The following is a 144179-nucleotide window of genomic DNA, read 5'->3' as shown; positions in this document are numbered from 1 at the left end:
TGCATATATCTTGCTTTACCGTAGGCTTACATCATGTTGTGTCTTCTCTCCTGGAGCACCAGCCCTGCTGAATTACTGCTATAGAGTGACAGGTTTCAGAGTGATAGCCATGTTATTCTGTATCAGCAAAAACAACGAGGAGTCCTTGTGGCACTTTAGAGACTAACAAATTTATTTGGGCATAAGCTTTCATTGGCTAGAACCCACTTCATCAGATGCATGGAGTGGAAAATACAGTAGGTAGGTATAAATACACAGCACATGAAAAGAGGGGAGTTGCCTTACCAAGTGGGGAGTCAGTGCTAACAAGCCAATTCAATTAAGGTGGAAGTGGCCTAGTCTCAACAGTGGACAAGAAGGGGTGACTACCAAGGGAGGGAAAATCACTTTTGTAGTGCTAATGAGGCCAATGCAATCAAGGTGGCCCATTTCAAACAGTTGACAAGAAATTGTGAGTATCAGCAGAGAGAAATTAATTTTGTAGTGACCTATCCACTCCCAGTCTTTATTCAGGCCTAATTTGATGGTGTCCAGTTTGCAAATTAATTCCAGTTCTGCAGTTTCTCATTGGAGTCTGTTTTTGAAGATTTTTGTTGAAGATTTGCCACTTTTAAGTCTGTTATTGAGTGTCCAGGGAGACTGAAGTGTTCTCCTACTGGTTTTTGAATTTTATAATTCTTGACATCTGATTTGTGTCCATTTATTCGTTTACATAGAGACTGCCCAGTTTGACCAATGTACATGGCAGAGGGGCATTGCTGGCACATGATGACATATATCATATATCACATTGGTAGATGTGCAGGTGAACGAGCCTCTGACGGTGTGGCTGATGTGGTTAGGTCCTTTGATGGTGCCCCTTGAATAGATATGGGGACAGAGTTAGCAATGGGGTTTGTTGCAGGAATTGGTTCCTGGGTTAGTGTTTTTGTTGTGTGGTGTGTAGTTGCTGGTGAGTATTTGCTTCAGGTTGGGCAGCTATAGAATTTAGCAGTTAAGTTTCTATTGAACTCAATGGATATTTGTCAGAACCTGTGTTGCAAAAATTCCCATAATAAATACAAGTTCACAACCCTTTTCAGCTGACAGCATTTTGTGTGTCTTTAACATCCTTTACTTCTCCTTGATCAGTCTCTGTCTAGCTCTGGTCAGCCACATTTGCCATTTTCCACTGTATCTACCTGTTCTAAAAGATAGAGATACCCACTGAACTATGTTCTCTCTTTCCCTAGGCCTCTCTCACCCTTTTCAGTTTCCAGTGCAATTTGCTTATCAGTACAAGCACATTCTTAAGAAATTATCAGCAAAAAGGCTCAACAGAACATTGAATTCTCTCAGCTATTTTATCTTAACAATTCAATTAAACACTGAGGGCCCAATGTACTACTAACATAGTAAAACTCAAGACTTCAGTGGAGCAGAAGTGAGCTTGTAAATAGCATATTTGAATGTACTGTCCACTTCCTGCTCAACTTTCATGGGTTCTTCCTTGTGAATAAGGGCAACATCCTCCTCTCAAAGCTCCTCTCTGATAGAAATCAGAGACTGAAGTGCAGATCCGAGAGGAGAGTTTTGCTCTTTATAATCTCTAAACATTTAAACATGGGGGCCACATGTTGTCACTCCACCAAATCTGTTAGATCAAATTGCCCCCATATAGGGATACTGCAAAACTAGTTTAAATCTGTTCCGAAAAGCCACAAACCCACATACAGATCCTGTATGCAGGCTACTTCTGCCAAGAGCATTGGCATTACGGATCCATGGCACCTCACTGGGTAAGAGGGTGCATGCACCAAAAGTTACAGACTATACCTCCAGACCCAAAATTCACCCCACCCCAGAGTGCCCCTCATTGTAGAGGACCTGCATAATAGTTTTTCTAAGTCGCAACTGGGACCGAATGAAAAATTGCAGCATGGCAGTCCCCGTGGCCTACAGCTCTTATGGAATGCACATGGAAGCAACAGCCAGCCAGAATTTGGCTCACTGTACTTTAATAAGAAAATGATTTCTCTGGACCTATAACTCCTGTTTCATCCATTGAAAACTGAAAGATTGCAAATGCAAGATGGAGGATCCTTTATCTTTTATAACTGAATCCCAAGCACCAAGATTCATAGTTTGTTTTCTTTTAGTTAAACTGTTTTCAGGACTAAACTTCACACCGGAGTGAGATCACTATGCAAATTGATTGTGCATATCATTTTTACTGAACTGAATACTTACAAAGACTTGAAAGCTGGAATAAGGTCCTGTCCCTTGATATTAGCAATTTGAAGGGATCTGTACATTTCCAGTCAGTATTATCTGACTCGGTGCTCTGTTAGTCAGAACTGTAGCTCTTTAAGGATGTGACCTTGTGATTGGGAGACCATACACATCTGAAATAATATATCTTGGAGTCAGCATTAATACTGCAGTGACACATTTAAACTTAACTCGTTCATTCTCAAATACATACAAGACCCTGAAAATTCTCTCTTTATATGACAGCATGTTTTTAAACCAAGAAAAATTAAACATGTACAGAAAAATGTGCATATTAATATGCAGTCAGTATTTGAATGAATATGTACTGGTTATAATATGTGGGCTGTATGATCGAAGATGATATACCTACCGCAAGCAAGCAGGCAGCCAAGGGAGACAAGGCAAGCAGGAAGGAAGACAAAGCAGGCAGGCAGAAATTTAAATTGGAAGGATTATTTATTGTTATTGTTTATCTGGATAGCACCAACAGCATGCTAAATACTCTACAGACACTTAATACAAGTTTCCTGACCCTAGGCGTTTATGATCTAAGACCCTGATGCTGTGACAAGATCTGTGCACGCAAGCACTCCCCTACTCCTGTGTAGACACTGTGAGGGAATAAGGGTTCAGTTGTGACATCCTTTTGTAGAATCAGGGCCTTCACAGACAACATGCAAATGCAGGAAGGGGGAAAGGGATGCAAGGAAGAGCAGTGTGAATGAACAGTGCATATTAGCCCAGTGGCTGGGAGAGAGGCTGTGGAGGGACAGAAATGCTGCTCTCCTGGACGGTTGATTCTGCCCCGTGTAACTCTCTCAGGTGCTGTGCATGATTTTTGTGGAGGGGTGAAGCGAAGCTCCTCCTTAGAGAAAAATGTCTGATATTTATAGTCAGCAGCCCTCCATTGCCTGTGAGAGACAGTCCTGTATGGTGATGGATTTAATCTTTTCTGATGAAAGCTTGGAAAGCTGGGTTGGATAAATCCCAGCATACAAGGAAACACTTTCTCTTAAATTATAATTTTTGTCTGAAAACTACTGTGATATATATTAGTAAAGTGTAGAATAGAGTCTTGTTTTCAACATTTTTCTCCCAAGGGATCAACATGAAGGACTTGTCTCTCAATCAGAACTGCTAAGCTAAAAGAATGAGAGAGTTGCCATAGCAATCTTCTGTTTTGATGGGATTTCCTTCTGTTCACAGTGCCACTTGCCTTCCCTTTTTACAGCTGGAAGTACAGTTCCTAATCTTTGAAATTCCCCCCACGACCCAAATGTCAAGTGAACTTTATGGATTTTACTGAGCTTCTCGGCCTTTCTGAAAGTCTGAATCAGGGAAGTTCTACAGGGATAGATGATAATTTCAGCCTCTCACCAAGCTGCCACTTTCCCTCTCATTTTCAAAGCAATCCAAAAGGCTTTCGTTGTGCAACTCCTGCTGATGTTAAATGGAGTTTGTGCAACTTCATCTCTGCATGGGGCTTTGAAAAATGGAGGAATTATTGTTTTCCGTTGATACCACTCATCTTTAAAACTGCCCCTTGGTTTTTAACGTATTCTTTGCAGGGAATGCAGCTGTGACTAACCTTTGCTATGCATTTGAATCTGAGATGAATTGGCTTTGCCTGCCAAAGGGAAGGAGTAACAAATAGAGGGGACCTTGAAAAATGAGAGAGAAGCTGAGTCTTTAACTGAAAGTTCCTTTCGCTAACTGCTAGGTAACACACTGTATTAGCAGCAGTGGGAGCATTTTCCACATTATCTGCATATATGTCAAGGGGTGGGAAATGAGGAAGGAATTACAGTAGGTCCTGAAGTCAGAGGCAAAGAATATGGGAATGCACAGACGCATTAGTATCTTAAATTTAATCAGAGTTGTTTTTTTAATCAGAATATTGTTTTTATTCTGAGAAATTTTGATTTTTCATCAAAAAATGAAAATAAAAAGATTTCTGCTGAAAACTGGCAGATTTTCCAGAAAACTTCTATAAAAGGCACTGGAAACATCTCCATTTTACCCATTTTCTGCTCAAGCCTCTGGACTATGAACTTGTACTGATGGGAGCATTCTAACCAAGGGACTGAGGACCTTCCAATGATTTGGAAGCAACCAGAGACTTAACAAGCCAGCAGTTTATTCCATCACTGCTACAAACCTGATCCAAGAACTTTGCATTTATTGTATGTATTTGATTCCTTTAGCCAATTTTAACTCTCACCTTTTTCTTTCTTCCTTCCCTCCTTTTTAGAAATAAACCTTTAGATTTTAGATACTAAAGAATTGGCAACAATTTTTATTGAGTAAGATCTGAGTTATATATTGATCTGGGTATGTGACTAGTCCTTTGGGATCAGAAGAACCCTTTTGTTTGATGAAACTGGTTTTAAAGAACCACTCCTCTCTAAGTCTAGTGCCTTTGGTGGTGATGCAAGGACTGGAATGCCTAAGGAGACTGCTTTTCTGACTTCTTGTTAGCCAGTGTGGCGAAACAGACGTTTAATTTTGTTGTTGGTTGGGTACATCTGACGGAAGAATAACCACCAGTTTTGGAGTGTCTCTGCCCTATTTTGCAGTAGTTTGTCCTGAATTTGGTATTCTCAGTTGTGACCCATGGAGACATCGTGACAGAAAGTCAGGGAGTTTAAATGTAAAAAGTGTGTGTTGATGTATGTTGCTTTGACAAATTGTGAGCACTTAAGAGTCAGTTACAGTTCTAACTTGCTTACATTGTAAACGGGAAATATTTTGCATTTCCACATATAGTGTTAAATTTATCCCATAATATGCATTTTCATCATCATCATCAACATCACTATTATTAATAATTTGCAATCATATAGCTGCTTCTATCCAAAGATCTCAAATCAGCTCACAAATGTTAGTACCTGTGAGGTAGGGACGTACCATTATTTCCATTTTACAGTGAGGAAACTTAGCCATAGAGGACCCACCTCTGAGCAACTGCTCAGTGCCCCCTGTGATATGTTCAGCTCCCTCAACTCCCACTGAGGCTAAATAACTTGCCTGGGGTCACACAGAAAGTTAGTAGAATTGCTGTGGATAGAACCTAGATCTTTTGATTCCCAATCCTGTGCCTTAACGTTCATCCATTGCCGAGAATAAAGCTATATTAACTGTGTCATGGAGGAAGTTTGTCCCCCAAATGCATTCAGAAACCAAGAACAATTCTTTAATGTTTTAGATTAAAAAAAAACTTTATTTAATTATCAAATTGAAAGAACTATCAGGATTCAGTGTGAGCCTATGCAATTGTCACACATCACTAGAGTATCTTCTGCCTTAGGGTGATTGTATGCAGCAACCACTGTCACTGCAATTAGCATATGCAATGTCATAAAACACCATAGTTGGATGGCCACTAGTTCATGAGTTATTACAACATATAGGATCATGGGATACAACAGATAACAGTTTTCAAGTACATGAAAGGTTGTTACAAGGAGGAGGGAGAAAATTGTTCTTCTTAACCTCTGAGGATAGGACAAGAAGCAATGGGCTTAAATTGCAGCAAGGGAGGTTTAAGTTGGACATTAGGAAAAACTTCTTAACTGTCAGGGTGATTAAGCACTGGAATAAATTGCCTAGGGAGATTGTGGAATCTCCATCATTGGAGATTTTTAAGAGCAGGTTAGACAAAGAATGGTTTAGATAATACTTAGTCCTGCCATGAGTGCAGGGGACTGGACTATATGATCTCTTGAGGTCCCTTCCAGTCCTCTGATTCTATGATCATAAATGCATTCTAAATTAGCATATGCAAATTATATTTAGATAAAAAAAACCCAGCTTGCTTAGTGAGTGAGACACAGTAAGCACAATGCAAAATACTCTCACTAGAGGCAAATGTACAGCAGGATAACAGTACAACACATTTGGGGTACATTTGTATCCCACAAACTTTTGATACAGAAAAATGTTTCATGCTAAATCCATTTTTTCCCCTCTAAACTGAGTACATGTGCCTATGTGACGATGTTCTAAAACAACATAGTTGGAAGACCACTAGTTCATGGAAACCTATACGCTCACGTGGTACATTACATCATGAATGTGGATGAAGGTTAATCACAAATCATGAAAGAGGTGAACACTGTTGTTTCTCATTTTGGGCCAGTTCCTGGTCTTATTGGAGTCTATAGCAATTCTAACCATTGAGAGTAGGATACCAGCAGCATCTACTACAACAACTAGTATGTCACAAGTTATTTTGCTCCTCTTGTCATAGGAAACATTTTAAAAAATGTGTGCAATAAATGCAACCTCATAAACACCCATCCCTAAACAGTATTATGAAGCTTAATTCATTCACTAATTTGAGAACCTGGGATGATAGGATCTATATATGTGCAAAGTACAATGCAATATCAAATATTTATACAACTCCTTTGAGAATTAGGAGCACTGGACATCTTAGCAGGCTCAGGACCCCAAAGTACTTTGGTGATTTGCTAAGAAACCTACAGCTTCATCTCAACTTATGCTATGTTTCTTCTGCATGTCTTTGAAATTGATGTGGCTTGGGCTAAAGATGCTCTTCAAAGAGAAACCATTGCTTTAAGTTGGTTTTTTCTCTTTCAACTTAAAGCTAAGTTTTGAACTGAACTCATCTTTGAGTAGATAAAAAGAGTAGCCTGGGTTTATAAATGGTAATATAAATACTGCATCGTGTCTATGTAAGACAGGTACTCATTACACAAATAATGTGTTTATATTCATGCTTGATCTCTCAAACAACAAAAGGTTCAGACTCTGTTGTAAAATGGGCTTTACAAAATGGAGTCTTATAATTCACTTGAAATTACCAAGCATGATGTCACTAAATAGTACCTTATGGGAGTGCGAGAACCAAAATTACATTCAATTTTTCTTTCTGAAAATATATATATGGTCAAGACTTTCCCAAAAGATGGCTGATTTTCAATGCCTCAAATTTTTGGTTGAGATACATTAAAGGACTCTGATTTTCAAGGGGCGGGGGCAGAAGAGGGAGGAATTCAGAACTATCTGAAAATGAGACCCTTTAAAGGATGCCTCACATTGGGCACCCAAAAATAGAGGCACTCAAAATCACTAGTAACTTTTTAAAAGCTTGGCCCTATATATTTAGTGATAAGAACAAGATTTAACATCTAATAATAACAATAAGACAAAGTATAGTAAGAATGTATAATGCCTCTACTTAAACAGTGGTAATGAGAGGTAACTGAATTAAAATGTATAGGGTTTTTTTGGTTGTTTTGTTTTTTTTTGGTTTTTAAAGAGATGGTTGTCATATCCTGAACTAAATAAACCCAGGCATGAAAGGCGAGGGAGACTATTAGGCCAGTTTCTAGTTATTTCTGAGTTAGCAAAAAGGAGCTTCAAGTTATTTTCATCATCATCATAATGAAAGGTGCTCTCACGTCTCAACCCTGATTAGTTACCATAAATCCATTAACTCTCATTGGCTACTGCCTTAAGTATTCCCCATTCATGGACCTGATATAATATCCATCAAAGTCAATAGGAGCCTCTCCATTGACTTCGGTGGGCTTTGGATCAGGCCCCAAGCGCTCAACCATCCCCAAAGATAAGAGGAGCTATTTTCATCATTAGTGTACAGTTAATTTCCCTGTGCCATACTTGTTTTATCATTATTTTTAGTGCAGTAGAACTCAAAATGACCTTTGAAATACACAGTCCCTGTCCTGCAGAAAGCACAATCAGAAGACATTTAGCCTTTGTCTTGACATCTCACATTGCACTCTGTGTTTTGTGGGTTTAGGTATTATTATCATTAACGCCATGCTGTGTTGGCTTTTACTGCTTATTGCAGTGGTTCTCAGTTATTTTAAATTGCGGGTCACTTCTTGAAACAGAGATCCTTGTCTGGGCCCCCTTCCTTGCCAAACTCCCAATCTTAACTCCACACCTTGCCAAGGGCAATTATAACACTTGGTTCAATGCAAAGTTAGTATTAAGGCCCGGGGAGGGAGGAGAGGTGAAAATAATCTCACTTTAATGCAGTTGGTGCAGTGTTTGGTTACAACCCCTCATATATGGGCTGTTTATTTACTGCTTTCTCAGCACAGAATTTGACCTGAATTAATATTGAACCTTCCCATTGCTCTAATCTCTCCAGGTTATGATGCAATTGGGTTCCGTCCTCCTTTGTGTTTACTAATAGAGCTGAGCAGAGAACTGTCATTCTATTTCATGGAAAATTTTGATATTTTGAAATGTGGTTTTGTTTCAATGTGGAGCAAAATCCCAAAATGAAAATTTTCTCCTCAGTTAAGAATGGAGCACTTGCTTGGAGGCAGTCCATATGATGCGCTATCCCAGAGCTGGGGGCCCCGGAAGCCCTGGGGCCCCCAACTCCAAGACAGTCCATACTTTTTTCTGACCAGCTCTATTTACTACCTCTTCCAGTTTGTCTCATCTTCAGATTTGTTTGCAAAGAAATTTCAGAAAATGACACAAATGAAGCAGCCACAAGATGCTAAAAGGTGCTGGCTTTGTTTGAGTAGGTCAAATAAACCTCTGGAAAGCATTAGAGTCCTGGATTAGACTCCAGCTTCACTACTTGAAGGCTGAAAAATGCTTTGCCATTGAGAAAAAGGCAGTTTGATGGATCACCTGAAAGCGTTCTAGGGAGTGGACAAGCAAACAATCATAGATTTAGCACTGCTGATGTATATACATCTTCATGCAAGTAAGGATCATAAAGTTATAAATTAGGGGTCTGGTCCTTAAGTAGCTGAAGATCTGGTCTGATATTTTTTACATATGAACTGCCACACTTTTCTAAACTGGATTTATTTCTGGGGTCCCTCTTTCTCCTGGCTTTCTTGGCAGAGTTACCTGGAAAGCATCACAGTTACTTTGATTATCTTGCTTGTGTGATCCTGCGATTGCTCTACAGGAAGGGCTACAATGATTCCTCCCGCTTTGGTGGAAGCACCTGTCTAAAGTGACATTGACGAGAGAGAGCTGTGTCCAAAACGAATGCAAGAAATAGAGATCAAATTTGCATAAATGTCATAGCTGCTGCCAATAAATGGAATGCCCCAAATCCCTGCAGACCCTGTATTCTTGTACTGTGCAGATCATACTTGATACAACTAGCAGAGAAATAGTCTCATCCCAAGCAGTCACCCAAGATATTTAAATTTCACATACGAGGAAAAAGCAAGCTCAGTAAATAATGTGGAGTGAATTTAATGCTTCACCACAAACCTGAAATGAACAGCCCATTTCAGCCTCAGGCTCTATTCTAAGATAAAACTGTTGGAAGTCTATTATCACATTTCTAATCAAATAATTAATTTCTCTCCCTTTTCTCCCCTTTCAGTCAAAAGAGATATAATGAAGAATCTATTACAACCCTCCACCCCACAAAAAACTAACACCAGAATATTAAGCAAACATAGAAAGGCATAATATTTCTAAATAACCATCCTTTGTAGTTTTAAGCACAAAAGAATACAGAGAGCCAGATCCTCAGCTGACATAAGGATAGCTTCACTGAAGTCAATACAGCTACATCAGTTTACATTAGCTGAGGATCTGGCCCACTAAGTCTAGAATACAGCAAAATAAAAAGCATTAGACAGAATTCTAGCCTTGAATAGTATGTATTGTGTAATCATCTCTCAGAACATACAGATATGACAATCAATACAGTTCACATATTGCAAAACAAATCTTGCTGTGAAAGGAGAAATTGTTATATGCCTGAGCTCATAAGCCTACCAGTCAAAAGAATAACTTGTCAGACACTTATTGTTAACATAAGTAAAGGGAAAGATTTCCTTGGAAACTCAGGGAACATATATGCCTATTGAATGCTAAAGTATAGCTAGTGGCTCCGAAAGCTTTTAGCGCATTTCTTACTGTCAGTGGCTTAAAGAGCGGTGGTATGCTCTCCATTTTATATTGCTGAGTGGAAAATAGGATCTATATGGTACTAAAGAGAAAGGAGAAATAATGAGACATTCTACCTGCAAAATATCTGTTACTCATATAGCTGTCAATCGTGTATATCCAAACCTAATGCTGTGTAACATTTACCCATTCAGTCACACTACAGATATCTATAATTCTCATATCCATTCTGTTATACCAGGACACTGGCTATAAATCTAACTCAGGTTTTTCTCAGCCATTTGTTTGGTGTGCAAACCAGCTAGTGTGTTTAGGAGAAAAATGCACACCTCCCAATTTGGTATGTTTACATTGCAATTAGGAGGGTTGATTGCAGCAGCATATGTGGACATACCCAAGCTAGCTCTGATCGTGCTAAATCAAAGTTTGATCTAGCTCGATCAAAGCTATCTCGGGTATGTCTACACAGGCTGAAATCACATCTCCAGATTGCAGTGTAGAAACCCCCATTGATGGATCCTGGCTCATAACCAGGCTGGGAGTTAAGAACACTAAAGAGAGGGAGGAGTTAAGTTGAGTTGGTCAGAAATTTGCCAGTGGAACTTTTTTTCTGCTGGAAAATGATAATTTGTCAAAAATGAAATCTTTCATGTAAATGTGTCGATTTCGATAAACGTTCATTTTGGAAGAAAAACTGGGAAAAAAGCATTTCAGTCTTTTTCTTGGGGAAATTTAGTCTTATGAGAAGTTTCAGAGTTTAATACTGAAATGGAACAAAAGGAAAATAAAACTTTTTTTTTCAATTTGCAGCATTCCCCACAAACAAAAGATCCAATTACTTCTCTGCTGTCGAGCTGAGACTTTACAAAGGGATGGGTAGAAAGAATGCTCAAAAGCAGTGATCACTGCAAACATGAAAGGATGTTTGCTCCACGGAGAGAAGGCAAAGGCATAGGGATGATATTATTGCTTTTTGTTTTTTTAAAGTGAGTGTATGATCAGAAAAGTAACTGTAAAATTAGCACCTTCGTATTAACCAGATCTGTTCATCACGTATATTCTGAGTCAGCTCTCCTGATCTCAGTGTCAAAGACAAATTCCTACAACTTGCTATTTCTGTTAGCCTTACAGAGCCAACACAGCTATTGGAAAGTGAGTTGGGTTCTATTCTGGCTTGTGGATTGTCAACAAAATTGTTAACTAAGTTCCAGCTGCAGAATCTTTGTCACTACTGATGATATATAAACTGGAATAACAGTTTGATTTTCAAAATCCAGTGTGAGTGGTCAGTGCTAGCAAATAGAAAGGACATGCTTTATACTTGTAAAATGACCATTTGCTCTGAAGTCATTAGGGGCAAGGTCCTTAGCTAGTATACATGAGCACAGTTCTGTGATTGCTGAGTGGAGATTCAGCTATTTACACCAATTGAGGATCTGGTGCAATAAATATGGAATTTTTATTGTCACTCTTCAGACTATAACTTTGCTTTCAAGAGCATAGCTCAGTAGAAATGGGACCCTTATTTAAAAACAGGAAAATAAACAAGCTGGAACATTCCCAATATTTCAGAGAGACTAAAATGGCACCCCAAACCACAGCTCATGGCCTCTTATTTTAAAAAAATTCCACATCGCTAAGTAACAACTATTTTAAAGTAGATGCTGAAATGTTTTCATTACAATGGGGCTATATGTTTTTCATTTCATTTTTCAATGAGAAAATAATGAAATAAAATATTGTTATTCAATCTAGGAACCCAGAGTTGGTCCTCAGAGGGGAGATGTGGGTTTGCAGACAAATTCTCTTGATTAAAACAAAAAATCACCTTGTATCATCATTCTTGTGGTTGGAAGGTGACCCTTTTCATGGCATTGATGCACCCCTAATCTGGCTGTAGGAAGTCTTCCGATCTCAGTCTTGCTGCCTCCTCTTTTACTAGTAGGAATAAGAGTTATTTCCCTTTAACTTCTGCTTATTGCTGCAATGATTTATGCTCCAACGGGCACAGGACAAATCACAGTCACAGATCAATATTCCATCAATAAAAAACCATAGAAAGAATGTGAAATCAAGGTTATCTCTGTGTTGTGATGGCATTAAAAACCTTCTGATACTTTTGCTCCATAGTATATCTAAGTTGTCCTCATTTCAGACTGCAGAGTGTGGAAATGAATTAATCTTATGCAGCAAAAGGAGACTGCAGTCTCTGGATGGTGGGAGCAGGCCACTGCAGCTTTTGCCACTGGTGCACAAAGATCTCCACTGAGGTCTGGTCATATGTGTCTTGAGCCACTGGGGCCAAAGAATGGGGCTAGGGAGAGAAACATGTCCCTGAACATGGAAATGGGGCCTGGGAAATTCAAGAGGGGAGGAGAGCCTGAGCAGAACCAGAGAGTTGGAAAAGGGGGAGAAAAGCAGAATTGGGAATAACAGGGGAAGAGGAACTAGGGGCAAAATCCTGGTCTTACTGAAATCAATGGAGTTTTGCCATTGACTTCAATCCAGCCAAGATTTTACTTCAGATGGGTAAATCTTGGAACTTGGATGAAACCTTGGTGTCCAAACAACTTATCCAAGATTTCAAGACTTTTGGGGGGGTAAAACTAGGATATCTGATCATGCAGCCACCTATAAATTTTAACTTGTTTCAGTTAACTAGTCTTTTATTTTGTACATATAAATAATGAATATTTTGTGTGCATTTATGTGGAATCCCCAGGTAAATAATAAATATTTGATATGAGCAAAAATATCCTGATGGTTAACATAGGCAAAAGATTGTGAGACTGGATCAGAAAGAGAGAAAAGGTTGAGAACCCCTGAAAAAAAAGAACAAAACACGTTAGCAAAACTCTATCAAGACATTTTGATCATTACAATGCGGTTTGGTGTTTTACATTTTTCCTGCACCAAACACATGTTGGAATAATCAGTTGCCCCTCACATTTATATCATCACTACCAATACTGAGGGAAGAGAGGGATAGATTATTGTAGGGCTGACTGTATCCCTCATAATTTGAGGGCATAGTTGTTTTCATGTCTCTACAGTCTTTTTTGGAATAGCAGTTTTCTTCTCTTTTCTCTCTCTATTTTTTCACAATAATATTTTAAAGAAAAACCCAGGTATAGGGGGAAAGAAAGTTTTCCATCTCTGAATTAATGGCAAAGGCAGCCTGATGGAAGAATAATAAAGCTGTATTGCTTACACAGGAATTCTATAGTGGGCCTAATCAAATGCATTTCAAAGAATACTTTTACAAGCATTTTACAGATACTGTAAATCTATGATACTGTTATACTGCAACCTCAGTGCAGGAACCTCTAGGATCAAGTTACCTCTACCTCCACGACTAATTGAAGTTCAATTAAATGCTCCCTTGAGAATAAATTAGAGCATGAAACATTTCTGCAACTATAACAGAAATCATGTTATAGTTATGGGCTGCATCATTACCAGAAATGTTCTTTTGTACACAGAGACTGAAAACTCAGAGTAATGTTAGGTTCTTCAGTAATACTCAACAATAAGTAGGTAATCATCATAATTCCTTTGGTATTCATTGGAACAACAACAACATTAATTATGATTAACACACTTAGAATTAATTTGAATGTAGTACAGTTATGTAGGAATGCCCCCTTGTGTAGTTTTAATTGATATCCTCTTCAAAACTGCTATCCTCTGTGATACTGTGGGTATCCACAGTAGTACCCTTTATACACACTTATAGAAGAGAAAGGGGGATCTTTTGCCAACTTCACTGTGGTATTTGCCTACAGCGATATTGGTTTCTCATAACACAATGTTATTTGGCTTTCTCTACAGGGTCGCAATTGTGGTTAACAGAATAGAATTGAAGTAGGATCTGAGTATATAAATCACAGGGTGAGATTCTGCTCTTAGTTACACCAGAGTAACCTTCATCAATTCCCATGAAGTTACTTTGTATTTCCACTGGTGCAACTGAGAGCCAATGCTTCTGATCAAACACAGAGTCAAATTCTGCCTTTAAGTTACAACCATATAACTTCTTGTAAGCAAGACACGAGAAGTAATTATTCCACTCTACTCAGAACTGATAAGACATCAACTGGAGTACTGTGTCCAGCTCTGGGTACCACACTCTGGGAAAGGCATGGAAAAACTGGAGAAAGTTCAGGGGAGAACAAAAGAAAGGATTAAAGATCTAGAAAACATGACCTATGACAGTGGTGTGCAGCCCATCTGGGTAATCCACTGGCTGGCCGTGAGACAGTTTGTTTACACTGACCGTCTGCAGGCACGACCACCCACACTCCCCAGTGGCGAACCACAGCCTACGGACAGTTAATGTAAACAAACTGTCTCGCGGCCCGCCAGTGGATTTCCCTGACTGTTTGCGTGTGGCCTGTGGGCCGCAGGTTGCCTACCACTGACCTAGGAGGAGAGATTGAAAAAATTGAGATTGTTTAGTCGGGAGAAGAGAAGACTGAAGAGGGACATGATAACAGTCTTCAAATAAGTAAAAGTTTGTTAGAAAGAGAAGGGTGATAAATTGCTCTCCTTAACTGCTGCGGCCATGACAAGAAGTAATGGGATTAAATTGCATCAAGGGAGATTTAGGTTAGATATTAGGAAAATCTTCCCAACTGTCAGGGTAGTTAAGCACTGGAACAAATTGCCTACGGAGGTTGTGGAATCTCTGTCACTGGAGGTTTTTAAGAGCAGGTTAGACAAACACCTGTCAGGGATAGTCTAGATAATACTTTGTTTTGACACAGCACAGGGGACTGGACTAGATGACCTATCGAGGTCCTTTCCAGCTTTACAGTTCTATGTTTCTATAATTCATTGTAATTGTACAGCTGGAACAGAAGCCAGAATTGGACACTAGTGTGTCAGTCTAGCTGTCAGTTAGACCTGATCCAAAATCAACTAAAGCCAATGGGAGTCTTTCCAATGATTACAATGGACTTCTAATAATTGTCTGATACATTAGTACAAATCTAAAGTGACTGTTGTGAAATTACATCAGATTGACACCAGTGTAACTGAGTGCAGAATTTGGCCCAGTGGGCTCCATTGCGCAGTTACTCTGGATTTACACCATGCCCATGTAGTGTGGGAGTCCCTGAGAGTATGTGTTGCAGAACGAGCCCAGCCCACACTCACCCCGCAATGGCGCCTCCTGCCGCTCCTGTCCCCTGGGGCTGGGCCCAGTTCCCCACTCCTTACACTGTGACCTGGCACACAGGGTCACAGCGCCAGCCAGGTTTGGCAGAGGGGTGGCTGGGCCAAACCTGAGGTGTGCCACGACTCTGTGTACCAAGTCACAACACCTGAAGTGGGGAGTCGACTACCAGCCCGTGGGACAGTAGCTGTAGGAGCTGCCACTGCTCGGTGAATTTTTCTTTGTATTTTTTTTTTTAAGTACTTCGTCATGAAGTACTCTATTAACACCCCAAAACAGGTTTTTCTAGCCTGGTAGTTTGCAAGATGTCAAACCTAAAATAGTTGTATGCAGGGTTGTTGTACCTATGTTAGTTCCAGGATAGTAAAGAGACAAGATGGGTCAAATAATATCTTTTATTTGACCAGCTTCTGCTGGTGAAAGAGACATGCTTTCAAGCTACACAGAACTCTTCCTCAAGTCTGGGAAAGGTACTCCCAGTGTCACAGCTAAATACAAGGTCAAACAGATAGTTTACCATAAGTAGTTAGCACATATTCTAAGGGATGGCCTGTTAACACCCCAGTAGTCATAGGACAAAAAGAGGGGGGTTAGTACGTTACAGATTGTTGTAATAAGCCATAAATCCAGTGTCTTTATTAAGACCATGATTTTCAGTGCCTTCAAACAACCCGCCTACCCCTCCAAGCTCATCATCAGAAGCAAACTTCCCACAGATCAGGGCATTCTAATTCAAAGAGGCACCAGACCCTGCCAGAACAAACAAATGTAAAATCTACAGCCATATTTCCACTGCTACAATAATCAATACCCCCCACCACACTACATCTTTCAAGATCCATAGGTCCTACACATGCCTATCACAACATGTGGTGTACCTCATCCCATGCACTAAATGCCCCAACAATAACAACTATGTGGGTGAATTGACATGGGAAAATGATAAAAGACAAAACCACCATATCACCTGTGGGTGAACACTTTTCTCAATATGATCATTCTATATCTCACCTGTCAGTCCTCATCCTCAGAGGAAACCTGCACAACACTTTCAAAAGATGAGTCTGGGAGCTTAAATTCACAACTTTGCTAGACACTAAAAATCATGTGACATTCCAAGACCTGAAGAAGAAGTCTGTGTAGCTCAAAAGCTTGTCTCTCTCATCAACTGAAGTTGGTCCAGTAAAAGATTACCTGACTCACCTTGTCTTCCTGAATTTAAAATATTATTATTACACTCTTTGCCTTTATTCCCTTCAGTTCAATTCTAAAGTGGCCACGGTCTCCCTTTCTGTAGATCAAGAGCCAATCATGTATGTCATCTGAGAACTAGTAATCACAGTTTTCAAACATTATAATACATTAATCTCTAAGAACGTTAGCTGCTAAAAATCTTTCTGGCATTGTAGATGGGAAAGCAATCACAATGACTTGACTTTAAAAAGAGTGGATGTCATCTAATTTACTCCATTATGTTGTTTCTGAATTTTAATTACATAAAACTTCACAGTACTTTAAAAATATATAGAGAAATTATTAATAGTTGCACTTGAGCCTACAGTCTCTCTTTCAGCAAAGTCTGCTTCTGTTCCATCAGAAGAATTTCCTATCTTTTTTATCTGATAAGCGCTACAACTGCCCAGTGAAATAAAAATCTAAATCTGGATCATACCCAAACAGTGGGCTAGATCCTCAGCTGGTATAAGCTGGCGTAGCTCCATTGAAATCAATGCCAATTTAAGCCAGTTGAAGATCTGGCATAGTTTTCTTATCCATCTTTACCAGTAGCTGTTACTACTTTCAGTATATTTGGGCAAGACAAGCAAACTCCTGCTTAAATTCTGAAATATATTTGTTTGCCAAATTATTTACTTGCTGATGCAAAAACTGTGGGAATATCAGACAATGGTGTAAATTTGTAGTTCTGCACATTGTAAACAACTGTGGATCAAATTGACTAATGAATTTAACTGATGTGGAATAAGAAGCTGCTTTGCATTGTGAGCTAGAACTATACCAGATCATTTACTGAAAAAGCAGCCTTCACTTTGACGAAATGCCATAGGTCGTATGAAATTACCAGTAACACTCACATGAAATCGGTTGTGTAGTCTGTTCCTTCGTCTGCTGTCTTGTTGCATCCTTTAATGCAGGCAAGACAAAGACAAAGCAAAAGAAAGAAAACGCTGAAGATGGCACACTAATGCTAAAGCAAAAATAAGCACCATAGTCTCACAAGCATTTCTAGGCTACATTACAGGGAATAACTAAATTATTAATACATTTTCTGGGCATCTAATCAGTAATATCAAATATATGTCTGAATACCATCTTTATGTACTATGTAGTCTGTGTCTGTTCAGAGAAGGCAAAGCTTATGGGTAAAACAAAACAGTAAATATTGGAAATCCTTGTTATTAATTCAGTCCTAATCCTCAGCAGTTTTGTGCTCTGCCTGATCCTGGCCAGCTGTGTGCCAGTCATGTCCTGTAAGTCAAGTCAGAACAGCCTAAGGGTTGCAGCATCAGGGTTACACTGGTTGCTAATGGCCCCAAAGATTCATAGAGCAGCTGGAGATTGCCAGGGTTTAAAGAGCATCTGGTCACACCCCCTTTTCCCAAATCACACCCCATATGCCATTTGCAAGGAAGGGTTGGTATAGAAACCATAATGCTGGCCTTCTACCATCGGGAATCACACTAAACTAGGGTGGGTTTTCCATTGCTGACTATGCCAGCTCTAGGAGCAATTTGTTTCAGCAGAACTGGACAGGGGGGAATCTGGGCCTTAGTTCAGAGGAATGCTTGTTTCTATAACTTATTTTATTTCTACAGTGTCCCCTTCCCGCCACCACCTGACAAAGACTGGGAGTGCCAAACAACATCACAAAGGCAAATTAAAATACAGGAAAATACCCTGTATGAGTCAAAAAGTTACAACCAAATAGGAAGGACCAATATGGAAAGCTGCTGCAAAACGTTAGCCACAATAAAAAACATTTTGAGTTTTAAAGAGATGGACAGAGATGGAGTTTTGGGGGCTGAAGGGGAAAGAATTCCTATCACCACAAAGGGAAAAATCACCTGCCAATGTTTTGAATATTCAAGTTGCATGAACACTTGGAAACAGCATAACAAGTGTGAAAACTGGCCTTCACCACAGTGACTTTTTAAAAGAGCTTTCATGGGGTTCTTTACTATGCATAACATGTTATCATGTACCCTTAATTAATTTCATGAGAAGCCAGCTGGCTCTGTCCATCTTAAGACCCACTCTGACTTCTGCATAAATATTGGGAATTCTAGTGCTTATTTAACCAGAAGGCTCTGAACAAGACGAGACATCCAGGGAAACCATAGTATAAAATACTGTATTTTTACTATTTTAAAAAACTTGATTAAGTCCTAACTAAATAACACCAGAACACCACCACTTGAAAAAAATAACCCACTTGCTCTATTATACTGGCTACATAATATCGTTTTAAAATATTGCATTATTATTATGATTATATAAATTGAGTTAGAATCTAGGAGCCTTAGTCATGGACCAGGACCACATTGTGCTAGGCGCTGTACAAATACCAAAGAAAAAGGCAGACACTGCCCCAGAGAGCTTACAATCTAGTATATATATTCAACCAAAGAATCTATTTCATTAGCTGAGATGGCTGAATGTTTACAAAGAACCATCTTGGATGTTTGGCAAATAGTAAACATTCTGTCATCTTGAACACATGTTCTTTAATTCACTGCAAATACATTAAACACCTAAAACCCAGGAAATTCAAAAATTTCAAAGTAGGTTTTAACAACTTGCTTCCAATTTTGCAGGCACAAATTTTGCACTCATAATTTGTTTTGCGTGAAATATTACTAGTGAGATGCCTGCCTATTCATAGCTAGCTTGAAGCACTAGCTGAAAGGTATCACACAAAAGCATCATAGAATAAGACTGAGAAAGGTTGTGATGCCAAGATGGTCCTTTGGAAAGAAAACCCTGCAACTGGAGACTGCTCCTAGCTCTACTAAAATCAAAAGGAAGCTCTGGTGTGGCAAATCCTGTGCTCCTATATTGTGTGATCTTGGGCAAGCCACTTCACTAGAGATGGGCCTGAATTGAAACATAGATCTATATGAAAGTGGGTAATGGGTTAATTTTTAGGACATCACAGCGAAGGCAAGCCACTTAAGTCCTGCATAAAAACACAATAGCCAGTCTCACAAATGTTTCATTATTGCAATGGCCAGACCTATGGCTTGCCATTACTTACTGTGCTTTTTGGTTACAAGAAGGAGTTTCAAACAACTCAGGTCTTCCTTGACATCATCACTGAGTTATCTTGTAACCGGCACAATGCTACATCTGGCCCTGTTGTAATACTACAAAACAATCATGAAGATTTAAAAAGTTGAATTTCCCAAAGCATGGGGTGTGACGACCCCATAGGTGATGTGAAGGAGTAACAGTGGGAGCATAGACAGACCTCTCAATTGTTTTCCAATCTCAGCTTTCATTTTAAAAAGTCAGTATCTTGCTGTTCTGATTGCAAAGAAAACCTTAGAAATGTGACCCAAGTGGCCCAAGATGCAGCAATGTCTGCACAGAGCCTGGAACAATACCTCTGATAGGTGCACTCACGGTCCCATTTGTGTTGCTCATCAAAACGGTTTAGAAAGGAGAGGATGTACCATGTTATGAAGATGTTCACCAGCATCTGCATTTCCCCAAGTATTGGGGGTGTGAAGGTCTAGTCAGGGGAAGGAGGGAGTTGTATAAATTAAGATGTGCAGGTCTTTAACCACCCTGGGCAAGGTTGCAGGGCAGGGATGGTTTTTTAAAAGGACCTTCCAGTTCAACAAGCAGAAGGCTCTACTCACAATACTGTAAGCTGGGAACTTGTGGCTTTATTCAACTGCATCACAGAACAGGGTGGAGCAGGAAAAATTCCCATTAACCAAAGAGTTAACCTCATTAAGACCACTTTACTATAGGTGTGAGTTATTTCCTGATGGGGACTCAGCTTTTAAAGGGTTGGGAGCATTGTAGAAAGTGATCTACAGATGCTCACATGGTAACTGCACCCTACATAGACAAGTAAACAAATGCTTGACAGCTTGCATGCTTCAGCTTATCGGTTCCCATTCCATAAGCTACCAAGGCCTTTAAATAAACAAAACCTGCATTTGCATATTGGTCTTAATAAAGATCACATTAATTTATGCTTAATCTCCCAGGGCATTTGTGATGGTTTTACCATCTCAGATTGTAGAGCTAACTGATGTTGCAAGATGGCAAATTCACACTGGTGTCTTATTTTTCTGGTGCAAGGTTTCCTTATGAGGGATGACAATATTAAATATCAACTAATAGAAATCTGCAAAATCTGTCCCACACTAGTCACTTGGTAAAATTACATGAGAGTTATGGGAGAAAACAATATACTTACAGATTAAATAGGATATTTTCATTTGTTGAACTCTACATTTTATATGATGGGTCAAACAGCAATGACCTGTACATTTGTATACAAACCCATGTATTGTGTTCTTAATGAAGCAGCAGTTCTATCTTCTGAGATGGAGGACACCTTTGGCACAAGCTGTGTGTGACATCAGTTAACAAGACTGGGTTTCCAGCCTAATAAGATCCCCTTCACCAGTGGTCTGAGAAGAAAACTGATAAAAAAATCAGAACACCTTCTGTGCTCCGTCGACTTACCCCAGTGGTTCTCAAACTTCATTGCACCGTGACCTCCTTCTGACAACAAAAATTACTACATGACCCAGGAGAGGGGGACCAAAGACTGAGCCCATCTGAGCCCAGCTGCCCTGGGCAGGGGGCGGAGGCGGAGGGACAAAGCCAAAACCCACGGGATTCAGCCCTGGGCGGGGGAGGGGAGGGAGCTGTAATCTGAGCTCTGCCACTCAGGGCTGAAGCAGAAGCCTGAGCCCTGCCACCCAAGGTGGTGGGGCTTAGGCTTCGGTCTTGGACCTGGGCAATGGGGCTCAGGCTTTGGCCCCGGGCCCCAGCAAGTTTAACGCCAGCCCTGGCAACCCCATTAAAATGGGATCACAGCCCACTTTTGGGTCCTGACCCACATTTTGAGGACCACTGACCTACCCAATATGTCTAACAAAACATCATCTGCATGTCCCTGTGGTCGATACAAAATAAGTGCACCCTCTAACAGCCGTAGCTTGTGAGAAACGATTCGCTCTGCTTGTTCTGGACACAGATAGATGCACTGAATCTGACAATGACCTAGGAATTTCAATTAGGAAAGAACTTTCCTGTTAGCATTGCCTGGTCCCTGCTTTTGGAATAGAATTCACATCTTATTCACAGATGCTCAAACCTTAGCAACTCCAGTTGTCACAATTACCCAGCATAGAAGCCTCTCCCTCTGTCCCCCCACATTATCACTGACACATTCTTGGGTGGTGGAAGCCTGTGGAATGAGAATGTAACATGATTCACAGTGGGAAATCCCCTCCGCACAGTCCTTCTGCAGCTTGAAGGTATGGTTGCATTGAATACAGCCATAGCTGCATATTTTAATTTCTTTCAGCATTGTGAAGGAGTTTTACTGTGCATTTAGAAGTGCTATTGCTAACCAGTCAGCCTACTCGGAGTGTGCAACTAAGGACTTTCTGAAAAGTAAGTACAGTGTACTGGACCAGGTTCGCTCCGGTATAACTCAACTGAAGTTACACCAGAGATGAATTTGCCCAGAGACTTTTCATTGAGAAAATATTACTGCTTCCCTTACTGTTATTGTTACAGAGGCTCCTGGCATGGGTAGAGGAATATTATGAAATGTCAAATCAAGATCAGAGCCACTGCATTATCAGAAAAGAGGAATCCTCAGGGTATGATTTCCCCTGGCATCATAACAACACTCATAATCCTGGCTTTCCTGAATGGAAGATGATAAAAGGCCAAGTGTGGCATCCATTAAGTTATCAGAACTCATCCCTTCTCATGTCTTCTGGGACTAGTTCCAAGTAGAGATGGGACAGAACCAAGGCTCCAGATCTGAACAACCAAAGTTCTGGGCTACTCAGAATCCAAGACTCAGATAACTTTTATGAATGGCCCCTTGCTTTTACAATATGCCAAAAACACCCCAGATCCAAACTCTCAGGGGTTCAAATTTTGCAACTTGTTGTATTTCAAGAGGTAGCCATTCCATTGTATTGTTATCTCATGGTATTAGCATTATTCATTCTTCCTCCTTTAATTCCACCCGAGTTTTACATTTCCTATTTAATGTAACTTTGTTCCCTAGAGGCCAACTGTCATTTTTCACCAAATGACCTGAAGAAGAGCTCTGTGAGCCTGAAAGCTTGCCTCTTTCACCAACAGAAGTTGGTCCAATAAAAGATATTACCTCACCCGCCTTGTCTCTCTCATTTTCAACAAAGTGAGTTTGCTAATCGAGGGTCAGATTCTGATACCGTCACACACTTAACAGCATCTCAATGCACAAATAGCTCCACTGAGGTTATGCTGTAAGGTTCGACTAAGAGTAAGGATATCAGAATTTGGCCTCAAGTGAGATTTCCCTTTACTACCTTGGAAAATTGATATAGTTTAACTTGGAATTACAATAACTGCCAAGGACAGGTTTCAGAGTAGCAGCCGTGTTAGTCTGTATTCACAAAAAGAAAAGGAGGACTTGTGGCACCTTAGAGACGAACCAATTTATTTGAGCATAAGCTTTCGTGAGCTCCAGCTCACTTCATCAGATGCATTCCAATGAAGTGAGCTGGAGCTCACGAAAGCTTATGCTCAGATAAATTGGTTAGTCTCTAAGGTGCCACAAGTCCTCCTTTTCTTTTTGCGAATAAGTGCCAAGAAGACAAAATGGTTGCATCTTGGGGGACAATAGATAAAGTACAGAAATGCAGCAACAGTGAAGTCGTAGAACAAGTAAAATCTCATTTGTACCTAGGAAGCTTGATCACTGCCGATGGCTCCATCAAGGATGAGGTATAGAAATGATGTGTGTTAGCTACAAAGGCTGCAGAGAAGTTGATGAAATTATGGATTGACAGAAACATTACATTTGGCACCAAAGTGAAAATTTATGAAACCCCCTACTAACAGTATTACTCTATAGTCTGGAAACAGCTGCATTAAACAAAACAGACATCAGAAAGCTGCAGGCAGTAGAGATGAGAGTTCTTTGGAAGATGGCAAGTGTAAAGTGGAATAATATTAAGGCAAATGAAAAAACTAGAAGGTGAGTAGGATTAGGTACAGGATTGGCTTCAACCGAAAAGATTGTGGCAGTGTGGACACAATAGAAGACAGATGATAGTATGGCCAAGAAAATAATGTGAACACAACCAAGGTCAGTCAGAGGCTGGCCACTGATTAAATGTCAGGATGTTGTATGCAGGGACATGACCAGGCTGGAGGTAATGGAAGAACAAGCCACTTACATAAATGAATGGTGACCTCCATCTGTAAGGATGCTTTGTGATGAGAAGTGATTCTCCTATTACACACAACCCTATGAATACTTTAATATAGTTCACTGTATATTATTGTTACAAAAGTAGATTTAACACAGGTATTTGGGATCATTAATTGGTTTTATGAGCTGTAAGATCACAACAAAGTATGCAGTACATACTGTACTGGAAAACCTGCTGACTGAGGTGCCACAAATAGCCAAATGGCTCTTAACAGGATATATGCATTGCACTATTTAGCTCTAGCTGTTTTGACTGGCATGTAACTTAAATGCAACTGTTGTAGCCTGAAAATATATCCATGTCCATCAGGGCAAATGTGGAAATACTGTTGACCTATTTCAAAGCTTTTATTCCAAAGACAGGTGAGAAATGACAAAGTCCACTGAAAATAATGTTACACTCTGCCGGGCTTTGTAATTACGGGAATGTATAGAGCTTACTTTGTTGATATAGTGGAATGTAGCACTGTTGTATGTGTTAGTAAATTTTCTCTGTGTAGGTAGATGCAGTGAGTAACTATACTTACTGCGGTGTAGTTCTAGGCCACAAGATGGCTCCAAGCGCATGCATTCAGGGCCTAATAAATTTTCAGCATGTGCACTTGACATGATTTCATTAAATGAGGAGTAGTGAAATACTTTAATGTTCAGAATAACTGTCTAATTAGACATAATCATAAGACAACTAGAGACATTTATACAGTAACTAAAGAGAAATGTTAACAATTTATCTTCATACAAGATAATTACATCTAAAGACTGTTTGTAATTCTGTTGAGCTGCATTCTTTGAAGTTTCTTTTGCCCATTAGAGCCCTCTTTAGGGTAAGAAACCATCACCAATGGACAGAATAGTAGTTATTTAGGCACCAAACCCTCAATAGTTGCACTCTGCATATCCAGACCAAAAGCCAAATTCCATCTGCCATGTGCATCAAAACATTTTCTGCCTTGATTCTGGTTCCCTGTACAAAAGTCCTTCATGACCAGGGTAATAGAGGAGAAGTTCTAAGGTAACATCTAGGGTTAAGGGTTATATAGTATGCCTGTGCAATGCAACGTATACACTCTATGATCTGGCAGTGGCAATTAAGTGTCTCTACCTTCACAGGCTATTCTTATTCCTAGCAGGAAAAAACTTTGTGTGTGGTAGTGGTAGAATTACAGCCAGAATAGATGTGTTTTTTTCAGTGATGTGCACATTTCAAAGCCATTTCCATAAGGAGACAGCTATCCTGAACCATGCAAAAATGTATATACTGCAAGAACATGCAGCCCAAGAAACAGGTCTTGTTGGCAAAATGTGCTTATTTTATGGAAAATTAATTTGCTAGATACATACAGCAGACAAATCACCTAATGTCTTAAAAAAATCTGTCCCTGTGGAAATTCTGTAACTACATAGAAGTCTTTAGCTAATTCAGTAGGCTAAATCCCTCAGTAACATAAACTGTGGAAGTCTGAGGTACAACTTGTTTGCTGCCACTTCTCCTAGAACAGATCCCTAGAGATCCTTCAGTCCTGATTGCCACATATGTCAATCAGCACTGGAGGGTGTGATGTCAGGATGACTTCTTGAGTATGTACAGGGAATCCTAAATATGAGGGGTGTGTGGGGGGGGGGGGGGGAGGGAGGGAGAGAGAGAGGTTTCCCTCAGTGGTTGCTCAGGGTATGTCTTCACTACCCGCTGGATCGGCAGGCAGTGATCGATCCAGTGGGGATCTATTTATCGCGTCTAGTCTAAACGCGATAAATCGATCCCCGAGCATTCTTCCGTCGACTCCTGTACTCCAGCGCTGTGAGGGGCGAAGGCAGAGTCAACGGGGGAGCGGCAGCAGTTGACTCTCTGTGGTGAAGACGCCACAGTAAGTCGATCTAAGTACGTCGACTTCACCTACGTTATTCACGTAGCTGAAATTGCTTAACTTAGATCAATCTCCTGCCCCCAGTGTAGACCAAGGCTCAGAGTCGGTTGGTCAGGCAGCCATCCAGAAAAGAGAGTGAGGGATAGTAGTCCCAAAATTAAAGAATGAATAGCTCCAGTATCATTGAAGGCAAGAAGCCCAGGGAGAGAAGGGCTACAAAATAATGCAGTTGAAAGATGTGAGTTCGGTTCATTCAGACATTTTCTTTGTTTCTAATCTGTCTGGGCTCACCCCAGCAATTTTTTGCTTTGAGTGTCAGATTCAAATGGACCTAATGCTCAAAGAAAAACTCACTTTGCATCAAAACTGTTAAGATTTGTTTGATTAAAATGAAAAGCTTGGCTCAACTTCACTGAAAATATTCTCAAATCTTAGCAAATTATTTGACAAACTTGGGCTGAATGAAAAATCAAACTAGGTGAGACTTTGGTTTCAGACTTCATTCCAAACATCTTGCATGATTTTGATGGAGAATTGATATTCTTGTCTTTTGAGATTTTTTTGCTCTGAGGTATAGAGGTCACTTATAGGTAGCAGCAAATAGGGCTGTATGGCAGGCTCTATCAACAATGGGCCCAATTTTCCCTTTGTGAAAGTACAGTTTTCATTGCCTTTAACAGTTGCACCTGTGTAAACACATGTAGAATAAATTCAGCTCTGTTACACCAATAACAGTGACTTTCATTTGGTGGCTTCAGTTGAGTGAAGTAATTCAATAGAAAGGCTTAGTGAAAATATGCCACATTTACATAAGTGCAAGATACAGCAGAGCATGTCCCACAGGAAGCAAGATTGTCTCAAAAAGAAAAGGAGTAGTTGTGGCACCTTAGAGACTAACCAATTTATTTGAGCATGAGCTTTCGTGAGCTACAGCTCACTTCATCGGATGCACCGATGAAGTGAGCTGTAGCTCACGAAAGCTCATGCTCAAATAAATTGGTTAGTCTCTAAGGTGCCACAAGTACTCCCTTTCTTTTTGCGAATACAGACTAACACGGCTGTTACTCTGAAGATTGTCTCAGATATTCTAGTTGTATTTGCCAAGTGTCTCAATAACTAGGCTTGGCTTTCCACTCTGGAGGACATCTTTGATACCCCATATGCTCACAACTAAATTATACTTGCAAATATTGTATTGGTCATTTTTTTTCTGTTAATTAACAGGTGGTGCTGGCTCTGGCCCACTTCCTATGACACAAATGTGTAACCATATACTTTTTCTCTTCACAACCATCTGAAACCATACCTCAGTAAGTATGCTTTCCCTCTATGACCTTATATAAGCAAAAATACAGGTTAGTTCATTCTGGAGTGAATTTTAGTAACTAAGGAATGACTTATATAGGTCTGAAAGTTCTCCCATGAGATAATTGCCCATAAACATAAGGATTTAGCCAGAAATAAATGTCATGAAGAAACGTATTCCACCTTTTCCATAATTTTCATTGCTTATAGTTCTGGTTTTGATAAATAACCTGAAATAACAGATGGTACATTGTGTTAGGCTGTGGGACTTTTCATCTACAAGGCTATGCACAAAGTTCAGTCCCAGGCTATGGTGACAAAATTGTTCTAGGATGCATGTGAAATGAGTTGGTGGCAGCATTCCAGTTCCTAATGCCTGGGTATTCACATCACCATCTCAGATCCTGATCTTTCACTGTGAAGGTGTGGGTGGATTCCTGTGGCTATACCTTGACTTCAAGGCTCTGGGTGGACACGGGGGTCTGCCTGCACGGTTCTCAATGCAGGGTCAAGGTCTCAATTTGCACTTTTTGTTAACCTTGTTGGCAAGCTCACATTGGAGGCCTAGGGCAGGGTTATTAAATCCCTCTTACACTTCAAGATGGTCCCTTAACTTAAGGTTCAATCACATTAGCAGGGCAGTTTAAGGAAATTTACACTGCTACTGGCCAAGCGGTACCTGTTCCATGTATAAACTGGCCTTGAATTTCTAGTGCTATCAATCCTTTTCACCATCATTAAAATCACTAACTGTATAATGGGAGAGGAAAAGACAGAAAGTAGACTGGAAAAATGCTCAATCTTCAGACTACAGAATTTTTAAACAAAAAGTTTTTATTAAAAATGCTGGCTCAACGAAACCAAAACTTGGCATGGTAAAAGGACAGCTTTTGATTAATTTTTTTTCTAAAAATTTTCACAGAAAAGTTTTGAAGTTGTTAAAATGTAACATTTTAATGTTTGCAAAGTGAAAAGTCCAGTTTTCTTGGTTCAAAATGACTTTTTGTTTTAAAAACCAAAGTTAATTTACAGTTTAAAAAAGTGTTTCAAAATAAAAATGAAATACTTCTATTGACCCAAACCTATTTGTGTTTTTTGTAGGATTTTAGTTTGTGAACATTTTTGAGGTTTTATAGTTTTGTTTCAGTTTGGGATGGGATGGGATTCCCCCCCACCACCAAATCTTGAACATTTTCCCAGAACAGGAAAATAGTTTCCCATCCAGCTCTACTTAGGACATTGTTCCACAGATGAAAAAGCTTTCAGTTATAACCTTCCATGTTTATAGCCCCACAGTGTGGCCAAGGGAGGTAGTAATTTCTATTTAGAGGTGGGATATTAGCAGAAACCATGGGGTCAAATACAACTGAAATCAATGAAATCTGCTTACAGCAGGGCTGAATTTGGCATATGAACTTTAATGACACCCTTGTGTTGTTATCCCAAAATCAATGCTAGTGGAATCTGACAACCAAACTTTTGGCATTATAACGAATGATATCAGAGTGTGTTTAAATCCTCATCACATATAACCGCGATACTGTTAAAGAACTTTTGTGCATGATACCTCCAATTTAGAAGATGTGAATTTACTGAGAAACACCTTGTCAGCTGCAGAGATGTGAAGAGAGAGAGAGAAAATGGAAATCAGAGTATTTGCATAGCCCTCAATTGTAAACAAGAGTATCCTTTTCATTTTATTTATGTGTTTATTGTTATTGTGATTGATTTGACTGTTTTTGATTCTGCTCTCAGATTTGGGAAGATAAGGCAAATCCTCCCCTGACTGAGCCCAAATATTGATACCTCAAATCTCCCTCTCCTGAAGATAGATTTGGTGAAACCACAAGGAACTGCTGGGAGCACAGCACTTCAGCAACAATGTTAAAGCAAAGACTGAAAGAGCTGTTTGATTTTGACTCCCTACGTCAGTTACAGCAGTTCCTGTTCCATTGAGGGATGAATTACCTTATTCTTGCTTTCTGCTCAAAGGTGATTTTTTTTTAAAAAAAAGTCATTATTATTTACTATTTACATTGCAGCAGCACCTAGGAATCCCAGTCATGGACCAAGACTCCACTATGCTAGGTGCACACCGAATAAAAATATGGTTCCTGCCCCAAAGAGCTTCGAATCTAAATATAATCAAAATTATTCAAGCATGAAGAAACAAATCACATTTCACAGCATAAAATATTTTTACTTAGTTACCACCCCTTCCTTTTCCAACCCATTTTGAAACTACAAAATGTGTAATCCCCATTCATTTGATTAGCCATCCTTTGTTTTCAGTACAATAATCATAATAATGAGTCACATTATGGCATAAGTTTTAAAGCAGAAACCTTTGGTCAGGCACGATGACAAGGAAAATACATTACTCAAGAAACCACTGATAACTTGAATGCCTGTTCATTCTAAAGCAATGCGTAAGGTCCTGATCCAAAGCCCATTCCAGTCAGTGGAAAGACTCCCATTGACTTCTATAGGCTTTAATTCAGGCTCTCAGGCTTTTACTTTTTTGAAAATGATGTGGAGATAGGAGTAGCTTTGAAATAACAAACTTCATTCAGAATCCAGGGTGCTCTGATCTATGATTCACCTTGTTACTCTCCTTGCCTCTGGAGACAGAAAGATTTGTTTGTGCTTGACTGGATGTCAGCTCCCAGATATCACCAGTCTGTTAGCCACCCAACCTCCTCCTCAGGGCTCTGCCACCTTTTACTACTGTTAGTCTGCAAGGCAAAGATGAACTTTAGCCCCCCGAGTCCTTCTGAAAGCAGCCCCTTGTAGTATCTAGCCCCGTGAATGGACATTCACAGAAATTACCATGTTTGCTGTCTCCAAGAGACCAGTATATACCCAACTTAGGTGGTACAACTCAGGATCAGGTCCTTTAAAACATCATAGCACTGAGATACTAGTTATAATGAAAACAATCATAAGTTTATTATCAAAGGCTAAGATTTAAGAGATAGTAAATAAGAAAAATAGAAGCAGAAATTGTTACATATAAAACAAAAACATCAAACGCAAACTTGAGTCTACACTTATTAGTTATCTTTCCTATATTATAAAGCAGATTTTCCCCCAAGGATTCAGTCTTTCATGGAGCTAGCTGGTTTTCAGTTAGCCAGGATTCATGGATATCAGTGAATGGATAACAAAATGTTTTTTTGCTTCTCCTTTTTGTCCACAGCCAGCATGACCCTCCTTCTCTCCCCACTCCATGGTTCTATTTCCGGTGGGCTGGCTCCAAGTTGCCGTTCACATTTTCATGTTGATCTCTTATGCAAAAACAGGGCTTTGATTGTGTTGGTGTGCTATGAACCAGGGCAGACAGGCGATTCTACATTCCTTTGTCAGGCAAAACCTGCTTGTCTGCCCTGCCTAGGACATAGATCTTTAAAATCTTTTCAGTACATATACACAACTCCTTAAATATCATCTGTACATACATCTCACAGCAATTATGAGAATTGGTACCTCACAGGATATTCTTTATAGATAAATACTAGGAAACTGGTGTGCTTGGTATGGTGAGTTTGTCAGACCTGTTGGGAGTTGCTGACACAGAACAGTGAACCCTTTACCAGCTGGCACCAATGGGGCTCTGTCTCATAAATTCCTTTGGGAATCAGGAATTGCCCAACTGTGAAAATGTAGCTTCTAGTTCTTCATGGAAAGCAACTCTGATTTTCATCCATCAAAGATCAGGGAAAAAAATTATATCGATTATCCTGCAGACCGGATAATCTTCTTGCTTCTCGTTAGTTATTGTACATGGCAGTGGTTTAATTCTCCTCTGGCACAGAAAGTTTCAAAATATGTAGGATGGTGATGGTGTTGTCATTAAATAATCCAAGCATAGTAGATCTATGGTTTGCTTCTTGATCTACATAACTACCAATGTGTAATTATCTAACTATATAAGAGCAGAAAAGTTAGATGTTCTACCACCTTTTCAAAGGATCTTGAATTTCTCTGGGCTCCATTATAAAAGAGATAAACCTTCTAGCCATCAGTCCATGAAAGCTCTAAGGGATGCAGAACTACTGCAGGGCCTAGCAATGAGTCAGACTACATTGTATTACTGAGAGATTTACTTTTTAGAAGCCCAGGAATGTTGCACTCACTTAGGTCATGGTCAGCAAAATGACTCTGTAAAACTAGGATCTAGATGGGCCATGTTAAGGGCTGAACTGTGCTGGGCCTTGTGTAGGTGCACAGTTGCAAGAAAGGCACCAAGATCCTCCATCTTTGTGCCCCCAAGGAGGAGCCACGTACAGTTAGAGACTGCGGCCATTCCTGAGCAAAGGGACCGAGTATGGTGAGTCCTGTTAAGAGCACCAGTAGCCTGATAGCCACTCTAAAAGAAGAAGAGAGAAGTTGGGATCTTGACCTCATCTCTACACCATACTAGCTCGCTGAACAGGGCAGCCATTGAGAAAAGCACATGCTGCACTCCTTTTTAGGGGTTGGGCAATGGCCAAGCTCCCACAGCAAGTTGAGGAGCTCCAAGAGGCATGGTGCCTTTCAGAGGCACAATGCCTGTAGGAAAATTCTGCTGGTGCAGGGGGACTTTGCACCGCTCCTAATTCAAGGCTGTGGCTTAATGACTCAATGTCAACTTTATTATATTCCCCACCAATTGTCCCTATACCTAGTTTGCGTGATTGAAAAGTTGAAAAGTCAGAACAAGTTAAATCCAGATTCTAGCACTGTAAGTTCAACTTGGTATCAGAAAACCAATCTGAGATATTTAGCTGTAAGGATTTTGAAATCAGACCTTAACAAAAAGATAATTGCCATAGGACAGCTTTTATTTCATTTTAAAATTATTATTTTATGTTCAAGTAAAGGTTGACTAACCCCAAATGAAGACATATAGTTAATACGCTGGTGAGAACCCCTGTGCTGTACACAGAACTGCCCCAGGCAGTAACGAAGGTAAGGACAGGAAATAGCTGCAGGTGAATGAGATAAATATGTTCAGTTCCAAATATTACAAAAGTGGCGGGGGGGGGGGGGGGGAGAGAAGAAGAAAGGAAAGAAGAAGAGGAAAAAATAAACTTTTCTTCTGCCCCCAAATCTTATATACTTCAGGACAGATCCTCAGCTGGTGTAAATTGGTATGATGCTCCCCAGAGGTACCCAGGGTTGTGAGACACCTCACTCCCACCAGCCCTTAGGGTGAGGAAGTCATGGCTGTGCCTGCTGTGGATCAGTTTCCTGAAACCGCCAGCCTCTGGCCGCACAAGCACTGCCTTCCAGGCCTCGTTCTCTCTGTACAAGCCATGATAAGCACACATCAACCCTTGAATCCTCAGAGCTTTCCATGCAGGGTCCAGCCTCTTTTCCACTGAACATTCACAGAATTACAAGCCTGCTGTTACCAAAGGAAAAGTAGCTTGTAAGATTCAACTCAGGATCACCACTTAGCACTACAGCACTTTGACATATTTACAGTGAAAACAAGACCGAGTGTATTATCAAAAACAGAGATTCAAGTGATAGTGAATAAGAATAATGGAAACAACTGGTTACATATAAGACAATCATAACATGCTTTTTTAGATGCTAAACTAACAGGAGTTACTCTTGTATCTAAAAGCAAGCTTTTCTCACTCAAAGAAGGTTATCTCACCCAAAGCTCTCTACAGCATTTTAAACCAAGCCTGGTAGCGCGTTTTCTTCATGAAAGAGGGCACTCAATCTGTTCACTTCCTAGCAGAAGGTTGACAGGGTGTCTTCTTTGTGCCCCAGATATACTAGAGCAAATCTTTGATATGCATCTTAAGATAGCATTCTCTTACCCCCTTCCAACCCCATCTATTGTTTGCTTCTTCCTGTTACTTTTCCTCTCTTTTAAGTTTTTCCACAATCCTTCATTAGCGTTCAGTTCGGTTCATACGGGTGGGAAGAGACCCATTGTGAAATAATACAATACTTAACTGACATGTAAACAACCAGATAAACATGTCTTGTCTGACAGAAGACCTTTTCTTCACCTTTGCTGGTGACCAGTCCCTAACAAAAATAATTTTCAATGTATATACGTGACTCCTTAACCAACATACACACATGAGTTTCACAATGATATTGATGACCAGAGCAACCCCAGTTTTTCGTTGAGACCTCACATGACAATCTTTGGTGAACTAGAATGTACACGACAGACTAAGAACTTAGGCTTGAATAGAGACTGGGAGTGGTTGAGTCATTATAAAAAGTAACCTATTTCCCCTTGTTTATTCCTTCCCTCCCCACTGTTCCTCAGACGTTCTTGTTAAACCTTGGATTTGTGCTGGAAACGGCCCACCTTGATTATCATACACATTGTAAGGAGAGTGATCACTTTAGATAAGCTATTACCAGCAGGAGAGTGGGGTGGGGGGAGAGAAAACCTTTTGTAGTGATAAACACCCATTTTTTCATGGTCTGTGTGTATAAAAACATCCTCACTGTATTTTCCACTTTATGCATCCAATGAAGTGAGCTGTAGCTCATGAAAGCTTATGTTCAAATAAATTGGTTAGTCTCTAAGGTGCCACAAGTACTCCTTTTCTTTTTGCAAATACAGATTAACACGGCTGTTACTCTGAAACCAATAAGAAATCCCTGTAACTCCTCTACATCCCCTTGTCAGTTGGCATTAAGAGGTTCTTGTGTCACAATTAGCTTAGCTTTGTTGAACTCAATGGAGCTGTCCAATTCCCATCACCACAGTTTGTGTGGAATTGTAGCATAGTCAGGAAATATTACATTGCAATCCTGCAATCTCTTGCTTATCTGAGTAGTCCAATTGGAGTTGATGAAAACTATTCACATAAGTAAGGATTAGTATAGTATGGCCATCCCAACATCTTGATGGATTAAAGGAAACATGATGAAATCAGTCAGTGGTGCTTGACAGTAGTGTGGGAGAAGAGCCCAATGCCCGAGCAGCAGACCTTCCCACAGTGGCTACAGGTCCACTCACCAGATGGAGGTTGGAGCACACTCTGCTTCCTGGTTTGCCTGTGGGCCTCAGCCTGGGCTCTCTGATGGCTCTCCATGGTGACCGCGCCAATCTTAATCCAGCTTCTCTTTTTTGAGACCTTGCTTGACTTTGTTGCTGTATCACTTTGTTGCTTTGGCCTTCCTCTGTGTCGCAGGCAGTTCTTGAGTTGGCCATAGAGCACAGCCTCCAGCAGATGATCTTGAGACATATGCTCCACATGTCCCTGTCAGCGAAGGGTGTGAACATCCAGCATGGTCTGCATAGACTGTAGGCCCGTTCTCTCAAGGATCTTGTTGTTAGTGGCCCCAAGTGACTCCAAGGATTTTTCTGAGACAGTGAAGGTAGAAGCTGTTCTACCTCTGCTCTTACTTGACCCAGCTTTCACAGCAGTAAAGGAGGATACTGAGGACACAAGCCTGATAAATGGACACCTTTACATTCAGGGTTAGCAGCTTGTTGCTCCAGATACAGGAGGTAAGTTTGCTAAAGGTGACAGCTTTGCCGATTCTCATGTCAAGTTCTCTAGCAAGGCTAAGATAGCTGGTTAAAGTTGAGCCAAGATAGAGAAGTGATCCACGTTGTCTAGCGCTTCATTATTGACATAGATTTGAGGTGGGATGTTGGTGCCCTGTGACATGACTTCTGTTTTCTTGATACTGATTACCATGCCGAACTTGATACATGCATCAGAGAATTTATTCATCAGGCGAGTTAAGAGATGAATGAAGCGTCATCTGTGAAGAGCAGATCCCGAACAGTGAGTTGGGTGACATACTTTTTGCTCTGAAATTGTCTGATGTTGAACAAGCTGATGTTCGTCCTCGATTCAATTAATTCTCCAGACTGACTGTTTCCAAAAGCATACTTAAGAAGAATAGAGAAAAAGATGCCAAAGCCATTAGACATAAAGACATGGTCTTGCTTTATGCCAGTATCAATGCTCACCTCATTGCAAAGAATTCTAGCCACGGTGAAGGCCTTTTGAAGGTCGACAAATGCTATATAGAGAAGTGCCTGTGGTTCACGGCTTTTTTCTTGCAACAAGTGCATTGTGAAGGACATGTCAGTCTTGGAGTGTCCAGCTCTGAACCTGCACTGGCTCTCAGGATAAATTCTCTCATCAAGGACTTGAAGTCTTTTCAGCAGGACTCTTGCAAGCACCTTGCTGATCACGCTGAGCAAAGATATCCCTCAGTAGTTGTTTCCCCTTTATTTTTGTATAAAGTAATTGTGTTTGCATGTGGCTTTCTTCCCAGCAGGTGCAGAGAAGTGTAAGGATGTCGCTCACAAGCTTTCTCCCCCGCTGCCTTTAGGAGTTCCAGAGATATCCGACCAGATATGAGTAAGGATTAGTCACATGTTCCAGCAGTGATGCACATACAACAGGTAGGACGTTATATACACCAGTCAGCTAGGGGCGAGATTAGAAAAGGCCCAAGTGTTTGACAATGGAAGACATGTCAGTTGAGACTTTTCAATGGAGAGGGAGATGAGCTTCATTTAAAAGGACAATCGGGTAAAGAGGCCTCATTGGGGCTACTCATGTACTTATAATTAAGCACGTTTAAATATCTTGCTGAACTAGGGTCATAATTATTCAAAAAACAGGGAATGTGGAAGGCAGGCCACTAGACCCAATTTTGCACATGTGGCCATGCAGGGGACATGTTCTATCCTTAAAGTAGACCACATGCTTCTGAAATTTATTTTATGGCCCTAGCTGCAGCCTCTCTCAGATCTGCACAGCTCGCTTGGTTAGGCACAGGTGAGCATATTACTAGTTTGTGCAAGGACCAAAGATAGAAATGGGAGCATAGTGCAAGTCTAATGACGTATCTCCACCCAAAGCAACTCTGATTTTTATTGAAAATCAGTGCATGCCACAAATAGACAATAATAAAACATGAGGGGGATCTTAGCTAAATAACAGAAATGTCTTTTCAGTAGCTATGCAAAAAAGTGATTTCTCCAAATGGGTCAATGTTCCAAATCAGGACTGCCACATGCACTGTGCTTCAACCACTCTTCTTAGAAGTACAGCTGTTGTGCATTTAATCAAGTACATATCAAATTACTACTTATAATATATTGATGTGGCAATTTATGTCTCTTAGGCCTGATCCTCCACAACTATAGATCAGTGGGAGTTTGACTATATGGTAGCTCATACAGAGCCTTAAGAGGGGGACCTGATGTACAGCAGCCACCTGAAATGGGGAGGCACTATGAAGAGGGACATATGTATTATACATGGACCTGCTACGGTAAAGATCACAACGCAGATATGAATAATCCAGAGCATACAATTAGTCATTAAGTATGAATATACCGAAGTGAGTTGGTGCCCACATGTTGCAATGATGTTTGTTTTGTAACTGTGTGCAGTAATAATAACCATGTACACTTTCCAAAGAACACATTTTTCAAAGGCCATATGAGAGTAGGTTGGGAGTTTATGTAACTAAATGTGAATTACTCTTTTGCATTAACTGTGGTGATCCTGAACTTCCAGCACAATAAATATGCTAAAAATAATTCAAGTCCCAAGTGCATTCAGGAGAGGGGAATCTAAGTGAGGTTTGTGTTTGTCAGTCTGCACAGGGACTTTGAGCCAAATACGCACACATAAATCTAATCTCAGATATTAGTTGGAGACCGTCCACATGCAGAAGAAATGTAAGTCTGAGAACACCCCCCATCCCCAAAGCTACAAGAGAAGAATTCAGACAAACTCTCTGCCTTGAGTGTACATAGAGATCCATAGGCAATAGGGAAGTTTGCCTTGGATCAATTTACAAGGAGGATTTCCTCAGTGAAAAGGGGTCAAAGGAAAACTGCTGGGTCTAGATTATCACAAACTGAGATGTGGAACATGAATTTCATTGCTCAAAAAACAGAACTACTGGTTCGGAAAATGACCACACATTACCAACTGCTTTATGGAACTGAGATACACATAATACTCTATTACTATCACGGATGTTACAATGGACATAATGGAATACATAGTGGAAACAGCCTCATGTTGCATCTTTTTGTCTGTTCATTGCCTATATGGGGCCAGATTCTGCCCTGCTTGCTCTGCAAATCCACTGAAGTCAATGGGGCTACTCACTGAGCAAAGGCAGCAAAATTTAGCACTTATATTATAAATACAGGAGTTGTCTTTTTACATGTCTGTAAAGCATCTAACACACTTTCAAGTGCTATATAAATAATAATAATATACATATGATCAGAGATTAAGATGTTACTTGCACTGACAGCAATAAATGTGGTTTAGAAAAAGACATCAGTGCCTAAGCTTGGTACAAAACCTATTATATATGCCAAATACGGTGAAGAAAGTATCCAGAGACTGTTAATCCATTAGGCAAATATTATCCCATAATGCTGCCAAGCACAGTATCCACATGAGTTGTTTGGCCTATAACTGCCAGCTGCACAAGTTACAGCAATAGTAGCCTTTCCTCTCTCCCCCTGCCCCCCTTTTCTGGGAGGTGCGCCATTTCATATTGCAAACTCCTTCTTTATGAGCCAGTTGCAAGCAAAGAAATTCAACCTGCTGAATCCTGATCTTAGATGCTATTTATTGAAATTACACAGTATCAGAGGGGTAGGTCACATGAGTCAGCCTCCTGCAGCGTGTTCCATGAGTAGATTCCACCCCCCCCCCAAAATGGCAACACTCTATGATAAAGGCCAAATTGTTAATTTCTTTCTCGCTGAGAATGCAGATTTAAACTGAGAAGTATTGTACCTTCATTCACTTACTTCAGGGCAGTACAACTAAACAGGAGCATTCTTGCCAGGTGTTACCCAAATACTCAATACTACTAGGGGGCGGTTCCATGATTTTGAGCAACCTTCACTGAGCCAGTCCCACTCCTAGCAGGGGCGGGGGATTTGAACTAGCGTCCTCACCGAATATTCATTTTTATTTAGACCTAACAGCCCAGTGTGGAATCCCGTGCGAACGTGAAAGTCCCTAGGCCCTCCCTTTGCAGAGCTGTCCCTATCCACCGAAATGAGCCACTGCTCCGAGAAAAGAAAAAAAAAATCTTTCCTGACCGCAGCGGAGTGTCCTAAGCACAGCGCCTGGTGCATGACTCCAGGTGGGTCCAAACGAACGAGGCTTTGCAGGTGTCTGTTTGGGAGCTGGGATTCGCCTTTCCCCAAGAAGCGTGGGAATGCCCAGCTTCACCGAACCAGCGGGAGAGTCTGAGCGAGCGAAGATAGTCTGTCGGGCACGGTAAACCCCCCCTTGGGGGAGGAGGGCTGTCTGGATAGGCAGCGGGGCGTGGGCTGTGACATTCTTGCTCATCGGAGACCAGGGGAAACCACCGCCAAGCCTGGGAGCTGCAGGCTGAAGGGTGGGGTGAGCAAACAGTCTATAAAGCACACAGCTAGCGGGGGGGAGAAGAGTTCCCTAGGGCTGCTGGGCGGAGCCTGAACAGCCAGAGGCAAGCAACAGATAGTTCACCGAGTAGGAGGGCAGGGAAGGGGAGTGGAAGTCCCCGGGATTCTCCCCCGCCTCCGCCTGGAAGTTAGCCGCGGGAACCCTCCCCCTCTCTGCGCTTGGGCACCGGCGGATCAATAGCAGCCGCCGCCGCCGCCGCCCGGGTGGATGTGTCAGTCTGGCGGCGGGGGCTGGCAGTCAGCACCGCCCAGCGCCAGGTGCCTGCAGTCCGGCCCCATTGCTCCGCGGGAAGAAGGTTGTCCGCGTCCAGCAGCTGCAAGAGCGCCAGCCCCGCTGCTGACCCTCAGCCCGGGCGGGGAGGGAATGGACAGGGCGGGTCTGGGGCTTGCTCGGGCTGTGCGGGGCTGCAGATTTCCCCAGCACGTTCTTCCCGGCGCGGGTGGGGAAGGAGCCGGCTCCTGGCCGATCGCACGCCGCGGATTCCCCCCAGCCCGCTCCGCCTGGTTTTGCGGATGGAATTGAAGGCGGGGTGCTGAAGTTCCCGAAGCCTGCCTGGATCCTCCCCTCCGCCAAACCATGCGGGATCTAGCTATCGAGATCGGGATACGAGTTCTGCTCTTCGGTGTCTTCGTGTAAGTACCGGACCGATGGGGAGAACTAGCTCCTGACCCTCCCAGCTGATGCTTCCGGCCGCCCAAACTTTTCTCTGCCTCCCCTTGGAGTTTTCTCTGCCTCCCCTGGCTCTTGACTTTTTTTGGTCACCCCCATTACCTTGATAATTACCCCCCCACACACACACACACACAATCCCTCCTTTACACCTCTCCCCCCCATCATTTCTAGAGATGAAGCCAAATCACGCTCAGTGCCGATGGCAGGTTAATGGCTTAACGTGTATGGGTTGGCGTGTTTCCTCCTAAATTCCCTCTCTGCCCCCTCGCCCCATTTGATTTTTAAAGCACAGATTTGATCAACTGCAGCAGGTGGGATTGGGATGGCCCTAAGGAAAATAGGACTTAAGGGGCAGGGACAGCAGAAGTTGGACGGGGCTTGTACATGCATGCCAGACGCCTGGCAGTTCCCCTGCCTGTCTGTCCTTCCTCCTCCCTTCGTCCGGCTTCCTTCTTAATACGCTTCCGGCTTTAGCTGAATGTCAAAGGTGGGAGGGAGGGGGAGAAGTGTAAAGAGAAGAGTTAATCACCCCTATCAAAATCGATGCATGTTCCTAACAACGGTTTTCTCACAGCCTTACTAGCCTTTGACTGAGAGCTGCAGTGTTCTGCTTGTAAAGGGGAAGCATTCAGTCTATCTGTGCATGGTCGTTTTCAGCAATGGTTTCTGTTTCAGTGGCTCACACTGTAGCTTTAAGCAAGTGGATAACTGTTGCTATTCGCCGATCTACGAAAATAGGACCGCAGGATAGTAGGGACCGGTGGTTCCTACCCCTCTCTTGTCATAGACGTTTTTGAAGGCAAAGCTGCTGCAGTGAATTTCATTTTGTCCCGAGGATAATCTTCTATAAAGAACATGAATAAAAAGACAGGGATGCCCAATCTATGCTGGGATAACAATGATGTGTCAAGGACCTTAAGACGTTTGCTATTAAAAAAAAAATCTCAAGTTGTGTCCGAGACTGTGTGTGTGTGGAGTTCCATCAGGTATTATCTTCCTTTAGAGCAGTGTTATTTTTAATTGCATAACTAATGTGTCAGAGACTTGAAACAACTAGCTGGGTGTCAGGTTTCTTTCAGAATCTTCAGGGTGCGCTCAACATTCCAAGGGCAGGCATTCATGAGAAAAGAGCAATATAATGATGTCATGTTCCTAAGACAGACATGAATATCAAAATATTGTAGTTTACATTGTGAAGCACATATATATATGTATATTTGTGTAAAGGAAGCTAAGGAGTTGGAAAACTGACTTTTAAAGATTCTGAAAGAAGTACAAGTACTTCTATACCTACACTATTTCTTTAATTCTTATTCCTTGTCAAATAGTACTACTCTAGTAGAAAGTCATACAAGAATTCTCTGTTTAAGTTATGTATCAACTATCAACCCAATAAAATTTAATCCTCCTCCCCCCCCCCCTTATGGTAGAATCCTTCACTCTTTAGACATTTGAGCAATGAAAAACTTAAGTATTTTAAATAAGTTCATATTTCAGCTGCTAAACGTTTACAGATTTGTATTCTCAAACTTTGATCTCTCTGCTGTGCATTAGAAACTGCAGCAGTTTTTGATTGAATGAAGGTTACTGCCACCGGATGGCATTTTTAAAAGCCCTGTTTGCTTCTTACCGACTTAACTATCGCTCTAGTTTGACACAAAACAAATACAAAAATAGTACAGGGTATCCATTAAGCCATGACACTGCCTCACAGCTAGTAATATTTGAATCCTTTGATTTTATTTCTATCTGGGCCTGTCATTGCTAGTGAGTCATTTGCCTAATATACTTCTAGCTGATATTCTTCAAAGCTCTTTTTTTAAAATATTGAGGCAGATCTTTTATTAGAAATGGAGCATGTTTGATAATGTGACATCTTCATTTTGATCTAAATTCTGATACTTTTCATAGACTCATAGAAGTGTAGGGCTGGAAGACACCTTGAGAGGTCATCAAGTCCAGACCCCTGCACTGACGCAGGACCAGGTAGACCTAGAACATCCCAGGGCAAATGTTTGTCCAACCTATTACCACCAACCTCCAGTGATGGAGATTCCACAACCTCCTTTGGAATCCTATTCCAGAGCTTAAACTACCTTTATAGTTAGAAAGTTTTTCCTGCTATGTGACCTATATCTCCCTTGTTGCAGATTAAAGATCATTACGTCTTATCCTACCTTCAGCTGACATGGAGAACAATTGATCACTGTCTTCTTTATAAGAGCCCGAACATATTTGAAGACTATCAGGTCCCCCTGTGAGTCTTTTCTCAAGACTAAAAATTGCCTGTTTTTTTTTTTTAATCTTTCCTCAGGTTGTCTAAACCTTTTATCATTTTTGTTTGCTATCCTCTGGACTTTCTCTAAGTTTTTTATAAAACTTTTCTAAAGTGTGGTGCCCAGAATTGGACACAGTACCCCAGATGAGGCCTCACCAGTGCTGAGTATAGTGTGACAATTACCTCCTGTGTCTTACATATGACAGTCCTGTTAATACACCCCAGAATATTATCCTTTTTCTTAACTGCATCACATTGTTGACCCATATTTCATTTGTGATCCATTATAACCCCCGAGATCCTTTTCAGCAGTACTGTCACCTAGCCAGTTACTCCCCATCTGTAGCTGTGAATTTGATTTTACCTTCGTAAGTGAAGTATTTTTCACTCCTCTTTACTGAATTTCATCTTGACTTCAGACCAATTCTCTAATTGATCAAGGTCATTTTGAATTCTAATCTTGTCCTCTAACACACATAACACTTCAGTTTGGTATCATTTGCAAATTTTATAAATATACTTTCCACTCCATTATCCATGGCATGAATGAAAATATTGAATAGTACTGGACCCAGGTCTGACACCTGTGGACTCCTTTAGATATGTCCTCCCAGTTTAACATCTGATCATTGTACTCAGAGTAGTTATAAATCTTTCAACCAGTTGTATATCCACCTTATCGTAATTTCATCTCGACCATATTTTCCGAGTTTACTGATGAGAATATCATGTGGGACTGTGTCAAAGCCTTACTAAGATCAAGATACATCACATATACTGCTTCCCCCCCATTCACTGGGCCAGTAACCTTGTTAAAGAAAAATGATTTGTTTGACAAATTCATGCTGGCTATTCCTTAAAACCCACTATTATCCTCTAGGTGCTGACAAGTTTATTAATTTGTTTGTCTCCTTTGGGGTATTGAAGATACGTTAACTATTCTATAATTCCCTGGGTCCTCTTTGTTCCCCTTTTTAAAGATAGTCTTCGTCTACCCTTCTCCAGTCTCTGGGACCTCACCCATTCTCTGTGAGTTCTCAAAAATAATTGCTAACGGTTCTGAGACTGCATCAGCTAGTTCCTAGGATGAATTTCATCTGGCTCTGCCAACTTGAATATCTCATTTAGCAAAATATTGTTTAACCTGTACTTTCACTAGTTTGGCTTGCATGCCTTTTCTCTTGTTATTAATATTAACTGTGTTGAAAGTCTGGTCACCATTTACTTTTCTATGGAAGACTGAAGCAAAATTGGAGTTAACACCACAGCCTTCTTAATGTCATCAGTTATTGGCTCTCCTTCCTCTTTCTCTTGCTCCTAGTATATTTAAAGCCTTTTATGTTCTGTGCATTTTGTGCTTTAGCCTTTAATGTTTTGTCTTTGCATGCTTATGTTCTTCTTTTATACTCCTCCTTAGCAATTCATCCATGTTTCCACTTTAACGATTTGAAAATCAAAAAGAAATCCTCAAAGTACTCTTGATGGAGTCATGTTGGCCTCTTATTATTCTTCCTATCTTTCCATCACAACTGACTAGTTGGCAGTTGTACATTTAATACTGTCTGCTTGAAAAAACTGCCAGCTTTCCTGAACTCATTCATTCCTTACATTTTCTTCCCATGGCACCTTATCTACCTGTTCTGAGTTTGTTAAAGTCTGCTTTTTCAAAGCCCATTCTACTTATTCTGCTACTCTAATGTCTTCCTTTCCTCAGGATCATGAAATTTATCATTTCATGATCACTACCCACCAAATTGCCTTCTATCACCTTAAGATTTGCTATCCTGTTGGTCAGAATCAAGTCTAAAATGGCTGTCCCCTGGTTACTTCCTCACCTTTCTGAAATGAAAAGGTGTCCCCAATACATTCCAAGAACATGCTGGAAATTTTGTGTTTTGCTATATTACTTTTCCAGCGGATGTCTGGTTAGTTAAATTCCCCTATTGCTACCAGGTCTTGTGTTTTGGACATTTGTTATTTTGTTCTAGAAATGCCTCTTCCTGGTTTGGAGGTCTATAATAGACTCCTACCATGACATCACCCATTCCCCCCACTTTTATCTTTTACCCAGTGACTTTTGACTCATCTGCTTCTGGACCTCAGAACAAGTATATATATTCTTGATGTATAATGCAACACCTCCCCTTTTCCTTGCCTGTCCTTCCTGAATGAACTATACCCCTCTATACTGTTATTCCAGTCATGAGATTTATCCAACCAAGACTCTAATGTCAATTAAGTAACAACTTAGCTTATGTATTAATACTTCCAGTTCTTCCTGTTTATTCCCTATTGTTCTTGCATTTGTGTATAGACATCTAAGATGTTGAGCAAATTTCCCCCTGATTTCATTCTTGCAGTTCCTATGACTATTGTAATTTTCCATGTCCCTCCTTTGCCCCCCAACATCTAGCTTTCTGTCAAGGTCACCGTTCTTTAATGCTTATTAGTGGGCTTTTGTCCCTAGTTTAAAGCCCTCCTTGCTAAATTGATGAGTCAGTGCACAAAGGTGTTCTTCCCCTTCTTAGTTCGGTGGACCCCATCTTTTCCCAGCAGATCTCCTTCCCACAACAGCATCCCATAATCTGGATTCAATAACTCACAGCTTTCAATGGTGGAAAGAAATGCGTTATGTAAAGTCACCAAAACTCCAAATGCTTAACAACTTAACAAGTCTAGCACTTTCATATGGCTAGTCTTCCACTCTTGCCTTCTGGAACTTCTGGAGATATATACACATTATGACACTCTGGTAGGTAATTTTCAGCATCTATTTGGCAAAGAAGAGATCATGACTTCTAAAAGTACTGAAGATTTTATCATTTGCAATTCACATCTGGGTAAATATTGTTTTATGAAAGCTTGTACATTAGACTAATAGTTGTAAGGATACGATCCCTGGGTTGAATGATAATATACTGACTTTGTATTCTGATAATCTTAGCCTCAAACAGCTCTTTGCTGCTGCTGAAGTACAATATTTTCCAATCTCTGTTTTTCCTTTCTAAGTTTTATTTTTTGCAGTGAGAAGGGGGAATTATGCTTTTGAAACTTCCTTGGTTCATACAGCTTTATATTTGTTTTATGTTACACCTTGTTTTGTAACACAATCAATGGAGTTATTATGGGGATGGGGAGATCTTTCTGATTTTTATTAATAATTATTCTACCAGTGTTAGTGAAATCTGGCATATTGACAGTCCTCTGGAGCCTCAAGCCCTCTGTCTATCCTGTCAGCAGCAATACAAAATTATCGTATGCTATTCCACAGTCCTGGCCTGGAATAACCATCTAGGGTTGAGAATCTTTAGTATTGGGAGGGCTGTGTGGTCTCCATCCTTCATTAGGGAAAGACCCCCATGTGCATTCCATTTACAAATATGCTGTTGATTTTGTATCACTACCAATTTTCACAGAATTAGAATGTTGACTTTAGGAGAAAGGTACTAAACTATGGAACCGATCCTGAGATCTGTTTGTTCCCCCCCAGATGGCTTTTTAGCTTCAACCTTCTAACTCAAAATAATATACTGGAGCATTTTTCATTATGAGACACAAAAGAGAAAGATGCACTTTCTGTACCATAACATTGGCTGATGATGAATGGCACATTTCATAAAGTGCTGAAATATGTATAAGTGGAATATTTAATATAGTTGTTCATGTAACTTTGCTGACAGTTGTTGAAATCCACTGTATTTCCAGTTTGAAAATACACTGCGACAACTGTCTCTCCTGTACTTAAAAGACTGGAGACTTTTTCTTTTTGCGGTGATGGTAATCACCATCTTAGACTCTTCTGATGACAGCAAAAAAATTGTACTCTTGAAGGTTTTGAAAGTTTTTTGATCAAATGAATACCAGAAACCACCGTAATTTATGTACCTGTTTGACAGTTCTGTATTAGCATGGAATAGGAATAATTCTCAAGTCCAGACTAATAAAATAATGAGGTAGTCTGAGAAATCATTTAAGTTGATATCTTTATCGATGCTTGATAAATAATTAAGGAACACCTTAACTATTAAAATCAAATAAAACTCCTGTGCCTTTATAAGGACCATGTGCTGAAGGTTATTTTACTCCTCAGGGTTTATTGCTACTGAAGCAGAGAGGAGTTCAATAATAATTATTTGAAGATCTCTGCCTGCCTACAGTTCTGAGCCACAACTTACTAAATTGTTTAAAAGGAAAAAGATAGGATGATGCACACTTCCCTGGAAGCAAGGATACATTTCCTTTGAGTGCATTCAGTGAAACAGCCCTCAAGCCATAACTGCAAACAGAAGAAACTGTAGTGTTGTTTTGTTATGCCGTACAGTTTTTCCTGGTTCTCATCTGATTAAGTCTTTCCTTTTTTGAAAAATATTCAGGATCATAAAATGGGCTGTCTGAACCCATCCTTCTATGAATGGATGTGATGACTTGCAGGCAAAGAAATGTTTTTAACTCTAGGAGTTCATCAGCTTTATAAAACTTAAGTAGGCAAATTTTATATATGGTTCTACAAAATCAAATATCTTTTAAAATCAAAGTCAACCAATTTATCTTCATGATGCTTTAAGTTACTCTGTATTAAAAAGAGATACCATATTGTGTTTACTAGGAAAGATTTTTAGGGTAGTGTAGGATCATTGTTTGATATAACAATCATAGGAGTTTAATCTTATTCTTTCAAGAATAAAAAAAATAGTTTGAACAGATCCATGATCTGAACATATTTTGTGCCTCATGCATTTTGTAGTTATTCCTATGACTCAGTATTTTTGATAGTGCCTGATTGATGCTAAAGCATGTTAAATTTAACCTTTCAACCATGTGACGGGGTCAAGATTCACCACCGCTGGTGCCTCCTGCTGGTTGCTCTGGGAATTAGCTCTATACAGTCATAGAGCACCTTTTGCGTGTGGTGCCTTGCCCTTTGTCTGCTCTGCTGCTTTGGGGACCTGCATTACTCCCGGCTCTGCAGTCTCCTCTTCAGGACACTGCCCTCCAGCAGTGCCCACTGCTCCAGTCTCACCCCCTTCCAGGGGTGAGGTGTTATCAGCAGTCTTCAGTCTACACCAGCTCTAGTGGCCAAATGCAGCCTCAAAGTCTAGCTCCTTTGTTGCAGGGGCCAGCCACAGCTTGTATCAGGCCATGCTCCTCCTCAGCCAGGTGTAGTACAAAGGGGAAGGGGGGACCCTCAGCCAGGTGTAGTACAAAGGGGAAGGGGGGACCCAGGTCCACCTCCTACTCTGGGTTCAAACCCAGCGACCCTCTAGCCAGCAGCCTCTCTGCCCTCAATCAAACTATTGTCCCTGGGCCACTTCCCCTTCAGCCCTATGCACCTGCTCAGCCCTTTGTAGCAAGGCCTGCAGCCTGGGGTTTTCCTTGGCCGGAGCTCCCCAGCTCCTTCTGCCCTTCCCCAGCACTGTTCTGTCCAAGGTGCTACCTTTCCACTCAGGAGCCAGTCCTCCTCCCTTGCCAGTCAGGGAGAGACTACCATGCATTTTACTAGATAGCCTTTATATAGGGCTTACCCTGGCCCTGATTGACTCTCCCCAGGCCTTCTCTGATTGGCTGCGAGTCTGCGCAGCCTCTCTGGTCTGGATCAGCCCTTTTTCTCAGGAGGTGGGGCCCGGCCCCACCCCACCCCACCCCAAACCACTACACAGTGACTGTGACTTTTGCCAGTCATTGGAGATTTGATCAGGCAGACCTGACCGACTTGACAATTAGAGGAAACTACAAAAACATCTCAGGTCATATTTTGTCTTTCACATAAAAAAGGAAGTGGTACTGGCAATGAAATATGCATGGAGTGTGCTATTATACTTTAAGGATGATTGCAGATAGGAGTTACCTAGTAAGCTAGTTGACAAGATCAACCTTCAGTCTAAGCTATAACTTGAATGGGGGTCCTTTTAAATGTTTCTTGGACATTTTAGAACATCACAACATTGGCTTAAAGTGAGGATCTGAGTACTGGTGTCCATTGTTGAAGGTTTAGCATGGTGAGTTTTAGTATCAACAACATATCTCCAATGATTCTAGAGCTGCTTCTAACTGATTAAAAAGAAAGTCTTTCAAGACTGCTTCATCAAACCTTGAGCTCTTCAATGAATGTGATGTAATTACAATATAAATGCCACTCAAGATAATTGGATATCTTTTCGACAGCTCAATCTTGTTAATAACATCCCTTGAAGATAAATGTTTACACACAATGCTTCCCAAACTATTGATTGTGATCCACTTCTGAGTCATAAAGGATTTACAGTGGAAAGTGTCAGTGTATTCTACATTATGTTAGAGCAACTGCTTCAAAAATTATCTGAATGCCACTGTCTTCATTGGAGCAGACAAAGTGGCCAAATCTTTTGTGGCACTCGTAGTGTATTTTCAATAGGTTTTCAGGTTTCCAGGATTTTTATATTCATGTTTTGGGTTTTTTTGCACTCAGATAACATTGTTTAAATATCCTGTATCTGGATGTTAGTGTGGGAAAAAGAAATCCCAGACTTGGATGCATTTGAGAATGCTTATGGGATCCAGCTAGGTGTATTTGGGATAGCACATTTTCTCTAGAAACAATGGGCTAGATCCTCACTCAGCGTAAGCTGGCATATTCCGATTGTCTTCCAGTTTATCTGGCTTAATATCTTCATAGCCCATATTGGGAATTATTATAAATAATACATTTTATTCTTGTCGTGCCCAAAGCACTTTGTCAGGGTGGGTAAGTAATGCTAGTAGAGATTGGTGAATAGTGCAGAAACTGAATTCTGAAAGGTATAGCCATCTTGCCCATGTTCAGACTCCTTTTCATTCACTATTAACGAGTCTCTTTGTACACAACGTCTTTGTTCACACTGATGTCTGCAGAATGGCTAGTCTTGGTATACCTGGATTTGCTTGTGAACAAATCTGTTTGTTCTTTATTAGGCTACTCTTTCTATCATTATATGAGGGAGCAGAAATAATACCATGTGATTAAGGTGACTGATTACACATCATGAATAATGAAGCATGACTCCTTGAAAATTGTTGGCCAGGTCTAGGAAAGAGATGGACAGAGCTACTCTTATGTTCATTTCTCCTTAGCTGAGCTTGAAGTCCTTATGATGTGGGACTTTGAAGAAGGGCAGAAAGGGGGCAAATGGTGGAATGTCGTCTCCAGTATGTAGAAAATGTAGTCGTTAGAGCAGATGATGCCCCAGGACAAGCTGTCAGAACTACACAGCTCCTTCCAGTTTATTAGGATTGGGTGAATGGAAGCCAATTGCTTGAGTAGGCAGAGTTCTGTTAACACAGGAATGACTCTTAAGGCATTCCCTTTTTTGCTGAAAGGTTGTAATGGATTCTATCTAACCTATCTAGCCAACCATCCCCTGCAATCTGTTTACATGCATTCAGGGGATTCCCTAAACTGCATCGGTATCTTATTTGATAAAGTTCACATGATGTTTCTTACAAGGCTCATTCTGCTGGTTAACATTTACACCATCTTCTAGGGCCAAGTATGACACAATTGGTCACTGATTCTTGACATGGCATGGAGTCTACCTGCCTCTTCCTATTAAACAGAAAATCACGCTTCTGATCTGCATCTTTGTGTAGCAGAAGAGTGGAAGCTGAAGATGTAATGATATCACTAAGCCTTTTCATTCACTCACATAGTTATGGCTGCGTTCCGGTGAAAGCTACAAAAGGAAAATGTTTTGATAGCCCAAAAAAAGAAAAACATAAAATAACATATTCAAAAGGCTTAACGTGCTTCAGCAGAGCAAACTGTAGAAAGATCAGCTGTTTGCCTCCACAGGGACCTATATAAAAATGCAGATCTCTCCTTCAGTTTTGATATCTGCATGTTGACGCCACCTGAGTTTTGAAACTCACTCAAAATTTTGTCCTTTCACTTCACACCAAAACCAAAGGAAACCACAAGCCATAGACTGAAAAGCCCTAAGCCTCAACCAATGGCTCAAACGTGGCATGCAACAGAAACAGATCAGCAGTGGGACCCAACACAGTTGCTGTCACAGCATCAGTGCCCAGCTATTGGATTTTAAAGAACTGACTCAAGAAGGGGGGGCGGGGGGGGCGGTACGTATCAGCTTAAAGGTTAGCATGGAGATGACAGTGAAATACAAAGGGACCTTTAGCAGGGAGGTACTGAGAGAATGAAAGGAAGAGAGAAGGAAAAGTTATGGTCACCAGTAGAAACTAAATATCCTTGTTTATCTTCCCTATTTTTTCAGTTTCTCATTTTATAGCCAACAAGATGACAATATACAAGTAAAGTTGGAGTGTGCGCTGTTTTATCAGAATATCTGTGAACATTAAGCAAATGTTCTAGGGAATTCTGAGAGTAATTTGGTTGAAAACAAGGACTCCTTGATGTATAAGAAAAATCAAACATTAAGAAGTCTCAACAATAAAACTTTTTGGCAGCAATATATTTTGATTGATGATTAGTGTACTTGTGTGATTTAAGTCTATAATATGAATTATGTTTTTCAGTTAGTTCTGAAGAATAGAAAACTGCCTGCTTTGAATTAATCCCCTGGCAGAACAAGGTCTTATGAAATCTCCTACTGCTGTGTCAGCATTTTAACTGCTTAGGGTTGTGTTTATTCTTCACAGAGATTAAAGGGACACTGTTAAGTAGTTTAGGCCCCCAAATTAAGTTTTGTCCATAAAAAGAGTGTGTGGGCAACTGTACTTGGCATAAATTAAGAATTGATGCATAGAATGAAAAATAATTTAATAAAAATATTAGCTGGTAGGATGAGGAATAAGGTTTCACTTTCTTGGTATCTGTGCTACCACAAGCCTGCTGCTATTATTATTTCTGTTACACCAGTGCAGAAATGATACATTGGGCTAGGTGCTGTACATACACATGGTGAGAGAGAGCGTGCCTGCCTCAAAGGGCTTGCAATTAAACAAGACAAAGGGTCGGAGGAAGTATGATCCTCAGTGGCTGAACTAAAGCACAGAGAGATTAAGTTATTGCATAGAGTCAGACAGGAAGTCCATGGCACAGCTAAGAATTGAACCAATGTCTCCCTGAGTTCCACTGCCGCTCTTCCTCCCTATTAGCAGGTCAGTCATGCACAGAATCTTGTAGGAAGGAAACAGTAAACAAGACCTAAAGAAAAAAAAAAGCCTTTGAGGTTTTCTTTATACATTGTAAAAACAAGCAAACAAATAAACAAGAAGGCACAAACTCATTCTCCCTCACGCACTTTCCAGGTCATGGGCACAACTATACCTTGATAAAGGTCCAGAATTAGGGATAAGTGAGTCAGTTTGGGTAAAATAAGAAATAACCAGAACTTTTACTGTAAACTTTACCATTTGCTTGTTTTAATCTTTGCCCTCACTTCCCATTTGTTTTCATTTGCACCTCTGCTTTCCCAGGCTCTCCCCAGATCTGGAAGCAGAAATGTCAGGAGTAGTCTTAGAAGATTTCCAGCCTGATCTTGTTTACTTCAGATATGATGAGAATCAATATACAATCAATATACAGTTTAAATCTGAACTTCCGGACGCTGTCCCAAACCAAACCTCTGAACTCTTCCCCCATCAGGAGCTCACGCCCCTCTCAAGACATACATCCTGCTCACATGGGGCATGCTGCTTGTGGCTTATTGGCAATTCAGTGGGTACAGATATATATCCCTAATCAATAGTGAGTTTTAATGTTTCTGACTCAGGTACTTGAAGGATGAGGGTTATTTTTTGCTTGTCAAATGAGCACTACATGTTTGCTGGAGGAAGAGCTAAAACCCCTTTATGAGATTTCAGCCCATTGTCCTGTTCCTTCCAAGTTTTAGACTATAGCCCAAAACAGACCACCTGTTACAGAAAGGAAATGAGATAGCTGTGGGCTATTTATTGCTGTCAGTTTTCACAGTGGATCAGTCTATCCACAGACAGTCTATTGTGATTAATCTCAGATGTTTCTTGCAATTCTGACACTTCGAAAACATCAGATGTTTGACAGACTTTAGAGCTACACTGTCCCCTGTCACGTGTTTTGATGTTAGGACTCTGGCTAGATTATAAAACACAGAACAGTCGATTTCAATTTACTAAAGCATTTAACTCATATCATCCCCATAATGTCTGCTATTAAGCCCATTATTAGGCAGCCACAAGCACATGAAATTATATTATGTATCACCTGATCAAAATTAATTTTAATTATAATTATTATTGTAAAAGGGGAGCGATGACTGTTCAGAGTCCATAATATATTAACTCATCCCAAGTGCAACTCAGTTAAGAATTTTTGCAGATATTTAAGGTACTGTAGTGGCTCTCAACCTTTCCAGATTACTGTTCCCCTTTCAAGAGTCTGATTAGTCTTGTGAACCCCCAAGTTCCACCTCACTGAAAAACTACTTGCTTACAAAATCAGACATAAAACTTCAAAAGTGGCACAGCACACTATTTCTGAAAAATTGCTTGCTTTCTCATTTTTACAATATAATTATAAATCAATTGGAATATAAATATTGTACTTACATTTCAGTGTATAGTATATGGAGCAGTATAAACAAGTCATTGTCTGTATGAAATTTTAGTTTGTACTGACTTCACTAGTGCTTTTTATGTAGCCTGTTGTAAAACTAGGCAAATATCTAGATGAGTTGATGTATCCCTGGATGAGCTGAATGCCCACATGGGGATGTTTTTATTTTAAAATGATTCTTACATATTGAGTTGAACAGGAAGCAAATGATGCAAAGACAGAATTAAATAGGTTAAAAGAAATTACATTTGAATAAAAGAAGCAAAGAGAACCAAAAAATATGAGAATTGGACCAGTTCTGCAGTACTTTTTCCTATTTCATCATAATCGCCCTGTCATCTGCTACCTTGTTCAGAGCTGTGGTGTAGCATTATCCAAGTTCCCCCTTCTTCTTCCTTTTCACTCTGATCATTATCCTCTAAAAGGGTGAGACCGTTAGAAAAGGTCCAAGTAAAAGTTGTCTAACTCCCACATAAGAAATCTCTTTTGCTTTTCATTGAATAGAGGTTTTCATGTTCAAGTTGTTTCCCTTTGTACACACTGGAAATAATGATACTTAGCAAGATACAGTGCTATTCATGTTCCATATGTTTTACCAAACATTAGCTAATTAATAGGAAGAGCTTCTAGGCTTTAGGATCTCAGATTCTTTTGGCACATGTAAAAGAAATGTTAGATCCATGTCAGTGAAATTATCCTGCTGTGTTTATCAAATGTACTTGTGTGGTTCATGCATGTTCAGTTAACCATTGCCTTTTTCTAACATAAGAATATTTCCTCTTAGGCTTGATAGGACTGTATGAGTTAGTGCAATCATGTAGTCAGATTGGAATTGTATTCTAGGGCTTGAGAAAGCAGCAGATTTTTAACTTGGTGTTGAGAAACCTCACACTGAATTATTAAACTTCCGGCTGACATTCTTTCATAAAGATTTCAGACAGAAATAAAACTCAGCCATTCACCTTCAGAGCCTTATTTGAATTGAACTTTGTCAAAAAAACCCCAACAACTTAGAATGCCCTCTGAAACTTTCCAACTCCCATTCCTTCTGTGTTTGTGTAGGCGCGTGTGAATAGCAGGTCCTGAGACAAAAGATCCAATCTCCAGGCACAGATCTAAAGGCAGATACTTATTATCATGTATCTATTTATTATCTGCTTAGCACCAGGAGGCTCAAACACCATATCAGGACAGGGCCCAGTAGCTAGATACTGATGATAGATACAAGAATGGGGATCAAAAACACCACCATCATCCACAGTCTGAGAAAGAACGCCATCTAGGTTGCATTACTGGGATAGTCTTCTTGCCCACTGCTAGTACAGCTCACTCCTATTAGGCTACTCTGTGAAACAGGAGACCAGACAGTGAAAATGAGGGGGAATGGCCATTGAGATGTAAAAGGTGCCCCATTCCAAAACATACACCCGGTATGTGAGTTGAGGGACAAGGCCAATTTGGAAAACCTGCTGATAAGACTCTCTCAAAGTCCCATTGTCTTCCTGCCCTAGTCCAGTGCTTAATTTGTGCCAGGGCTTGTCAGGGCTGAGGCCTGGTACCTCTAGGCTTGGCAGTTCATAGCCCTGGCACCTCTGGGCTTGCCTGATCAGTTATGAAAATAAAAATCTTGCTTGAGCCCCAGCACCTAATTGCTTGGGCCCCGGCACCTCTTTCATTACAAATTGAGCACTGCCCTAGTCCAACAATCACCTCCTTCAGACAGTTATCGGGCATGCCTTTCTGCCCATCTGGGAGATGGGACAATTGTAATGATCCACATCTAGCAAGTCATGGGTTGAGTGAGCTTCAGAGGGCTCTGATAGCTGAGAACAGTGTCTAGCTGTAGGATCAATAGACTTGTAAGACAATACAACCAACTGCTGTCCACATCCATTGAAGCACTAGTCGCTATCAACCTCACAGATCGCCTGTGTTCACAGATAGCTCACGTCAGCTAAAGCGTAGGGGCAGGAGATTAGAATGATGTCATAAGGCCCAAACCAGATATGACTGACAGCAGCAGAAAAGTCCTGTGGTTGCAAGCGGTTCCAAGAGTCCCACCACTGACCTTGCAAACTGCCAATTAGCGGAGATGTCCTAGAATGTTGACTAATCAATCCAGCTTGCCGGCAATGATTCCCAGGCCCTAGTCATAGAAGTTGGTGGTGGACATGACACCTGCCCTGGAAACATTTGACCCAGTTAATTTTCCGTTTCCCAATTTAACGGATACTCTATAACCACGCACCAAACATTCTCCTCTCAGCCACAAAATGAAAAATGGAATAAAGTAATCTGTGTTACCAACTTTGCCCATTACTTTGTGGTATGGTCATTTATTAGGGTTACTCTTCTGGGCGGAGGGGTCTGTACTTCGATCAATGTACTAATTGTGTCCCTTGTGTTCTCATATGGAGCTCTACTTCTCCCTGCTGCAGGTTCCCTCCCAGTGGAACCATTCTGCAGGACCTACGTTTCCCAGGGCTTGGTTCTTTAGCCCCAGAATCAGACTCACACACATTAACAGAGTGCATCTGAGAGGACCGGGTTAATAAGCACTCCCAAACTGACCCCTTATATGTCCCTGGACTCAGCAGGCTGGGTCAAGCGGCACTTCCAAGCTGCCGCCCTCATATGTCCCTGGTTCAGCACGTCTCTATCCCCACTTTCACGTTATAATTGTCTGGTAGTGACCCAGTTGATGAGCAAATTCCCTAGGATTTTTGGGTGTTGCAGGGATCTTGTAGCTTAGGTATGAGGAGCATTGCTGCAGAGTGAATGAGGAAACCAAAGAACGGCCCATGAGGGGGAGAGAGAGAGGGAGAGAAGCAACCAGCTTAATCATGAAAGTTATTTATTGCCAAGTAATAGCCATAGGGGAGCCAAACAAACAAAACAGTTACAATATTAAATTTAACTTAAATTTGATTATAAAAGCCAGGTTTACCAAACTATAGCTGATCATACAAGTCAGGGTTAGAAGGCTATACCTAGAGAGAGAGAGAGAGCTGAGTTCTCACCACTCCATGAAGCTTGAATAGATTGGGGGTCCCAAGTGGTGGTGGTAGCTGAGAGTCTGGAGTGCTGGAGACAGGCAGAGCCCCCAGCATGATCAGTCAGGGGAAGATGAAGTTCCAATGGAACTGATGTAGATTTTGGATCTCGGCATGAGAGCACTTACTTGAGCATGGGTAGGTTTTTGTAGAGAAACAACAATGGTTCAAGTGAGAACACTAGATTTATTTATGTGTAAACAAGGGAGAATACCAAAGTTGTTTTGTTCAGGCTAGACCATGGGATTCCTGATCATTTCTGGCTTTGGGCGGTGTTCCTTGGAGGGAGCTTACAATGCAATTAGGGAGCTTCACTATTTTGGTTACCAATAAAGGATTTATTACTAGAATTGGGTCCGATAACTACTGAGCTGGGTGTGTGCAGGCATGGATTCATTAACATCTGGAGCAGAGATCCCCCATCATGCAGTGCTTCCCTGCTTTTCTGGTCCCAGAGTTCCGTGCAGTTCTTGCCTTGGAATCTCTGTTCTCCATTCTGTATGCTAATGGAGATGCCTCCCTGTCCCATCTTCGATGCAAATGAGGCTAGGGGTGTTTCCTTAATTCTGTCATCCTTATCCCAAGGGTTTAGGTAGGTCTCCCATTGCCTTTTCATTGCTTTTTGTAAGTCTTTCTTCTGATGCAGATTTGGTTCAAGCTGGGGGTGGGGGCAGCAGGGTCTTTCGTGAGTCAGACAGGCTGGGTACTGTGCCCTGGTTCCCCAAGAACACAGAGCTGCTAGGTAATATCTGCATTCCCTTTTTAATGTCTGTGTGGTTTAAAACTCATGTTACAACTGATTTTAAATAGGATTTTAATTAAAATGAGGTTCCATAAATGTCAAGGTCTAGTGGGGAACTGGTGTGTGCACTGATTAAATTTAGCACGACCACCTGATTTAAAGCATTGAAAAGTCTTTGGCATCAACTGCAACCTATTTATCCTAGCCAGATCCACGCCTTGAAAACCAGCATTCTGATTTTCAGTGGCATTAAATCAAAATATTCCTAGCAACTCTCTTACCTTTCCATTCTTTGATTAGCATAGGAACAAATTGCTTTTATGGCCCCTTTACCCCAGTCCCCAATTCATTTCTCTTTTGGTTCATAATTATTTGATGCTTTCTCTACTGATTTCCTTCAAACATCTCCTGGGCAAAAACATGCTGAATTTTTGATGTTTTAAATGGAGCAAACTTTCATGCCACAGAGGAAACATTGTTAATTTTGTATAAACACTAAGGTCACTGCAGCTTATTTATTCAAGATACCCCGGAGAGTGTGAGGATTGCAAATTATTGGGAGGCTGAGTAAACACAATTTCTCAGTGATAAAAGATCATCTGATCACGAGTCCAGGGCCACAGCTTAGAAAAATTTACTGGTCTTGAAAACATCTGTGCTAGTCTGTTAGCTATATTCCTGTCGCAAGGTACCAGTGAGCAGTGCTGCCTAGCCCATTGTCGTGGTGTCTCCAGTTAAGCCTACCTCCTTTTCTGTGCTGCAGCAACGTCAGTAACACAGTGCCACTGCAACTCTCTTTCCCACGCGGTTTCAGCAGCTAATTGTTATTATTTATTACAGAGCTTGTCTTATTGCCCACCATATCCTAGGTACTTTCTGAGTGCGGAAGAAGTCACTGTTCCTGCCCCAAAGAGCATATAGTCTATAAAAAGAAGGACAGTTGAGCGGGGTGTGGGGAGAAAGGGATGCGACATGCAAAGGGCTCTGGGTGATGATAGGCACACAGCTAATTATTTACAAGTTCTCCTCTCCTCATCTTCTCTCTACCACTATGCACCTTTCAGTTCAACACAAGAATCCTCAGAGGCAATTTCAGTGACCTTATGGCCCTTTCATACAACATTTGACTCCTTCCTTTCACATAAATGAACCATTCCGTGGTATGCAGTGCTGTAGCTATGGCGGTTCCAGGATATTAGACAGACAAGGTGGGTGATGTAATATCTTTTATTGGACTAACACCTGTTGGTGAGAGAGAAGCTTTTGAGCTTACACAGAACTCTTCTTCAGGTTTTAGAAACTTACTCTGACTCTCCGACCGCACAACCCTAGTTGTCACCTACCGCCCCTTACTGGAACCCATACAGGGGATCATCAAACAATTACAACCTATACTCACTGGGAACCCCATCCTGAAAGAAATTTTGCTGAACCCCCTCTTCTGGCCTTCAAACAACCTCTCCAAGCTCATCATCAGAAGCAAGCTCCCCACAGAATAGGACACACCAACTCAAAGCGGTACCAGACCCTGCCAGAACAACAGATGCAAAACCTGGAGACACAGCTCAGCTATTACAATGATCAATACTCCTCACAACATATCTTTGAAGATCCATAGGTCTTACACATGCCTATCACAACATGTAGTGTATCTCATCCAGTGCACTAAATGCCCCAATAACAAGTATGTGTGTGAAATCAGACAATCACTATGCTCTCAACTGAACTCCCAAAGGAAAATTATAAAAGACAAAAACACCCTAACACCTGTGGGTGAACGCTTTTCACAAAGTAATCACTCTATATATCTGACCTATCAGTCCTCATCCTCAAAGGAAACCTGCACAACACTTTCAGAAGATGAGCCTGGGAGCATAAATTCATAACTTTGTTTGACACTAAAATTCATTGACTGAATAGAGACACTGGACTTATGGCTTATTACAACAATCTATAACCCATTAACAATCCCTCCTAGCTTCTCCCCACCTCCACTTTCCTCCCTATATCTGGATATATCCCTATATCCAGCAGGAGAGTGGGTTTGTGTGTGTGTTGGGGGGGAGTGGGTAAGAAAACCTGGATTTGTGCTGGAAATGGCCCAACTTGATTACCATACACTTTGTAAGGAGAGTGATCACTTTAGATAAGCTATTGCCAGCAGGAGAGTGGGGTGGGGGGAGGTATTTTTTCATGCTTTGTGTGTATAAAAGATCTTCTACACTTTCCCCAGTATGCATCCGATGAAGTGAGCTGTAGCTCACGAAAGCTTATGCTCAAATAAATTGGTTAGTCTCTAAGGTGCCACAAGTACTCCTTTTCTTTTTGCAAATACAGTCTAACACGGCTGTTACTCTGAATCCTCTCAAGATCCTTGCTAAGGGATAGATATAATAATGCCCCATTTTATAGATGAGGAAACTGAGACACTGAGAAGTTAAGGCTAATGTTTTCATACTATGATACCTGTCAGTTGTGGATACTCCACATCTGTGAAAATTAGAGCACGTGTTGGGGTGCCCAAATACGGACTTGGGCGCTTAAGTTTATGCACCGAACTTTTGGCCTAAGTGACTTGAGCAAGGTCTCACTGCAAGTCAGTGGCACAAAGGGAAAGGATCCCAGATCTCCTGACTCCCAGTCCTGTGCTTTAATCACTAGGCCAAGTGCCCTTTTCGAACTAAATAAAAGTTTAATTGATTTAAGATTTAACGATGGTGTCAGGTTTCTTTTAATGAGATTACAGATCATCAGTGATAATAAGACCTTAGTCTTTTCATTGTACTTCCAACATATCGTTTTCATTTGCTTCCAACTAAGGAATTCTTAGTCTCCCAAATGACTGCATAAAAATCTAATTAGAGGCAGAGCTCCCTCCTGAGACTAACCTTTATGCTAATATAAAACCAGGTTATCTCCCCAATGGTGACAACTGTTCAGTGGCATTTTAGTAGCTTTGATAGAATTGTTCCAGCTTCCATGTGGCGAGCAGAATAGCAGTAAGAAAAGGAGTACTTGTGGCACCTTAGAGACTAACCAATTTATTTGAGCATGAGCTTTCGTGAGCTACAGCTCACTTCATCGGATGCATGCCGTGGAAACTGCAGCAGACTTTATTTATACACAGAGAATATGAAAAAATACCTCCTCCCACCCCACTGTCCTGCTGGTAATAGCAGTGATAACCCACAGTCCTCACTACTTATCTTGCCTTACCACTGCCCTGCCTATCGACTTCTGCTCTGTTAATGCCGCTTTACACCACAGCCACAGTCCATCTCCGGCATTTAATATTTGCCCTTTATTTTCAGAAGTCCACAAAGTAACCAACCCTCCTCCCAATAAATCCCCAAACGCCTGTTTCCTTGAATAATATTAAATGCATAGAAGACATGATATTTTGATACCATGAATGAAAAAATCTACAAAGTTATTCAGTAGGGAGGTGGACAAATACTGTAATATCAGTACCTTTTAAATTACTATTTTGGAGGGTGCAGGGGGCTACATGTTGCAGTTGGAGGGGGTGATTTAATCATCCAAGCCTCATATTCAAATCCTGACAACTCATTCCTTACAATGAAAAATAGAGTTCATTACAGTTTAACAACATAAGGTTCCATCTGCTATGCAGACATTAAAGATCCCAGGGCATTTTTTCTAAGATTAAACATTTGCCCAGTGGTCTTTGGCCAGCATTTTCCTCTTTCCCCACCCATTGCCCATTGTACACGTATAAAGAACATACACATATCCTGTAATCAAATCAACCCATACAAAACCTCCTGGACTCCCCCCACCTGAATCCAATTGCAGGATCAAGGTCACAGTTTGCAAAACAGTTTGAGGTTAAAGATGTGCTCTAAATGCTTTTATTATTACATTCAACTACTGAAATCCACAGTGGTTGTGAAAATATTCAGGCAGAGAGGTGTCCATATAATACCTAATTCACTGAAAAGGTAATGCGTCCAATACATTACTAGTCTTTGTCAGTGAGGTAAATATTGATAAGTTAACTCATGCTGAGAGTTCTGAAGAATATTAGGTAGCCAGCTCATTTTAAAAGAGTGAATATTTTTCTTTATTTAAACTGAAATTACTCCAATTTCCATTCTTTTACTTTAAACAGCCTTCTTATGTTTTATGTGAGAGATTCATTGACCTTTATAATTTTACTGTTACCTCTCTGGTATTTAGTAAGGCGTATAGGGAACTATATTCAAAGCAGGTTCAGGCTTAGATCCACTTGCCTATAGGTATTGCTTAGAAGAAAGGAGATCTAGTCTCTTGGTATTTGAGGATAAAAGATTCATCAGCAACAAAGACCTACCGTAACCACACCAAAAAAAAAAAGGATCCCTCCCCATTTTATTTTTACATTACTCTATTTCGAATGTTCTTTCTTTCTTTCTCACTTATATGGTATCTGGCTGGACTTCCGTTTATTTCTCAGCTATTGTAACAGGCCGGGGCTGAGGGGTAGTGGTGGTCAGGGGCGCGGGTTTGGGAACCAAATTGCATCAGGGAGGGAAAAGAGGAATCTGAACCCTCCAGTTCAGTCACAAAATAAAGGCTTCAAAGTAGAGACAAAAAGGCTTGTGCTTCTTGTGGCTCACAGTCAGTAAGGGGGAAGCTTCCCATGTCTTGAAGTACACGAGTGGCATCTATGAGTAGTAGACCCATCTGGGCTCCTCAAATTCTCAGGAGCAAGCACTTCAGTCCCCTTCCTGCTGGGTTTATATCCTCTGAGAACAGGGCTACCCACTTACAATTACCTTTATAACTCCATCCGGGGCATAGCAACCTATGGGAGGTGGAGAGGTGCCTGGGCCAGGATCTTAACCTCTAATTTGCCAGGCATCACGTTGAGCCCATCCATTCTCTGAGTTACTATTACTAGTTTTATATATACTGAAATATATGATACTACCTAGAGGGATACCATTTTGATGACACTATTTTATGATGTAGACACCTCTCTGTAATTCCTTTCAGAGACTACACTTTATTTCCTGACATCCAATCGCGGGTCAGGGTGACAAAGGTCATATGACAAAACAGTTCCTTCTGCTTTGGCTTGTTCAACTGCTAAGATTGAACTTGGGTTTGCTTCTCTTTGTGTTTTGCTTTGTTGGTTACTATGTGGGCAGGTGTTAGCTCTCTCAATGTAGGAGCACTGCCAATACCAACCTGGGAGCCAGTGTCCTCACATGACTGGGATAAGTATCCATTGCCTCAAGTGACTAACATTATGCTGTCCATTAAGAACTGGACTGAGACCAGCAGATTCATCTCACGTAATTCACCAAACAGCACACAACCACTTTCAGTCACTACCAATCTGGGCAGAAAGAGGAGCCAGCTTGGTATATCATTTCTAGTCTCTTGGACCAAACACTCCTCTTTCACCTGAGCAGTTTTTTTCTTGCCAGGTGGGTGTGAGAGACGAGCTTGGTCCAATAAAAGATTTTACCTCACCCACCTTGTCTCTCTCTCTAATATCCTGGGACTGACACGGCTACAACTACACTGCATACAACTCCATATAGGTGGAGTTTGACTTGTATATTTTGGGGAGGGGCAGCTCAAGCCAGGCCAACTGCGGGAATTCCACACCTGCCCGAAGCTTGCAGTTTGGGTGGCAACATCTCCCACGCTCCCCCAAACTACACCCACGTGCACGGCATTTTTTCTTGTGCAGTTTATTTGTTTTAAATCCCTCGGCCTTAGTCGATATCTCTTCATTATGCGCTTCAGATTCCTAAACTGTGTTTTCTGGTGGCAGTTTTTTCCTGGCTCCTTGTCTCACTATGACTGATGGCAGATGCTGTCCCACTCCTTTTTTGTTTCTTCCTCTCTTTTTGTTTCCCTCTACTTTCTCGTCCTTTTCCTTTTTCACACCCAATTCTCACTTTCCATTTTTCCCCTCCCCCAGTTTCTTTCTCTTCTTCTTGTTATCCATGTTCTCTGCAACCTCCGTTGCTAGTCGTTTCTCTTGAATTATGCCTCTGCCTCCACTCTCTCTCTCCTTTTCGTCTGCTGTCCTTCTGACTTCACATTGGAGTCACTCAGCTGGACATAGCACCATGGGCAGAAGAGTGGGAACTAATATGTCACTTCGTCTTGCTGATTGACAGTGGACAGTGTTCACCTGAAACATGTTAAGCTCAACATCATGCACGTTCTGCAGGATCCGTAAGTGGATGATAAGTCCCAGGTTTGCAATGGACGCATGATTTTAAATTGAAGTTGGAGGGGGACCTATTTCCCCACCCATTTCTCTCTTGATATGAACTTGTTTGCTGGCAAATAAAACTCATTCACCTTTGTGAACATTTAATTCTTCTGGAGTCTTAACTCATGTTAGCTTGTGCACTTATCCATTCAGAGTGGGCTCCCTTCCAGTACGCTGGAGTGGAAGCCTGGTCTTGTGGTTAAGCTACTACAGTGGGTGTCTGGGAACTAGGTTCAATTCCTGACTTTGCCACAGGCTTCCTGTGTGCTGTTGGGTGACTCAGATAGGGCTTGATTCTTCACAAAGTCAAGTGCCTCAGTTCCCATAGAAATTCAGTACTTTTTGAATTCTGGTCCGAATTCACAAACATTTAGGGGATGGAGGTTTCATTTCCAAGAATGTTTGTAGAAAAAGTTTAAACCATGCAAATGCCAGCAGGAATAAATATTTGCAAATATTCTCAGACTGGAAGAGTTCCCGCTGGCCAGTTTGCATAGTTCTTTTTATTCCCAAGAAGATTTAGACAAGTGCTTTTGATTTATTCATTTTGTGGGTCATTAGCTTTGGTTCTATGGGTGAGGAAGCACAGCTAATGTTTCTAGTATTTTTCTGGCACACAGGCATTTTAAAAATTGGATGTATGTATTGATTATAATGAATAAATACAGAAATAAATATGAATAGTCGACAAATTCCTCAAACTCTTGACCAATTTGGAGGTAATTTTCAAATGGTAACGGACTCCTCTTGTTTATAAAGCTTAGGTTGTTGAATCAAGGAACAGACAAAATAACATGGGGAAATTTTTTAAAAAGCACCTAAGTGACTTAGGAGCCTGACTTTCAATGGGGATACCATCCAGGGATACAGAATTAACCAAACTTCCTATGGGCGTCACAAAAATACCCACAAGGAATCTGGGAATTGTGCCTCCTCTGTAACAACTGCTACTGGCATTAAAAACCACAAATAAGGGCTAGGGTCGCTATTTGATGCATAACCTTTTATTGTTTCAAATTGACTGCGTAGGCTATCTGCAGTCATAGAATCATAGAACTGGAAGGGACCTCGAGAGGTCATCTAGTCCAGTCCCCTGCATTCAAGGAAGGACTAAGTATTATACGCATTGGCATTCAGCAGTGTGAAGTCATAAGGAACCAGGGACATCAGAAAGTGGCTGAGATCAGAAAGAGTGGAGATAAAAGTAGAACAGAAAGCAGAAAAACATCTCAGGAGAGTGACAGTGAGTGCAAAGGCAGAGAGAGATCAAAAAGAGTCCAAAGCCTACTAAACTTGTAATAATGTGTGGCTTCTGCTACCCAAATATTAATTGTGTCACACAGGGACAGAGACCGCATGTTTTAGTATGACATTACATTTAAGAGGGCTAAATGTAAATGTATACATCAAAGAACAAAGAATATAAGCCATATTTAGGGTCGTGGTGGATAATCAGCTGAACATAAGCTAAATGCTAAACCATTTAGAAACTTTTGAAAAATTTTACCTTGTGATTCATCATGTGGCAGGAAATGCAAATATAAAATACAGCTACCAATTTATGGATAAGCCATAGTGCGTAATTTGCCACTCCCCTTGCAATGCCTGGCATGTGAGTAGACCATGTGGTGTCCTATTGAAGTCAATGATTCCCTGCGCTACACATTTCCATCAGTTATTAGATGAGCAACTGCACATTGCAACCGGTTCTTGGGACTATTTGTGAACAGAAAAAATAAAGATGAATTATTTGCAAGAAATAATCTGATGAGCTCTAGTCATAAATTCCAAAACAAGAAGGGGCCATTGTGACCATCTAGTCTGACCTGTATAACACAGGCCATAGAACTTCCCCAAAATAATTCCTAGAGCATATCTTTTAGAAAACATCCAATCTTGATTTTAAAATTGTCAATGATGACCCATGGTAAATTGTTCCAATGATTCAAAATGTACGCCTTATTTCCAGTCTGAGTATGTGTAGCTGCAATTTCATGCACTGGGTCATGTTATATCTTTCTCTGCTAGACTGAAGAGTCCAAGTTCCACATGTAGATACTTACAGCCCAATCTAGCCACCCCTTAACTTTCCCTCTGTTAAATTAAATAGATTGAACTCCTTGAGTTTATCACTATGAGGCATGTTTTCTAATCCTCTAATCATTCTCCTGGCCCTTCTTTGAACCCCCTCCAATTTATCAACATCCTTTTTGAATTGTGGGCACCAGAACTGGGCACAGTATTCCATCAGCAGTCACACCAGTGCCAAATTCAGAAGTAAAATAACCTCTACTCCTACTTGAGATTCCCCTGTTGATGTATCCAAGGTATCACATCAACTCTTTTGACCTCCGTGTCACACTGGGAGCTTATGTTCAGCTGATTATCCACCACGACCCTCAAATCTTTTTCAGGGTCACTACTTGCCAGGATAGAGTCCCCCATACTCTAAATATGGCTTATATTCTTTGTTCTTTGATGTATACATTTACATTTAGCCCTCTTAAATGTAATGTCATACTAAAACATGCGGTCTCTGTCCCTGTGTGACACAATTAATATTTGGGTAGCAGAAGCCACACATTATTACAAGTTTAGTAGGCTTTGGGCTCTTTTTGATCTCTCTCTGCCTTTGCACTCACTGTCACTCTCCTGAGATGTTTTTCTGCTTTCTGTTCTACTTTTATCTCCACTCTTTCTGATCTCAGCCACTTTCTGATGTCCCTGGTTCCTTATGACTTCACACTGCTGAATGCCAACGCGTATAATACTTAGTCCTTCCTTGATTGAAGGGGACTGGACTAGATGACCTCTCGAGGTCTCTTCCAGCTCTATGATTCTATGACTGCAGATAGCCTACGCAGTCAATTTGAAACAATAAAAGGTTATGCATTAAATAGCGACCCTAGCCCTTATTTGTGGTTTTTAATGCCAGTAGCAGTTGTTACAGAGGAGGCACAATTCCCAGATTCCTTGTGGGTATTTTTGTGATGCCCAAAGGAAGTTTGGTTGATTCTGTATCCCTGGATGGTTTTTATTGACAACATTATTTAGGACAAGCATTTTAAACACTAATATCTAGCTTTAGGTTCTTAAATCCATAATGAGGCACCTACATACAACTCGTTTCAATTTTAGAAGTGCTGAACACCCTTAAATCAAACTGAAGTCAATAGGAACTGTTGGTGCTCAGTGCCTTGAAAATCAGACCACTTTTATTTAGGTGCTTAACTACCAGTTTAGGAGTGTATTGGTTAGACCCTAAAGCGGGGATTTGCAAAGAAGCCTAAGTGAACTTGGCACCCAATTTCAGTTGACTTTTAATGGGATTAGGGTGTCTAACTCCTTTAGGCTTCTTTAAATATCCCAAGAGCTTGATCCAAGCCAGTGGGAGTCTTTCCATTCACTTAAGGCTTTGACTCAGGCTGTTACATTTGAACATTTTGTCTGTCTTTTTGTCTGTTAGACTATTACTAACAAATGTTATACATTTTTCCAAACCTATAAAAGTATGGAAAGGGAGGGAAAGAGGAAAGCAAGTAAATCGTTCATAAGAATAAAGTGTAAACTTTCTAAGTTACAACCCAGGAAACATAAGATTTGCTTTATTTAAGGATGGATGTGCCTATGTTTTGATTTATGATACAAAATATCTAGAAACCATTTTTCTTTATGTAAGACCTGGCAAAACAGAGTATAGCTATCTATTACTAATATACATACTCATCCAAACAAACTTGTGGTATCTTATGAATAGTAATAGCCTGCACTATCAAACAGGACCAAGGAACATAAATCATTCAGTATCAGGAAACTTAGGAAACCAGTGTATCCACATGATTATTTAATAGGACATGTACATTCAAAGCTGGTGAATTCTTAGATCCTGTTGCCCACCGGTGATGTGAACTGGTATGAAAAATAATTGGTCTTTCTATACAAAAATGTGATTTTTTTTTCAGGTACAGTCTCTTTTTTTTCATTCCCTCTCATTCTATTGTTTGTTTCTTTATTGCTCACACAACAACATCCACCTCCACTTCTGCTTCATTTTGTTCAGTTATAATTTTTCTAATTGATTCTTGTTCAGTTTCAGCAAATTGCTTTCCTTTTTGTTCATTATGTTCCAATGCAGTAGCTGACCACAGTTCATAGAAACAATTAAAAGAAAGCAACATATTCATAATCGAATTTAATAAGCTATGTGGACACAGGATTGTTTTTACTAATTATATAACTATAATTGTTGGTTAAATGCTGAGACAAAATTAAATCTGTCATTAGAAGATTTCAAAGATTTTGGAAGCTTAAGAATCAGAAAATTCAGTTATGATTCTTGCTAGAACCAAAATATGCTAACATTAATTACACTTTGTTCTCCTCTGAATATGTAGTACTTCACATTACCTTTGAGGGGTTAACTTTTATGCCTTAATATGTATTTGCAGTGTGGTTGGGTGTTGATTGCTATGAGAACTATACATTTGTATTTCTTTACATTTGTTTAACTTCTCAAACAAATGTTTAATTAATACTTTTTGTTTTTAAGAGGAAAAAAGGAGACAGAAGGCAAAGCAGCAGAAAGCCCCCCAAACCTTTAATGTTACTGTCGTTTGTTCATGTACTCAAATGTGTGTTTATATAAATGTGCGGTCTAATGTGACACATTTCAAGAAGTGCAGTGATGCTCATACAACTAGATGCCAGAAGCAATGCCTTGAAGCATCAATGCACATGTATCCATTGTTCTTCATAGCTTGAGGAAATTCATCAAGGCCTAGACATATCAAAGAGTGTGTCTGTGCTTCAAGGCATTCCTTGGCATGTCTATCTTTTCCAGTGCCTTGAAACAGATCCTTGAGTCACTGAGACCACTAGATACATGCGGGAAGGTGTCATTTAAGATGTGACCTTACAATAACTGCATTCTCTGAAATTCTAGCAGTAGCTTTTGTTTCATTGTTTGGATATCCAGACACATGTGCTTGTCTATATATGTATGTCTGGATAAGCACCTTCAGGAGCAATCCGTGCTCTCCCTATCCCACTCCACTTTTACAATCAGGGGTGTGAAGTGCCTTAGATATAGTAGAACTATGATTCTTGGTGGCCTTCAACTTTCCCAGAATGACTCGAATGACAATACTGCTATCCTTTCCAAACCATATGGAATGCCCTCAGTTGAGAATGCTTCACCTCCAACTCTCATGCATTTTGTCCTCGGCTCTGCCTAGTATAGAGGAGTTTACTTCTCCAGATTGGCTACTGATGGAGACAAAATCACTGATATATTCATAGCAGCCTGCTGAGGAGGCCGGCAGCCATAGTCTGCACAAGCTGGCGCCTTTGCATATTTTCAACATTCAACCTCAGATGCGGTGTGTTACCATAATCCAGCGTGAGCATAACTAGCATATGCATCACTGTGGCCAGATCTGCAGTCCAACGGGAGGGTGGCATTTCCTACAGAGCTGCGGGTATGGAAAGGTTTTTTCACCACTTAGGGTAGGTCTTCATTGGAGCTGGGAGGTGCGAGTCCTATTTTGCATAGATGTACCTATGATAGCTCTGCTTGAGCTAGTCCTTAAAAGTAGCTGCAACTGTGGCAGCATGGGTAGCCGCTTGGGCTAGCTGCCCCCAAAACAATCCAGTCCTAAACCCCTGGGTACATTCTCAGGTGGTTAGCCCAAGTTGCTGGCTGTGCTGCTGTGGACACATGGCCATTTTTAGGTACTATATCGAGCAAAGCTAGCATGCGTATGTCTACACGAGCTGGAATCACACCTCCCAGCTCAAATGGAGACATACCCTGAATCCACCTGATAGTTAGCTTAACAATGTGTCAGACTGGACTCCAAAGCTTCGTTCCGCTGTCATGAATGGTGTGTGTGTGTTTGTGTGCGTGCGTGTTAACAGACAGGAGGACAGGGTCCTGGCTAGTTATCTGAATTTTTTCACAACCACTGAGCAACAGTATTATATCACAATTAGATCTTAACTGATCTTTTTCAACCGCAGCAAAGCACATATTTCTTAGAGGACTGTACACTTTATAGCACACGAGGAGTCAGAAGTTCTCAAACATAGCCATACTTGAGTTATCTGAGCACAGAAAAATCATCTGTAAAAAATTTTTACAACAAAAATCTTCTTAATCTGTTAAGATACCATTTCACTGTTTGAGCTAAACAGACTTGATTAGGCCCTACCGAACCAACAAGAAAAATATTGTATGGAAAGTGTGTGTATTGTTTATTTTAACCTTAGGGTGCCATTTGTCCCTTTGAAAATCTGCCACTGAATCTATGTAAAATATTTGCCTTAACAGAGAACGTTTAAAATCTGACTTGAAGCAATTTTTGTTTTTAAGAATGTCTCAATATTTATACAGCTGATACATTCAAAAGAAAATAAAATTTGCTGGAAACAATCATTGAATCCCTTTCTTCAAAGCAAAACAAAAAAGCATTTCTTAGAATATCCTTTATTTGCCAGTCATCCCACAAAAAAATTTAAAAAATATAAAAAATCACCAGGCGCATGAGAAAGTGTGTTGTTTTTTTCGACTCAGCAGATTTCTTTTTTTAGGAAGTAACCTAAAGGGAAAAGTTTTGTTATTTCTAGCCTTTTTAATTTTCTTGGGTTTATTGACCTTGATTGTAGAACTACCAGAATCCTAAAATCATTGCTATGATTCATTTAATTGCAGTCCTTTGAGAGAGTTTCTGGTTTTCTAAAGTATCAGCTTTATTTCATTTAGTTTTTGGCCCAGACTCATTGGAAATGGGGCTCAATGTATTGTGCATCACAGATTTGTAAATATTCTAGATTTCTGTTCAAGCTTTTAAAAGAATTTGGGTGGTTGTGGGGAAGAAAATGGGGGAAAGAGGATTCAGCCAACAAATTAATGTGGGATTTTTTTTGCATATATTATTTGTCAGCCTGTATTGTATTGGGCTTTCTTGTAGCCTTAGCCATGACATTGACAAGAAATTTCAGGTGGATTTCTGAAAGAGCTATGAGACCTGGATGAGAGTTTCTGTTGCAGAGCTTGTGTTCCTATGGCCCAGATTTACAAAGGTATGCAGATAGATGCCTGATTGGACTTACAAAAGTGACTAAGCAAGATAGCTCCCTCAGGGAACAGATGGGTAGGATCCCCTGGGGGGCTAACATGAAGGGGAAAGGAGTCCAGGAGAGCTGGCTGTATTTCAAGGAATCCCTGTTGAGGTTACAGGGACAAACCATCCCGATGAGATAATAGAAAGAATAGTAAATATGGCAGGCAACCAGCTTGGCTTAACGGTGAAATCCTAGCGGATCTTAAACATAAAAAAGAAGCTTACAAGAAGTGGAAGTTTGGACATATGACCAGGGACGAGTATAAAAATATTGCTCGGGCATGTAGGAATGAAATCAGGAGGGCCAAATTGCACCTGGAGCTGCAGCTAGCAAGAGATGTCAAGAGTAACAAGAAGGGTTTCTTCAGGTATGTTGGCAACAAGAAAAAAGCCAAGGAAAGTGTGGGCCACTTACTGAATAAGGGAGGCAACCTAGTGACAGAGGATGTGGAAAAAGCGAATGTGCTCAATGCTTTTTTTGCCTCTGTCTTCACTAACAAGGACAGCTCCCAGACTGCTGCGCTGGGCATCACAACATGGGGAAGAGATGTCCAGCCCTCTTTGGAGAAAGAGGTGGTTAGGGACTTTTAGAGAAGCTGGACGTGCACAAGTCCACGGGGCCGGACGAGTTGCATCCGAGAGTGCTAAAGGAAATGGCGGCTGTGATTGCAGAGCCATTGGCCATTATCTTTGAAAACTCGTGGCGTATGGGGGAAGTCCCAGATGACTGGAAAAAGGCTAATGTAGTGCCAATCTTTAAAAAAGGGAAGAAGGAGGATCCTGGGAACTACAGGCTAGTCAGCCTCACCTCAGTCCCTGGAAAAATCATGGAGCAGGTCCTCAAGGAATCAATCCTGAAGCACTTACATGAGAGGAAAGTGATCAGGAACAGTCAGCATGGATTCACCAAGGGATGGTCATGCCAGACTAATCTAATTGCCTTCTATGATGAGATTACTGGTTCTGTGGATGAAGGGAAAGCAGTGGATGTACTGTTTCTTGACTTTAGCAAAGCTTTTGACACGGTCTCCCACAGTATTCTTGTCAGCAAGTTAAAGAAGTATGGGCTGGATGAATGCACTTTAAGGTGGGTAGAAAGTTGGCTAGATTGTCGGGCTCAACGGGTAGTGATCAATGGCTCCATGTGTAGTTGGCAGCCGGTGTCAAGTGGAGTGCCCCAGGGGTCGGTCCTGGGGCCGGTTTTGTTCAATATCTTCATAAATGATCTGGAGGATGGTGTGGATTGCACTCTCAGCAAATTTGCAGATGATACTAAACTGGGAGGAGTGGTAGATACGCTGGAGGGCAGGGATAGGATACAGAGGGACGTAGACAAATTGGAGGATTGGGCCAAAAGAAATCTGATGAGGTTCAATAAGAATAAGTGCAGGGTCCTGCACTTAGGACGGAAGAATCCAATGCACAGCTACAGACTAGGGACCGAACGGCTAGGCAGCAGTTCTGCGGAAAAGGACGTAGGGGTGACAGTGGACGAGAAGCTGGATATGAGTCAACACTGTGCCCTTGTTGCCAAGAAGGCCAATGGCATTTTGGGATGTATAAGTAGGGGCATAGCGAGCAGATCGAGGGACGTGATCGACATTGGTGAGGCCTCATCTGGAGTACTGTGTCCAGTTTTGGGCCCCACACTACAAGAAGGATGTGGATAAATTGGAGAGAGTCCAGCGAAGGGCAACAAAAATGATTAGGGGTCTGGAACACATGACTTATGACGAGAGGCTGAGGGAACTGGGATTGTTTAGTCTGCAGAAGAGAAGAATGAGGGGGGATTTGATAGCTGCTTTCAACTACCTGAGAGGTGGTTCCAGAGAGGATGGTTCTAGACTATTCTCAGTGGTAGAAGAGGACAGGACAAGGAGTAACGGTCTCAAGTTGCAGTGGGGGAGGTTTAGGTTGGATATTAGGAAAAACTTTTTCACTCGGAGGGTGGTGAAACACTGGAATGCGTTGCCTAGGGAGATGGTGGAATCTCCTTCCTTAGAAGTTTTTAAGGTCAGGCTTGACAAAGCCCTGGCTGGGATGATTTAATTGGGGATTGGTCCTGCTTTTTAGCAGGGGGTTGGACTAGATGACCTCCTGAGGTCCCTTCCAACCCTGATATTCTATGATTCTATGATTCTAGGTGCCTAACTTCCATTGACTTCAATTAGAGTTAAGAGCTTAAGCACTCTTGTACATCCCACTAGGCACGTAAATACTTTTATAAATGTGGCCCTACATTATTTTTGACTATCCCATTTCCTTCCAAATCCTGCTTTTCTTAGTTGGTTCACATCCCCACCTCCACCTGCATTCCACAATTGTAAGATAAACATCCTTTCTTCCTCTTGAATTTTTCCATCTTTCTAGCATCTCACTTTTGCCTTAAGATGGACAGGTCAGAGGACATGGAGGAATGATTTTAGACTGATATATTTCAAGAACTACAAATAAATCTAGACCTCCAGGTTATCCCCAAAGTTCCGGAGGACATTTCTACCCAATTAAAGTATTCAGACTTTAAAAGACAATCAATCAAAGGTATCTGAACAAGAGAGGAGGGACTTACTTGACTTGACTTCAGTAATAGCTCTTTCCATCTTCAAAGGCTGGACACTGTTACTTGCCCATATTCCAAATCTAAAGAGGTCGCCAACTGGGTCTTTTTAGGGGATAAGTGTCTTTTGGAAAAGATGTTTTGTAAAGATTATCCTGTTCTTTCTGTCAATGGGAGAAATTCTCTTTATTGTATCTTTCTATCTGCCTAATGACTATAGGACTACTAGTTTTTGAACCTCAAACTTTGCATCCCAAGACTTGAAATTTGGATGCTATGACTTATCAATTAGTGTTTTTCTTTTTCTGTACATGGCACCTTCTTCCCATGGTATCCTGTTCTAGTTTGTACCTTGAGTAGAAAATAATGGTAATTTATCCCCTTGAGTGCAGTTTAAGATACTCTTTAAAAGGTGCAATTCATGCAATTTTCAGAACCATTTTGCTGAGTGTATATGTATGAAGGTTATATAACTATAACACAGTGGTGTAGGGTGGCAATATGTATGGATGATTAATGGCTGTAGTGTCCTAATTAGTTTTGGGGAGGGGGTTCTGCAAGGCTATTATTTCAATATCCATCATCTTTTTGAACTGGAAAAAATATCTTTTATTGTTATGTTTAGTTTTACAGAGTTTTTGGATCCATTCCAGAGAGTTATCCAGCCAGAAGAAATCTGGCTTTATAAAAATCCTTTGGTACAATCAGACAACATACCTACACGCCTCATGTTTGTAAGTACCAGAGATTTAATGGATCATTTGACAGCTATATGAACTGTAAACTAAACACACTTTCATTTGATAACAGGAAAACTTGTGTAAATATAGACTGTTCCTTGGGTTCTGATTATGATAAGATTCAAAACCATGTAAGCCTGAACGTATTCATAATATGAGAAATGTTACAGAGCATGCTTAGAAAAAACGCAACGAACAGTGCAGGAGGAGCGGAAGTACCATATTCTGAATTCTATATTGATGGTGCTGTTTCAGATTTAAGCAAGAGTTCACTAATGGATGTGAGGTATGATAGGCTCCTGCATTAGGTGTCTGGGCACTTTTGAAAATCCCACTAGGCATCTGTCTGCATCCCTAAGCACCTAACTACCTTTCTTAGTGCCCTTTGGCACCTTTGAAAATTTTACCCCAAATCTCTACATTGTGATTTGCTCACGTTCACAGCCCCTTTGTGTTGGTTTTCTGTGAACAGTCAAGGGGTCAATGGGAGATCAGGGTGCCCAGTATATCACAGAATCAGTTTTCAAGAATCCTAGCACTCACCTGACATGACAGTGTTATTGTTCACCCTGCCACGCCCAGCAGAGTTCATATGCACATGCAGGAATGGTTTTAAGCTAGTGGGAGCAACTTATATCAAGGTACCTTTACAATACTAGCTTTCAGCACTTATTGTGGAGAGATACTACACTTATTTAAATAAGTCCCTGGCACTGAGTACCTCCCCCCCCATCATACCAGTTACCTCCACATACGGAGCATATATTTTTAGAAGTCAGTGGACATAATTCTACGGGTGGAAAAATTCCTACAGTATCTCCACCAGCTTGTGTGGAATTACCTCAGGGAAATCCTGGTTCCCTTGAAGTCAAAAGGAGTTTGCCACTGACTTCAGTGGGGCCAGGGTTTCCCTGTGAGTCTTTTGTCTTTAAGGTCAGTGGCTTTAATTCAGAAGGAAGGCAAAACAAATGATGTAGTTTGATGATTTTTGTCTTTGGACAAGAGAGTAAATCCAAAGTTAATAAATATTTTTAGTTATATAGCTGATAAATTGAGTGTGCTTCTTATTTACGAGACAATAATCCTATTCTGACCAAACAAAGTCAAAAGCTGAAGGCCAAGATGTTTAATCGCCCAGGATACAGTTATTACTAAGTTAGGAGGAAGCCTCATTAAGTATTTCCCCATCACAATAGGGTGAAAAAGTTAAATGAAAAGCAGACATTTTGAACAGTGTAAAAAGATAGAGGCAGATGGAGCCAGGAGCCTAATTCTCACACAGAGTGGTATCTTGCTTCATGAGCAGCCCCACTGAAATCAGTGAAGTAAGGTACTACTCTTCAGTGTGCGAGGGTCAGCGAATCCTGCCCAAAATTTGCTTTGGGCATATAGTTGATGAGTTCTTAGGGCAGTAGTGAATAACTGTGCAGGGGGTTGCAGCAATGTGGAAATCACATTAAAAAAATAAAATGGCCGTGGGAGAAGTAGGAAAGATAATGCATTAGATGTCATAGATGACATCCAGTGGTTCATAAATAGCAAGAATGTAAGGGTGGTACATTTGATCCTTATCTTTCTCCTACCCCAAATGCCAGTTTTTGGCATACTGTAGGGCAGCTGAAAGCACCAGTGCAGCTGTGAGTCAGTAACCATGTGCTCGGATTGGCTTAGACCAGGGTGGGCAAACTTTTTGGTCAGAGGGCCACATCGGGGGGGGTTGCGAAACGGTATGGAGGGCCAGGTAGAGAAGGCTGTGCCTCCGCAAACAGCCTGGCCGCTACCCCCTATGCTCCCCCTCCCACTTCCCGCCCCAACCTCCCACCTCAGAACTCCCGACTCATCCAACCCCCCCCCGCTCCTTGTCTCCTGACCGCCCCCTCCTGGGATCCCCTGCCTCTAACGGCCCCCCCGGCACCCCACCCCCTATCCAACCCCCCTGCTCCCGTCCCCTGACTGCCCCGACCTCTATCCACACCCCACCCCCTGACAGGACCCCCAGGACCCCCGACCCATCCAACGCCCCCCCCACTCCTTGTCCCCTGATGAACCCTCCTGGGACCCCCGTCCCTAACTGCCCCCCCCAGGACCCCACCCCTATCCAACCCCCTGCTCCCTGTCTCCTGACCGCCCCCACCCCCCCAAACCTCCGCCCCATCCAACCACCCCCTGTCCTCTGACTGCCCACCGGGACCTCCTGTCCCTTATCCAACCCTCGCCCTCCCTGCCCCCTTACCAGGCCACTCAGAGCAGCAGGATAGGCTTATTGGAAAGCCTGGGAGGTGGGTGGGCGCAAGCCATGCTGTCCTTGTGGTGGCATGGCTGCAGGGGAGGGGGGACAGTGGGGAGGTGATGGGGGCTAGCCTCCCTGGCCAGGAGCTCAGGGGCCAGGAGCTCAGGACAGGCCAGGCAGGGACATAGTTTGCCCATCTCTGTCTTAGACTATTTCACTCAGTAAAAGGCAGCTCATCTGTGAGTGACTCCTTGAATTAAGAAAGTTGGTCTTATTTCTTTAATTAAAACAAAACACACACACACACACGTGTTATTTACTTTCATAATTGAAGGTGCTTCCTGTTACCAGCGTCATAAACCAATTTTAAAATGAATGTCCAAACAAAGAATTATTTAGCATTTGTTACAAAGTCCTACATTTAGAACACTGGGCAGTTTTAAAGTCCAGAGGAAAGTCATGAATAGTCTAGCTCCAGACTCAAGTTAGGCTAAATCTGCATGTTGGCAAAGGGGAAGAACAGGAAGGGACTTCACTGTTCTGTGTCTTCAAGGACAGGCATGCATGGGATATTCATGGCTGACCCTGCAAAGTGCTAGGTACCCTCAGCTCCCACTGAAGGTTGAGGAAGTGCCCCTCCCAGGAACTGCTCAGCACAGCACCTTGTGGCTTTAGGCATTTACACAGTCCATCACATCTGCTAACTGTTTAATAAGACAAGTGAGTGCTTTACTCAGTACCAGGTGTTTGCTTAGGTGGATTCCACTCTAATTTCTATACTATAGAAAAATATGCCTTCCCCAATCAATGGTTCACAACCTGCAGCCTGTGGGCCACTTGTGGCCCGATCAGCACACAGCTGCGGCCCATGTGACATCATCAGGGCCATACAGGTAGCATTGGATGCGGCCCACATAACGAATTGCGGGCCACATATGCAGCCCACAGTGGTAAATAGGTTGAGAACCACTGGATCATAGCCTGACCAACCCATGTGCATTCTTCCCTGCTTGAGCTCCTGAACCATGGTCCCAGCCCCTAAACATTCCAGCCAGTGGGGCTAAGCTGGTGTGGTGCAGGAAGGGTAGTATTCTGGCATGGGTAAGTAGCAGATTACTACCCCCCTGGAGTAAGGGGAGAATATGACTCCTTCCCAATGCTGCTTCCAGGATCGCACTGCTATACTGCCCCTTACACAGGCTCCGAGGGTGAGCATACAATCTAGCCCTAAATCATTAAAGTATGCTATCAAGCAATAAAGCAGCATGGAAGTGAAAAATCAGTATTTTTCACCATACAAATTAAATCTTGTGTGCCAATGGATTTTATTGAAGTAATCAGAGACAACAACAAGTGCTTTTCTGGGAGATTTGTGCAACTTCCATTTATCTTTAGGCTGCCAAGATGAATAATGAATGTGCTAGACTTTTACTGGTGTCTCACCCATCAAAGCAATATTAGCAGATTTCACTGAATCATGAGGGGGATGTTATTATCTAGACCCTTGTGACATATATTATAGATGTGAGCCCTGCACGGTTCTATTATGGAAGTAAAAGGCAATCTCTGGTAGGTCAGGTTTAGCTTATACATATATTGCACTGATGAGTAAATTGATTTCCTAACATAAAAACTGCCATACTGAGGCAGACCAATGGTTCATCTATCCTATTATCCAGTCTTCCAACAATGGGTGGTGTGAGATGCTTGAGAAGGAATGAACAGAACAGGGCAATTATCAAATGATCCGTACCCTGATGCCAGGCCTAGCTTATGGCAGTCAGAGGTTTCGGGACACCCAGAGCATGGGGTTATCAATTGATGTTTTCAAATGACCAATAACAGCCAACACAATGAATTGCAAATGTGAACAGTTCTGAATCTCCATCACAAATCCATCAGTTTGTTAAAAATATATGAAAACCTGGAGTGTTACCAGACGGATTGTGCAACATTTTGGATTTAGTTTCTGCTTTACTTCTATCCTTTGTTGATATCTTCTGTTGCTCCTGCCCGTTCAAAAGATTTCTAACTCCCCTGTTTCATCTGTATAAGCTATAAGTCTGTCAGCGAGGCTATAGTTTGACATGTTATTCAATAATGGAAGACAGATTTGGTTTTTGTGTGTGTTGGGAATCCTTCTTTTTAAAAATAATAATAAGCCTAGATTTTACACTAACCATTTTTTTCACTGTCTCTGATAATAAGGTTTAATTTCTGTTTTCAGAGAGAGATGGAGATGTTTGCATTCCTATGGTAAAAGAAATAAAGTCCATTCTTAGCCCTGTATTCTGCCACCAGTCCACACAGGAGATTCAACTGGAACGAAAGATGTTCTGCACAAAAATTTATGGCATGCTTAATAAAATGTAAAAATAGGGAGCCATTTCCTGCTGTCAATTTCACCCTTATTATTCACTCAAGTCAATGGGGTTGCACGGATATAAGAGAGAGTGGAATCTGGACCAGGATAGATTATAACAGCAATAAATACTTTGCACTTTTATATAGCTCACTACGTCTGATGATTTAAAAGAGCTTAATATTGGCTCTGAGCATGGGGTATTATTTCCATTTTTCAGAAGGGTGAACTAGGACACAGAGGCCTCTTTGTCCTAGTTCCCCAAGTCTCCATCAGTTTCTCCATCTTTTTATTTAAATGGGACTACTCAAGGAGTAAGATACTACTCAATGTAAACAAAGGTAGCACAATCTGGCCCGGGTTAAATGGCCTGCCCAAGCTAGCATGGCAGACAAATCAGTACCGTAATGTACAGTTTAATTTTCAGGTTCTCTAAAACATCCTAGGCAGCTTATTTTCACTTTGCTCTGCTATACAATATAATTAACTGCCTGCAGTAGCAGAGCTGTACGAGCAGCATCCCTGCTGAAGGACACGCCTCACAAGAATCCAGACTGTGTCTTTGCAATCAAGCATTTATTGCAACATGATCCATCCGCCAAAGGCCAAACTCTTCCTTTAATGGGATTGTCATTAAGGATCCCAGGAGTCATGCACATGCATCCAAGGTAGATTTTGACTGCAAGTTCCTTTGCCAGACAAGAATGGCACACAATATGCTATTGCTGAACCTTGCTTCCCTAGAGTTTAGTTGTAGATCTTTGGGAGCTGTTCCCCCCCACCACCCCCCCACCCATAATTTTTGATCCAGATTAAGCAACCTGCCATTGGCTCCACTCCAGTACACTTGTTGTGTACATGAGAGAATCATAAGGCTCAGATCCCCTAATGCTCCAGAAAAGTCAGCTCAGTGCACTTTTGCAGATTTGGGAAAAATATTAAGAAAAGATTTAAGCATCCCCAAGCTCTGGAAAAGCTTGTGCTGGATTCTTCTACCCTTATTCACACTGAGTAGTATCTTACTCCACAAGTCGTCCTTTTGAAGTGAATGGATTTTCTTACGAAGAAAAAACACTATTCAACACAAGAAAATTGAGGTCTGAATATGAGTGGGGTTTTTTTTAACCTGAGGCAGTAGTAAAGAATGGCAGCCAAATTCCAACACTGATGGATTTTGTGAGATTTGTGATAAGTATGATGGGATATGTGACGGCTATGTGTTTCACAGCAGTGAGCCCATGCATTTCCAAGTAGTTAATCCCTAGATCAGTGGTTCCCAGACTTGTTCCACTTCTTGTGCAGGGAAAGCCTCTGGTGGGTCAGACCGGTTTGTTTACATGCCGCGTCCACAGGTTCAGCCGATCGCCGCTCCCAGTGGCCACAGTTCGCTGCTCCAGGCCAATGGGAGCAACAGGTAGTGGTGCGGGCCAAGGGGCATACTGGCCGCTGCTTCCAGCAGCTCCCATTGGCCTGGAGCAGCAAACCACGGCCACTGGAAGCCGCGATTGCCGCGTCCGCAGTTTCGGCCAAGTAAACAAACCGGCCCGCCCCACCACGGGCTTTCCCTGCACAAGTGGCAGAACAAGTTTGGGAACCACTGCCCTAGGCTGTAAAGTGACCTATAATCCTGTTGTTTATGGAAGCCAGGAAAAGGACATTTTTAGATATATGAAGCAAGTTAGCACAGTGAGTTCAGTTAGAAGTATTTTTCTGTTAGGAATCTGTACAGAGGAAAATATTGGATCAGCAAAATAGTAAGTAGGCCGTTTGCTTTTGTGCACCGCCAGTTACATATGCTAAATAGTTCATTCTTTTCAAACTACAGTACGGTATATTTATGGTGAGTTGTTCACCAAGAATTTTAACTGTGACCAGCCTGCATGAAATACAGCACAAATAATGCACCTGTCTGACATGCTTTGTCACATTGAGCAGTAGTTTCTTTGTGAATAGCCCCACTGTTGAAATTGGGTTCAATGAGATTACCAACATACTTAGTACAAGGGTGGCAGAATCAGGTCCAATACTATTTTCTAGTGTCTAATTTGCAAACTATGGTCCGGACCCTTAAGCACATGAGCAACTTTACTCAATAAATAAAGTTACCTATTTGCTTCTTTGTTTGCAGGCTCAGGGTCTACAACCTGACATGTTTTACTCTGTTAAACATTACATTGTTGTGTGTGATATATGTGTTTCTTAATAGATCAGAAAGGTGAAGAACTTGCTTATCCACTTCTAGAAAACAAACGTACAGAGATGTAGTTGTTGGCAGTACTGAGTCATGATCTTTATGCAGTGTTCTTTTTCATTTGCAAAACTGACACTTTAAATGTAGCTCCAAGTAATTACAAATCAATTATAACCCATAATTAGGTTACAATTTTTAAGTATATTCATTGCCCTCTAGTTACAGGTATAAATCATCCCACTTTGCTCAAGGTCAGGAGTTCAATAAAGATTATTCAGCCATCCGGTCTAAGTGGTGCTAACTGGAACTAATTATTAATCCGTGGGGATGACAGGGAGTTGATGCTCTCACACGTGATTATTTGTTATCTCTCCCAGGCAATTTCATTCCTCACGCCACTGGCTGTCATTTTTGTGGTGAAAATAATCCGGCGGACAGATAAGACTGAAATTAAAGAAGCCTTCTTAGGTAAAGTAGATTGATTTTTAAGATGGCAAGTGCATAAGAGTTCCTACCGGTGATTGTTCTAATTAGTATTCCAAGCCCTGAAAATGTGGGTGAAATGCTGGTTCCATTGAAGTCAAGAAAATCTTTAAAAAATCTCTCTCTTTTACATACTTTTCTAAGCCTATGAATTCCATGCCTTGTTTCTACATTCTCCTGATCAAATCAGATTGTGGTCCTTGCTGGGTAAGGTAATGAAACTCAGCTGAGATCTTTCTAATGTTGATTGGCTAGAATCTGTGGCAGTCAACTCCTTTATTCTCTATGCCACAGTGGATTCCTGTTTATTTCCAAGTGCAATTTAAGGCAGTGGTGTTAATTTGTAAAGCTCTCTGTGGTCTGGGTCCTTACTGACTACAATAAGAGACCTTCAAATTGTCTCTGTACACTTCACCCTACAAAAGTCTGAGATCAGCCAAAGAACTTTTGCCAATAGTTATGGTTTCAAACATTTGGAGCTTAGTGGCAGGGTATTTGTAGTGAAGAGTCCATGACTGGAATTTTTTGCCCTTTTGCTGGTGAAGCAGAGCTTGAGTTTGTTGATTTTCAGATCATGGGCTAAGACCCATATATTTGCCCAGACTTTTGTCTGTGCTAGACTGGATGTAGAGGGTATTAGTGCTAAAATCAATTTTTGGAAGAGTGGAATTCTCTTGGAGCTTGTTCACCTATTCTGGTGTTATATCAGCTGGAGAAAAGATCTTAGAGATTGTTTTCTGATGCTGCCAGTACTTGGCAGTTTGTTGTTAAATTTATCATGAGCGATGTTTTATTGATGAAAATGTATTTAGTAGGCAGGGGGAACATGCATTTATACATATAAAAATATATAGTCATGGTGCTGGTTTTCATTCTGTCTCTCTCATTTCAAAAGCAAAGGAGCTCTGGATCTGTCTCCATGGTTTGTTCTCCCTCCATGGCTTAGGGATACTTTAGATTGGTATTCTCTATCTTTTTTTTTCTTTCCCTATTTTGGACTGCTGTTACCATTAGCCCTAAAATGCCCAGATAATAAAAAATATCGTCAAAAAAAGACACCAAATCACACAAGACACCACAATTTTAATGTTTTACAAAATATCCCACTGTTCAATATTTGCATAAATTCAAACCTTTTATGTGCTGGTCATATTCAAAGAGATAATTCAGACGCAAAATGGGCATAATCTTCAGCTGGTGTAGATCCACTGACTTTGATGATGCTATGCTGAGTTACACCAGATGGGGATCTGGCCCATTGCATTCTGCCCACAACAAAAAATAAAAAATAAGAAACTGTTATTCTAAACTATTATTTTCTTTTGGAACTCTTTGATTCTGCTGGGAAAATGTTTGAAAATGCTGGTTGTGATTCTCCACTGCTTTGCCCCGGTCTAGCCATTAACATACATGTTAACTGAATGCAGGTCTTAGTTCTCCAGCCACTTACACCGATGGTAGCATTTTATAGCCAGATTCCACTCACTTTGCATAGACGTAAATGGCAACTCAAGATGGAAGGCTGTGTGCAGAATCACACAGTGTAACTCAGGAAATTTCATATATATGTTTCTCGCATTTTATTACCATTCTCTTTAAAGGGAAATACAGTGTTGTGATGCTACTGGTCAAAGGTATTTGATCTTATAGAAAATTTCTATTGAGCACATGCAATCATCATAAAAAACTGAGAGAGTAAGAGATAGCAAATGACCAGAGATGTTGAAAGTAGAAGGTAGGGGACTGTGTTGAACAATACTGCTGTCCTTGGTATCAATTTGTTCCTTTATTTCTGCCAGCAGCCTTGTAAATGGCTGGAAAAACACCTTCCCTCCACCCCTTTCTCTCTCAAAGACCTAGTATTTGATTTTAAAAAAGAGAAAAAAATAGACAAAACTTACGATGTACAGAGCCATCAGGCAAGGATTTTGTGGATACAGAATGATAAGTGCTAGTGAAGTTCTGGAGTACAACAAGTAAGACATCGATGCAACGAGATAATAGCCTGATATCTTCTTCTTCTAGCTTTACTCACATCTATATAGGATTGGCCTATGAGTCCTTCCTCTTCATTCCACTCTTTACATAATAACCTGATATAGGTGTCATAATCAAGTCACATTGCATTGACTGTTCTACGAAAGTAAGAGATCTGCCTGATAGGCTTGCCAAGAAGAAATGCAATGCAATGGTTCTTGCATTACACCATGTAGCTATAACATAGACTGCAGCATTAAAGCAATTTAAATCCAAACAGAAAGGAATATATGAGCCTGATGAAGTCAATGAAAAAGCTTCTGTGGGAGTTAGATCAGGCCCTCTGTGAACACTGGTGAACTTTTCTTAAATACAAATAAAAAGTAGGCTATTTCCATACTATAATGGATTGACATTTAATTAGAAAGTTCCTCATTTATTATTAATTATTATTACTTATTATGTCAGCACTATGGCTGGTTCTTTTTTTTTTTTTTTTTTTTTGCAAAATATATTGTTCCTTTTTTCCCTTTAGCACAACAGAATCAGACCAGGATTATTACCCTGTTCTGCAGTTTACTGTCAGCCAAAACAATGGGGTTATTAAAATCTTTCAGCTATACTGAAGAATCCAATTTCAATCTATGAAAAGTTTCAGTTCATAAATCAAATGCTGTAACACTAGAATTTATAACTTGTTACCTAGGTTGTTGTTGTTCTCTTTGTTCATTTTGTTTTTTAGCTGTTTCCTTGGCTCTCGCTCTGAATGGAGTCTGCACAAATACTATTAAATTAATAGTGGGGAGGTAAGTCTTGTCATGTTCTAAGTGATGGCTTAAACTGTCAAATTAAGATTGTCTATCTATAATCCATTTTAATATAAAGACTAAGCAAGGCTCCAGAACACATTGGATTAGCAGAGATTCCTGTTACCCTGTCCTCACCCCCGGAAAAGATGGCGCATATCGTCATTATGTGACATATGACTGGCAGGATTCTTTGCTGTCAGCTTTTGGAGTTTGTGTGGCAGGTAGACTAGTTTGAAGATCCAGACAAGCAAGAAAAGGTGTAAATTGAAATCTATACATTTTACTGGTGTCACATAAGGGGAACAGTCACAGTGTGCGGGGGTTTAGCTGCCAGTTCCCACTAGCACAACAAAATTTAAATCAATTCATGGTTCTGCATTTCAAGTATACATGCTACTGTCCATGAGATCTTCCATCAGTAGCAGCATCCATCAGGATTACCGAACTCAGGAGTCCATTACCAATGGACTCCTGAAAGGGCTGTCTCATATTGTTTCAGGAGTGGAGCATACAAAGTATCTCTGCTTATATTTTGACACGCATCCTGCTCCACCCCAACACTGCTCTGCAGGCACTCATAATACTTAGCACTTTTCACTTTAAAAGTGTTTTACAAACATAACTAACTGATCCTCACAAGAGCCCTGGGAGGCGGGTAAGCATCACTAGTTCCATTCTACACATAGGGAAATGGAAGCGGAGAAGTTAATTGACTTGTCCCAGGAGTCAAGCCCAGATCCTCATAAGTATTTAAGTGCCTGACTCCCATTGAAGTGACTGGCAGTTAGGTGCCTAAATGCCACTGAGGATCTGAACCTCAGCATCTGGACTGGGATTAGAATTCTGTAGTTCCTTGATCCCAGTTCTTTAGTCTAACCAGCAGGCCATACCTCCTCTTATAGTAACAGGTAAGGGTGCTACTGAGCAGAGTCAACAAGCCCTGTGCAACCCCGTGGAACATGTGTGGTAATTATTGCTCTATTGGATAGCCTGCTTGATCACTGAGCATGATGAGCAGGTTGACTGAGTTATGGGATATGCAATGCGTAGCCCTGCATATTCCCTTTCAGGATCGAGCCTATACATGTCCATCAGGAATGAGCCTGTCAGAAAGCAGAGATGCCACCATCCAGCGGCTGCTAGCACACTCTGCTGGAAGTTTTCCTACAGACAGCATGTGTGCAAAAGTTTGGCAGGAAGGAAGGAATAAAGAAACATATCTATTGCTACCACATGCAGAATAAAAAGAAGGAAGTAAACTCTCTTTATGTGATAGTCAGTAAATTTAATAATCACTTTGAGGTTCATTTATAACTACAGCTCTTATATTTCAAATGTCCATGGTGTTTTTTGTAGACCTCGTCCCGATTTCTTTTACCGCTGCTTTCCAGATGGAGTAATGAACTCTGAAATGCACTGCACAGGTGATCCAGATCTGGTGTCCGAAGGCAGAAAGAGTTTTCCCAGTATCCACTCTTCCTGTAAGTTCGTTCAAATACCACTCATCTTTGGCAATGTTATCCTCATCTATGTGTTAGCATTGCTATTTCTGATGGATCATGCACCTGGTTTTAGCTGGAGGGAACAGTACTTTTGTAGAAAACACCTGGCTTGAACTTTTTGACATTACCCCTTTTAAACACTTAGGCTCTGCTTCTGTGACCCTTTCTTATCTTGAGCACTACCTCACTCCACAGGCCATCCCATTCAATTCATCCAGACTGTCTGTAGAGTAAGGAACTGCTCAAGGTGAGAGAGGATGACAGAATTGAGAACTGTATGTAAGATTTGTGTCACAGGTTTCCAGCATTATGGGACCCCAACCTCTGACTGGGGCAGGGGAAGGTGTCTACAAATATTGAATTGTGTTTTATTTCATTAGTTATATTCAAATGAAATATGCTTGAATTGAGCAGGAGTTGATTAATTTATTTATTGAGTTTTGAAAAAATTGCAAATAATGCATCGTTAGTTCTTTTTTAGCACTACTTCATGAACACAAAGTTGAGTCATTAAGGTGGCTTATCTGTACAGGTTGACATTTATCCATATCTTTACAGTTTCACAGTGATGTTTCCTTACAGTATTCCATATCCTAGAGTTTTTACTTTTGTTTCAGTGTCATGGGCTGGACTGTGAGGGGACAGAGGGCTGTAAAAGGGAATAAGACTGCTTCCCCATCCTTACATTCTTGTCTAGTGTCAAAGCACACACAGGGATAAGTACGAGCTGTGTGCTCATTCCAAGGAGGTAGATGGGGAGCTTTGACTCCACCCCTAATGTGCTAGCACAGATGATTCCTCACATAATGGGAGGCAGTAAATCAGTAGCAAATTACTATCCGCTGGAGTATAGCGGGAATTGAGGCACAGTTCTTTCCATTGGCTGCTCCTAGAACAGTGTAGCTTCTCACCACCCCATCAATAGGGCTTGTGGCAGGCTCACAATCTAGCTCATATATGGTGAGCAGTGCATGGGAGAACTGGAGGTCCTGGTGATGTCAAGGAATTATGACGTGATTGGAATAACAGAGGCTTGGTGGGATAACTCACATGACTGGAATACTGTCATGGATGGTTATAAACTGTTCAGGAAGGACAGGCAGGGCAGAAAAGGTGAGGGAGTAGCACTGTATGTAAGGGAGCAGTATGACTGCTCAGAGCTCTGGTACGAAACTGCAGAAAAACCTGAGCGTCTCTGGATTAAGTTTAGAAGTGTGAGCAACAAGAGTGATGTAGTGGTGGGAGTCTGCTATAGACCACCGGACCAGGGGGACGAGGTGGATGAGGCTTTCTTCCGGCAACTCGCAGAAGCTACTAGATCGCATGCCCTGGTTCTCATGGGTGACTTTTTAATTTTCCTGATATCTGCTGGGAGAGCAATACAGCGGTTCATAGACAATCCAGGAAGTTTTTGGAAAGCGTAGGGGACAATTTCCTGGTGCAAGTGCTAGAGGAGCCAACTAGGGGGGGAGCTTTTCTTGACCTGCTGCTCACAAACAGGGAAGAATTAGTGGGGGAAGCAAAAGTGGATGGGAACCTGGGAGGCAGTGACCATGAGTTGGTTGAGTTCAGGATCCTGACATAGGGAAGAAAGGTAAGCAGCAGGATATGGACCCTGGACTTCAGGAAAGCAGACTTTGACTCCCTCAGGGAACGAATGAGTAGGATCCCCGGGGGACTAACATGAAGGGGAAAGGAGTCCAGGAGAACTGGCTGTATTTCAAAGAATCCCTGTTGAGGTTACAGGGACAAACCATCCCGATGAGATAATAGAAAGAATAGTAAATATGGCAGGCGACCAGCTTGGCTTAACGGTGAAATCCTAGCGGATCTTAAACATAAAAAAGAAGCTTACAAGAAGTGGAAGGTTGGACATATAACCAGGGAAGAGTATAAAAATATTGCTCGGGCATGTAGGAATGAAATCAGGAGGGTCAAATCGCACCTGGAGCTGCAGCTAGCAAGAGATGTCAAGAGTAACAAGAAGGGTTTCTTCAGGTATGTTGGCAACAAGAAGAAAGCCAAGGAAAGTGTGGGCCCCTTACTGACTGAGGGAGGCAACCTAGTGACAGAGGATGTGGAAAAAGCTAATGTGCTCAATGCTTTTTTTGCCTCTGTCTTCACTAACAAGGACAGCTCCCAGACTGCTGCGCTGGGCATCACAACATGGGGAGTAAATGACCAGCCCTCTTTGGAGAAAGAGGTGGTTAGGGACTATTTAGAAAAGCTGGACGTGCACAAGTCCATGGGGTTGCATCCGGACGAGTTGCATCCGAGAGTGCTAAAGGAAATGGCGGCTGTGATTGCAGAGCCATTGGCCATTATCTTTGAAAACTCGTGGCGAACGGGGGAAGTCCCAGATGACTGGAAAAAGGCTAATGTAGTGCCAATCTTTGAAAAAGGGAAGAAGGAGGATCCTGGGAACTACAGGCTAGTTAGCCTCACCTCAGTCCCTGGAAAAATCATGGAGCAGGTCCTCAAGGAATCAATCCTGAAGCACTTACATGAGAGGAAAGTGATCAGGAACAGTCAGCATGGATTCACCAAGGAAAGGTCATGCCAGACTAATCTAATTGCCTTCTATGATGAGATTACTGGTTCTGTGGATGAAGGGAAAGCAGTGGATGTATTGTTTCTTGACTTTAGCAAAGCTTTTGACACGGTCTCCCACAGTATTCTTGTCAGCAAGATGTAAAGAAGTACGGGCTGGATGAATGCACTATAAGGTGGGTAGAAAGTTGGCTAGATTGTCGGGCTCAACGGGTAGTGATCAATGGCTCCATGTGTAGTTGGCAGCCGGTGTCAAGTGGAGTGCCCCAGGGGTCGGTCCTGGGGCCGGTTTTGTTCAATATCTTCATAAATGATCTGGAGGATGGTGTGGATTGCACTCTCAGCAAATTTGCAGATGATACTAAACTGGGAGGAGTGGTAGATACGCTGGAGGGCAGGGATAGGATACAGAGGGACGTAGACAAATTGGAGGATTGGGCCAAAAGAAATCTGATGAGGTTCAATAAGGATAAGTGCAGGGTCCTGCACTTAGGATGAAAGAACCCAATGCACAGCTACAGACTAGGGACCAAATGGCTAGGCAGCAGTTCTGTGGAAAAGGACGTAGGGGTGACAGTGGATGAGAAGCTGGATATGAGTCAGCAGTGCCAAGAAGGCCAATGGCATTTTGGGATGTATAAGTAGGGGCATAGCGAGCAGATTGAGGGACGTGATCATTCCCCTCTATTCGACATTGGTGAGGCCTCATCTGGAGTACTGTGTCCAGTTTTGGGCCCCACACTACAAGAAAGATGTGGATAAATTGGAGAGAGTCCAGCGAAGGGCAACAAAAATGATTAGGGGTCTGGAACACATGACTTATGAGAAGAGACTGAGGGAACTGGGATTGTTTAGTCTGCAGAAGAGAAGAATGAGGGGGGATTTGATAGCTGCTTTCAACTACCTGAGAGGTGGTTCCAGAGAGGATGGTTCTAGACTATTCTCAGTGGTAGAAGAGGACAGGACAAGGAGTAATGGTCTCAAGTTGCAGTGGGGGAGGTTTAGGTTGGATATTAGGAAAAACTTTTTCACTCGGAGGGTGGTGAAACACTGGAATGCGTTGCCTAGGGAGGTGGTAGAATCTCCTTTCTTAGAAGTTTTTAAGGTCAGGCTTGACAAAGCCCTGGCTGGGATGATTTAATTGGGGATTGGTCCTGCTGTGAGCAGGGGGTTGGACTAGATGACCTCCTGAGATCCCTTCCAACCCTGATATTCTATGATTCTATGTGTATAGTACATGATATGTCACGTTCAAGTAACTTGAAGTAGTTGCAATACATCCCCAGATGGTGGTTCCTTACATCTGGTTGCAATCAGCTTGGTTCAGCATAGTGAAAAATTACACCTATACAGATTTTGATAACTGCATGCTTACTTCAAGTACTGTAAATATACAGAGAAGTACTAATAAGGGACCTGTGCTGAGCGCATATTAAAAATATAGCACCACGTCTATAGAATAATGTTCAACACTAATGTTATGTGAATTACAGTGTCCCTTCCCCATGCTGGAACATATTTCAGTATAAATTGGGGGCTGCAAAGCTTAGGTACTAGAGGACATTCAGTGTACTTTTCCCCAGAGGCTAAGAACATCATGGCTGTAATGTGCTCCGGTCTGTATTGTCGCACAGCCCAGGAGCCGACCACTGTTCCCATACCAAGATTCCCTGTCATATAGCAAAGTACATTATTGATGTGCCCCGGGCCAGAGTGTATATTTGGGATCGATTTTTTTAAAAACTAGGTTGGATCTGTAAGCAATGAGTTGTAAATTGACTTTATGCAACATCAGTAGGGGTACAGACCAAAATTCTGAGAACACCTTTTTCCTTCATCGGTTAACATAACTTTATTATACAGTTTAGATTATTATATTTCTAACCACAAAACCTTTTATTACGAAGTGATACGACTGAGAGGATATTATATACACAGCAATTTGTATCTGTTGGTAATCCTGTGCTAAAGTGCAGCAGTTCGGAAATTGCTACAAATCCTTAGTTGTTTCCAATTTGATGCCATTATATGGCAGTGTTGTATGCTCTGAAGACTCAGAAAGCAGTTTATAATAAATATTTTATTTCCACACAGGAAAAAGAAACTATTCTAAGATTACATTTTTACTTCGGTACCCACCAAACTTTCTACATAGCAAGGGGTATCCAGATTATAGGATTAACAAGTGTTTATAAAATTAAATTTAAAAAATCATAATCATTGTAAATTAATTTCCTTGCTGCCACTTCATCCTTAACTTACTCCATGAGGCGTAAGTGTGGCAAGCAGCAAACATCATGTAAAATGCAGCATCACATCATGTTCTTGGTGTGATTTAAGCACTGGGACAGGTTACTTAGTAAGACTGTGGAATCCCCATCATTGGAGGGTTTTAAGAACAAGACAAACATCTGTTAGGGATGGTCATGTATATTTAAGACTGTCTCAGTGCAGGAGGAAGGATTAGATTAACTCTTTAAGTCCCTTCCAGTTCTACATTTCTATGTTTCTATGAGTTGTTCTCTTTAGAGCTGTTACTACAGCTATACATTTCCTGGTTTTCTTCTGTGTAACATGGTGAACTCCCCACACAACTCCTAACAAAAACCACACACTCATCCTAGAGTCAGAATGCTAACCCTCCTGTGTTTTGGTGTTATTAATATAAAGTTATTTCCAAAATTACCAAAGAGCCAAGCCTAAGACTTCTCCCTAGGTTGGCCACACCAACCCAATGATTTACTAGTAATTAACCAGCAGCTCCGTGCCTGGACCTAAAACCTGCCAGCAGGATAGGACAACAGGAGAATCCATCCAACCTGTTACAGATGTGTAAACCTAGCTCTTAGGGCCAAATTCTAGTCTCACTTACACCATTGTAAATCCAGAGAAACTCCTCTGACATTAGTGGAATTGCACCATATTTACAAAGGGGTAAGTGGAAACAGGATTTAGTGTTGCATTAGCTCCTTCAATGTTATGTTCCCTGGCAGCTTCTGTGCTGTAACGTGTAGAATGGATGGAACAGTACTGAAGGTGAGTTTTACCCCATGTCCCTTTCCTTTTAGGCTGCATCAAAGAAGCTTATAGTTTTTCCTATGGTTTCATGTTTTTCTGGTAGTAAACATATATCACTTACCCTGGGAGGAATGAAAGTTGACATAATAAACCATAGCATCTCTCTTGGAACGATAATTAAAAGTAGCCCACGGCAGTTTGGCATTTCCTCTTTCATTTGGTCTTATGAAAGAAATAAATCACAAGTGAAAGTAACATGCTGCTCAGAAGCTGGTAAAGAGAGATTAAAAGCCTCAGTCAAAAGCTATTTTCGTTTTCAAACCAGCATGCTTGCGAGTATTCCTTGGCCAGGCTGTCAATCAAAAGCCTTGTTGTACAAGGATCTGATACTGGATCCAGGCAGACAAGACTTTTGACAAGAAAATTTGTTTGTTGTGGCTGTGGTGCTACATAGATGCAGAGCAAGGTCGGTCACACTGACAGATCATCAATGGAGGAACCTGTAACAAGTGCAGTAACACCATGTTGAATGCCACCCTACTTGTACTCTGAGGTTAACTGGTGGCTCTTGCGAGGCTTGCTTCTGCACTTGGAGAGTTGGACAAGTTTTATGATGCTTAAGCTGCCTGGCTATAAGTATGTATCCCATAAAAACCTGATTCTCCCTGGCAGGGATGCAAACTGCTAGGAAGTTGTAATTTGCTTACGTCAAGTCAGAAAATGATGCCACTTACAGAAAACCCTTTCCAGAGTCATATCACTGCAGAGTACAACTAATGAGAGCCAATCATATGACTTCACTAAAGGAAGCACCATTTTCAGGTCTGATATTTCCTGGAGTGATGTGATTAAGAATGATAGTGCATTACGCAGGATAAAAACTGGGCTCATGTTACTTTGTTATAAGGGGTAGATAAGTCACGTATGGTGGTAACCCTGCTCAGGGGGGTTAGAAGATCAGCAAAATTTCCAAGCATCCTCCCATGCATCTTTCTATGCTGTGTGTCTGTGTTTGGGGGGAGGGAGGGGTTGCTGTGGTGGGTGGTGGGTGGGTTGCAAGCATCTGTATAGAGGATGAGGGTCCAGGTCCTTAATGTTAAAAAAAAAATTGTACCTAGGGTAGAGTGAGACGGTTGGGGGAAGCGCATTGTGTTGGATTCTGCTTCTGGTTTGGTCTTTCTTGCTGATTAAGGTCAGGAAGGAAGTGGGCACCAGAGAATTCTTGCAGTCACAGATGTGTTATGTTGGTCATCTGTGATTCCAGTGAGACTGTACATGAAGTAAGTTACTTCTCTAAGTGTGTAAGAGTGTCAAACTGATGCCCTACTTTGAAGGTACCCTTATCATACAGGAGGGTGTTTAAACAGGGTAAAGGATTTGACTACTTTATTTTGCAGTTGAACTCAAAAGCTGGTGACAGCAAGAGCTAGAAGCACGTAAAGTCTTTTTTTCATTGTAAAATACGTTTCACTGCTTCTTGCAAGCAGTGTAGAATTATTTTTAAGTGCATCTGGAAGGTTTATGCAGCTTGGATACTTTTTTTTTAATCTCCCCCAATTTAACTTTCCAGGTTGAGTGGCTTTTTCTTCTTGTGTACAAGAAATAGTCTAAATAAATGACAAAAGTCACCTTCTTTTTGAGCAGCTTGATGGTACTTAATGGGAATGCCAAGAAGCTAAGCATCTTTGTAGTAAAGATTTTGGAGGCCAGTAGTAGGGTTGTTTACAATTTTAGAATTTAATATCACTACTCTGTGGTTACTGTATTAATTTATGAAGAAATGGAATAATATATAAAAGCATCACATGCTGTGTTTGTGCTGCAGTAGTTTGGCAGACACAATCTTGAGTAAGAGTGGAGAGATTATAGTTTATCTCTGTATTTGGAACTGTAGAGATCACTACAGGAGTACTGTATCCAGTCCTGGTGTCCACAGTTCAGGAAGGATGTTGGTAAATTGGAGAGGGTTCATAAAAGCCACAAGAATGAATAAAGAATTGGAAAACACTTCCTAAAGTGAAAGACTCTGAGCTCAATCTGTTTATCGTAACAAATAAAAGGTTAAGGGGTGATTTGATCTTCATTAATACCTACAGAGAGAACAGAAATTTGATAGTCAGCTCTTCAATCTAGCAGAGAAAGGTAGAATATGATCCAATATGATCCAATACGATCCAGTGAGCTGAAAGTTGAAGTCAGGCAAATTCAGAATGAAAATTAGGTGGAAATTTTTTAACAGTGAGAGTAATAAACCATTGGAACGCCTTACCAAAGGTTGTGGTGGCGTTTTCTATCACAACCTATTTTTAAATCAAGACTAGATTCTCAAAGGTATGTTCTAGTTCTAGGAATTAATTCAGTGAAGTCCTAGGGCCTGTGTTTTACAGGAAGTCAGACTAATTGATCACGATTCCTTCTGTCCTTATAATCTATGAATAGTCACCAGCAGAGGCAAAACACACTGTGACTGTCATAGTGGAAAGACACCAAATTGAATTTACCCATAAACATAATAAAATTCTCCTGATTCAGTGCCAGGAAAAAAGTGCTGCAGTATTGTTAAAACTTCAGAGACTGAGTTAGGACTAACCCCAAGTGCTGAGGTGGTTTGCCAATGGGCATGTGGGCAATATTCTGTCCATCCATTCCGATAAGCAGGCAAAGCACTGAAATATACAGGTGGCAGGAATCTTGTACAGTCAACACCTTTGTGTTCTCACAAGGATGGAAGGACTGCTAGGATGGTGGGCACAGAGCAACATGTACCAGTCCTGAGAATGACCCTTTACGTATTTGGAAATTTTGGTACCTGCCAACATTTGGGAAACCATAGGTTATTCTTCTCCTTTATTCAAGAGCAAACACAACCACTCTGACACCAAGTAAGGTAAAATAGGATGAATTTCTCCACAAACAAATATTATATTTCTTAGATAAGCAAATCATACAATAAATCATCACACTGGCATTGACTCAGGGCAGCTATATTGGAAACTAATTATATGCCAATGTTCGAATATTTACAGCTTTGAAGGAGCACACACCTGTTAACAGCTGGCTGAGAAGTAGCACTGGCTACTGCTGAAAACTGCTGTCCTTTCCTCTCTGATGGAGGGATAGGTACTGGGAAGTGCCTCTGTTGCATGAACGGTCTGTGTTCTCCAATGGTTTCCTTTTTCTAAACTCTTGATTGAGGCTTTTGTAAATGATGGGCCAGATCCAGAGCTCACTGCAGACAATGGACTTCAATAGATACTGCTGGATTAGATCCTTTAGACCAGGGGTCTCAAACACGCTACCCGGAGGCCGCATGCGGCCCACGGAGTTATTTCCTATGGCCCGCCAAGCTCCCCTCACCCCCCGCTTCCCCTCCCCAGCATGCTGCGTCCCTGCTCCTCCGCTGACCTCCCAGTGCTTTCCTGCCACCAAACAGCTGTTTGGCGGCACTTAGGACTTTCCAGGAGGGAGCAGGGAGGGGAGTGGGGACGTGGCATGCTCAGGGGAGGAGGCAGAGAAGAGGCAGGGATTTGGGGAAGGGGTTGGAATAGGGGCAGGGAGCGGGCAGAGTTGAGGCAGGGACTTTGGGGAAGGGGTTGGAATGGGGTCAGGGAAGGGGTGGGAAGAGGCGGGGCGGGGCCTCATGGAAGGTTTCAGCGATGCGGCCCTCGGACCAATGTACTAGTCCTCATGTGGCCCTCGTGGTGATTCGAGTTTGAGATCCCTGCTTTAGACTAACCCCGTGGCTAAAATGATGAACAAAGCTGACAACCATATCATGAATAATGACAGAGCATGGTTCCTATTTTGCATTTAAACACCAATTTTATGGTATTTTAGGTGAATTGGCTGGTTGCAGATCAAAACACTGTGGAAAATACAACCTATAACTCAGAAAAGGTCTGGGGAAAAGTTCCAACAACACAATCCTTTGCAAACAGCTGGTCAGATTCACTAGTAGCGGAACAGGGAGGTGTAAATTACAGCTGCTTGAACCAATAAAGTCATCTGTGCCCAGAGTGGGAGGAGTGGGTTGACCCCAAAGTAGACAACGATACTGCTACCTTCTCTGAATGGGGAAGCTTTGATTTGTGGTCAGAGCCTCACCGGTGAAAGATGCTGAGACGATGCTTGGAATCAACACAACCCCAAGAAATCCTAATCCCCACCACTCTCCCACGTTATGCCTTATGCAGGACAACTGAGGTTGTGGATTCTTTATACCAATGCAACCTCTTACCCTGGAGAACTTTTCATCTGGTTGTCCTGCTCTGGAATTGACCACCAGTATTGACCCTGCACTGAATCCAAGCAGAGTCCTTCTGAAATGCAAGGCTACTCTTTGAATTTGACATTCCAATGCTACTATATTTTATTGGCTATTTTATTTACTCTCTTCCAAATTACTACCTCTGAAGATATGTCAGAGCACACAGGAACAGAATAAGTTATAGTACCCTTGGAGGTAGCTGAGTTGGAGGAAATCAGCCATGCCACTGGAGATGGCTGTCAGTAATGTGCCTTCCAAAGGCATAATTCCTGCTGAGTGATGGGTGCGTGTGCTGGGAAATACCCTTTATCACACCTGTGTAACAGATCCAACTAACATTGCCCCTCATCCTCAGTGCAGCCGCCCCAGTGTAACAGGGGGAGGAGAATCTGTGTCCCTTCTGGGATCACTCCTCCCAGTGCTAGGAGGCAGATTATTCCTCCTTGTGAACAGGTGAACTAGGAAGGCAAAAATGCTCCTTTTGCTATTTTCTCTCTCTCCTAGTATGAGGCACAATGAAAGCCAATCAGACTAAACAATAAAGGACAAAATGGACAGACATGCAGACTTGATGCTCTGGTACATTTAGCACAACAAATAGCATGAATTGGGCAGAATCAGTAAAAGCTCTTATAGTCAGAATAAATTGGATTTAATGATACCTATAACAGAATGATCATCTGGCATATTGAATGGGGGAAAATACAACGTATAAATAAAGTCCACTTAATTGATTAAGCCATGCACATAGTAGTGGATGATTGTAAAGCACACTGAACTTGCAGGCGTACAGTATACTTATGGGGTGGACAGAAAGCCTCCTATAATTGATTTCTTCCCCTTTATCCTGTGACTGATGTCATTTTGATGTCTGTGTCAGGTCCACAAGATCCTTCCATAAGCAAAGTGTGAGCCTGGAGTTCTGTCATGTAATTTATTGAACAATCAGTAATGTCTGACTCTTGGAATCTCTGTTGTTAAAAAGTTACCATCACACAAAAGCTCCTTGTTAAGTTTCAGGATTGCCTTAGACAACAGAGTGCACAGGAAATAAACCCTTCTAATGCCAGTTTTACATGCAGTAAAGCAATTCTAAGCAGACCAGATGGCCAGTGATAAAGACTGGAAATGTAATCAGAAACGTTCTTTTCAATATCTGTCAACCCTTTGTTACTGTAAGTAGCTTTGTGTTTACCAATTCAAGAGAGATTTCTCAAAGCATCAATTCTGTGTACTATGCTTGCAGTAAATATTTGATATTAGGCTTCAGCTAGTACTTGGGGGGAAGAAGGGGGATCTGAGTTTTATTAGGTTAGAAAATTTGGAAGAGAAGAGTAGAATACAATTTTTCCATAATTCAGTGACCCCAATTTCCAGTTTTATAAATGAATGGCCACAGACATTTATGACGAAATAAAATAATTATGCTTTAGTAGGAGGACATCCTAATATATCTTTATTGCATTATTTTATCGCTTACTATCACCATGGGACCATGAAGAATGAAATCAGTTGTCCAGCTCTCTGTTTCCTCTTCAATGCAAATAAACTGAATAGCTTGCAAAAAAATAACTCTCCATGTCTGCCATCACTCTACTCAGGAAGTCAATTCCCTCATTTAGGGAATATTTCCAAATTCCTTGTACACTCAAAACTCCTGTTGAATTTAGTGGGAATATTGGAGCTGCAAGGCATGCAGGATTGGGCTCTTTGTCTTTCCTCCCCCTATTAGTGAGCTTCAATAGTATGACAAAGGGTCTTGACTTTCTGCCTGATGGGAAGGTGAGTGGCCATATCTCAAGCACCTGGTGAACCAATGTGACAAGAATCCAAAACAGGTTCTCCACCATGAGGCCTCATGTTTCTATAAAGGATATGCGGTCAGAAGTGAAACTGCAGTTCACCTTTCATACAGAAGACACAGGAGAAGATTAACCTGACTTCATGATAGAAATCTTCAGGGGTTTCTTAGGGACAGAGATTCCCAAACAGAACTGGGAGAGATGCAAACACCAAAGATAACTGTTCCTGCTAAATTAACATAAAATATTGTAAGACATACTTACAAGCTTTGTTTTAGATTGCATCCAAATTCTAATTCACTTTCTTCCCTGGGCTTGGAAAATCTCTAAAAATGTGTGTAGTCAACATGGGGGCTCCTCCTCCTTTATACTGCAGGCTGACCCTCTAGTGACAGTGTACCTCACCTCTCAAGAAGAGGAGACATCAAAAAGCCTAACTCTTATTTCTCCTCTGGACTCTACCTCCAAGTCACTGTCAGGCATTAGTAGAGGCTGTAATGTTGTGTGTTGGTGTCTGCTTGACCTTCAGTGGTATTCCATAGGGAAAGGTGGAGTGGACTACGCAGGCCAGGAAGCTATGCTCAAAACATAGGCCACTTCAACCATTTCTGTATTATAGAGCAGAGCATATCATCCACATATGTATTTGTCTAAAACTTCCATCCTCAAGCCAGCAACATCAGTTTGCAACAAAGCTTTGCTGCAATTAAATTGGAGGAAGATCTTATTTCAACCGATAGGATTGCAGTATGCAAGTGAATTGAAGATCATGACAGTATGTGAGAGAGAATAAAGGGGAAAAGAGAATAGGAGAGTTAATCTAGTCCTGATGTCACAATGCCACCAGTCAGCAGGCCATAATTCAGTGAGGGCAGGGAGAAAATGGAAGGGGAAATTCTGCCTTGATTTAACAATCTCACCAATGTATCACAGGTACAAACTAGTTCTAACATAATTGATCAGTGTTACTAGTAATGGGCCTAGCATATCAATGGGTATTTAACACTCCAGAACCTTGAGGAATTTGGATTTAGAGTTTTAATCTGAACTTTTCTGTTGACCCTTTTCTATGTAGAGTGCTATATCTAAGTAACCCTCTTCCCTAAAAACTTTCAGAAAATTTGGATCCAGAACCAAACTTTCCAGTTCTGGTCCATCCTGAATCTAGATGTATTGAAGCTAGAGATGCAAAAGCCTTATCAAATTATTTACAGTAGATTAGTCCCTTACTAGTGGAGGATTGTTCCCAACAAAATATATTTTTTGAGCTTTTCCAGCCTAATTTTAAGCATTTTAACTGATAGAGTTTCCAGCAATTCCCTAGGAATATTATTATACAGTTTACGTGTTCAGTATAGGGCACATATTTCTCTCTGATCTAATCTTGAGCCATGTAATTGGATATTTCTCTTTTGTACTTAATGCGTCATTTCAGAATGCTCTGAATTCATTTCAGTATGTTCTCCCCTATTAAGCTATGCTGCGTTATATGCCAGTTTACTAAATGCTGCAATTATTTGTTACAAAGTCTGCTTTTTGCTCTTGTGGAAGTACAGCCTATGCAGTTACCACAAATTTCCTTTGTAGCATGTCACATGTTCTTGTTGCCTGAACAAATAGTAGTTCAGAAACGAAAAGTTACAAACACTGCTCGACTGATCTATTCAGGTATCAAGCTCAATGGGAAAAATCCTGCCCTGACCTGAAAGAGCCAGTTGGGGATTAGTGCAGGGAGCAGAGCTGGCTACCAACCAGTGCAAGAAATCATCCTGCACTTCTGGGCAGAATGGCTCAGAGTGGGGCACTGAAATATATAGCCAGAGGCTGTTTATAACTCCAAATATACTTCCTAGACCCCTTTAGACTATTATGGAGACCTGCCATGTTGCTTACATAGAAAAGAATTCTCCCTCTAATCATCTCCCACCAGGGCAGCACAAGAAAGGGATAGATTTAGGGATAGATTTTCAAAGGTATTCAGGCACTTAAAAATGAGGATAGACATCTAGCGGGAATTTTGAAATTTCCTTGGGCCAAGATCCTCAAAGGTATTTAAATGCCTAACTCCCACTGATTTCAGTTCAGTCTTGGCCTATGTGAAAATCCCATTAGGAATGTATCTGCATTTTTCCTATTGTGATTTTATTCTTGTAGCTTCTTTCAGGAAGAGCAAAACATCACCCCAGAAAAACTGTAATTGAAACTCTTGTGGAGCTATTTTATGCAACATACTGTAACTGAAAACGTATTTTATGAGACTAGGTAAAGTTTTGCAAAGAACTGATACTTGAATCTCTTGAACAACAGAGTATGATGTTTCAAGAAGAAATTCTTCCCTGAAACCTGCCAGCTAGAATTACAAAGTATATTTTTAATATTCATTTCTGTGAACTTAGCTAGAGAAGGGCTTGATGTGTGAAGCCTCTATCCAGATCACTTTGGATGAGCTATTACCAGCAGGAGAGTGAGTTTGTGTGTGTATGGGGGTGGGGAGGTGAGAAAACCTGGATTTGTGCTGGAAATGGCCCACCTTGATTATCATGCACATTATAGGGAGAGTGGTCACTTTGGATGAGCTATTACCAGCAGGATAGTGAGTTTGTGTGTGTATTTTTGGTGAGGGGTGAGAAAACCTGGATTTGTGTAGGAAATGGCCCACCTTGATTATCATGCACATTGTAGGGAGAGTGGTCACTTTGGATGAGCTATTACCAGCAGGATAGTGAGTTTGTGTGTGTATTTTTGGTGAGGGGTGAGAAAACCTGGATTTGTGTAGGAAATGGCCCACCTTGATTATCATGCACATTGTGTAGAGAGTTGTCACTTTGGATGGGTTATTACCAGCAGGAGAGTGAGTTTGTGGGGGGGGAGGGGGGGAGGGTGAGAAAACCTGGATTTGTGCTGGAAATGGCCCAACTTGATGATCATTTTAGATAAGCTATTACCAGCAGGACAGTGGGGTGGGAGGAGGTATTGTTTCATGATCTCTGTGTGTATATAAAGTCTGCTGCAGTTTCCACGGTATGCAGCCGATGAAGTGAGCTGTAGCTCACGAAAGCTCATACTCAAATAAATTGGTTAGTCTCTAAGGTGCCACAAGTACTCCTTTTCTTTTTATCCAGATCCAGTGTTTTTTCCAAGTTTGTGATGTTGAGTTTTGGGATTGAGGTCTCAGCCAAATGATGAAAGGCCTGACCGTTGAAGTTTAAACCAAGATCTGTGTATGCATCCTTTCCCAAAATGGAGATTCACAGTTTTGATTTAAGCTAATCTCTTGTAAACCATTTCCATGTTAAGTTTTAATTGAGTCTGTACCTGGCTAGGGTCATGGTTTGTGTTCCCCCCACACAACATGGTAATACACAATTAGTAATCATAGCAGCTAACAGCATGTCACCCTTGCTAGAAGCTGAGGCTAGCTCATGAAAGTCTTTCTGTAACACTGTTACCTTGCAGTGTAGACAGGATTTCTCAGTGTTAGGGGGCTTATTCCTTCACCCACTTACTTCTCTGGTCCTTCTCGCATGAACAGAGAGCAACAATACCTGAAGTCCAAAGGTGCAAACAATTCGATGCTTATTGGGGTTGTCAAGGTTCCTCCCCCACTCTGAACTCTAGGGTACAGATATGGGGACCTGCATGAAAAACCTCCTAAGCTTATCTTTACCAGCTTAGGTCAAAACTTCCCCAAGGTACAAAATATTCCACCCGTCGTCCTTGGATTGGCCGCTACCACCACCAAACTAATACTGGTTACTGGGGAAGAGCTGTTTGGATGCGTCTTTCCCCCCAAAATACTTCCCAAAACCTTGCACCCCACTTCCTGGACAAGGTTTGGTAAAAAGCCTCACCAATTTGCCTAGGTAACTACAGACCCAGACCCTTGGATCTTAAGAACAATGAACAATCCTCCCAACACTTGCACCCCCCCTTTCCTGGGAAATGTTGGATAAAAAGCCTCACCAATTTGCATAGGTGACCACAGACCCAAACCCTTGGATCTGAGAACAATGAAAAAGCATTCAGTTTTCTTACAAGAAGACTTTTAATAAAAATAGAAGTAAATAGAAATAAAGAAATCCCCCCTGTAAAATCAGGATGGTAGATATCTTACAGGGTAATTAGATTCAAAACATAGAGAACCCCTCTAGGCAAAACCTTAAGTTACAAAAAAGATACACAGACAGAAATAGTTATTCTATTCAGCACAATTCTTTTCTCAGCCATTTAAAGAAATCATAATCTAACACATACCTAGCTAGATTACTTACTAAAAGTTCTAAGACTCCATTCCTGGTCTATCCCCCGCAGAAACCAGCATTTAGACAGACACACAGACCCTTTGTTTCTCTCCCTCCTCCCAGCTTTTGAAAGTATCTTGTCTCCTCATTGGTCATTTTGGTCAGGTGCCAGCGAGGTTACCTTTAACTTCTTAACCCTTTACAGGTGAGAGGAGCTTTCCCCTGGCCAGGAGGGATTTTCAAAGGGGTTTACCCTTCCCTTTATATTTATGACAGGGGTGAACTTCCAGAAAGCATGATTTCAGTTTCCTTCCTAAGTGTCCCCATTCCCAGCTCTGACACCACAGAGCCTTACAACTGTGTCCCTGTTCCTGCCCTTAGCCAAACATGATTCCAATTTCCCCACCCCCATTCCCTGTTCCCATTTCCCCCTTTAGCAAAACATGATTCCAGTTTCCCCACCCCCATTCCCGTTCCCCCACCCACACATCCACCCCCTTCCTGATTAACTGCATACTATATAGTAAAACTTGAGTTCTGCTTAGCTATACCTTAACCAATCATTTTACTGAAATTTAACTAACCAATCCTAACATATTGTAACATGATTTAACCAATTATATCCCACCACCTTAATTAGTTTACACCCAGCAAAATTAATCATACAGCAGACAAAAACAATCACAGAACCAGACAGAGATTATACAGACAAACAATGGCAAATTGGGAACTATAATGACAAAACAATACAGAAGTGAGGATTTCACATCCCAGCTATTGATAAGTGAGTTCTTACCAGACAGGATGCTATCAAACTAAGTTTCCGTTTACATCTTCTAGGCACTTCCCTTTCTCTGGAGGCGATAGGTATTATCAGGACAGGATTGTATCCTAACAGCCCAATAGCACCTTATTTCAATGTGACTAGTTTGGAATGTGAGGATGTGACCGTTCGCTTCCTAGCTTATGGCTGCCTCTGTTGCTTAGCTAGAGATCTCAGCCTAAGAACAGGGCCTCAGACTGTCACAGTAAGAGAAGGACCTTACACCGGCAGACAGTGATTTTCATTCTTTCTTTTATACCTCTATAACTAGCTAAGTGATAAGAATACACCTAAATTCTTAGAGTATAGGCCTTTACAGACAGGCCTGAATATCTATATCCTAACACTCAGCAGTGCCTGTAGAGGCAGTTCAAGCTCTCTTCTTTCCTCCCAGCTCTCTGGGTGATACAACATCCCTGAGGGCTTTGCCCCATGCAAAGCTGGTCCTGCTCTGTGTATGTGTCATAAGGGCACTCTATCCCCCACTGAAGCACTGTGGGATAGCTGCCTAGGTTTTCTCAGAATGCACTGTTACAAACATGGTTGGCAGTATGGTAGGTGTGGACACAAACATAGTTGTGTTGTGAAAAAAAAGTGTGTGCTGTGTTTGTTTGAACCGCATCAGATAAGAGCAGCATGATGTGTTCCCAAAAGTTGGATGCACATGCAGTCTGGATATAGTCTGAACAAACAAGCGCTCAGATACATATAGATCAGTGGTTCCCAGACTTGTTCCGCCGCTTGTCCCTCGGCCCGCGCCACTTTCAGCAGCTCCCATTGGCCTGGAGCAGCGAACCGCGGCCACTGGGAGCCGCGATCGGCCAACCTGCAGACAAGGCAGGTAAACAAACTGGCCCGGCCCGCCGGGGGCTTTCCCTGCACAAGCGGTGGAACAAGTCTGGGAACCACTGATCTAGATCAATAAAGATTAAAAAAAACTCAGACACACTTGAGCAGGCTGCCAACACCATCGTGCCTCTAATCTTCCCCCTGAGTAGCTTTGCTGCCTTGGTTCTGGCTCTGAAGTTCATGAATTATTGCTACAGGGAAAGCTAAGGGAAGTGTGCGATTCTCTTTTTCAGACTGTGGGACTCTAATTACCAGTAGCTGCTGCCTTCTTCACATGGTTTAACTGTTCCCTGGGTAGTTATAAAAGCTGAAGAAAAGATTTTTCAGACTAGCATTTCAAACTAAGATAATGTACCCAGCCAACTGCTATACAAAGGGTGTATGCAGATCTATAGACTAATCTACAAGGGCCCTGCCATCTCAGCTTAATAACCAAATGGACATTTTGAGTTAGCTCTAGCTTTTAGTATCAGCAAGAAACATCTTCATAAACGCATATCAGTTCTTTCCTTGCACGTTGACATACTTAACACATACTGCTGGGGAAAGTAGCTAGTAAAAAGCTTTTTAGGGCGGTGCAAATAAATATTAATGCAAAATTACTGCAAATGCTGTTTTACTATGGAGTCAACTATTAGAGCTGATTCGACAATTAGATATCGATGTCTGGCTAGCAGGCCCTCCGACAGCAATTCTGGGCCCCAGGGCCAGGGCAAGGGCTGTCCCTGGTGGTGCGGGGCGTGGGACGGAAATGACGAATCTTACTTCCAGGACCAACTGCGCTGGCCAATCGCGCTGGCCCATGGGGCCCCCCAAAGCACGGGGCCTGGAGCGGTTGCGCATGCCTAGGAGCCCTGCGGCCCACCGAGGCGATTTAAAAGGGCCTGGGGCTCCCAGCTGCTGCCGCTTCTACCAGACCTTTTCAAATCGCTCGGGCCCCTGGGCAATTGCCCCCTTTGACCCCACCCCTATCAGCAGGCCTGCTGGCAAGTCTGTCTTCTCCAGTGGTTTCCTTTTTTCTAAAATCTTGAAGGAGGAATTTGTAGGTGATAGTCGAGATCCGGAGCCCACTGAAGACAATAGACTTTGCTGGAAGCTGCTGGATCAGATCGTTAAAATCTTCATAGGAGTACATAATAGCATTGGTATGGAATCTTTTATTGCAAAGGCACCAAAAATGCTTTGCAGATAACATGTCAAATTCTAGCCCTATTTGCTTACTCAGTAGAAATGAATGACTAATTTGTGATGAATAATTTATTCCTCTTTTTCCTGCTCAGAAATAGCTGTGAGCAGATTGTGGTTGTTTCAGAATTTTTTAATTATTCTAATTCATTTACTGAATGTTTTTAAATGTTTCACTTATGGATTGATCAAGAAGATTTAACCCTTGAGCTGTGTTTCTTAGGTAAGAGATCTTTCTCATATATTGTTTCTGCTCCCTTTTTGATGAGCACAGAAGTACTTTTAGTGGGAATACATAAACATACGCATTTAAAAGTCTTGGGGCCTGACTCTTCATTCTGTTACATCTGTTCTCTGCATGTTTTATTCTGTAACTCTGTTGAAACCATGTTTTGTAGGTGTAATTCTGGTGTAACAAGCAGAGAATCAGGCTCTTGAGTCCCATGAATACTCATATGTGCAACTTCTAAATTTGCTAACTTCATTCATTTTTACCAGTAAAATTCAATCATGAAAGGGACTACGTGTATGAGTGCGGCTCTCACCAGTCTGATCTTTACTGACTGGGCCTGATCCAAAAACGATTGATCCTAATGGAAAGACTGTGGGCTTTGAATCAGGCCTTAAATGAAAAACAGAACTGATACAAATAAAAGTTGTTGGACAGAAACAAAGTTACAGACAGGTTTCAGAGTAACAGCTGTGTTAGTCTGTATTCGCAAAAAGAAAAGGAGTACTTGTGGCACCTTAGAGACTAACCAATTTATTAGAGCATAAGCTTCCGTAGTCGAAATTATGAAAGAATTATGACCCTCTGGAAGTGGAAAAGAAATGATCTTCTCCCTTTTCCAAAGCAAGGCATATATTTACCTCATCATCACAACAGTAAACAACTGGAAAAAAGTTCATTGATATATATAATCCTAGCATGACCCTTTCTTCTGTAGAAAATCAATGCTTTCAAAAGCAAGCCTTAGAACTGTACGATTGAAAGTTAAACAGTCCTATTCAGGGACTATTTTTAATAACCCGAAGTGGCATATTTTCATGCAAAAAATTCTACATGTTAACACATCACTGCGAATGCTATTGATTGCTATTGATCATTTCTGCTGAGACTTCAACATTTGGATGGGATACTATTGGGGTGATTTGGGTTTTGCATCCCCTCATCATTCATGATTATGTTTTGCAAAATTAAACTCAAACCCAAGTGGGTTTTGAGTCCAATTCCATCTTGGAGGGTGGTCTTGCTCCAACTGAAATCAATGGCAAAACTGATTTGCTGAGTTTAATATGAAAATCGCAATTTATTATTAACCACTGCTAATGGTTCAAAAATGAATCAGTAATTGAAGACAGTGACAAGTAATAACAGAAGAATCAAACCCTTTAAAACATGCTTAAAGCACTTCAAAGAACCACTGGATTCCATGGAAGTTCTGTACAGTTGCTGAATTGGGCCCCTGCATGTTATAGATTATTTTTGCATTATGTGTCTGAGCTGCACAGTGGATGTTACTGGGCATTAAGACATCTTTGCTCAGACTTGGGGAGAAATAATAGAATTTCCAAGAAGAGGGATGAAGACAGTAATTGAAAAGAATCCATGTTACTTTTACTTCTGGAAAATTAAATGAGATGACATCTCAAGATCACAGTTTTGAGTAGTAATTCCTTACTTAAAATAGACAGATTCCATACAACTACAGTTGCTTACTTCAGCTATTGTAACAACCTTAAATATATTTAAGTAAAATTCTTCTTTGGAGATCCTTCCTCCCCCCAGTTGGAAACTCCATAGAAGGGGAACAGGGGAGAAGAAAACTCCCCTAGGCTCCTCTCACAGGATTTCCCTCAGGTGCTCCTTGTAAGGTACCTCCCTGCAGAAAATACAGGGGTTGTCCCCCAAGACCTGCAGATCTTAGGGAATACACATTACATCCACATAAACACCAAGGGCCTCTGTTCTGATGTCTGGCTTCTAGACAGCACAGCTCTGTTATGTCACCAGTGACTGCCTCTGGAGCCTCCCTTTAGAGGGATGCTCCCCAGCACAGAGGGGGGCTATGATGAACAACTAGTGCATCTTTGACAGGTTTCAGAGTAGCAGCCATGTTAGTCTGTATCCACAAAAAGAAAAGGAGGACTTGTGGCACCTTAGAGACTAACAAATTTATTTGAGCATAAGCTTTCGTGAGCTACAGCTCACTTCATCGGATGCATACAGTGGAAAATACAGTGGGGAGATTTTATATACACAGAGAACATGAAACAATGGGTGTTACCATACAGACTGTAATGAGAGTGATCAGGTAAGGTGAGCTATTACCAGCGGGGGGTCGGAGGAAACCTTTTGTAGTGATAATCTTTATTCTCCTTTTACTTTTTGGTGTATTTCCGCATAGACTGCTGATGGTGGCCGGGGACGGGGGGACGGGGACCGTGTGCATCCAGCACTGACCCCACCCTCAACCGTTCCCTTTCCCCCTTTCTACAGAGGGCTACCCACTGGGTCCAGGAATGGAAGGATGCTGACACAGATGCACTGTGAAATGTGTAGCTCTGCTCTGCGGAAGGGTAGACTGCACAGAGATGGTCTCCTGTTTGTGGGGATCCCGTGGGTATGATCCCCTGGTGACCAGTCACAAAGAAATAAACATGCTGCTCCATGTTACTATTCAGCACCCACCTGCAAACAAATGACAGTTAATATCCATGGGCTATTAAGTTCTTGAGTGTACCGGACCAGTGCCAATCCACAGCTTATTAAGTGGAAATAGCATGTATTACAGTGGTAGATAATGCGTGCAGTGTAGTTGTAGCCATTTCGGTCCCAGGATATTAGAGAAACAAGGTGGGTGAGGTAATATTTTTTATTGGACCAACTTCTGTTGGTCAGAGAGACAAGCTTTTGAGTCACATAGAGCTCTTCTACAGGTCTGGGACAAGTACTAGAGCATCCCAGTTAAAAGCAAGGTGGAACAGATTATTTAGAATAAGTAGCTTGCACACATTCTAAGGGACCATTCAAGGCAGAGTGGCGTGTTAACACCTCTGCAATCATAGGACAAAAAAGAGGGCTTTAGTGAGTTATAGATTGTGGTAAGAAGCTGTAAATCCAGTGTCTCTGTTCTGTCCATGATTTTTAGTGTCTCGCAGAGTAATCAACTTAAGGCTTGTCTTTTGAAAGTGTGCAGATTTCCTTTGAGGATGAGGACTGATAGGTCAGATATAGAGTGGTTGCTTTGTGAAAAGTGTTCACTCACAGGTGATAGGATGTTTTGGTAGAGAAGGAAGCTTTCCAAAATCATTTCCTGAGTTGTTTTGTTTACGAAATGGACATAACCACACTAGTATGCCCTTTATCTGACTCATTGCAGAATACTTACCTGTCTGATGATATACTGAATCTTAAGTGAAAAGGACAATTCTTTCTATTACAGGCCTTCTATTGGTCTTTTATACTCTCAAGAACCATATCTTTTAACTAAACACATTGAAGGAATTGTAACACGAGATGTTCTGTATCTTTTCTGTCTCAACAGAAATCTACAGAAGGCTATCCAAAGGAAACCAAAAATAGCTTGATTCTGCCCAGTCACACACATTGCTTACCAATACCAAGGACATCTCCAAAATTAGACATTGTTTATACACTTTTATCATGTTACCTTCTTGACTCAAGTGTTGTGGTTTGCACCCCACCTAATCACTTGTTCATTTAGCTACCTGAGCTGTGTGGTATGGTTTATCTGAATCTGAAAAAAAAACATCATGCAGAGTATTCAGCAATGGAAAACAAAACCTGAAGGAAGGGATAGTTTTAGTCAAGTGGTAAACCAATTCAACATGTTCGACATGTATTGTGAACCAACATAAACCAATGCAAACCAGTCAATGGTGTTGAAAGGAACGTGCCGCTGGGCAGCAAAGGCTGGAGAGCAAGGGTGAGCAGTTCTTCTCAACTCCCCCTTCTCCCAGCTCTCTGGTCTGGTGAGAGCTCTCCTTCCTGGTTCAATCTACTTTAAGCCCTTCTGGGCAGGAACCTAATGTTCTCTTCACTCATCTCCTCTTTAGCTTCATCAAAATGTTTCTTGTAAAATGAGTAAGTTAGGTTTGGAATGTATCCCAAATTTCACATGAAATCCCCCCCTTGTACATGTTGCAGTATGAGGAAGATTTATGTGGTCAGAGTTGTTGGCATCGATGAAGCTGCACATCTATGTTTCCTGTGTGTCGTTTGATGAGCACATCTGCCTCACATTCTTCCCCCCCCCACTCCCCCCAGATATAGGGTTGCAGGGTGGGTAGGTTTGTATATTTTCTATTTAATTTTGGCTTCTGGTGTGACAGCACCCCGGCATAGAGAGTCTCCCCTTTCCTACAGCTGGCCTTGATCATAGGATGAACACCAGGTGTTTTCTGCACGTTCCTGCATTCTGGATTGTCCAGTTTAGTCTCTCCCCAGTTCAAGCTATGGCCACCATTGTGATGGTGTTTTATTTGCTGTGAGAACAGGACAGCCATTGAATGCACCCTCTTAATTCAGACAGGAGGTGCCACTCAGAAAATTGACTAAGCAGCACTCATTCTCAGAAACTAAGCACGTCACTCTCACATTGTCTGAACTCCTCTGATCTGAATAGCAAGGATCCTGGAGGTGGCCTGTGAACATTCCTGAATTGTTTAGTATTTGGGGAAAGGAGGGACAACTCTATTGCACTGTACCTCTTTAAAACAGTTACAAAGTCATGAACAATCAGGTGGTGGATTGAGAGACAATGTGAAATGACTTTGTGGTTTCAGCTGAGTTCCTAGTGAAGACTTGTCTGCACTGCTAAAATCACCATCACAATTGGCACTGAAATCCCTGTTGGCAGCCTACAGGCTGCTGAGTCTAGGATGACTAAATAGTCCATTTTCCTGTTTGGTTTGCCATTAACTATTCTTCTCAAAATGGTGACATTTTCCACTGTAGAGTTCATTATCATCATATTAGTCCTGGAGTAGCCTACCCCTATTATGATATCAAAGCCAATTATGCTAGCACCATGTTTGTCTTGTGAACCATTAATCATAGAGTTTGTTGCATGTCTTGCTGTGCCAGTGAAAAGAAAGGAAAATGGATGACTGAAAAATATGGCACAGCAGATGTAAAAGGACTACAAGATCCTTGTTCCTTTTTGAAAAGTAATTGGAACGCTACTGAATTGTAGACAAGACAATATTTTTACGTTTTAAAACAAATTGATTAGTTAAAAAATTTAAGTGGCATGTTGTAGAGTGGAAAAATATTTAATTTTAATCGGATTGTTTGCTGTACTTAGAGAATTTGTATTGACTCCAGCCCATGTAATTGTAGTTGGATATCTGAATTTGAGCTGTTAATTATCTTTCCTTAGTAATTTCATGGAGCATAAGCATATTACCTTCTGCAATGAAAGTTCACTTTAAGTAATAGTTTAGCTACAAACTCCAGGTTCTTCGCTGTAATTACTGCTACTTCCATATTTTCAAGATAAATCTGTTAATTAACAACTACATAGCAATGCCTGTCTGAAATATTTCATCCTCTTAAAGAAGAGTCCAGGAAAATAAGGAAATAATTTCTCAGATATGCAGAAAGCAATCTCCTTTAGAGATTGTTAATTTGACCCTAGCAATATGCAGAAATTTTCCTGTTGTACCCATATTTGCCAGTCAAATATGCAACAGTTTAGGGCTTTTTGAACTCATGAGGGACTTGTAAGTTAACACTACAAACTTTAGTTCTCAGGGACTAGCAATGAACCAACTCCAGCAGATCTATATGAAGATGTAAAACTTCAGGACGAACCCACTCCTCCCTCTGCACACAGATGCCTTGCGCCCACTAGGGAAAATGTGTGCTTTTAACAGTGCTTAATTTGTGCCACGGCTGAACCCTGGCACCTCTAGGGTTGGCAGTTCATGGCCAGGCCCTTGTGGGCTTGCTGCATAAGTTATGAAGGTTAAAAAAATTGCTTGAGCCCCAGCACCTCTTTCAAATTAAGCACTGGCTTTTAACATGTGTTAGCAGCTTAAAGTAAAACCTAGGGTCGCTAGAGATTACCTTGACCAGTTAACGTGTTAAAATTACAGCTTGCCTTGTCTACACTAGACTATTAACACATGTGAACGAATGTGTTGCAAATATACCTTTTCTCAAGTATAGACATGGCCAGAGAGCCCCTACCTACTTCCAGACCTGCTGTTCACATTTTTTTTGGTTTGGTTCCTTCTGTGCGTCTGATGTGCATTCCCAGATCTTGTTCCTTCACCAAGATTTTAGGGAACTGGTCCACTCCAAATGTTTTTTTTTTTTTTTTTGAAGGGAATAGAGTAGACGTTATCTTTTTCCACCTTCTAGTGCATCAGGAGCTGGTAAAACACTCTTTCTTGTGCTGCAGTGCCTCACTGAATCATCTTCCACATAATCCTTACTGCAATAGCTAAAAGCCCTGTGGAGTTCCCCTAGCTTCTGGGATTATGTAGAAACAGCATCAACGCTGGTATCCCAAAAGCACTTCTGTGCTTTCTCCCATTCTGTGTCTGATGTCTGGTATGATCACCCTGGCCCCATCTCAGGCAAAATTCCCATTTTCCACATCACTCTTCAGAATGCACTTTTGACTATCTTTCCAATACTAATCCACATTTCTGCCCCAATCCAATACAAATAACATTTAAATTAAAAATACCAACCACCTTAAAGCACACACAGCAATGAACTAGCATGAAGAATACGGTGCAAGTAACTGAGAGAAGAATGCAATCCATCACTGCTGGTTGCTAATGTGGTATATTTATTGCCTTACCAGGCAGCAAAAGTTCCAAGCTGTTCCAAGGTTTGAAATTTGGCATATTCAGTTCTGGAGCAGAAAAATGCTGCTTGATAATGGTTGTTTGAAGTCCAATACCTCAGATTATCCTAATGCTAGTAACTAATGCTGTTGGGAATCTGGTAACCTCAGCTTTTCACTGATATACAACATTTGTGTCAAGGGCCAGCAGCACTCTAAAGACATTCTGATTACAAGTTTTCTTTCCTCTTTAATTCGGTTCCAGCATTTATATGGCAATCAACATTTTGAGAATCAACAGACAACCCAGGGCTAGAAACATTATGTTAAGCAAATAAAATGCAGTCTGACCAACAAACTTTTCTATGCATAGATCTTGGAACTGGGATCAGAAAGGGAAAATTCAGTCTCTGGTTATCATCTTATTTGACAATAAGATGTCTGCCATTTTCTCTCTATCTTAATTAGTATTGTAAAACTTGATTTCAACTTAGGCAAGTCTGATAAAAAACTGGAGACAGATCTTCGGGCTATACATTATAACTGGAGATAGATAGATAGATAGATATACAGATCGGTACAACAAAAATATGATGCCAGTGCTTGGTATCTTAGATGCCTGCAGGGAACAAAGTCCATTATCGAGGCACTACACCTGATTCTTCTCAGCCTTATCAGGTATAATCAAGGCCTGATTGTATTCCCATCTCATCCTCTCTTAGGCTGTTTCTATGAGAATCTGATATTGGTCAGCTAGAGGGATCGTGGTGTAATTTCAGCCGCCCTTTATGACTGGTGTAATGGTGAAGCACTGATATCTAGCAGGGTGAAAACGATGCTGTCTGAAGACCCAGTAATTCTATTAAGCAATTTAAGAAGATATTTTGAAATTAATTAAAAATGCGGAAACCCCAAATATCATTGTCTGGGAAGCCTATGAAGCAGTCATAAAAGGAAAACTCATGAACATTGCTTCTTGGGAAAAAGCAAGGGAAATTGAAAGAGAAGAGATTTTACAATGAAATTGAACCATTAGAAATAACACATGGAAAAACCCCAAACCCCCCATGATCCAAAAGAATCTTAGGATGCTTGTGATCTCCAGAAGCCAAATTCAATATCTTTCTATAAGAAAAGATAGAGCTATTCCATTGCTAGCTAAAGGAATGTTGTTATAATGTGGTAATAAAGCCCACATTTTCTTTGCTTATAAACTCAGACAGGAGAAAGGACAAAAGATCAATATCAGTTATCAGCTACAGGGCAGGCTTGATAAAATATAAATTCAAAGAGATTTGTTAACATTTTCCAGTTCGGCTCTCCCCACTATTCTAGTGAAAGTCGGTTTCTGAAAAGAACATAAAATAACATATTAACAGAAAAAATCTACCTAGGCACTCAAAGGGTCTGAGGACTAAACTGGAAAGTGCCATTGAAAATGAAGAGGTAAAATGCTTAACCTAGATGGCTCATCCTGTTTTAGTGCCCCTCAAACAAATGGACCAACCTCTCAAAATCTTTTGAGAAAGTGAGTGATTCCCTCCTGCTAAGGGAAGCAAATATTTTGTCATTCTGGACCAAGGATATGGTGTAGAATGTTTCCCTTAAGATTCTGCTTAAGATTTTTGCCACTATTATGAAATGGAAAAAAGGAACCAGATTGGCATGTCCAAGGGCATCAGACAGCATCAGAAGAGTCTGGAGTGACCCACTTGGCTCAGTCATAATTCATTCCTAAAGTAGATGTACACAGTTATCGACAGGCGGGATTGAACCTGGGATCTCTGGAGCTAAATGCATGAGCCTTTACTGCATGAGCTAAAAGCCACATTGCTTTTAGCTAAGTCTGTGGCAGACTCATCAATCTCTAGGTGGTCTAGGTGCCACTAGTGAGGGACAGAGCACCACACCAAGCAGGCATGGGGTACACATACATTTGTTATATCGGTATGCTTACACTTTAACATCTCTGCCATGTTGTCTCTGCTAAATTGTCTTTCTTTGTTACTTCTGAAAACAAATAAAATTAAATCAAAAGAAAGATGGTTGACTATTCAAAAATGCGCTAATGCCTGTGACACAGAACTCAAAATGTTCTCATGAAAATGTACTTCTATCAAATTGTCTTTGCATTGAGTTTCAGCATTAAAATTTACACAACCATCTGGTACCATCCATTTTCCTTCAGGAACGATAAATATCCATTCTCTGAACAGTGTGAAACTGAAAACATACACCAGTTGCCCCAGCTAAAATTGCAGCAGGCTGCTGTGCAATTCCAGTGATGAATGGTGTCTGTTTGTATTTGGAAAATATACAGTAATCATTTCAAGTATAAAGTGTTACAGATAAAGAGACGGATCATTTTCTCTGATTGTTATATAGGCAGTTTTGTAAATTGTTGTTTTGTAATGTCATAATTTGTTGCTATTTAGATACGTTGAGAGTTTTTCTTCAGTACAAAAGCAGCTTTGAGTAAGGAGACACATATAATGCCACATTTAGTAAAGCAGCCATTAAAACTTCATAAGATTAGGATTCTGGATGGGGTAGTTTACTTCTCAGCAAACACCAACAAAATCATTTTTTTTCTCAGTAAACTTCCATATAATATTAACTTAACACTTGTACAGTGCTTTCCTTTATGATTATATAGATATATTCCAATGAACTAAATCTACCAAACTCATGGGTGATAGGTTATTATCCCCAAACAGGGATAACTGAGATTTGAAGTTAAGTGACTTCCTCAAGGCAATACAGCACATTAATGGTAGAATGAGGGTTAGAACCCAGCTGGGACCTGATCCAATTCCAACTGAAGTAAATGGAAAACATCCCATTGATTTTAATAGGTTTTAGATCAGTCCCTTGTTCCTTGCTTCTAGTTTTATGGGTCTCAATCCTGCATTAGGATCTGCGCAGATGCGTCTTTGCACTCATGCAGAGCCACACTGACTTCATGGATCCATTTGCAGGATGGAGCACATGGTCTCGCCACTAGAGCAAACTGCCTCTAGATCGTACTTTTCCTCTCTAATGACTGTTTGGGGAGGGTGGAGGGAGGAAATTACTGGAAACAAAACAAGAACAAATAACACTGTGATGTATTGTTTACTGCGTTAAAATTACAAGCTGTCACTTTAAATGTAAGGGGTTTCCTGATCTTTGGGGGTTCTGTAGAGAAGCATGCCATCAGAGTCAGTCTGCAGAAAGCCAGCCTGTAGTAAGGCGGGGGAGGGTGTGCATGTCTTGGAGCAGCCTGCTTTGTGTTTCACTGTTTTTAGGTTCTTGTTTGTTGGGGTTCTGAATTCTAAGAAAAGAATTAGTGTTACATTGCAACTTTCCAGCAAGATCATTTTGATTTTTTTTTTAAATCTTAACTTCTTTGCATATATCCGTGAACACAACACACACAGAAGGCTGAATCTAGAAAGATTTATTTATGTGGATTATTAAAATGTCAAAAAAGAGTTCCTATGTGTACATTCCAAGGCTTCTCAGGACCTGGAATTCCCATGGCCTGGGAATTTGAACATTTGAAAACACAATTTCATTCGGCATTAGAAACCCCCGTGAAATTTTGCAGTTTCCCATTGAGTGGGAATTGTGAAATTTTATTTCAACAAATTGAAACATTTCATTTAGACTTTTTGAAACAAAATTGATGAGGCTTTCAGAGCTGCCCAGAGACCTTTCTACGTCTTGCTTCCATGCTCCCTTCTATGCAGCAGGAAGCTTAGAATCCCTGAGAACCCAGCTCCAGCCAGGGCTTCCAGGCTCCTGGCGCCATGGTAGCCTGTCAGGTTGGCTGCTGAAGAGGCAGGTGACATTTCCTTGGGAAACTTGCCTGGTTTCTGTTGGAAGATTTGATGAAGTTGACATGTTCCTGTGGGATGTATCAATTTAATTGAACTGGTATTTTCCCAGTGCTAATAGGCACCCATGGGATAGCTTAAAAATCCATCTTCCATTCAGCACTTTGAGATAGCCCACCACAAATCTCCCTCCTCTTTAAACAACAGAGGGAAAGAGCTGTCATAAGCCATTTGAGGGCTTCAAAGGTCAAAATCAGGACTTTTAACCTCACTCAGAAATCCTCTGGCAGCCAGTGTTGCTCATGGAGATGTGAAATCACCATTCAGTTACTTGCTTCTACTTAAACTGCTTCTCCCAACCTATGTTTATCATTTAGACCAGGGGTGGGCAAACTAGGGCCTAGGGGCCACATCTGGCCCTTCAGACATTTTAATCTGGCCCTCGAGCACCTGCCCGGGAGCAGGGTCCGGGGCTTGCCCCGCTCCGGAGCTCCAGTTGGGGAGCAGGGTCAGGGGCTTGCCCCACTCCGTGCATACGTGACTCCATGCAGCTTCTGGAAGCAGCGGCATGTCCCCCCTCTGGCTCCTACACATAGGGGCAGACAAGGGGCTCTACACGTTGTCCCTGCTCCAAGTGCCGACCCCACAGCTCCCATTGCCTGGGAACCACAGCCAATGGGAGCTGCGGGGGCAGCACCTGCGGACAGGGCAGTGTGCAGAGCTGCCTGGCTGCGCCTCCGCCTGATTTAGACCCTGATCCCTGTAGGGGTGAACCTGCACCTGTTCAGAAACTCATTAGCTTTAGTGGATCACTGCATGGAGGCAGGGATCTGCCTGTTCGAATCCAGTTGTAGGATCAGGGCTTACACTGTAAATTCCTTGGGCACGGACCTTGTCTTTTCCCTTGTCTCTAAAGCGCCTAACATACCTTTACATCTATAAATAATAAATAAGCATATTTAATAATTTCAGTTCTATCTACGTGGGTACAGTGGCTCAATGACGGCAATGGAAAACAGTGATACCCTGTCACTCTCAGATCACTGTCAACAATTATTTCTTACCCTCTCCCCTCCCGCTGTCATCAATGATCTAAAATTCTCAAAGTTAAAAAGGAAGAGAGACATCTTTTTCCAAGCATCTTTGGAGACACCTCTCTGTTTCACAGCCAGATCATCACATAAATATTAACAATCTACCACCTCTAGCAAAGGCATCTGGTGACATCTCAAACAGACAAAATTCCAGTCCTAGTTTTCTTCATGTTCCTCCACACTATTAAAATAAGATATTCCTAAATAAATTATTGATTGTTTAAGCACGCTATCATAAATAACACTATGTTCTGCAGGCCCAAATGTCTCAATCTGGACTGACACGTCATTGCACGAGTGGGATCAATCAAATCACCATAAAGATTTTGGCACTCAAGGACTCTCGCTCCCACCTTGTCTCTTGTTTTCACCTTGCTTTACTCTGCTACCTAGAGAGTCGATTACAGCAATTCGCAAATACTCCCATGTACGCTAATGGAAAGGAAATATGCGAGCTCCAGGACATCAACATCAAGCTGAAACTCGCTGGGTTTCAACCCTGGGTTGTGCTGCTGTGCAAATCAACTTAGCTACATTTGAGTGGTTTATGACCTCAGCAAAGCCCCTATGTGAATGACAGCCTGGTGCTCATTCACATCTATTCTGCTCCTCTACTGAGTCACAAGTTAAACGTTCAGAAATACATCAGGTCTGTAAAACATAATGATGTAAGGTATGAATAGCATATCTGATCATTTAAATGGCAAGTAAAATACATACTGTAATTTGCTAGGTAAAGAGAGTCAAGGTGAACATTCTGAATTTTTTTAAAATAGCCAAAGGGCTGGAGATTTTGTTTTAGATATTCTTCCAGTGTCTCAGTATCATGTCAGAGGATATGTTCATGTTCACTGTACACCAATAGTACATTCAGCTTTCTCTTAAAATAAAAGGAGAGGTTTTTCTTTTTTAACAGGTACCTAAGAGGGCCCTAGAGGGTACCAGCTGGGCCGTTGTTGCAGAATTAGGCCCTAATTAGCAAGGCACTTAAGAATACATGTAAAGATGCATGTGAGTAGTCCTGTTGAGGTTGTGCATGTACTTCATTACTCTGAAATAAGACAACATGTATTGATATGTTGTATGAAGGATTTAAGGGATCGTTCTCTAGTTCCTTGCTGAAGCACCTGGCATGTGTCTGTTCTTTCTTTGGTCCTATACTAAGTACTTTGCTGAATCAGGGTCTTAGATAATAAGCAGAAAGGGCCCAGAGTGGTCAAACCAAGACCAAGTCAGGTGTGGTTTGCTTCTGACTCAGTCCTATTTCATCTGCACCTTAGATGTTCAGGAGGAAGGAGTTAGATAAAAAAATTCTCTTTCATTCTATCTCTAGTACTGATCACATTACTATAATATTATTAGCATCAGAACAGCAAGCTGGTAGCAAATCAGGAATGCAAGCAAAAAATGAGCCAGCTTCATTGAGCTAGCTGACTCATAACGTCTATGAATATAAGAGGCTGTGTTTTGATCAAAGGAGACTCTTTTACAGATTCAGAACATTTGTGGATGTGTTAGTTCTGAGTAAATTCCTGTTCCCTCAAATTGATATTCCTAAGATTTGCTCATTTGCTGGTAAGGAGCACAGAATCAAAGTGTTCATCTCAGTATCAGTGTCTTGAGAGCAGGATGGGGATGTGATTGTGAGAAAAGGAGTGATAAAATGTACATAAAGCATCATATAATTTGCGGATCATTTCACACAGCAACTGTACTGACATACCCAATCAGACAGAAACATACTAAAGTAAAAACAAAAGACAAAGAGGAAGCTTTACTGGGAATTGTGTAAAGGGCCCTGTTCGGCTAATGAGATAGGCAGTGTTCTGAGCAATGTAAGTCACAGGGGGCTGTGTAAGCTCAATGTACACTGGCCCAATCTAAGCCAGTGACAAGTTGGTCCAGTGTGTACTGGTACTCAAAAGAGACTTGTTCTGTGCATAAAAATAGGGAATTCCTATGATGAGCAGAGAGATGAGTGGTCAAGATTCCTTTGTAACATCACTGAGGTATGGATTGTTTGATGGAACACATTGTACAGTAAGTAAACAAATAGGTTTGCAACCATACTCAAAGCAAAATCAGTTAGACTCCTGTAACTATCTTGGGGTTCATTAAATAACAAACAAATGAATGAGAAAGGAATAAAACTTAATAAAACAAACTGGAGAGCTGTAGTGAGCTGCTGCAACAGCCATACAGTGGTCCCAACCCCTGCCTCCAGGGCACATCTCCACATTCCTATGTTCATAATACCGTCCCTTATGAGCGTGTCTCTCTAAATTATAATCTCCTGCAAACATATCCTTACAACACTTCTGACTTGCAGGTCTGCATAACCCATAAAGCTGTAGTTGCAAAAGTAAAACAAGCAAAGTATGTATAGAAAAGAATGCTAAGGAATTTAGTTCACCATCCAGAGAAGCCTATATGAATAGCTGGGCAGTGAGAATATTATCCTAAAAGCAGTATTTGATCCTTTTTACAGAGTGAATTGCCTGTATTAATGTTGTTGACTAACCATGTCTTCAAAATATAGCCAGCAAGCAAAGTAGCAGCCTACACAGAGAGTACAGCAATCCAGTGATGTCAGAGTCTACTCTTACTTCTCTATTTGATGCTCCTCCATCTGAGAGCTGTTAGCTGCTGAGTCCATGTTCTCCTCTGCTGCTGACAGTACACACTGAGCCTATGGGGACACGCAGCTGGGTTCTGGATGTACACATTCCAGGTTTTAGAAAGTCAATCTCACAACACTGTAATGTAAAGCTTGGCTGGAGAATATTGGTTTCACAGCCACAAGCTAAAGCATCATGACTTTACTTTTTCATCTTATGTGGGGCGTAAGTCCCCCCAGGAGACTTTGTGAGTCAGTCTTTATTTCTGCCCTTGAGTTCAGAGTTACAAGCTAACAGCCTAAGGCAAAATGTGTCTCTCCACCTACACTGCAAATACAGATCCAACTGTGTATTGAGCATTCTTTTATGATAGGAACTTCCACTGACCTCAATGGAAATTTTTCATGCTCTGAACAAATACAGAGCATGGCAAAGGGACCAGGAATGCCATGAGCATTTTGATTTTTTTGTACCAGGCTCTTTGATTGGACTTGATCCAGGCTTCATCAAGATAAATCTACCACTAGATTCCACCATACTTTTAAAGGGATGATTTTTTATGTTGTTAGATTCTGCCACCAATCTTCAGAACAATATAACACATCAATACAGTTCTGGACATTGCATTGTGGATTAGATTGAATAGAACAGAATACAAGGCAGATGTGGAGGTTCCTTAATAAAAGTAGGGATGGTTTGCCTACATTCATTTGAGTCAGATACAGTTTGCTGTGACTTGGCCTCTTAGCCTATGCTTTTAATTACCTTCTTGGCTTCAGAATTAAATGCGTGTAATTTATAACACTGTCAGTCACCCATATATTGTTTATATGGAGTACATTTAACTACAGCTCTATCTGCTTTTCATTTATTTATGTATCACCATGAAGGGAATTCTACAGAAGAATCCAAGCCCACAAAGTGGAAATTCACAATGCAAAAGATTTTACATGTAGGAAGGTTTTTAATGATCTCCCTAAAGACTTCACAATGGGTTCAGATATTGTATAAAGTATAAAAATGTACATGGATCCTTTGACTAAGGGGCACCTGCATGATGATAATGTGCTTAAATTATTCCTTAGAGCTGGGCAGAATTTTTCATCCAGAATTTTTTTTCCTGAAAAATGTAGATTTGAGACAATTGAAACATTTCACACATTCATGTCAATTTCAGTGATTTTTTTAATTGGAAAAAAAAAAGGAAAACAATTTCAGAAATGTCAGAACCATAGAATCATGACTGGAGGGGACCTCGAGAGGTCATCTAGTCCAGTCTCCTTCACTCATGGCAGGACTAAGTATTATATAGACCATCCCTGACAGGTGTTTGTCTAACCTGCTCTTAAAAATCTCCAATGATGGAGATTCCACAACCTCCCTAGGCAATTTATTCCAGTGCTTAACCACCCTGACAGTTAGGAAATTTTTCCTAATGCCCAGCCTAAATCGCCCTTGCTGCAATTTAAGCCCATTGCTTCTTGTCCTTTCTTCAGAGGTTAAGGAGAACAATTTTTCTCCCTCCTCCTTGTAACAACCTTTTATGTACTTGAAAACTGTTATCATGTTTTGTCTGAGTCTTCTCTTCTCAAGACTAAACAAACCCAACTTTTTCAATCTTCCCTCATAGGTCATGTTTTCTAGACCTTTAATCATTTTTGTTGCTTTGTCCTCACTTTCTCCCATTTGTCCACATTTTTCCTGAAATGTGGCACCCAAAACTGGACACAATACTCCAGTTGAGGCCTAATCAGCACAGAGTAGAGAGGAAAAATTACTTCTCAGGTCTTGCGGACAAAATCCTGCTAATACATCCCAGAATGATGTTCGGGTTTTTCTGCAACAGCATTACACTGTTAACTCATATTTAGCTTGTGATCCACTATAACCCTCAGATCCCTTTCCACAGTACTGCTTCCTAGACCAGGGTGGCCAAACTTTTTGGCCCGAGGGGCACATCTGGGTATGGAACTTGTATGGCGGGCCATGAATGCTAACAAAATTGGGGGTTGGAATGCGGGAGGGGTGAGGGCTCTGGCTGGGGTGTGGGCTCTGGGGTGGGGCTGGGGATGAGGGGTTGGGGGTGCAAGAGGGTGCTCTGGGCTGGGACCAAGGGGTTCGGCGGGTGGTAGGGGGATCACGGCTTGGGCAGGAGGTTGAGGTGCAGGAGGGGATCAGGGATGCAGGCTCCAGCTGGCGCTTATCTCAAGTAGCTCCCGGAAGCAGCGGCATGTTCCCCCTCCAGCTCGTACGCAGAGGCGCGGCCAGTGGGAGCTGTGGGGGCAGTGCTTGGGGCGGGGGCAGCATGCAGAGCTCCCTGTTTGACCCTCCACATAGGAGCTGGAGGGGGGGACATGCTGCTACTTTCGGGAGCCACCCGGAGCCACGGCACATGTGGAGCGGGACAAGCCCCCAAACCTGCTCCCCGGCTGGAGCTCCAGATTGGAGCAAGCCCCAGACTCCACTCCCTGGCAGGAGCTTGAGGGCCGGATTAAAACGTCTGAAGGGACACATGCGGCCCCTGGGGCATAGTTTGCCCACCCCTGTCCAAGACAGTCATTTCCTATTTTGTATGTGTGCAACTGATTGTTCCTTCCTAAGTGGAGTACTTTGTATTTGTCCTTATTGAATTTCATGCTGTTTACTTCAGACCATTTCTGCAGTTTGTCCAGATCATTTTGAATTTTAGTCCTATCCTCCAAGGCACTTGCAACCCCTCCCAGCTTGGTATCATCTGCAAATGTTATAAGTGTACTCTCTATGCCATTATCTAAATCATTGATGAAGATATTGAACAGAACCAGACGCAGAACTGATCCATCTAGGCTGTATTTTCCTAGTTTGTTTATGAGAAGGTAATGTGAGACCATATCAAAAGCCTTACTAAAAGTCAAGCTATACCACATCTACTGCTTCTATCGTTCATTTCAACATTTTCAAAATGAAACATTTAGATTTTCCAGGCTAGATTCACAAGGGGACTTAGGTGCTGTTCACAACATTGAGGAAAAGGAGGGCCCCCTCTGTTTATATCAGATAGGCTAATGCACTCACCTGGGATATGGGAGAAGTGAGTTCAGATCTCTCCTCTATTGTAGTGGCTGTTCTAGGATGGGTCTTAATCTCTCTTATTGAAGCTGTTCTACTTTGTATAAATAATTAAATATTCACTGGAGCAGGGACTGAAACCCAGGTGAGTGCGCTGACCACCAAGCTACAGAATCATTCTGACTCTCTATTTAGTTTCATATAAAGTGTAGATTTGAATCTGGGTTTCCTACATCCTAGTTGAGTGAGGAAATAGGGGGTTGGGAGGTGCTGAAAATTCTGAAAAATGTTGTGTTTTATCAATTTTCAAAAAAATTGGAACTGCCAGCAAACTTAAAAGTCAGTACTTGATATAGCTGTAATATGCTTTGCAACAGACTGAATGTTTATAATATACATGGCCTGCCATGACTCAGCTGTTCAAATCAGCATTAAAGGTCTCTGACGCTAATTGCATCACACTGCCCATTTAATCCAGTAATACGTCATTTCAGTCCAATTAGAATCACTGTCAGTGTTTCAAAATTACAATATTTTCTCTTCACAAAAGAGAAACTTTGAAGGAATTCCATCTTAAGAAGGTTTTGAACCCCAGCTGATGAGTTGTTTCCCTTTGTTTTACTATGTAAATGTATTTGAAGCTAGAGGCAAGTCTACACTACAGTGTTACATCGGCGCAGCTGCAGCACATCTGGTGCAGACACGCTATGCCAATGGGAGAGCGCTCTCCTGTTGGCATAATTACTTCACCTCTGCGAGAGGTGGAAGCTATGCCCTGGTCTACACTGGGGGATGGGGGGAATCGATCTAAGTTACGCAACTTCAGCTAAGTGAATAACGTAGCTGAAGTTGACGTACTTAGATCTACTTACTGCGGTGTCTTCACTGTGGTAAGTCGACGGCTGACACTCTCCCGTCAACTCCGCTTGCCTCTTGCCCCGGTGGAGTACCGGAGTTGACAGGAGAGCGCTCGGCGGTTGATTTATCGTGTCTAGACTAGATACGATAAATCGACCCCCGCTGGATCGATCGCTGCCCATCGATCCAGCAGGTAATGTAGACAAGCCCTATGTCAGCTAGAGAGTGTCTCCCGCTGACATAACGCTAGTATGGACAGCGCAGAACTTGCATCTCTTGGATGGTGGGGAGGAGGTTCCCCCCCCACCCGAGAGACATAAGTAATTTGACTTAGGCTGTATTGTATATCTGCCCAAAGAGTCTGCAAATTTTGATACCTCTCTGTCACTAAGTTCTCTGAAAAAAAACAAGGAGTCCAGTGGCACCTTAAAGACTACCAGATTTATTTGGGCATAAGCTTTCGTGGGTAAAAAAACACTTCTTCAGATGCATGGAGTGAAAATTACAGATGCAGGCATTATATAATGTAGGGTTACCATAAGTCCGTATTTTCCCGGACATGTCTGGCTTTTTGGTTCTTAAATTGCCATCCGGGAAGAATTTTTAAATATCTAAAAACATCCGGGATTTTGCGATTATTATTTTTCCCCAAAGAAGAGTTGATCATTCAAGGAAGAGAGTGAATGTTGATCATTCGAGAAAGAAAGTGAATGTTAATCACTTGAGAGAGTGCCCACTTTCCCCCCCTTGCTTCCAGCGCTTGTGCCATGAAACAGCTGTTTCGCGTGGCTGGGAGAGAGCGGGGAGGAGGGAGAATGCAGCGCGCTCAGGGGAGGAGGTGGGGCCGGGGCGGGGATTTGGAGAAGGGGTCCAATGGGGCAGGGAGGGGGCAGAGTTGTGGCAGGGACTTTGGGGAAGGGGTGGAGGTGGGGTGGGGGGCGTGAGCAAATACCCCCCCCCCCATGGAGTGTCCTCTTTTTTGAATGTTCAAATATGGTAACCCTATATAATGACACATGAAGGAAAGGGAGTTACCTCACAAGTGGAGAACCAGTGTTGACAGGACCAATTCGATCAGGGTGGATGTAGTCCACTCCCAATAATAGATGAGGAGGTGTCAATTCCAGGAGAGGCAAAGCTGTTTTTGTAATGACCCAGCCACTCCCAGTCCCTATTCAAGCCCAAATTAATGGTGTTAAATTTGCAAATGAATTTTATTCTGCTGTTTCTCTTTGAAGTCTGATTCTGAAGTTTTTTTGTTCAAGTATGGCTACTTTTAAATCTGTTATTGAATGTCCAGGAAGATTGAAGTGTTCTCCTACTGGCTTTTGTATGTTATCATTCCTGATGTCCAATTTGTGTCCATTTATCCTTTTACGAAGGGAAAGAATAAATGGACACAAATCGGACATCAGGAATGGTAACATATAAAAGCCAGTAAGAGAACACTTCAATCTTCCTAGACATTCAATAACAGATTTTAAAGTAGCCATACTTGAACAAAAAAACTTCAGAAACAGACTTCAAAGAGAAACAGCAGAACTGAAATTCATTTGCAAATTTAACACCATTAGTTTGGGCTTGAACAGGGACTGGGAGTAGCTGGTTTATTACAAAAGCAGCTTTGCCTTTCCTGGAATTGACACCTCCTCATGTATTAATGGGAGTGGACTATATCCACCCTGATCAAATTGGCCCTGTCAACACTGGTTCTCCACTTCTGAGGTAACTCCCTTCCCTTCATGTGTCATTATATAATGCGTGCATCTGTAATTTTCACTCCATGCATCTGAAGAAGTGTTTTTTTACCCACAAAATCTTATGCCCAAATAAATCTGTTAGTCTTTAAGATGCCACCGGACTCCTGGTTGTTTCTGTGGTTACAGACTAACACGGCTACCCCCGATACTAAGTTCCCTGAGAATCCCCCTGAGATGATACAGCCTATGCAAATGATAAATATCAAGGAAGTTCTGTACTTACCATCCTCTTTTTGAAACTAATAATGATCTTATCTAAAAAAAGCTTTGGTTAGGTCCTTTGTCTTTAGGGGCTAATTAAGTTCATTGAAATGCAACGTGGTGCTTTTTTTTTTTTTTTTTGGTGGGTACCGCTGTCTATGATTAATATTTGTCTCACTACCTTTGCAAAAATCTATGGCCCTGGAGCATCTTAATAGAACCCAATACTTTTTGCACTAGGAATGTGAAAATTACATGCCTGAAAATAAAAAGGTTTAGATTAAAGAAATTAAGGAAGAAACTCCCATTTTTTAAATTGCATGATGTATGGAAAGTAAGACTGTTCCTGCATCCCCTCATAATGTACAAATATTGAGACAGGCACCCAGAAATCTGTTTTTCTGAATACCAGGTGAATTTTATATTCTCAAAGCATTAATAAAATATAGGCGCTGACATTAACATATTAACATATTTTAATTGCTGTTTTTTTCCCTTCAATGTTGGTCGTGATCCTAAGAGATGCTAAACAACACCTCGCTGGAGTTTTCACTGTGGGAAAATACGTTGCTCCCCAGACTAAAATGTAAATTGTGTTTGCTGCTTTTTTCTGCATTGGAATTGTCTTTCAAACCACAGCAATTCTGAATACGAGTAGGGGTGACCTGAAGACCTACATTACAAAGAGCGATTGCTACTGCACAAGGGTACTTCTCAACTGTTCAGACGCTAGGTTTGGAAAATCAGTACAAAATTCAGATGCTTATCCAAACCCTCTGAACTGCTAGGGGCTGCAAATCTCACAGGTGGAGGTTCGCTAGTGAAATTTATTACATTTTGTGCTTCCAGATGGATTGAAGGAAATACCATTGTCAATGTATTTCAGCTTTCCCTTTTGCAGTCATGGAAAGAACAAGGAAGTGGAAAGGCACACAGAAATTGTAGGGTGAGGGGGGAAAGGAGAGACATGAAAAAAAAGTAAACCTACTTTTTTAGTATTATTTCAAAAAGGGAATCTAATTACATTTGAGTGGTGGTGAACATCTGGGTCAGATTCTGTTTTATACCCTGCTAGTCCATCCTATTATTACACATCTCACTTAGCTCATCAAGTAAAGAAGATAAAAAGCATGCATCAAGTTAAGACTAGCTTTGAACATGGGAGGAAACCACCACAACATGTCCTCTAGAGCAGGGGTTCTCAAACTTTATTGCACCACGACCCCCTTCTGACAACAAAAATTACTTCACGATCCCAGGAGGGAGGAACTGAAGCCTGAGCTTGCCCAAGCCCCACTGCCTTGGGTGGGGGACCAAAGACCAAACCCCACCGCTCCGGGAAGGGAGGCCAAAGCTGAAGCTCAAGGGCTTCAGGCCCAGGCAGGGGGCCTGCAACCTGAGTCTTGCCGCCCAGGGCTGAAGCCCCTGGGCTTTGGCTTCGGCCCTGGGTAGTGGGGCTCGGACTTCAGCCCCAGACCCCAGCAAGTGTAAGCCAGCCCTGGCAACCCCATTCAAAGGGGATCACGACTCACTTTGGGGTCGTGACCCACAGTTTGAGAACCACTTCTGTACAGATAGAAGGATGTTGCAGTAGAAAGATACCATTTTTATACCCTTTTTGTGGAGCAATAAAAGACTTTGTTTTCCAGTGCTGTCTGTTTTACTGTCCATTGGTTTGGGCACTTTCAGTCTATACCCACATTCTAAAAGCTTTTTTGAAATAATAATTAAAAAGTAGGTTTACTATCTGTAGGAGACCTTTCACTGTGATGGAGTGCATTAGACATTTACCTGGGTTTCAGAGTCCACTTCCCACCTTCTTCAGCCAGGAAGAATGTAGTGAAATCACCAAAGGCTGAAGGGGGCTATCCGAAAACTAAGTGTTTGGTGCCCCTGTTGGATGCTTAGTATGCATCCCATCTCTATCTGCTACGTCTGTTCAAAAGAGACAATTCATTTGTGAATTTAAAGGTGAAAACAAGTCTTCAGTACCTACATTCAGTTGTCTGCATGGTTGAAATGTATGAAAATGCTCCACTGTGGTATCAGCTAAAATTGACCATTCCATAGATTCATCTGCAGAACACAAAGGTAATTACTTTATTTCATATTTCATTTAGCGATGGAAAGTATGTGAAGAAGGATATTTGAAAGCTCTAAGCATAAGTTTAGTAAACAAATCTGGGCTTGATCCAAGATCAATGAGAGTTTTGCCATTGAATTCTACGAGAGTGGGATCGGTGGCTTTTATCATATGAAGGTGACCAATTCATGTGTCAATAAACGAGTAATGCCTAGTTCTTACAGTGACAAACGCATAACAGATGTCACAGGGAGGTACACAGGTAGTTCTTTATAATTATTTTTATTAGGTACCCCATGAATATTCAGGACTCCATTTACTTACATAATGGCAGTGTATTAATTAGACTGTTTTTCACTAGACACATGCATAAATCGAATTCGAATCATAACCTCAAATCAGAGTGAAACCAATATATTTAAGTTATGTGGAATTATCAATGAATTAGTTGCAACTTCCTTCATTTTCTTAGAGAAGGTACTCAGCAATTTACAGGATTGGGAAATGAATATAAGGATCTGATCTGATACTCACTAAAGTCAGTGGAAAGACTCCCATTGATGTCAATGGGCTTTGGATCAGATGTCTAGAGAGCAATCTCTGCTATCGTTCCTACAGCTGGTCCTTCCAGACCATAGTTAAGGCTCATAGGTGAGCCTCTCTGTGTTACTCTGTGTTTGTACCCTTTTGTGGAGCAACAAAAGACTTTGTTTTCCAGTGCTGTCTGTTCCACGCCTTTCATCAGCACTACATTTACTACAACAAATGTTTAAAATGTATAAGATACATATTTTTATTAAAAAGTAAAAAAAACTTTTTTTTTTGGTTAAATCACTGCCCAAATCCATCACCAGCTATCTGGAATGTGAACAGCAATCTGTATAAAAACATTCAGTATATAGAAACTTGGCATTTGGATTCTGTCATAACTGCTAGCTAAGAATGTGATATAGAAGCAAGTAAATGGAACCCAATAATATCTTTTAAATATATCAAAATATCTTTATATAAGTGAATCCTTTTACACCATCAATCATGGACTTTTCAGCAAAGGCTCCAGTTCATCAGAACCCTTAACCTTGTGCCTAAAGTTAAGCATATGCTTACGTGCTTATTGGAACGGATGCCATAAAGCAAAAGATAAATATGTAATACTGGATAGGAGATCTGGCTTTTCCGGAGAAAAAGAGTTCACTGTTAAAGAAAACTTTACTGAAAAGATTTTAAAAAAAGAGAGAGAGATCACAGTATTCTGGGATTTGGTGGGTTATGTGTGAGCTGCACATCTTTGAAAGGCAGGTGGATTTATTCTGAAGTATTTACTCAACCTCATTACCTTGTATTAGTGTATAGATGTATATCACAGATATGGAAAGCATGTATTAATAATAGGCCCAATCTTGCATGGGACCGAGTACCCACAACTCAGAACTTGTAGGCTTGAGCCTAAGATTTGTAATGTCACTATTGCCTTTTAACAAAAAACATTTAAAAGTCAGCTGTTAGGAAGGTTAATTTTTTATAACTAAAATAGCCAAGATATATCAATACTGTTAAGATGAAGGCGGGGGTTATTACTGTGCAACCTTCTCAATTATTGTGTGTGCAAAGTTTACAGGGGTTGTCAATGGGCAGACAATTGGCCAAATCCGAACTCAGAGATGACCTGTGCCTACCAATAGTGGGGGGACAGAGTGAGGACAGCCAGTTTCAGTGGTGTTACTGAGCATGCTCAGTTCTTATGAGCATGCTCGGTACTGCCCACGCAGAAAACCTGGCGGGGCACGTGACTCCCACATTCTGCCCCCCCCCCCCCACACACACACACTTTGCCTCTGTCCGGACTGCCAGATGCTTTTGAACAGACCGCAAAATCTTTGTATTTACTTATTATTATTATTTATTATTATTTTATTATCATCATTGTTATTGTTATTATTTTTGTATTATTTTCTCTGGAGTCTGGACCTTGATTATTCCTTGACCGAGAAATTTGGACCTTGACAGAAAACAATAGATTACTCCGGTTTACACAGTGGATATGGGCCTGAGACTAAAGAGTGCTGTGTGCCTCCCACCAGATACTCTACACCCGTGGCTCCCCCATATGGTCATTACAGTTTATCTGGGTTCAGGATGCATGGCCTGTGCTTTGTGTATCCTTCTGGTTCTAATGTCCGAAAACCTAAAAGGACCTTAGGACCAGGACCGTGTTGCAGTAGAAAGATACCTGTCATAAAGTCATAGAGTTTAAGGCCAGAAGGGACCACCCTATCATCTAGTCTGACTCCTGTATATCATAGGCCTCTCACTTCTCTGTTAAACCTCACAGGATCACACTCTTACTCCAGTTGTTAATTACATGATTCTGTAATTTTGTGTTTTTCTTCTCAGTTGCATTTTCAGGCCTTGGCTTTACGACCTTCTACTTAGCTGGAAAGTTGCACTGCTTCACCGAAAATGGCCGAGGGAAAAGCTGGCGGCTTTGTGCAGCAATTCTGCCTCTGTATTGTGCCATGATGATTGCCCTGTCACGCATGTGTGATTACAAGCATCATTGGCAAGGTGAGTCATGGTGATACCTTTCCTTTTTATTATCCTTGTATTTCTGCAGTGAGAGCTCCAGGGATGGAGTGGTTATAGCTTGTTTGACTCGCTGCTAGTTCTAGGCATCATTTTAGTTCCAACAGTGTGTGTGAATATGACGGGGCCCAGTATATCTGTGTGTTTTTATATATGATTGAATGCATATAAGCATGTTTTGGCCCATTACTGCAGAACAGAAAACTACAGGACTCTTTCTGAAATGTTACTAGGTGGATTGTGGCATCGTAAGATATATAGTATAGAATACGGATGGTGACAACTTTTTCCCACGCTCAAAGCTTCATGTCTTACAACTTTTTAGTAGAACAGATGTTTGGGTAAAAGGCTACAGTCATAATGGCTTTGGAGGAATGAGAACCTCTGTTTCCAAATTAATCACCTAATTTAGTAAGGAAACTATATCATATTCACACCATGTCCAATAAAAAATAAAATTGATTTTCCATAGCTTCTGGCAGATATTTTTGATTCCAGTATTTTACTTCAGAATGCACTAATTCTCAGATGTTAGCTGGGGGGATTTAATATGTACATTGTACCAGTGTATGTTCACTAAGTTGCAACTGCAAATTAAAATATTCAGAATGTATTTTATCATGACATGTTCTTTATTGCAGGAACATGCAGTGCTTTCCTAATTCTGCAATCAGATCTCAGAGTCAGAAGATCTTGCCACTGTCATATTAATTTACATGGAATAAATGGGTCAAAGGTCTTAACATAAGCCAGTCACTGTCTAACATTAAACAGTCTTAAACGGTTTTTGCTGTATAGAAACCTGAGCCTGCTTAGTACCATGGCAAACACACCATTCAAAATCATTTAAACCTTTTATTAAAGATAAAGAAAAGTAGGCAAAACGGTTAAAGCATTTGAAATGTAGAGTATTAAGTAAGGCTTTCATTTTAACAACACCCCTTGTTCATTTTCCCTTTAGCTAGAGAGAGTTTTGGAAGGGAAAAAAACCCGTGTTTGACAATCTTTTAGATGGTATTAAAGATAGTAATAATTGTCCTTTTGGGTAAAAGAGAAGAAGTTAGCTGAGATGAGCTGGAGCTGTTGCTGCTGCTGTTGTTAAAGTCCTATTTTGCTTATTCTTAGAGGTGTTTAGGATTTAGCTCAAGCAGGTAGGGATACCAATGTCGTCTGAATCCCTCCCTCTGGCCCGATCTGGTCAGCACATCCCTCAGGATTAGGACGAAGAAGGCCCAGGGTCCCAGGAAACACTGGGGATGGCCGCCATGATGGTGCAGCTCGCTCCAGTAGCTTCGTCTGTGCTTTCTAATTTCCCCCCCCAAAGTCTTTCTTTAAGGTTCCCCCCAAAAAGGGAGGGATGGGTGGAATAGCTCATCCCCTCATTATTTTGTTCCTAATATAAGACCTAATATCCGACACACCAATTGCAGTTCATTATAATCCAGTTACATACCTTTTGTCTTTACCAAGCATGATTTTGACATAGACTGTGAATTATATCAGTAGACTTTTCTGTTTTGACTAATTCTGAGGTTATTTTTATCAGGTTTTTTTGCACCTGTTCCCATTAACATTTGCTATTATAGGTTATTATGACATTTTATGAACTTTCACATATCCTTTACAATTGAGCTCACAATTAGAATAAATTTGTAAGACCAATTATCATAATATAATCCCCCTTTTTTATGAATGAATTCCGCCTGGTATCAGACATTTGTTCATAAAATCACAGTTACTAAGAAAAACCTTATTTTATCACAAGCATATAGGGGGGGAAGGAAAAGAAAAAGGTACTCGATTATAGTGTAATTTGCATTATAGGGTTGCAAATTTCTTATTCCAAAACTGGGATTTACAGATGTTACTTGATTAAATGTTACCAAAATTGCAGTTAAATTTTCCAGATGTTAACAACACTAAGAACTCAAACTCACTTAATTTGTAGCTAAAACTGGTGCTGTTATATATTTGTAAGATATTGAAGAACAAACCAGTTCTTACCATGTCTTTGTCTCTATGCCCTGGATGGGTAAAGATGGGGGTGTGTGCGAAATCCCCTCTTTTGCCACTTACACAGTTAAAGCTATACATTTACACAAACCACGAATATTTTAGGCACTAGTGGTTAATCTTGGACACTTGGAAACAAATCTTTAGTCCTGATGGTGTTCTTACCCAAGTTTGTTGTCTCCTTCTAAAAGAAGCAACAAATTGATGTTTTTTTGGAACTACATTTGCATTTCTGAGCCCTTTGCAACACCCAAAGAGAGCAAAAACAAAACAACAACAAAACATTCAGAGAAATCACCAAAAAGTTTGGTGTTGCAAGAGCCCTTCATTCTGGTGGCTTGATATTCAATTCACAGTTAGTGTAGTAGCAGCCCTGATGTTTTGTTAACAAAGAGGGGTTACCCAAGAAGTTATTTCAGGAAAAAAAAGTAAAATCTGCGCTTTAGCAACTTAACCTTCAACAATTTAAAATGGCAAAATTGAAGTATTTTTGCTTTTTCTTAAAAATACGTTTTTCCTAAACCTGCAAAATTATTACCAATCATTGACACTACAGACCTCAAAATAATAATTTAAAAAAATGAAACAAAGTGTTTGTTAAAGAAATTTTAAAAATTAAAAACTTTAAAAATGGTTTGCTTTGCATGCTTATCTCAAACAACCTCAACACATTTAAGAATTTTAAAACAAAACATGGAAAAGTGGGTTTATCCTATTCAAAACAAAATTTTTCATTGTACTTTTTCTGATTCGAAAATTTAAAATATCTAGTCAAAATCGATTTAGATGAAACCATATTTTCTGACAGAAAAAAAATTTGGTCAAACAATGTTGACCAGCTGTACAAGTAATGTACAGTAAAATAGCAACAATTTCAAGTGTAGACAGTCATTTTTATAGCAATTTATTGACAAGACATTTTAAGGATGGTGGAACATTCTAAATCAATGAAGAAAAATAGAAATTAAATTTTAAAAAATTCAGATAACTACTTGAAATTGCAGACTAATTATTTCGGCAAATTCATGTGCATAGAGATAGATATGCTGTGGAATGTAGTATTAAAACTGTGCGTGTCCGTGAGAAAAGATTCAGTAATTATTCTCTAGCTTGGTCTATGCATGTTTGCAGTGTGTTTTATCCTGCCAAGAGCAAGAATTATTTATGGACTAAAATATGTGCTGTGAGGCAGATAATTATGATGTGTTTTATATGTTGTGGAAATAGATTACACCCAAGGGGTTACCACTATGTCCATTACAGCTGCATATGTTTGTCTTTGAAGCTTAAGTAGATGATGCTGAAAACTCAGCTGGCTGCTTACAAACCAGAGATTATTCAGGCAGCCATGTTATCCTGCAAGTGACCTTAGCTCTTACTTGAGAAAACCGCAGTCTCCAGGGAGGGGCGAGTCACTCTGTAAAATTTAGCATTGTAGCTCAGCCCCTGTCTTTTGTGCTCAGTGGAGGCAGCCAATTGTGTTAAATTATTTATGGTGGCTTTGTGATACAGCCTTAACTGTCCAGTGGGGAATGAGCAAGGACTATCAATATACTGTACAGGACTTAGTGAACTGTAGGTGAAAGAGGAAATAGCATTACCTTACATTAAAAAGCCATAGAACGGAATCTCAGAATCAATATTATGAGCTTTCTCCGAGCCGCCTTCAGTTATGATGGAAAGTATAGTGTTTATTATCTTTGTGCTGGCATTAGTGAACTATAACAGATTAGCATATTCCATATAGAATCCCAAGTATATTGACTATTTTAAGACCCTAACTCAACACATGGCTTTCTCTAATCTGAAAAGATTCCAATGAATTTATTAACTAGATAAATGGAAATATATAGAACCGGAGTAAACAAGGAGTCTGGAACAATGTTCCCTTTCTATTGTTGGTAAATTAATTAAAAATAGTATTTTGCAAGACTGTCTCTACTAGGATCTCAAACTAAACACAGGCGTCTTCTTGGAGAAAACCAGACTGAAAATGCTTACTCTAATTTTGTGGAGTACGTGGGGCAAGATCAGCAACCCAGAGATCTAAAGCACTGCAGTCATGTGGTTAGTTTGTATTGTGGTAGTTTCCATGGGCCTTGGTCAGGATCAGAGTCCCTCTGTGGTGGATGGTGTACAAACATACAATAAAAGCAGTCCCTACCCCAAAGAGTGTATGAATGGCTAGATTGTGAAACACTTGGTCATACTGGTGAGCATTTACCCACACAAGAATGTACCCACACAAGCAATCTCTTTGACTTCCGTGGGGCTCTACATGTCAACTTGTGCTCACCAATTTAAAGGTTTGTACAATCTAGCTCTAATTAAGGAGATGTAACAGGTGGGTGTAGTGTACAGTATAGAGTAGTAGGAACACATGATTGTGTATCCTCGCTACATATAGCAACTTGTGAGTAGTAACAGTGAAGTCCATCAGAATACTCATGAGTAAGGTGCTACTTACTATATGTAAGACTGGCAGAATTGAGGTCTGAGTTATCAATCATGCCATATCAATAACCTAAAGAAAAGGTACTAATCTTCATAATTCAAAAGCCTCCAGGAAGGGTGAGCTCTTTTTTAAAGGACAGAGAAAGGACGAACACACAAGGTTTCCCAGCTGCTCTTGTTTGAAGAACCTGAGAGAAAGTAAAAATACTCATGCCTGAGCTGTAAAGTCCAATGCTGTCAGGAGAAGTTTGAGTCAAAAGGAGGTCATTATACTGCAACTAACTATGTTGATCATAGTGGAAAGGACATAACATAATTAACAGTGTGCTTGCAGCTCTGGATACTCTGGGAGTCCTAGTATCCTCTCTAAATGAAAAGGGTGCTGTTCTCTCATCTTCATCAATATAATGAGAGTTGCCATTATATTGACATTTTCCAGCAGGAGTTCCAATGTGATGCTATCGATTAGGACAGAGGGAATGGAGATCACTGTGATAGTGGTCTATAAAATCATGAATGGAATGAAGAAAGTGAATATGGAACTGTTGTTTACCACTTCACATAACAGAAAAACCAAGGGTCACCCAATTAAATTAATTGGCAGAAGGCTTAACACAAACATAATTAAGTACTTCACACAGTGAACAGTCAACATTTAGAACTGGTTAGCAGGGGATGTTGTGAAGGCTAAAAGTATAACTGGGTTCCAAAAAGAATTGGATAAGTTCATGGAGGGTAAGTCCATCGATGGTCACAAACCCCTGCTCTGGGTTTCCCTAAATCTCCAACTGCCAGAAGCTGGGACTGGATGACTGGGATGGATCACTTGAAATTGCCCTGTTCTGTTCATTTCCTCTGAAGCCTTTGGCACTAAATGGACCATTGGTCTGACTTAAGATGGCCGTTCTGATATTCTTACTAAGGCCCCAATGCAATGTCACTTACACTGATAGAGAATCTTTCCACCTCTTGGATGCAGGCTTTAATTCCCCCCATCCACCCCCATTGATATTGGCTGTTATTTCAACACTAACATGCTTGATTTTTTGTTGCTTTTCCTACCTAGATGCTTTTGTCGGAGGAATCATTGGCCTAATTTTCGCTTATATTTGCTACAGACAGCACTACCCACCTTTGGGTAACATGGCTTGCCATAAACCTTACGTCAGCCTCCTAGTTCAGACCTCAACGAAGAAAGAAGAGAGACCTACAGCAGATAATGCTACCAGCCTGCCTCTAGAGGGAGTAACTGAAGGACCAGTATGACTAATAACTGTGTACAATGAACTTTTAGCCCTTCTCACATTCCTCCAAACTGGTCTCTTAACATGATGTTTCCTACAGTACATTTGGGCAGTGATTTTTTTTTAAGATATTCTTTTTCATACAGTAACATCCTCTTACTTTTAAGGTTCAGTTTTCAGTGCATACTGTTTTGTCCAGCTATCTCTTTTCAGTCCGTTGCCAGAACAAAAAAAATCCAGGGAGGAGAAAAGTGTCAATAGAAGGAACATGCCAAATCCAGGCTAGTTAACTGCATAGTTTTGAATGAGAGGTATTTGAAGATACAGTCAATCTGAAAACAGTGGATGCTGTGTGATGCTGAGCACCTCCTAGGAAGCAGATTATCCTCAACTGTCCATGACTTCAGTGAGTGTTGAGTGTGGTCATCACTTTCAGGAGGTTTTCAGCAACCGCCATCATCAGCCCTTGGTCTATTTCTTTATATAATTTGATGTGTAAGCGGCAACTTCCTTCTGTTTCTGTTGTAGTCGTCTAACATAATAAATCTTCCACATGATGTTGAAGTGCTAGTTATCAAGTTTTGGCAGGGTTATTCTGAGCTGTTAATTAAACAGTTGCTGAAATGTATGAAGAGCAAGAGTCTGAAAAGAGCCAAGTCTATTCACATCCAGGGTTTTGGAGGATGAGGCTGACAGCAGAGTGAGCCAAAGCTGTGGAAATTGTCAGCTTGCAATAACATATGTTCATAGGCTGGATTAGAAACTGGATATTAAAATATTAGCATTTTTTTCTGAGAGCTCGTGCAGGAATTATTTTCAAAATTGAATGAAACTGCAGCAACTCCCATGGCATACAACAAGCTGCAATCTTAAAAACAAACAAGCAAAAATCCTAGAACTGCACAGTTGAAGAAACACCATGTTTTCTGTGAATCTCCATGTGCCACAGCTGTCCTGGTAGAACTGTCTCTAATGTCTCACTCCAGCATTGGTTGTGATCTTAAGGAATGTAAGGACTTTGGTTCATCAGCACTGGTTTCACATGTATGAATGCTTCAGCCAGTTTCCAGCACTGTAATATGCCTGGCTGAATTCTGAGAAAAATATTCCATTTGCTCATTTCCCCATTTTCAATTCATCATATTGCTAAGCCTAGCATTTGTAAGGGTCATCTTGTTGCCTGATCCAAAGCCCATTAAGTCAATGGGAATCATTTCATAGTACTCCAATGGGCTTTGGATGCAGTGCAGAGGAGGTAACTATGTGTATGTCCAACCTATGTTAGTTAATTTATTTTTTTAGGTTCATGTTTCCATTCATTATTCATGCAGTATGACATATTAAAAACATATCACACTCCAGTGAAATGATGTACCTTTGAATGGCAGAATGTCAGCTTCCAGCATTTCCTTTAATAGATGGATTAGGAAAGAGCAGGTAAAATGTTCTAAAAATCACACTCTGACAGTTGAACATTTCTTGGCTAGATCAGCTCTTTAAGGTGATCATGACAGCTTTGATCAACAATATCCATTATGGTGCTTTAGACTGGAGGAAACCGGTGCCATAGCTACCTTATAACTAATGTGTTCCTGTTGGAATATGTATTGGCCTTGTAGGCGTTTTGTGATTCAAAAAAGCTGTGTGTCTCAGTGTAAAGGCTTGTCATTTATTTTTGTCAAAGGTACACTTTGTAGATTTTTTGAGAAGAGCTATTCCCTGATTGGCAACACTTGAATTTTTATAGAAGAAAAACAAGTTATGAATCCTTTTTCTAAATAAAAAAAATGCACGCAAAAGAATGCTGCCAAAGTCATTTAATAAAAACAGATACAAAATTGTGAAATATACATTAATAGGAAATGACCTTATGGAAAAGTCGTAGAAAATGCAATAGGGATGAGACCAATAGGGGATCCACAGAAATTAGGCCTGGTTTATACTGGTGCTATAGGCCCTAGTGTAGATAAAATTAGACCAGCATAACTGTTTTTATATGCCACTATAGCTTATGCCAGTTCCTCAGAATGACATAAATTAAACCAATATAAGCATAGTTATGCCGGTTTAACTGCATCCTCACTAGAAGGGTTTTCCTAGTTTAGCTTTACCAACAAAACCCAGCTGTAGTAGACCAATCATTACTCTAGAAACCTAAGCAAATGTAATAAAGAATTATCTCCTTGCTATAGAGTTTTTACACCATTCTACAGAATTCTAAATCAGGGATATAATTTTATATAGGATGATGAAGAAAACTAGCAAATTTATCATTTCTATAAATTTTGTAGGACTTTTCCATTAGCTTTGTCTTTTAGTGGAAAAACCTGGCTTCTGGCATGTATGCAAATATTTAAAAAATTCTTAAACTGAAATTGAACTTTTATTATTGAGATATAGTGCATTTTACACATTTTTATATAAATCTGGTGTATTCTTAAAAAATGAGTAGGGCCTCCTAAATGTGCTGTAAAAATCCCCACTATTTTAATGGACTTTGATACAAGTTAGCTATATTCCCCTTCTTAGTTGGGATGGGAAAGGCTGACACAGCACTTAGAAGAAACGCAACTGTGAAAATGCTGGAATATGAAATGTTGTGCACCATAATACTTATATTGCAAGATAAATGGGTGAAAAGGACTTTGCAATGCAGCAAAGAAAGTATTTTAATGGATGTAATTAAATTGAAAGTAATAAAACAGACCATGGAAAAGCTTTGATTAAGGTGTAATTAAAATTATGAAAAATGTAATAAAATGAAACTTACAGAAAAGGCCATAGGAGCTATAATTACCAGTACAAGTCAGCGTAAGGAAAGCATTTTTGTGGATCAGTGTATTTTAATTTCATGCTCTCTTAATGTGAAGGAAATGTAATGTTGTAATGCACCAATAAAACTGCACATGAATGTGGGTTTTTGTACATGTGCGTGTTATCATTTTTTGGTAAGGACAAAGGTCACCAATTTGGTTTCATTAGTAAACCATAACGAGTATTGCAAACCACCAGCCCTAAAATAACTGCAGTCACTTAGGAGCAAGGAACAGTTCCAAGAGTCAGTTACTTTTGGTATAAGAAAGGATCCGTCCCAGAATTCAGCTAGTACACATTATCCAATTTCTATCCAGGAAAAACACACAGTTTTAGATCTTAAAATCCGAAGTTCATCTCGGAACATCCAATCAGCTGAACTACAACATGCCTCTTTGTCTGTGAAGTTTAGAGAATTACATACTTCATAAAACATCGGATTAGTATAAGAGGAATAATAAACTGCTATGGAAAACTATGAAATAATACTGAAACCAAGAACATCTAAGAGTCCAGGTGAGAGTCAGATGAACTTGGAAAATGTCTGCGGGGGTGGATGCACGTCTCAGACTAGAAACAAATCTAGGGGTGTTTAAGCCATTTTTTTCACATTTTTCTTGACTGCAGATTCAGGTAGGTTCAGGAGCTCTGCTTTTTCCAAAACAGTACAATAAGCCCTTGGTTTCTAACATAGTGAGAATGTTTGTAATTTGTTAGGAGGTAGAAAATACTGTGTCAAAGATACAAGATAGAAATTAGGGGCCTGGTTCTGGTTTGACATTGGTATAATTCCACTGACTCAGATTTATACCAATATCAGCAAGACCAGAATCAAGCTCCTAATCCAACTTTTGACCACATATTTTACAAATTGTTTTGTGGGTAAGGGTGAATCTAATTAGATTTGGCTGCAGTTTGGGGTTCTTGGGGCTATTTAGAGCTGGTCTAAGAGCAGCGCTGCTCTGACCTCTGAAAGGGGAATAGCCTTGAACAGAGCAGATGCAGGAACAGGGGAGTGGTCAGATCAACTTTGCTCTACACAGATCAGCCCAGAAAGTCTGCTGTTCAGAATTTATGAGAAAGTACAAGAAACATACAATACATTATTATTTTTATAGTGTCTACTCCAGATACATAATTACTTTATAGTAGCCCAGTGTCTCCCAGAACAAATATGACATGATCCATGCACTCCTCCTGTGCTCATACTAATTCACAGAGAAAGAGCCAAAATTCTGCTCTTAATTAAATCAGTGCAAATACAGAGTAAATACAAATCCATTGTATTACTCCAGAATTACACCATTCTAATACAGCCCTAAGGCTTCAGGTACCATGGAAGTGCTGACACAGTCATTTTATGATGCAAAGCTATAGCAAACATACAGAGCAATGTATAAGAAGACCTGAGAGCAGAAGCTGAGAGAGTAGGAACTCAGGAAAGACATCTTCCAGTGTTCCCAAGCATGCATGGGGATCATGCCTATTCCTACCTCCCTGAGAGGGTGGATGCGTCCAGCCAACCCCTTTTGGGGTGGCTAGAGTCTACAGGGGAACTTGGAGAGGCAGCCATTGGGTCTTACCACTGTAGAGGAGATGCAAGTGTTGCAAAGGCTTCACGCATCCTTTGCACACCTCCACTGTAACTGGGTACCATCTAGCTCTCAATAATTACCTAAGAGTATTCCATCGACCCAGGGGGAAAAAAAGTGCCTTGCTGTTAAATGGGCATTAGGCTTTGGCAGTGGAACCTCTTGGTCTAATGTAACTATGGTAAACACACTGCCATTAGTGTGCAGTTTACAGTGCAGGTGTTCTGTTTGATTAATGTGCCAGAGGTGTGCCTGGCCCCAGGGCCATAGGTGTGCATGGCTCTTAAAAAAATGGACCCAATACTGCTTCCAGGGAAATCAGCGGCAAAACTTCCATTGACTTCTATGGGAGCAGGAGCAGGGCCACGGTCCTTTCCCATGGTGCGTGTGTTTGTTTGTTGCAGCACAAACAAGACTGTAATAAAAAATGGAAGGATTTATTACTTAGCGCTGGCATTTGGCTTCACACAGTGTCAAATCCTGCACTAATTTAACCTTGGTACAACTCCATTAAATTCAGTGAGCTGAAGGAGGTTTACATCAGTGCAGAACGTGGGACTGTTCATTTTTAAAAGGACAGTTTACTCTTATATCACTTGAGACCTAATCGTAAAATTAAACAATGGATGTTACAATACAACTCAATAGCTCATCTTTCCTCAGAGAATGGGTGCCTTCAACAGGTTTTTAATATAATCTGATGGCTGCCAACAACAGCCATTTGGAGGGGGATGATGGAAAGGAAAACTCAAGGAGGAAAAGTTGATCAAATGGAATTTGAGAGGGCAGCAAAAGAAAGAAGCTCCCTGTAAGCCAGAGAATAAAGAGGAAGAGACTCAGAGGCAATGTGAGTATTGGCAGCAGATGCAAGAACATCTTCAATTTCAATAGAAGCCATTGTCTAAGTGGGGAGGGAGAGGAGGAACTGCCAGAAGAAATGTAAGAAAAGAACTAATAGACGGAAGAGGAAATAAAGAAGAGGTCTGTGACCCAGTTAGTGCTCACTTGTAAGATGTCAGCATGGAATTAGGCCTGAAGAATAGCACATGTGCACACAAATAGCTGCGAATAAAAGTGAGAGGAAGGGAAGGTGATTTTTTTCCCCTCTGAACTGGACCATGATCATAGACCCCCCCAGGAAGGAAGAAAGCCTTAGGTACTGCAAGTTCAGTTCCTTCCTCACTGTACAGCGTACAGCATCACCTTTGTCTGATCAAAGCCACAGGGCCAAATTCATCCTGGGCCTAATGCCAAGGACTTACACTAGAACTAAGCCCATAGAAACTAGAAAATTAAGGGCTGGCTCATCCTCTCTTACAGATTTCAGAGTAACAGCCGTGTTAGTCTGTATTCGCAAAAAGAAAAGGAGTACTTGTGGCACCTTAGAGACTAACTAATTTATTAGAGCATAAGCTTTCGTGAGCTACAGCTCACTTCATCGGATGCATATCGTGGAAACTGCAGCAGACTTTATATATACACAGAGAATATGAAACAATACCTCCTCCCACCCCACTGTCCTGCTGGTAATAGCTTATCTAAAGTGATTATCAGGTGGGCCATTTCCAGCACAAATCCAGGTTTTCTCACCCTCCACCCCCCCACACAAATTCACTCTCCTGCTGGTGATAGCCCATCCAAAGTGACAACTCTTTACACAATGTGCATGACAATCAAGTTGGGCTATTTCCTGCACAAATCCAGGTTTTCTCACATCCCCCGCACCCCCATACACACACAAACTCACTCTCCTGCTGGTAATAGCTCATCCAAACTGACCACTCTTCAAGTTTAAATCCAAGTTAAACCAGAACATCTGGGCGGGGGGGGGGGTAGGAAAAAACAAGAGGAAACAGGCTACCTTGCATAATGACTTAGCCACTCCCAGTCTCTATTTAAGCCTAAATTAATAGTATCCAATTTGCAAATGAATTCCAATTCAGCAGTTTCTCGCTGAAGTCTGGATTTGAAGTTTTTTTGTTTTAAGATAGCGACCTTCATGTCTGTGATTGCGTGACCAGAGAGATTGAAGTGTTCTCCGACTGGTTTATGAATGTTATAATTCTTGACATCTGATTTGTGTCCATTTATTCTTTTACATAGAGACTGTCCAGTTTGACCAATGTACATGGCAGAGGGGCATTGCTGGCACATGATGGCATATATCACATTGGTGGATGTGCAGGTGAACGAGCCTCTGATAGTGTGGCTGATGTTATTAGGCCCTGTGATGGTGTCCCCTGAATAGATATGTGGGCACAATTGGCAACGGGCTTTGTTGCAAGGATAAGTTCCTGGGTTAGTGGTTCTGTTGTGTGGTATGTGGTTGTTGGTGAGTATTTGCTTCAGGTTGCGGGGCTGTCTGTAGGCAAGGACTGGCCTGTCTCCCAAGATTTGTGAGAGTGTTGGGTCATCCTTTAGGATAGGTTGTAGATCCTTAATAATGCGTTGGAGGGGTTTTAGTTGGGGGCTGAAGGTGACGGCTAGTGGCGTTCTGTTATTTTCTTTGTTAGGCCTGTCCTGTAGTAGGTAACTTCTGGGAACTCTTCTGGCTCACGAAAGCTTATGCTCTAATAAATTGGTTAGTCTCTAAGGTGCCACAAGTCCTCCTTTCCTCTCTTACAGAGAATTCCACTAGAGGGCTACTAGGGAGTGGGGAATAAAGGGGCCAGGAAACAGTTTGTGATTGTGCTCTCAGAGTTTCCCAGTAGGTTTTCCCACAGGGGGAGAGGCTTTGTGGAGAGCACAGTGTGCAGTAGGTGCAGCCTGCATGCCCTGTCAGTGCTGATGAGAGAGGAGGAAGGTGAGGACAATTGTACCAGGGCCTCAAGCTCAGCCTCCTCCCTCCTCCCCCACCAAAGATCTGCAATGTCTGTATAAATAAAGTGAAGTGGGGAGGGGGCAGTGAACATAATGTACCAGGGCCCCAAATTTCAACTAGGCTCTTCAGATACAGTTGGCTAGATACAGAAACACTTGTGTGGAGGGGTTGGGTTAGCCCATTTCCTCACTGATAGCTAGGATTCCTATCAGCAAGTCTCCTGTGGTAGCAACTACAAAAAGGACCCCAGTAAGAGTTAATGCAGCTAAAAGTAACATCAGTTCCTAAAAGCATATTCACTTTGATATCTGTAGACTCATCCAGGAATGAGCTTTGTTTCCCTACCAGCATTTCTCTACCAGGATTGCCCCCAAATTTATGCAGAGGAAACTGGAGTGGAACTGTTGCAGGGTCCCAAGACAGGGATCAATGCTCCAGGTCCCTTCTGCTCGCAGAAGCGGAAAAGATATCCAGCCCATAGCTATTACACAGAATACATTTCATGAGCCTCAAACTAACATGCAAAAAGTTTGTAGCTTCACATTCAGGGTCCATCTGTACAACAGAGAACAACTACTTCAGAGACGTAAAACCTCCATGAACATCTGTTCCCACTGTGCCTTTTTCTAATGGAGAAAAAATTAGCTTGCAAGAGAAAGTAGCACTGAAGTTTGGATAATTTTTTTTCCAAAAATTGCCACCAGTCATGGAATCCAAACAAATATTTTCCCCTCCAGATGTTTCAGTGCTTTCTTTTTAAATTCTTTTAAGGTCTTTTTTAAGGTCTTCTCAGAAAGTTATCCATATGTTCAGGGAGTTCCATTTATTTAGTACATGCAGATTACATAAATATACGATACACAAAAATTTAAAATAACCATTTAAATCAAAATAGGTAAATATGGTTTTAGACAAATATAACGCAATTTCATGTTAATAAAAATGTTCATTAAAACTATCTGTTATGCATAATAATGTAGTTGCTACATTTGTAATCCTTAGCAAATATTTTAATAATAATTTAACACAGTACTAATTACCAAAAATCCAGAAGGGCCAAACAAAACTAGTTAAATGGGCAATAGGATCTCAAATGAAATAGACAAAAAATTGGCCATTATCTTTGAAAACTCGTGGCGAACGGGGGAAGTCCCAGATGACTGGAAAAAGGCTAATGTAGTGCCCATCTTTAAAAAAGGGAAGAAGGAGGATCCTGGGAACTACAGGCCAGTCAGCCTCACCTCAGTCCCCGGAAAAATCATGGAGCAGGTCCTCAAAGAATCAATCCTGAAGCACTTACATGAGAGGAAAGTGACCAGAAACAGTCAGCATGGATTCACCAAGGGAAGGTCAGGTGGACAGAAAGCTGGCTAGATTGTCGGGCTCAACGGGTAGTGATCAATGGCTCCATGTCTAGTTGGCAGCCGGTATCAAGTGGAGAGCCCCAGGGGTTGGCCCTGGGGCCGGTTTTGTTCAATATCCTCATAAATTATCTGGAGGATGGTGTGGATTGCACCCTCAGCAAGTTTGCAGATGACACTAAACTGGGAGGAGTGGTAGATACCCTGGAGGGCAGGGATAGGATACAGAGGACCTAGACAAATTGGAGGATTGGGCCAAAAGAAATCTGATGAGGTTCAACAAGGACAAGTGCAGAGTTCTGGACTTAGGACAGAAGAATCCAACGCACCGCTACAGACTAGGGACCAAATGGCTCGGCAGCAGTTCTACAGAAAAGGACCTAGGGGTGACAGTGGACGAGAAGTTGGATATGAGTCAACAGTGTGCCCTTGTTACCAAGAAAGCCAATGGCATTTTGGGATGTATAAGTAGGGGCATTGCCAGCAGATAGAGGGATGTGATCGGGGGGGGGATTTGATAGCTGCTTTCAACTACCTGAAAGGGGGTTCCAAAGAGGATGGCTCTAGACTGTTCTCAGTGGTAGCAGATGATAGAACAAGGAGTAATGGTCTCAAGTTGCAGTGGGGGAGATTTAGGTTGGATATTAGGAAAAACTTTTTCACTATGAGGGTGGGGAAACACTGGAATGTGTTACCTAGGGAGGTGGTGGAATCTCCTTCCCTAGAAGTTTTTAAGGTCAGGCTTGACAAAGCCCTGGCTGAGATGATTTAGTCGGGGATCGGTCCTGCTTTGAGCAGGGGGTTGGACTAGATGACCTCCTGAGGTCCCTTCCAACCCTGATATTCTATGATTCTATGAAAACGGAAAGACCAATTTGAAATACGCATCCTATGTGCTAATCAGTTCTGAATCAGCTGGTTTACATTTAATTTGCTAATTATTGCATGTTATTTAAATACACAATGAAAATATTTATAGAGATTTTTTGTAGTTATCTAACAGTTGCTAAGCATCACTTTATTTTTGAATAATCAAGAACATTGTCAGTATTAACATGCGGTTGTATTATCCTCATTATTCCACCTTTTCATGATCTGCCTTCTTGTCTGCCTTTATGTACATTCTGTATAAGCTGATCGGAATGACTCCTACATCCTTCTTCCAAAAGGTTAGAACTAAATTAGATATATACAATATGTGAGAGCCCTTTACAAAAGATACCGTAATACATTCTCTTTTCCATGGAGAGTAAATCATTTTCCATTCCACCACAGGAAAATACACAGAGTGGAGTAGAAACCCCATGAGTTCTATTCTAACTGATCTTTCCATCAAGAGGTAGAAGTTTGCTCCATCCCATTGAACGGACAGGGGGCATTATCCCAAAAGGCCAAGTTAGAAATGGGGGAGTGCAGATACAGGAACCAGAGCATAGATTGTGCTGTCTACAGTTTTGATCATTTCTGAAACAGCAGACTGGGACTTCACCAAATGTCAGCAGAATACAAATATTAAACACGTATAACATTGCAATGACAAGGCTGTGTGGAGAATTTGTGATATACTAAAATGAAATGGGCCTAGATTTCCCAACAGCTGCCTCAGTGCTATGGGATGTTGGATTAAAGTCACAGGCACAACCAGAAAGTCCTCAAACCACCAATGCACACCAGGGGCCAGATTGTCGTCAGATATAAATTCAGTATAATGGTATTGAAGTCACTTGAGTTACTCTGGATTTACACAAGACCAACTGAAGTCAGAATTTGGCCCTTGCTTTATGCAGCCAACTTGAGAAAACTTTCCAAAAAGAACAAAAAAGTATAACCAGGTAATATATGGTAATGTCAGTTTCTGAAATCCAAATTTTGAATGAGGCATGAAATGGAAAATCTCTGTCTGGTGCAGTGAATGGATACAATTATGTGATGAACTGAACTGGTTTGTGTGTATTACTGGGTGTCAAGCACAAATTACAATTAAAAAAACCCAACCAACCTAACCTCAAACACTTAGGATGCTGTTTTCCTATTAGCTGAGATTTTCAAAGCTGCAACGGGATTTAGAAGCAAAACTCCTATTAATTTCAATGAGCACACTAGGTCTAAAACACCATGGCACCTTTGAAGATCTCATCCGTTATGTGTTAGGCTCACCACAAATTTATTATACTCATCCTGATTGGAATGAAACAAAGTTTATTGTCAAAGGTTTTTTTAAAACCCACTTCTATTATTTAAATATTTTGATCTAGCAGTCACAGATATAAAAGATAAATTTAACATCTCAATGCTCCTCTGGGTCCCTCGCCACTCAGTCTCCAGATCCTTCTTTCGGATGCTGCAGGAAGGAAAAGCAGAAATGTTTTTTGAAGCCTGAG

General features: G+C 41.1%; 1 protein-coding gene across 1 annotated transcript; it reads left to right on the top strand.

Annotated features, from left to right (window-relative positions):
- Window positions 1–38246: 38246 nt before the first annotated feature.
- Window positions 38247–136135, top strand: PLPP4 (phospholipid phosphatase 4). Its single transcript, XM_084635034.1, has 7 exons — window positions 38247–39029; window positions 72209–72317; window positions 79484–79574; window positions 82309–82372; window positions 83732–83856; window positions 127311–127481; window positions 133033–136135. The coding sequence occupies exons 1-7, from the start codon at window positions 38974–38976 to the stop codon at window positions 133230–133232; spliced, it is 816 nt and encodes a 271-aa protein (XP_084491160.1). The 5' UTR covers window positions 38247–38973; the 3' UTR covers window positions 133233–136135.
- Window positions 136136–144179: the final 8044 nt, after the last annotated feature.

The sequence above is a fragment of the Lepidochelys olivacea genome (assembly GCF_965140295.1).
Source record: "Lepidochelys olivacea isolate rLepOli2 genome assembly, chromosome: 7".
In the NCBI taxonomy this organism is placed as follows: domain Eukaryota; kingdom Metazoa; phylum Chordata; order Testudines; family Cheloniidae; genus Lepidochelys; species Lepidochelys olivacea.
Note: the sequence above shows the minus strand (reverse complement) of the source record. Positions and strands in the feature narration are given on the sequence as shown.

Excerpts from the sequence above, each read along its gene's own strand:
- PLPP4 (XM_084635034.1), top strand. The coding sequence starts at position 38,974 with ATGCGGGATCTAGCTATCGAGATCGGGATACGAGTTCTGCTCTTCGGT. Across the intron at positions 83,857-127,310 it reads TCCCAGTATCCACTCTTCCT|TTGCATTTTCAGGCCTTGGC; the intron begins GTAAGTTCGTTC and ends TTTTCTTCTCAG. Across the intron at positions 127,482-133,032 it reads TTACAAGCATCATTGGCAAG|ATGCTTTTGTCGGAGGAATC; the intron begins GTGAGTCATGGT and ends TTTCCTACCTAG.